This window comes from Marmota flaviventris, chromosome 7 (assembly GCF_047511675.1).
Source record: "Marmota flaviventris isolate mMarFla1 chromosome 7, mMarFla1.hap1, whole genome shotgun sequence".
Lineage (NCBI taxonomy): Eukaryota > Metazoa > Chordata > Mammalia > Rodentia > Sciuridae > Marmota > Marmota flaviventris.
Genome location: NC_092504.1, coordinates 111,712,170 through 111,852,892, shown reverse-complemented (window position 1 = coordinate 111,852,892; position 140,723 = coordinate 111,712,170). Strand labels below are relative to the sequence as shown.

The following is a 140,723-nucleotide window of genomic DNA, read 5'->3' as shown; positions in this document are numbered from 1 at the left end:
ACAACCTTATAACTCTGTAGGGAGAGGAAATTCCTGGGACAGTTTACCTTGGCAACAGGTTGGAGCAGGGGCAGGTTCTCGACAAGATCCCTCAGGGGACAATCTCCAACTTCCCAGACTCACTTAAAATTGGCCTCCTTGACCTGACCTGACTCGATTTACCTATCTACACTGCCTGCCTGTCTAATACTGGCTTCAAAGAGAATAATTTATCTACGAAGGTGGGGGAGTGAATGGACCAGGGAGATCTGAAATGATTGCCAGGTAACATTACAAGCCTACTAGAATTCAATGTTCCAGAATCTAAAGAGTGACTAATCATTGAGGGTTTTTCTTGGCCAGACTGTATGAGTAAATACAGGTGAGGAAGAGGCAGAGTTGCAATCTGGTTGTGGTTTTATCAGGTATTGGCAAATGAGCACACACTGAGAAGTTGGAGCATTATGAACAATAGAGCTAGGTTGCTATAACAAAGCAACCCAACATTTACTCTGTGACTTAAAACAGATGTCTTTGTCTACTTCAGCACAATCAGAAGGTAGCACTGCAGATCACTGGGTCTCAGCTTCAAGCAATCATTTACAAACTGAAGGACCTTCCATCTTGTTTCTCTTCCATGCCTAAGGTATTTTGCTCATCTGAATCATGGAAACAAGGTAGCAGCTTGAGGAGGAAGCACTGCCCTCATTTTAAGGGCTAATGGCTTATGTTCCATTAGCAAAAGTACATTCTGATTTCCGATGCTACAGTTCAATGTAAGGAAGCCCAGGAATCAGTGTGCAAGTGAGGCTCTACTTCTATCATTTTAAAAGGGGAGAATAGATGATAAAGATGATGATGATGATGATGATTTTGGTGGAAGTGCTGAGGATCAAACTCAGAACTTCCCATATGTTAGGTAAGTTCTCTACCACTGAGGTGCTTCCCCAGACCAGGAGGATGGATCTTAGCAGACAATTAGAACTCTCTGCAATGGAGTGATTATAACGTAAGAATTTACACGAAGCAATGAAGAATGGGAGGATCTGAGAAGAAGGAGGCATAACCAAAAGGTGGTAGAGTTGTGGATAGCAGAGTATAAGGATGACTAAGGTGAGGATTCTAGAAAGATGCTTGACATTGAGAACATGGAATTATACTCATTGATTTCATCAGGATGTAAGATGATCTCATATAAGGAGTGACTCACACAGGATGAAAGGCAAAATTATAGGAGTAAAAGAGGTCAAGGAACCGAGGTAAGACATGTGAAGGCTGAGCCATATGAATGTTGAAATGCTGGGTACTCCTGTCCCAGCTACTAAAATCTTTTAAGAAATGAAGGCAAGTGATAAATGTGGGATAGTAGTTAGCATAATCCGATGATATGAGATTCAAAGTTAGAATATTATTAGTTATCTAATTAGTTATACATGACAGTAGAATGCATTTTGACACATTGTATACAAATAGAGCACAACTTCTTATTCCTCTGCTGTACATGGTGCAGAGTCACACCAATACTGTAATCATGCATGTATATAGGGTAATAATGTCTGTCTCCTTCTACCATCCTTCCATCCCCACTGCCACACCCTTCCCCTCATTCCCCCTCACACAATCCAAAGTTCCTTCATTCTTCCTACCCCCCACTCCCAAAACCTGCCTTACTGTGGATCAGCATCTACTTATCAGAGAAAACATTTGGCCTTTAGTTTTTTAGGATTGACTTAGTTCACTTAGCATGATATTCTCCAGTTCCACTCATTTACCAGCAAATACCATAATTTCATTCTTCTTTAAAGCTGAGTAATATTCCATTGTGTATATGTGCCACATTTTCTTTAACCATTCATCTGTTGAGGGGCATCTATATTGGTTCCATAATTTGGCTATTGTGAATTGAGTTGCTATAAATATTGATGTGGCTGCATCATTGTAGTATGCTGACTTTAAGTCCTTTGGGTAAAGACCGAGGAGTGGGATAGCTGGGTCAAATGGTGGTTCCATTTCAAGTTTTTTTTTTTTTTAAATAAAGCTCTATCATTTTATTTTTATTTATTTTTTATTTTTTAGTTATAGTTGGACACAATGCCTTCATTTTATTTATTTTATGTGGTGCAGAAGATTGAACCCAGGGCCGCACATGTGCAAGGCGAGCGCTCTACTGCTGAGCCACAATCCCAGCCCCCCATTTCGTTTTCTGAGGAATCTCCATACTGCTTTCAATAGTGGTTGCACCAATTTGCTGTGTATGAGTGTACCTTTTTCCCACCAGCAATTTTTGAGTGTACCTTTTTCCCCACATCCTCACAAACAATTATTATTGCTTTTATTCTTGATATTTGCCATTCTGACTGGAGTGAGATGAAATTTTAGATTACTTTTGGTTTGCATTTCTCTAATTGCTAGAGATAATGAACATTTTTTTTCATGTTTGTTAATCGATTTTATTTCTTCTTCTGTGAAGTGTCTGTTTAGTTCCTTAACCCACTTATTGATTGGGTTATTGTGTGTGTGTGTGTGTGTGTGTGTGTGTGTGTGTGTGTGTTTAGAGTTCTTTATATATCCTGGAGATTAGTGCCCTATATATATAAAAATTTTTTGAGAGGGCATCTTGGTATATTGCTCAGCCTGTTCTTCAACCCTCTCCAACTCCTGGGCTCAAGTGATTCTTCTGGCCTCCAAGTAGCTGGGGTTATAGGTCATGCCACCATACTGGCTAAAAGCTGGGAATTTTTAGGGAGGAGAAGTAGTTTGAAACTGGAAATGAAGAGTGAAGGGAATCCTCATTCCATCTCCAGTCCGTTAAGCAGGATGTGACAGAAGGAATATCCATTGATCTAGAGAGAGCTACAGGGGAAGTGGAAATCTCCCAGGGGTGATTCAGGTTTCAGGCCCAGCAAAGCAGGGAAGGGGGCCTTCACAGAGCAGGGTGAGGACTATGCTTCCCACTTTAGGCATTACAGTGAGCACAGAGGGAACATGGTTGGGGAAGAATGGGAGAATGGAAGAGGTGTTAGAGAGTCAGCTGTGTCGGGGCTGGAGTAGGGACTTGGAGGGTGCCTGGATGTGCACAGCTGCTTTTAGTGTTGATGGAAACAGGGATAAAAGGATGGTGTGATTAATCATGGTGGATTCAGGGTAGATAAGGTTGACAAGGTTGAGAGTGTTTTGTGGTAGGGAGGAATGAGAGGTCTTTTCAGGAATTCTGAGGCCATTCTGCTCTTTGGCCACTGCAAGGAGAAGCCAGGGAAGGGTGATTTGAATTACAGCTAGAGTAAGAAAAACAGCTGGAATCTATAAAAGAATTTCCTCTGGAGGAAGGGCAGGGTTCTCCTCAGGCTGATGAGCTACTGATTTTTGGGTTTTTTTAAACATGTAGTTTTTCGTTGTAGGTTGACACAATACCGTTTTTTTTTTTTTTTTTTTTTTTAATGTGGGGCTGAGGATTGAACCCAGTGCCTCACGCATGCTAGGCAAGTGCTCTACCTTTGAGCCACAACTCCAACCCAAGCTTCTGATGTTTTCTACTGGTTTCTTCCCAATGTCATTTTGGGAAGAATGAGGGAAAGCCCATGGGACAAGCAGAGTAAGATCAGTTCTTTCCCAGAACTCTCAGACTCTGTTCACTGTGGCTGGAATCTCACACACGGCAGGGGAAATTCTTGCCATATGGCATCACCAAGCCAAAATTTATCATCTATTTTTAAGAGATTATAATTTTTTGAGACTTTTCCTGGCATATCCCCCAGATTCTTCTTCCTGATATATTTCTAGTTTATGAATCAAGTCTTTCATTCATTTATTTATCCAACAAGTATTTCTTTCCTTAGTAATTAGTCTAGTATAGCTTTATTTTAGGCATTTAGGAAATGATAATAGTGGTCTATTCCCAATTCTGCAAGAGTTTAGTCTATTTGGGATAATAAGATAAAAAATTAAAAAAAGATAGAAGGAAGGACACAAAGGGAAGAGAGAGGAGAAAGAACACATTGACAGTAGCCAAAACAGGTTATTTTGGGCCAAAATATGTTATTTTGGGCTGGGAGTATAGTTCAGTGGTAGAGTGCATACCTAGCATACATAAGGTCCTGGGTTCCATGCTCAACATTGCAAAAAAAAAAAAAAGTTAAATTTAAAAAGCTATATGTGAAACTCATGAAAACTACAAAACTTTATTATGGGACATGAAACAGGATTACATAAATGGAGAGACTTACTGGGTTCCCAGAAGGGGAAGATTCAGTATTGAAACAACATCAAATATGTTGAAATTAATCTAAAATTCAATGTCCTCTGGTAAATATGCAATATGCCAACTAAAATTTTTTAAACTTGATGAGCTGATCATAAAAAACTAAAAACTATTGAGTAAGCTACACATGAGCCAAAAAGCTTTCTTTGAAGGGAAACAAACAGCAATCCCACTTCTGGGTGTGTATATATGTGTGTATATATATATATGTATACATATGTGTACGTGTATATTGACAATCTCTCTCTCATATATATATATTAGAAGAGCCAAATTTGCACATGCTTGATTCTTCTTGAATTGGTATTGTCTTTTGCCATCACCTATGGACCTCAGACTCCAGATTCTTCAGTTTTGAACACAGACTGGTAATAGTGGCTCTTCAGGAAGCCTCCAGGCCTTCAGTCTTAGGCTGGGCTGCATCATTGGTCCCTCTGGTTCTAAGGCTCCAGATTCTTGGACTTGAATAGCTACTGGTATCCCTGGCTCTCCAGCCTATAGATGGCAATTGTAGGAAGATGCAGCCTCTGATGGTGTGAGCCAATCTAATAAATCCCCTCTTCTAATTATATATATTCTATTGTTTTTATTCCTCTGGAGAACCCTAATATACCTCCTAAATTTAAGACAATTATAGCAATGTGATGACTGACTGGAAAGGAAAAACAAACAGAAAAGAATAGCAAACTCATTTAAAAAAACAATAGGAAGCTTTGCACAGTGACAGAATCATTAGCCAATGAGGTTTATCTGAGGTAAGATTATTGCTAATTGAAAATGATTCCCCACACCCCACCATGATGGCTTGAAATACAGTCAGCATTGGCAATTTTGACAGTCTTTACAGAGACTGAACATAAACAAACAAAAGCAAAACTGGAAATTAATGCTAATTTTTTGGAAAAAAACTTACTTTGCAGTACTAGGAGTTAAACCAGGATCTTGAGCATGCTAGGTGAGCATTCTACCACTAAATTATATCCTCAGATTTAATGCTAACTTGTAATGATTTTTTTTTAACATGCTGGATACCAACTTAATTTTTCACGATAGAACATGGTGATTTTAAAAATATATTTTGGATCCAAAAATTATAATGTTAACAAAACTCCTTTCATTCTCAACTACTTGTCTATGTAAATAAGATGTCCCAGCATTTCCAGCTATAAAAACAAAAATATTTTACATATAATGTTATATTCATTATATTTATAAAATTATATTATACATAATATTGTTAATTTGAACCTGTCTCAATATTGCAATCAGTAATCTTCATCCATAAAAATGAATAAACTGCATCTAGTGCTGTCATTCAGATATGCATTTACAATTTTTTTTTCTGGTATTGGGAATTAAACCTACAGTTTAATTTTTAAATTAAAAATTTTAATTTTTACCCCTATCCTCCTCCTTCAGCCCTTCTTTAATTTTGTTTTGTTTTGAGGCAGGGTCTCACTGAGTTGCCCAGGCTGGCCTCAAACTTAAAATCCTCCTGCCTTATTCTTCTGAGTAGTTGGAATTACAGGCCTGAGCCACAATGCCAGGCTGCAATTTTCTTTTTTATGTTTTAAGAATGACAAACTTGCCAGGCATGGATACCAAAGAATGACTGATAATTTCTCACAAATAGATTTTTTTTTTCTATAATCCCAGCAACCCAGGGGGCTGAGGCAGGAACACTACAAGTTCAAAGCCAGCCTCAGCAACTCAGTGAGTCTCTTTGCAATTGTCTATAAATAAATAAATAAAAGACAAAATTGTAGCCAGGCATGGTGCACACTATAATTCCATTGGGAGGCTGAGGCAGGAGGATCCCAAGTTTGAAGCCAGCCTGGGCAATTTAGCCAGACATTGTCTCAAAATAAAAAATAACCATGGGGATGTAGCTCAGTGGCAGAGTGCCCTGCTGGGTTCAATCTTTAGTAATGCACAAATTTTTGAAAAATTATATTGTTATATTGATTAAAATTTTTACTACTAATAATTAAAATGATAGAAGATTTGAATATTTAGACCATTTATTAACCCAGGAAATAAATTAATTTAAATTTATTTACATATAAGTTACAGGTTACAGAGTATAATTGATGATTAGACTTCAACCGTAAAAAGTGTTTTACATCTACAGTCGGTGGGGTCGGGCTCCAAATTCCTCAATAGGACACCCATAACACAAAAGTTAATAACTAGAATCAACAAATGGGACTTACTCAAACTAAAAAGTTTTTTCTCAGCAAAAGATACAATAAGAGAGGTAAATAGAGAGCCTACATCCTGGGAACAAATCTTTACTCCTCACACTTCAGATAGAGCCCTAATATCCAGAGTATACAAACAGCTCAAAAAATTAGACAATAAGAGAACAAACAACCCAATCAACAAATGGGCCAAGGACCTGAACAGACACTTCTCAGAGGAGGACATACAGTCAATCAACAAGTACATGAAAAAATGCTCACCATCTCTAGCAGTCAGAGAAATGCAAATCAAAACCACCCTAAGATACCATCTCACTCCAGTTAGATTGGCAGCCATTATGAAGTCAAACAACAACAAGTGCTGGCGAGGATGTGGGGAAAAGGGTACACTTGTACATTGCTGGTGGGACTGCAAATTGGTGCAGCCAATTTGGAAAGCAGTATGGAGATTTCTTGGAAAGCTGGGAATGGAGCCACCATTTGACCCAGCTATTCCCCTTCTCGGTCTATTCCCTAAAGACCTAAAAAGAGCATGCTACAGGGACACTGCTACATCGATGTTCATAGCAGCACAATTCACAATAGCTAGACTGTGGAACCAACCTAGATGCCCTTCAATGGATGAATGGATAAAAAAAATGTGGCATTTATACACAATGGAGTATTACTCTGCATTAAAAAAATGACAAAATCATAGAATTTACAGGGAAATGGATGGCATTAGAGCAGATTATGCTAAGTGAAGCTAGCCAATCCCTAAAAAACAAATGTCAAATGTCTTCTTTGATATAAGGAGAGTAACTAAGAACAGAGTAGGGTCGAAGAGCATGAGAAGAAGATTAACATTAAACAGGGATGAGAGGTGGGAGGGAAAGGGAGAGAGAAGGGAAAATGCATGGAAATGGAAGGAGACCCTCAGAGTTATACAAAAGTACATACAAGAGGAAGTGAGGGGAAGGGGAAAAATAATACAAGGGGGACAAACGAATGTCAGTAAAGGGGGCAGAGAGAGAAGAGGGGAGGGGAGGGGAGGGGAGGGGAGGGGAGGGGAGGGGAGGGGAGGGGAGGGGAGGGGAGGGGAGGGGAGGGGGGATAGTAGAGGATAGGAAAGACAGCAGAATACAACAGACACTAGTATGGCAATATGTAAATCAATGGATGTGTAACTGATGTGATTCTGCAATCTGTATATGGGGTAAAAATGGGAGCTCATAACCCACTTGAATCAAATTGTGAAATATGATATATCAAGAACTATGTAATGTTTTGAACAGCCAACAATAAAAAAAAAAAAAAAAGTGTTTTACATTAAGATAAAACCATGTGGGAAAAGTAGAATAGAAATGTTAGTTCCAGGATCTGAAAGACTGATGCGAAATCTCTGGATGTTTAAAAAAAAAAGCCTCAAATTATTAGGATATTTAGATTTCACTGGATACATTTTTTTTTTTTTTTAACAACAATGTAACATGGTTTGAGACCGAGTCTTTAGTTTGCTTAGGGCCTAACTAAGTTTCTGAGGCTGGCTTTGAACTTGCGATCCTCACATCTCAGCCTTCCATGCCCTCTAATATTTTTTAAATGAAATGTACATTAGCGACTGTTAGATCCAAATTACACCTTGATTAGAAAATAATTGGGAAATGTAGCTCAAGGAATAGTGTTTAAACCAGGCACAGTGGTATATGCCTCTAATCCCAGTTGCTTAGGAGAATTAGTTCAAGGAAGTCTTGGCAATTTAGCAAGATCTTGTCTCAAAAATTGGGGGTGCAGACATCCACTGTGGCACACACCTGTAATCCCAGTGGCTTGGGAGGCTGAGGCAGGAGAATTGTGAGTTCAAAGCCACCATTAGCAACTCAGAGAGGCCCCAAGGTACTTAGTATTTTATTAAAAATGGCTGGGGATGTGGCTCTGTGGTTAAGCGCCCATGGGTTCAATCCCTGGTACCAAAAATAAATAAATTTTTAAAATGGGGGTGCAGCTCAGGAACAGAGTGCTCCTGGGTTCAGTCCCCAAACCCACTGTATCCCAGAGCGGGAAGCAGGGTGGGGAGAGTGAGAGAGAAGAACAAGTGCTTAATTGAAGTATGGGCAAGTTAAGAAAGCACTTTGATAACCAGAGAGAGAGAGTTACATGAAGGTATCTCCTTTATACTAAATCTTGAAAGAGGAGTAGCTCAGGAGAGGCCAATTAATGCAAAAAGAGCTGAAAAAAGAAATCTTTGCCAGGATTACAACAGAAATGGAAATTTCAAACTGTTGCCCAGGTCATCACTTCAGAAAATGTGTTCTGTAAGAAGTAAGGATGCACAAGAAGGTTGACAGCTGTTCTGTGGAAAAAAAATTTGTTACTGACAATTTCATTTTTAAAAGGTATCCTTAAAAAAAAATCTCTGTGTGAGAAATTACCAGTCACTTTTTGGTATCCATAGGGGATTGATTCCAGGACCCCCTTGAATATCAAAACCCAAGCCCAAGTCTCTTATATAAAATGCCATAATATTGGCATATAAACTACACAATCATACTTTACACTTTAAATTGACTCTATATTCCTTATAACTAACACAAAGTAAATGCCACATAACTATTCTACTGTATTATTTAGGAAACAATGACAAATAAAATAAGTCTGTACATAGTCAGAACAAAGGCGATTTTTTTCTAAATGTTTTTGATCCAAGGTTGGTTGAATCTGTGGGTGCAGAACCCATATATATGAAGGGTCGGCTTCATACTAATAAAATTGTACATGGGATTGTTCTGTAACAAGTGGCCTTGTGAGAGTATAGCACAATAATTAAGAGGATAGATTTTGGTGCCAGAGTGATGGGTTCAAATCAATGCTGGCTATATACTAGTAGTGCACAGTAAGTGCATGGGCAAAATGACACAACTGCTACCACTTTCTTCATGAGGTTGTTGCCAGGGTTAAGTGAAATACGTTATAAGGAAAATGCTTAGAAACATGGTCTGGGATATAGTAAGTGATATGGATGGACTTACGGGCCATACCTAAGAATGTCAGAGATGACTTGACATGGGGTGAGGGGCCTTTGATATTCAAGTCAGTGCATTGTCAGCTTAAATATTAATAATGGCCATGCTATGTTATTGTTCAACAAACATTAACTTGTTGGCTACTGGTTTGTCTTAATAAATGTGATGTACCTTCTTTTAGAGTATATTACTATACTTTTTACTTTCACTAAAAGTTAATTAATGTATAAGGTTAAAAAACATATAAATCAAAATTCAATATTTTCAATTTTAGTGATTCTGCACCAAAAATTAGATCACATTGTGCTGTCTAGTTTAATCCAAGTACATCTCATAAACTCCTGTAATATTTTGTAAAGACAAAAACAATTTTGGAAAGGGTTAAATTTTTGGAAAATGCTGAACTGTACATGAAATGACTAAAATATTGACCAAAGGTACAAGACTGCCAAAATACCTGCATTAAACTTTTCCAGTTGGACTGTGGACTATTTAGGTGACTTTGTTATGCCATTAAAGATACCACTGATGACTATAGGTGAACATTTCTTTTTTGAGATGGTGTCTCATTATGTGTTGCTTAGGCTGTCCTCTAATTTGCAATCTCCTGCCTCAGCCTCCCAAGTAGCTAAGATTATAGGCATTTGCCATGATGTTCAGCCTGTTTTATCAATTGAATATAACTTGACTACAGGGCTGGTCGACACTGTATTGGTGCTAATAGATTCACATTAACATTTTTTGGGATACCAGGATTATATTTAATACACTGCCAAGTAGGAATGTACTGGTATTCACTGTGGCGATAATATTAAGTGAGGGACTGAAAGTTTAGCCAATGCTTTGTATTTTTTGTCATTTCTGAATTTTATAAAAAGTTTAGCCTGCTACAATATTTAGCTCCTCTTTTCACCTTAAATAATGAATGGAATGTCAATTATTCTTGGAAGGAAAGCAAGCAGGAGGCAGAAAATAGTAATTTTTTAAACATTTTTGGGTTTGATGCATCAAAGAGAATCTAAAAATTATGGACTCTCTCCAAAAAACTACACATTTTTACAATACTTAGTATATTTCAGGGATGTGAGTAATGTTTCTCAAAGTATCATCCATGGACCATTTGCTTCCAAATTTCTCGAGGTTTTAGTTAAGTTCAGATTCGTGAGTCCTACTACTGGTTTGAAATATCACCAGATCAGGCCCAGAAACAACAGCAACAACAACAATCATCATTATTATTTTTGCTGTGCTGGTGATGGAACTCAGGGCCTTACATATGTTAGGCAAGTACTCTGCCGTTGAGTTATACCCTTAACCCCAAAATAAAACTTTGAACAACATTCACTTTTTTTTTTTTTTTTTTTAGTGCAGATAGATATAATACCTTTATTTATTTTTATGTGGTGCTGAGGATCAAACCTAGTGCTTCACACATTAGGGAAGCTCTCTACCACAGAGCCACAACCCCAGCCCCAATATCAACATTTTTTTTTTTTTTTTGTACTAGGGATTGAACTCAGGGGCTCTCTACCACAGAGCCACAACCCCAGCCCCAATATCAACATTTTTTTTTTTTTTTTGTACTAGGGATTGAACTCAGGGGCACTCAACCACTGAGCCATATTCCCAGCCCTATTTTGTATTATTATTTAGAGACAGGGTTTCACTGAATTGCTTAGTGCCTTGCTTTTTGCTGAGGCTGGCTTTGAACTTGTGATCCTCCTGCCCTAGCCTCCTGAGCCGCTGAAATTACAGGCATGCACCACTGTGCCTGGCCCTAACATGCACCTTTAAAATTAAAAAATAAACTTTTTTTTTAATAAAAGGAAAACACAAGAGAAATAAGCATATCCATGTATATCATTTTAGAAGTCAAACAGTACTAGAAGGCTTGTGGTTAAAACAAGTCTCTTATCCCTACTTTTCTCAACACCTAGTCTTATCCCTCAACTTCTTTAATTTCACTAATATTTTTCTCCATATATTAAAAAATATATATGCTACGTCCATTTTTCTTTCCTTGATTTTGGTGCTGGAGATTAAACCTGTGGCCTTGTACATTCTAGGCAACTGCTCTATCACTGAGCTAGATCTCAAGCTCCTTATACCACTGTTTGCTGATTTATCAACTTTAGTCCTTGTCTGTTGACTTCCTGGCATGGTGAAAAAACACTAAATATCTCTCCCCTAGCTCAACTTTGTTTTTCTTACCCTGAACCCTAATTATAATTTTTTGTTAAACCAATGGTCAATGGTAAGTCAATATCAATATTATTCAGAGTGAACTATGATGATTGCAACTTCTTTTCCTCCATGTTTTCATTTTTTTTTGAAGTTAATAACTGCCTCATTTTCCCATTATTTTATCTACCTATTGTTAATGTTTTCCCAATGTTCCAGCATCTCTGCTATATACTGACCGATTTCATATATATATATATATATATATATATATATATATATATATATATTTAAATATTTATTTAGTTGTAGTTGGATGCCATAATTTTATTTATTTTTATGTGGTGCTGGGGATCGAACCCAAGGCCTTGCATATGCTAGGCAAATGCTCTACCGCTGAGCCACAACCCCAGCCCAATTTCATATATATATTTTTTTAGTTGTAGATGGAAACAATACCTTTATTTTATTTACTTTTATGTGGTGCTAAGGATTGAACCCAGTGCCTTATACATGCTAGGCAAATGCTCTGCCACTGAGCTACAACCCCAGCCCCCAATCCCATTTTTTTTTTTTTAATGTTGAAAACACTTCAACATTATTTATTTATTTTTAAATTTTTTTCTGAGCTGCCTCTGGAGCCCTCTTTCTTCCTCCTCATTTCCGGTACTGTTGTTTCCTTGAAGTTCTGGGATATCCCCTCGTGCCACCTTAGGATTTTCCTTGCTACTTTTCTTGTTGTATCTTCTTTTCCACATCTTCCATGTTCTTTTTTTATTTCCTTATTTTGCTGAAGTTGTCCTTCCAGTTTCCTAAGAAAGAATGCACAGGAGGTATAACATTTGAGATCTTGTATATCTGAAAATGTATAATTTATGTGACTTGATTCACAGTTAGTTTGGTTAAGGATTCTAAGCTAAAAATAGTTTTCCCTCAGATTTTTTTTAGTTCTCTTTCTTTCTGTCTTTTTGGTCCTGGGGATAGAACCAGGATATGCTAAGCAAATGTTCTTTCATTGAATTATATCCCAGCCTTCCCTAATTTTTAAGGTTATGCTTTATTGTTTTCTATCAAGGGTAACAATACTGATGCAATTTTGAGGGTTTTTTTCTGATCAGCTTTCTGTTTCTGTAGATTTTATAATTTTTTTCTTTGTCCAAGATGTTCTGAAACATGATGTGACTTGAAATGGTTTTGTTTAAAATTTTAAGATGAGCCTGTCAATAATGGGCACTCCTAGGCTGGGGTTGTGGCTTAGTGGCAGAGCACTTGCCTAGCATGTGTGAGGCACTGGGTTTGATCTTCAGCACCACATAAAAATAAATAAATAAATAAAAAGGCATTCTGTCCATCTACAACTCCAAAATAAAAGCACTCCTATCTTTGAGTCTGGGAAATTTCCTTCTATAATTTCCCTGATAATTTGCTCTCCTTATTTTTTCTGATTGCTCTTCCTAAAATTCCTATTAATAAACACTAGGATTCTCTGACATTCTCATCTTTCCTCTTTTATTTTCTATCTTTCCACAACCTTATTTTTACCTTTTATTGAATATTTACAAGTGTAAATATTCACAGATTCCCCTTCATATTTTGAGATAATACACATTTGTGTTAGTCAACTTTCCATCACTATAATGAGATACTTGAAATGATTAATAGCTTGCTGTTGCTATTGGGGTGGTGGTGGAACTTTTAAAAGTAGGGCCTAGTAACAGATCTTCAGGTCATTAGGGGCATACCCTTGAAGGAAACAGTGGGACCCTGGTCCCTTCCTCTTGCTCTCTTTTGTTCTCTAGTCATGAGATAAATGGTTCTGCTCTGCCACACATGTCCATTTTGCATCTGGCACCCCACCAGAGGTCTAAAGCAATGGGTCCACCTGATCTTGGACTGGAACCTCTAAAACCATGAGCCAAAATAACCTTTTCTATGTGGAGTATGATTTTTTAAAATTCACAAGTAGATGTGCCTGCAGTGAAGTTTTTCACTGCAGGCACATCTACCTGTGATATTTGGGCTCTGCTGTACCCCTTCTCTGAGAGGAGAACATTCACTTAATGCCCCTCTTTTGGTCCACTGAGGGAAAGCTGTCTAGCTGTGCAGTCTGAGTACAGAAACCTAGGGGCTAACTATTTCAAAGAGACTTGCAACCATCCCTCCTAATCTGAGCCTGTATCTGAACTAACTTTCAGGGGCAGCTGGTACCTTCCAAATGCTGAAGCTTTAATCTCACAGGAGAACTGGCCTTCATCTTGAGATTTAGGTTTCAATCTCCTCTTCTCTGCTAAACTAATTACTATTCCTTCATTCACTGTCATCTTCCATATACTTCTTGTCCAAACACTTGTTGAAATCTCTACTCTCATACTCCCCATCCTTTGTTTTGTCATTATAGGTTAATGGGTTATTGTTTCTTTTATTCCTTTACTGACACTTTAATGAGTTTTGAAGGAAAAAAATTATTGTGTACAAGGGAGATTCTTGTGAGCAAATCACAATTCATAAGTGGAATTCCGAAGTAATTTTTTTTTTTTTTTTGGTACTGGGGATTGCACTCAGTGATGGTCTACCACTGTGTTACATCTAAGCCCATTTTATTTTTTATTTTGAGACACAGTCTCACTAAGTTGCAGAGGTTGGCCTTGAACTTGCCATCCTCCCTAGTCATAACAACTATAGGCATGTAACACTATGCCTGGCTCCAGAGTAATTCTTATGCAACATATACTTGAGGGCTACCAGCTAATTAGAATACTGAATAACTAGTGACCATTTACACGAACTAGATAAATTTACGTGAAATGAATGATTTGCAAACCAACTATGATGTTTGGTGAACTACTGTCCTAGGGAAGGACAAATGAATAAGAAGAAGAAAGGAAAGAAGGAAGGTCACAAACAAATTAATTGTAGCTATTTTTATCTATCTACACTGTGGGATAGATACATTTTTATATTCATCTTTGTACTTTTTCTTCATTTTCTAAATTTTATGCACTGTCCATGATTATTTTTGAGAGTATGGGAGAGAATTGCTGTACATCTCCCTAATATCTTACCTGTAGAGGTGACATACTGTCCACAGAATCTAAAACACATACATTGACTGGATAGGCTCTATTGAAAGCTTAGACCAAAGTTAAACATTACAGAGGTATTATTAGGAAATAGGCAAATATTTCCTGAATCATAAACGACTAATCCTGAAAAGAAACTATGAAATAAAAGTTGGGGTTGGGAGTTGGAAGTGTCTTCCTTCCTTTTTCTTTCAGTGCTGGGGATTAAACCCACGACTTTGTACATGCTATGTAAGCATTCTATCACTGAGCTACACCATAGCCCTAAAATCCAGTGTTTTAAGGGACTAGAAAACAGAATCAGAGGAGTAACTAAAAATGGAGATAAAGGGAGTTCGCCAGTCGATGTGTAATCAGTGACATTAAATTGAGCAGTGAAAAATAAATAGGAGTTAACCAGACATAGTTGTGGGAAGGGGGTGTGGGTAGAAGTAAAAGCACATCACTGTGACTGGAAGATAGCCAGTGTGTGGGGTGGAGGGTGATGTGAGATATATTTGGGAGGTAGACAGTGACCTAATCATATAGGACTTTGCAGGCAACACTAAAAATTTTGGGTTTTACTAGGAGAATTACTAGGAGGTTTACTAGAAACCACTGAAATGTTTTAATCAAGGAAGTGACATGAAACAATTTACATTTTTGAAAGATCCCTATGGCAGTGGCAATGGGGCAAGGAAGTACCAATTATGGCTCTTGCCAAAGTCCCGGACATAATGGTAGCTTGAACTAAGGCGGTGGCAATGTACACAGAAAGAAATATTTGAAATTTAGAAGAGAAGGGTTAAGAGAGCTTCCTGTGTTTCTGTTTTAAACAAATATTAGAGGCAGATGTCATAGGGAAGATGTCAAGAGAAGCAGAATTTGGAACAAGTAAAGATCAAGAGTTCAGTGTGGGATGTTTGTAAGATATCCAAGCAGATATACCAAGTAGGGAGGTGATTATAAATATCGGGAAGAGATGTCAGATCCAGAGGTAAAAGATTACGTGTCATCAACAAATAGATGACATTTAAAGTCACAGGATGGGTGAGTTTATTTAGGGAGAGGGAGGATATAGATGAGAAGAGTAGAAGAGAGAGAAGGAAAGCCTTTAAGAATTTCCTATTTTAAAGAGAAGTACCTTCTAGAGGATGAGAGAGTAGTCTTTAAGTTTGGTTAAAATCAGAAGGAAGTCTGCATGCAGTACCAAAGAATGCAGGTTTCAAAAAGGAAGATATGATCAATTTGATTGCAAAGATGATAGGAAAATGTCCCTTGATTTCAGTACTGTGGGGGTCACTGATTACCACTGTAAATTATCAGGTAGATTAAACTCTGTTGCAAATGCCAGAGGGACAAATTTACCACGGATTAACCCATCAGGGTTCATTCAGTTCAATTTTAGATTTTGAATTTTATTTTTTCTGAGATGTTCTGGTTATAAGGATAACTATTTCATAACTTTTATTCTTTTTTACACTCACTTTTCAAAAAAAATAAATTTTGTTTTTTAAAAAAACTAAAACTCATTCTATCTTGCAATTGCCATAAAGGGTCCACTGGACCTTTTCTTATAGTCTCTTAGTGATTTTGATTTCCTCTAGTTTCATACAAATAAAACATTTTGATATATCATTATTGTAAGAATTATTTCCACATTACTCAACAATACTCCTAACTGTGCTAGAAAAGGCAAAAGGTATAGAATTTGTAATCACCTAGCAGGTAGATTCAATAGTGAAATAAATCATTCACTGTAAGATAATAATTTTCTTGGTTCACTACAATGTCTAAAATATTGCATTCTCTCTTTTTTGTGTGGGGGAGGGGGGACTGGGGATTGAACTCAGGGGCACTCAACCATTGAGCCACATCCCCAACCCTATTTTGTATTTTATTTAGAGAGAGTCTCACTGAGTTGCTTAGCGCCCAGCTTTTGCTGAAGCTGGCTTTGAACTTGTAATCCTCCTGCCTTGGTCTCCTGAGCCGCTGGGACTGCATCATCATTTAAGGGAGTATTAAAAAAAAATCTGGAGATAGTATCTTTGCATTGTTTATTGTTGTTTTAATCTTTTATTAACCACTAATGAAATTCAGAGTTTTTCATTTGTCCTCCCATATAGCAAAGAAAGGAAAATTGATAAAGAGAAACATTTCAAAATATTAGAAAAATTAGAAGATGAATGCAAAAAAAAAAAAAAAAAAACTCTAGATTTTAAGGATGATGGTGAAATTTATCATACAAGTGAATTCTTAGACTGTGAATTCACAAATGACATTCTGGATGATTTTCTCAAGCTAAGAAAGATGACTCAACAATATGTATTTAAGTATTAAAAAAAAAAGTATGGAATTCTCATCCAGTTAGACATTTAATGGGAATGACTTCCTTATTCAATATTTTGCAACTAGAACCCAAGCCATTTTAAAAAGATGTGTGATGTACCTAAATCAATCGCTTTCATATACTCCAATAATTAATATGCTAAAAAAGAAATTGGGAGAAGTTCCCATTTGCAATAAACTCAAAATATTAATATTAATTTAACAAAGGATGTGATGAAGGACCCCTACAATGAAAACCACAGAACACTGAAGAAAGTAATTGAAGAAGACCTTAGAAGATGGAAAGACCATCCATGTTCTTGGAGAGGCAAAATTAGTATCAAAATGTCCATGTTGTCGGGTGTAGTGACACATGCCTGTAAGCCCAGTGGCTCATGAGGATGAGGCAGAAGAATCTCAAGTTCAAAGCCAGCCTCAGCAAAAGCAAGTCTGCTAAGCAGCTCAGTGAGACCCTGTCTTTAAAGAAAATACAAAATAGGGCTGGGGATGTGGCTCAGTGGTTGAATGTCCCTGAGTTCAATCCCCAGTTTACCCCCCCCATCACAGAAATGGCCATACTACCAAAAGTGTTATACAGATTCAATACAATTCCCATCAAAATACTAATGACATTCTTCACAGAAGTAGACAGAGCAGTTCTAAAATTCATTTGGAAAGATTAGAGACCTAGAATAATTAAAGCAATCCTGAGCAGAAAGTGTGATGCTAGAAGCAGAAAACCAGATCTGAAATTATATTACAGAGCTATATTAATAAAAACAGCATGGCACTGTCACTAAAACAGACATGAAAGACAAATGGAATAGAATAAAAGACACACACAAACTTATATAAATACAATTATCTTATACTAGACAAAGAAACCAAAACCATATGTTGGAGAAAAGATAGCCTCTTCAACTGGAAATCTACATGTAGAGGAATGAAACTTGACTCCTGTCTCTCATCTAGCACAAAAGTCTACTCAAAGTGGATCAAAGACCTAGGAATTAGACCCAAAACTCTGCAACTGCTAGAAGAAAATGTAGGCCCAATACTCCAACATGTTGGCATAGGAATCGACTTCCTTAAACAAGACTCCTAAAGCACAAGAAATTAAAAAAACATCAATAAATGGGATGACATCAAATTTAAAAGCTTCTGCACAGCAAAGGAAACAAGAGTGTGAAGACAGAACCCACAGAATGGGAGAAGATCTTTGCCACCTGCTTTTCAAATAGGGCATTAATATCCAGAATATATATGAAGAACTCAAAAAATTTAATACCGAAATACCAAATAACCCAATCAATAAATAGGAAAAAAAAGCTAAAAATTCATTTCTCTAAATAAATGCAAATCATCAACAAGTACATGAAAAAATATTCAATATCTCTAGCAATTAGAAAAATGCAAATCAAAACTACATTGAGATTTCATCTTACTCCAGCCAGAATGGCAATTATCAAGAATACAAATAATACCAAGTGTTGGTGAGGATGTGGAGAAAAAGGTAAATTCATACACTGTTTGTGTGACTGCAAATTAGTGCAACCACTTTGAAAAGCAGTATGGAGATTTCTCAGAAATTTAGGAATGGTATCACCATATGATCTGGGAAAAGTGGGGGAGGGGACATTTTATCAAAATAGAAGAAAGATCAGTAGAATAGATGAAGGGAACTGAGGGGTTGGGAGAAGGGATGGGATAAAGGAAGAAGCGTAGAATGAATCTTCCCTAACTTTCCTATGTACAAGTATGAATAGACCACAGTGAATCTCACCATCATGTATATCCACAAGACACTAACTTAAAAAACAAAACAAAAAAAACAACTAAAAGTGCATAATAGATCAGTAGAGTAGAGAGAAGGGGAGGGATAAGGCGAAGGTAAGAGGAAATACTGGGTACTGAATTAGAGCAAATTATATTCCATGCTTTTATAATGAATCCCAATGTTATATATAATTTAAAAGAACCAATAAAAAGAAAAAAAATGTGATATATGTTCTGCTATCTTTTGTGATCTCATGTATCAACATACTTTATAAAGTTTTCAAGGCAACAAATAATAAAGGAATATGCACATACATAGGTGAATGGAAGGAAACATCTGAGGTAGAGATGAAAAAAATTCCATGAATTGCTAATTCGAATTTTTGTTTATAAACCTAAAAATGAAAATGTTTCGCAGTTAAGAAGCAAAGAATATGGCTATCCTGTCTTCAACAAAATGATGAATCATTGAAGTTTTCAAAAGCTTTGAGTTTTGTGTTTTTCAGGTACAAGAAACAAGAGTAATTATGAACTAAAATTGTTAGAGATGTATTTGAAATGAATATGATAATTATGTTCCTGGCTCATATATGTTAATGGATAACTAGTTTTATTCAAACTGAAACTACCATTTATGGTACCTATTTCTTCAAATGTAGGGAAATATGGGATAAAAAAATGGGTTTGCTATGTTTAAATTAAAACTTACTAAATATCTTTTCAGTATTCTTTTATTCTTGCTTCTGTAAATGATTTGCAAAATAACTTAAAATATAAAAAAATGGGGCTGGGTAATGTAGCTCAATGTTATGGCACTTGATTATCATGTGCAAGGTTCTGGGTTCAATCCCCAGCACTGTCAAAAAAAAAAAGAAAGAAAGAAAGAAAGAAAGAAAAACTAAACAGGATCATTGGTGATGAGTTTTTTCCTCTGGCATACTGATAGATAAATAGATATAGGTTTATTTAACATAATAAGCAACAGAGAAAAACAAAACCAACGAACCTCTCAAAGATTCTTTTTAGACTCAGATAATAAAAATTAACTCACCTAATTGGGAGAATCAGCTTAGGATAGATGGACGGTGGATCAATAATGTCATTAAGGACCCAGCTTGATTATAATTCTCAGTTCTGCAATTTTCAGTTCTGGTTTCATCTATATATTTGTATCAAGACAGTTGCAGCAATGAATTTAGACAAACAATATCCAGAGGAAGAAAAAAAAATCTCTTAAAATTAAGGAAACTTTTTCTAGAATAACTCCTCCTCCAGCTCCTTTTCCTCTTGCCTCCTTTGTCAGGAAGAAGGTGGTATAACACACCAGGGAGGCTACTGACAAAGTCCTTGACAGTCTATCTGTGAAAGTCAAACTGAAACAACTTACAGAACATACACTAACAACTGTCACCTGGACTCAGAATGAACCAGGATACATGTCAGCCCTTTTAAGTCCTTTATTTTCATATTAATGTTATTCTGTCATCTCCAAGTTTTCAGAATATTATTATATTCCCTGTTCCTCTTTGACAGTTGCATACAGAGTCATATGATCAGTGCTGGAGACCAGGACTGTGACCAGTTTCAGCGACAGGCAGTGACCAATGAATGACAGACAAAAGACTGGGTTTTTGAAGAGGCCTTGAATAGCCAAAAAGAAAATTGATGAGACTGGGAAAGATGTCTAGGGCTGTATCTCCCAGAACTTTGTTGGCTAGGATTTTTGTACACTTGGAAAACTCAAAGCAGGTGGAATGACTAGAACTAGAATGAGGAAGAATGTGATGTTGAGAGGAAGCAAAGGAGAAAGAGGAGGGAGCAGAACCATTTCATATCCTTTTTTCTCCTTAACTTGAAGTCTTGTCCTTAATGGTTTGTTGCCTAGTCAAGACCATAACTAAGTTAATGGAGTAGACTATTTTGGATGATTTTTTTTTTTTTTGAACCCAGGTGTGCTTAACCACTGAGCCACATCCTCAGCCCATTTTTTTGTATTTTATTTAGAGACAGGGTGTCGCTGAGTTGCTTAGGTCTTCACTGAGTTGCTGAGGCTGGCTTTGAACTCTCAATTCTCCTTTCTTACCTGTCTCAGCCTCCAGAGCCACTGGGATTACAGGCCTGTGCTACTGCACCTGGCCCTCTTTTGGATGGTTGTATTGCATACTTGGACTGGGCTAGAACTGACAGTTCTTGACCACAGGGAACAAGGAAGACCTGTCAAGTTCTTTATGTAATTACAAAAGCTTCTAGGCTCATAGGGAGTACTTAGGTTTTAGTTACAATAATAAAGGGCATTTTCTGACCAAGGATGGGGTAAGAAAAGGATATTTGTGGCCACCCCAGTGTGTTAAGTCACAGAGATGGAGCCAATACCTACCTTATAGGATTCTGATAAATAGTGCACCTTTATGAGGTGAAGACCCTTAGTAAACAGAACAAAGTTAAAATCCGGGCTCTGCTTACATTTAGTAGTGCAAAAGGATGACTGCTCCCCACTATGAATACCTAAAGCCACCACCTTAACAGTAAAAAATCTCAGAGAAAAAAACAATTTAAGTGTTAGTCTCTACCATCTTTCCCTTAGCTTTGTGAAACTGCAGCATTTTATTATTCATACCTATTTATTCATAGCTATTTTCCAACCAAGGCCAGAAACCTACACAATTAAAGAGGGGTGGGGAATGCAAATTAAAATTAAACTTAGATCCTGAACATTTTTTTTTTCCCTTGCTGGGGATCTAACTCAGAGCCTTGAGAATGCCAGGTCAGTGCTCTATGGTTCAGTTATACTTCCAGTCTCCTGATATTTTTGATTACTTATATTTATGGAAATACATTTGCCTTTTTGAGTCTTCAAGAGTCCTCAAAGGACTTGTTCAAAGGAATAAGTTGGAGAGCCCAGGAGGTAGGCTTGAGATTTTACTCACTTTTGCTCTATTATCCATCATCTGAAAAACTTTTTGAGTCCAAAGCTTATAAAACATAAAGAAGTTGCTTTAAATCTGGAAACGTCCTTCATCACAAAACATTAAATTCTCAGGGGAGCTGCGGTGGGACTGGACAGGAAAATGAACTCAAATACAATTCAGTCTTTCCCCAACCCAGATACTATGTGCAGTTATTAATATTAATATAATTATATGCCTTTTTTGTTAAATATAAATTAGGAAAGCAATTCCTCTATAAACTACCTTGGTTCTAAATCTATATAATATGCTCCACGCATTTTTAAAAAAGGGCTTAACATTTCACATGCAACTTTTTATATAATCATGGTATGTGGTGTGACCCAAGATGTCAAGCAGAACTAATGACATAAACTGCTTAAAATATTTTTTTTTCTTTTTGGTTATTGAGGATTGAATACAGGGTGGTTTACCACTGAGCCACATCCCCAGCCCTTTTTTTTCATTTTTATTTTGAGACAGGGTCTCGCTAAGCTGCTTAGGGCAAACTGCTTAAATTTTAACGGAGAAATCTCTGGATGTGGAAGAAACCTGCCAATCAACACCTTGGGTGGCCTTGGAAACACCAAACTCAAGCACTAAGCCCTCTCCCCAGCAGTCGTCTTCTATAAAGGAGTCCTCGTACCTGCGCAGCGCGAGGACCCAAGTTCAGGGCTTTGTCTCGAAAGAACAAAGGTCGGCCAGCCGCCTTCTCACGGCGAGGCGAGACCCAAGGCTCCAAGGAGCCTCGCGCCCTCGTGGAGCCTCGCGCCCTGGTGGAACCGCGCCCCCGCCGTCACCGGCCCCAGCCCGGTCCCCTTTCCGCGCTGCCACGCCCCGCCCCACGCAAGGGGCCGCTGCTCGGGCCGCGCCTCCGTCTCCCGCCTCCGCCTCCCGCGGGGTTGCGTGCGCCCGGGGCGGGCGGCCGCCGGGCCAATGGCCGCCGCCGGGGCCGCCGCGCTCCTCCCGCGCCGCCGCGGGGCTGCGGACTCCTCCCGCAGGAGGTAACTGTCAGCGCGCGAGGCGGCGGGCCGGCCCAGTCATATGACCGGCCGCCGGCGTCCCCGGCGCGGAGCGCAGTTCCTTAGCCGCCGCAGCCCCGCCGCCGCCGCCGCTATGGCCCCGCCGCTGCGGCCGCCGCGCCTGGCTGCGCGCTGAGTCGCCGGCCCCGAGCGCGCGGCCGGAGCTGCAGCGGCGGCGGCAGCATCATGGCCCCGACCCTACTCCAGAAGCTCTTCAACAAAAGGGGCAGCGGCGGCAGCACAGCGTCGGCGTCCGCCCAGGGCAGGGCTCCCAAGGAAGGACCCGCCTTTAGGTAAGGGGCGCCGAGGGCAAGTCCCGCGCGGTACCCGCATCGGCTTTACGCTGGTCAGAGGGGCGGGAGCCGGGACGCGAGCTTCCCGGACGTCGCCGCCGTCGCCGGCTCCCGGCCCGGGGTTTGTCACCGTGCACGCGCCCGCGCGGAGTGCTGCCCGGGACCCTCTGACCTGAGGGTCTCTTCCTCCCCACCTTCCTCCCTCCCTCTCCACCACTCAGGGTCCTTCCCGGTTGGGAAGAGTTACGCGTGTTCTCGGGGTCCCGGGCGTGCACAAGGCTCTGCTCTGAGAGATTGGCGGTGGTTGAGGTGAACCCCTTCCGGGCACCGCCGCCTGGAGCCTCTGCGGGCCCTGCAAAGCTGTGAGCTGTCATTTTGAGGGCAGCACCAGCCTATTGTGTGCGTGACAGTATTTTGAAGTTGTGAAGGAGCAACAGCCACTAAAAAGGCATCTTTCTTCTTTCTTGCCATATATGACAAGCTCTCCAACGGATGAATGAAAGTATGTAATTTCCACATCATTTGGAACGTTGATGCCGCATGATGTGTGAAAAGGGGGAGTGAAATGCTTTTATGAAATGTATGAGATTTCAGTTTAACAAAGCTGATGCATATACTTAATAGATTCAATATTCTGGATACATATCTTTGAATAATCATTATTGAGCGTTTACTCTTTTAAATGATTTGTGTTGAGTTCTCTCCTTCTCTAAGGACGCCGTGAGAAGGATGCTATTTATTCCCATTTTACAGGCAAGAAACCTAAAGTCATAGAGAGCTTAAGCAGCTTTCTCAAGAACCACAGCAGTAAGTGGCAGAACCTGCGTTTTGATCTAAGCAGTTTAATCAGGAGTAAATTTCCCATACTATTCTGCTTTCAAGGGCTAAGTTATTTTTAAAAATGTCCCATATTGCCTTTCAGAACCCTTATGTTGAGAAGTTTATTTATTTATAAAAGATTTCAAGCAATTTTTTTCTTTTTCTTTTTTTTAGTGAGCATCCACTCCCAATTATGACGCTCTGACAGGTGCTTTTGGCCAAAATGTCTTGCAAAATGTTTTGCAAAAGCAAGACTATTGTTTAATAGATCTAGACCCAGTACAATAAACCTTTTAAAAGTTTCAGGTGAAACTTTGAAATGAATTTTGGATTAAGTTTTATGCTTTGTGTAAAACTTTTCTTGAATTCCACTTAAAAACCCACAGTCCCTCACTGTAGTTATGTGAGAATTAAATAACTAGTATTTTTTGTGAGGTGTGTGGTGTTTGAAAGGTAAATTGTAAGAACTGCCCCTTTTGTTTTGTCTACTATAGTTAAAGTCTCATATTTCCTTTAGGCTAACTGAATCCTTATAATTTGAGCAGGGAATTTTCTGCCTTGTACTACTCTGAGCACTAGTGATGCCATGTACCTTCTCAGAATGGTAGAATTACTTCAGAACCAGGGTGTGTAATTTCTTCCTCTCCTTCTCAGTAACCCAGGGTACAAAGCCTGTAGGAAAAGGGGCATGTGTGTTACAGGTGTCTTGCTGAGGGCATTTAAAGGCATTGTAAATGCCGATGGAGATAGTGGAGTTGTGTTGTCATTATTTTCTCTGTTGGCTGCTCAGTTGCCTACCACCACTTCCTCCATCTCTAAGTTTAATTGGGCATATTTTAAACAAAAACAATTGTGGTTATATTTAGGGCTTGCCATATTAGGGAAATTGATTCCCACTTTGTGGGAACGTTTTCAGTACAGTGTTCTGACTTTTCATTGGTGTAAAATGAAGGATAAAAAAATTGTGCCACAGACTGCGGGTTTTTTTTTTTTTTCCTTGACCTCAGTAGGATTTTCTGTAAAATTTTGAGTAAGTGTTTTTGGAGAATTTGGGGATCTCTGTTGAATACCTCACTTGATGAAGGCCTCCTTTTAGTACTATCCTTGATTAGGGATAATCAATGGAAAAGAAGGTGAAGTAGCAGATATCAGCAAAGATGCAGGAAGTTGGGGAGAGTCTACCAGTGCTCACCAGATTAATAAGATTAATAATGGACATCTGAACAAATCTTTCCTTCACCTGGCCTAACTCTTTAAGATGTTGGGTTGCCCTCTGGGAAAAGCTTCCCAGAGAATTTCCCTCTCCTTACCTAAAAAATAATGATCCTGAGTTTACTTTTATATTGATTTTACTAAACAGGAGCTGGTGTGTGCTTTTCAGGGAAGTGGGTGCCTCATACAGGGAATTAATTGCCCTTGAGAGTGTACCTCATATTTGAGTAGACAGAAGTTAAGGCACAACCTATAGATGAAAAGTTAAGCATTCCTAGTGTGAATTTGTATACTTTATACATTTAAACACAGGTGTAACATTTAGATCTAGAGAATGAAAGGTCCTCTTATAATTTTGTAGGGCAGTTTTATAGCATATTTTTGGGGAAATTCTAAACAAAAGTAAGATCTAACTTTTTATGTTTTTTAATTTTTGTTGGAGAGTTTGTGGAAACCTTTTCTGTCTAATGTCTGTAATGGACTTTCACTCGTTATCTTAAACTTTCCCTCAGAATTGATTTGCCCTTGACGTTTGTTTACTTTGGTGTACTTCCTAGTTCCTTCTCTGGATTTCTTATTGTTCTCTTGTTCCTCCAGTTTTCACATACTATATTAGAGTGGAAATTTGTTGTCTAATATGTAGCTTGTATCACATGTCATTTTCAGCTCTTCATGCTTCCTGGCATTTCACCTAGAAAGAGGATCAATAGAGTCACTGTTCCTTCTTGTTTGTTTTGTTCAGGATGAGCCCTTTAGATAGCTTCCAGGAAACAGGTTGTTAGAAAAATTTAAAAAGAAATCAAAGGAGATTGAATTTACCCATTTAAGAGAGGTAGACAGGAATTTGATATGAATATGGTATTTTTGAAGTTTAAATTCTGTCTTTGAAATTTAAGGGAGTTTTCTCTGCTGCTATTCAGAATGCTTTTCACTTTTAATTAGTTGATATACAAGTTTGGACTTGAATAATGCTTTGTTTCATAATGATAAATTAGGACAAAAAATTGACTTGTATAGTGGCTCAAGTCAGAAATGGAAGTGGGCTCTTGATTACCTTGGATTTAAGACCAGGTTTACATGGGATTTTATAAAAGCAAAAATATGTCCAGTGACTTACACATCTGGTTCAAGTTTGAAGGATTAGCTTAAGGTGCTTTGTTTAATTTTTTTCCATGTCTCTGGTGAGTTAATGGACCAGCTTCCACCTAAAATGTGCATGTAACAGGGAGGTGAAAAATATCTGGCTGTCAAATGTTTTATTGTGGACCAGTTAAATGAAGTGAGTAGGCATGAATATCTCCTGGGATGTGGGGAGTGAATAAAAGCATTGCAGCTGCTTGGTAGTTAGCTGTGTAAATTCCAGAGTAAACTCCACTCCTCTTTCCCTAGTCTTGAGGACCTCCAGCCAAATGGCCTAGTTATTGCTAATCCCCATTGTTCTGTTAGAACAATTTAAAGTAATCTGTTATAGGGTTAGTATAAATATAATATAATCTGCTTATCATTGTTATCAAATAGCAGCTGATGTCTTGTGTTATGCCTTGGTACTCCACCTGTACAAATCCAGGTAGGACACCCATGGTTGCACCTACTGGAATTTACAATCCATGGGACAATAGATGAATAAACAACAGACAATACCTTGGAAACTATAACATGCATAAGAGTCAAACAATTGATAGAGAAAAATTTTTACATTTACTTGCTGATCTTGTACTTGCATGGCTGAGGGCAGGACTGTACTTTCTGCCCACTGCCAGGTCCCAAGATGCAAACATTTCTAATACGATTTTTCTGAGGCAGGATGAAGAATATTCTGGAGAAAACCATGATTTTTTTCAGTACACTAAATTTTTTTAAAAAATATTGTTTTAGTTGTTGATAGACCTTTATTTTATTTATTAATATGTGGTGTTCAGAATCGAACCCAGTGCCTCACACATGCTAGGCAAGTACGCTACCGCTGAGCCCCAGCCCGAGCCCTATGGTCAAATTTTTAATGCCCTTAAGATGTGTGGCACATGAATAGTAGCTTTGATTTTTCTTTTTTTTTTTTAAGTACTTTCTGAAAGTCTTTCTGGAGAGGTATTGCCTGTGCTTTGGATCTCCTCAAACACTTTTTTACATTATATCTCCTTGTCCTGAATACCAGCATACACCATGGGGGCTTATACTAATGATTTCTAGCAGAGGTGCAGAAGGGAGTTGTAGGTTCTGTTAAAAGCCCGAGGCAAACAGATTAAGGAGGCCATTGAGTTCTACTTCATGCACCATGTTGATATGAGTTTCAACAAAACTACATTTCCCTGGTCCTCAAGTTCTGCCATTTGTAAAGTGATATCACCAGTCTTATGTAATACAGTTGTGCTGAGGAGGTAGTTTAAACATCCTTTAAAAAGAATAAAATGTGGTACAAAATGATTTTAAGTATTACCAACTCCTTTTAGGTTATGAAGTTTTGTAATACTCCTGTTGAGGTTTTCCTAAAATTGAACCATTTTCAGAGGTTGTTTTCTTCCTGCAGATAAAGGACTGAGCTGAGGTACATGTTTTTGTTGGTTTGTTTAATGGTGATGTAATCAGTAAATGAAATAGACCCTTTAATGCTCGGAGGAGCATTAAAGACATGCTTCAGCCAGTAAATCAGACCTGGATAGAAGTGACTGGGCATTCAGAAATATTTTTAGGAATATGGTGTATTTACTTTTTTCAGGATTAGTTGCAAGTTTTTATTATCAAGACTATAGTCTTGTTTAACCAAAGGGGGCATTGGTTAAGCAAAATGATCATCACACAAAGGTGTTCTCACTAGAAGTGAAAGTAAGATGTAAATGTATATGATTAACATTTTAAAAAAGAAGTATGTTGGGCTAGGGTTGTGGCTTAGTGGTAGAGCACTTGCCTAGCACTTGTGAGACACTGGGTTTGATCCTCAGGACCACATAAAAATAAATAAATTAAATAAAGGTAAGAAAAAGAATGCTTTAGAAAAAAATTTTAAAAAGTATGTGATTATGCATATATATATATATATATACACACTGTACATCAGTGGTTATTAAGAGGTAGGTGAAAATTTCATTCTTCTTTGTTTTATTTTTTTGTTGCTAATTTTGGATTTTGTTGTAATGAATTTTTGTTGCTTTTGTGACAAATTATTTTAAATAATTTTTAGAATATTTTATACTGTGAGGGAGTAGGGTAAGAATAATGTTTGCTGGAGAAACCTGATTTGAACAAAATCTCTTACTAGACTTTTTCCTCTTATGCTCCCTTCAGCAGCACATATACTTTTAAAAAATTTTCTTCCCTCATTAAAATAATCAATAGTTTGTGTTATTAAAGTAATAATTTTATTAGGAATTTTAATGTACTTAAAGACCTAAGATCATTAAATACCTTAGGTGGACAAGTTAATTGGTGATGTTAATAATTATAGGAATGCATATGTGCAAAATTTTTACCAGTTGGGCAGGGTTACTGCAATCCTTTGAACCCTAGTGTAGTCTTCACCTGAGGCTCAGAGCAGTTAAGAGTTGAATGCAGGTCTCCTCCAGCTTTATTTGAAATATATTTAGAGAAGAATGATGCAGACTTTTTGATTTGGAGAGAACTTGGATAAGTTGAAAGACCTAGATGAGACATTTTTTAATATGAAACGTATTATAATTGTAAATTGTGAAGTGTGAATTTGTCATGTTACATACACATTGTTGTTTGATTAGGTAGGTGGTATTGAGAGAAGGACTGAGGCATATGGTGGTTTAATGCATAAACTATATAGCTCCAGGAGAGCTTTGGTTTTTGTTGTTGTTGCTTTAGGTTGTCTTTCTCATGGTTTGCTTCTAAGATCAGTTTAAGGAAGCCACGTTGACTTTGTGTTTCCTTGGCAAAGGAAGTTACAAAAGATTGTCCTTGCCCTCATGAAATGCTTTGGCTGCCAGCATGAATTCCTGGTGGGTGAATCTGATTTGAGAACTGGTAATGTGATTTACTTCTCCAGCCACTGTTTTTCTTGGTGTGTGCAAAAGGAACAAATGTTTTATACTGATTGTACAAATCCTTTGCCTGGTGTGAATTGTTAGACCTGGGCTATGAGATCATGTACTTGGCTATAAATGTAAGTTTTTCCTTTGAGTATAAGAGTGCTGAAATACTTGGTGAATGCCTACTTACCAAACTTTCTTTATCTCAGGTTTATGAAAAGTGATTATTCTGTAAAAGAGGAAAAACAGGATGGACTTTTCCAACTAACTGGGCATGTTACAGTGATTTCCCTCAACTCCACCCATCTGTAAATGGAACATCCATGACTCACTTCTATGGCCACACAGGCACTTTTGTAACCAGTGCTTGAATGGGAGGGTGGGATGGGGATGGAAGGAGATGGGCTGGCATCCCACTTGTGTTCAGTCAGAATCTGTCCAGCTGCCTTTATAATGGAGTTCTGAAAAGAACAATGTTCCTTCTCATACAGCATTCTACGTATTTTTTTCTTACTGTATTTCTGTTTGTATCAAAATAATACAACATATTAAGTGCAATAAAATGCAGCCATTAATACTATAATGTTGTGGGTAAGTTTTGTAGCAAGAGTGCTCTGTTATGTAAGATTTTAGTGTTAACATGAGTCTGGATTCCTGATTATCATGTTCTTCTCTCCTGAACACACACACACACACTCTCTCTCTCTCTCTCTCTCTCTCTCTCTCTCTCTCTCTCTCTCTCGTACATATACACACACTTATTTAGGTACCAGGGATTGAACCCAGAATCAATTAACCACTGAACCACATCCCAGCCCTTTTTTATATTTTATTTAGAGATAGGGTCTTGCTGAGAGTTGCTTAGGGTTGCAGCTGGCTTTGATCTTGCAGTCTTCCTGCCTCAGCCTCCCAAGCTGCTGGGATTACAGATATGAGCTACTATACCCAGCTAGAATATTTTTCTAGTTTTTTTTTTTTGGTCCCTGTGGCCTTGCTTATTTTGTAGATTGTACTCTAGAATTTGTGCCTAGCATAGTGCTAAGGAGAGATGTCTATATTGCTTTATGAAGATGATTTTTATCACCACACCCACAACTTTTTAATCATAAATAAGAAAACTAGTTGTATTTGCTCTATCTTTAAATAAATAGCCATTGCTGTTTGATTATCTACGATATCTAAAACAAAATGAAAACCAATTCACAAAGGGTGTCTTAAGTGGGAGTGGTACTGGAGCAGTAAAATTCATCCCCCAAAGCTGAGGGGGATGGATCAAGAACCTGCATATCTGAGGGGAACTCTGATTCCCAGTAAGAATAGTTGCTTGTTGTCATAGCAACTCCATTTCTTCACAAGTTGAAGACAAGTTAGATGTTAACCTGCACATTCCTCAAGAGATGAACCAGGTGTTGATTTAGGATGTGTTAGGAAGAAGCAGCAGAACCACCAGTCTAATCAGTTTTGCCTTTAACACCTTATAAATACTTCAGACTACAAACTGTCTCTCCAATGTGCCCAGAAAATTGGACATTTTCTGTTTTCTGTCTTGTAGTCAAAACCTTTAGGGTTATGCAGGGGGAGGGGGAGGGGGTGGGGCTTTTTGTGTGTGTGTGTGTGTGTGTGTGTGTGTGATGCTGGAATTGAACCCCAGGCCTTGTTGCATGCAAGGCAAGCATTCTACCAACTGAGCTATACCCTCAGCCCTAGGGAAAAGCATCTTTGTTATCATTTACTGCTTAACTACCTACCTATACTTGCTCAAGTTCTTTTACAAAGTATGATTGAGAAATAGTAGCAAGAATATCTTTTAAATTTGATGCCACAAATCTTTTAAATTTAAAACTTGCATTTGAATGTAACTGTGCATGAAGTAAGAAAATGTATTGTTAGAGCCTAAATATGAGAGTTCTTTTACATCCCAGGCTCTGCTAATTGTATTTGTTGTGCTTAATGCAGTGCTTGGCAGGAAGTTGGTATTTAATAAACACCTGTTGAGTGAATGAATGAGTGAATTTAAGAGTTTTGAAAGTGATAATCCTTAAAGCATCTCTAGTATTCCAGAATCTGATTTCTTGAAATGTTAATGTTTATAGTAGGGAATTGTCTTTCTTGGTGTTTCTCATGTACATTATGATGTTAAAAAAGGAAATGTTTTTATAGGCACCTAGAAGAAATTTCTTTATTTCTGTTAATATTAATTAATTGGTATCAGAAAGGGTAAGTGTTCTAAAAGATAGATTGACCTACCCAACCTCCAAAGAAAAATATAAAAAGGATACATGTTTAAGTAATATAGCTCTCTCAGCTGTCAGAAGTAACCTAAAATATTTAACTTAATATTTGTGAAGCTATGGAATTCCTAAGTATATGTTGATAATAAGGAACTCTTTTCTACATACTGTGTGTATGTGTGTGTGTGTGTGTGTGTTTGTGTGTGTGTATTACTAGAGATTCAACCCAGAAGAGCTCTACCACTGAGCTACACTCCAACCCACTTTTATTTTAATTTTTATTTTAAGGTAGGTTCTCTCTAAGTTGTCGAGGCTGCCCTTAACTTGTGATTATCTTACCCCAGCCTCCTGAGTTGCTGGAATTATAGGTGTGTTCCACCACGACCGACTGTTCTTTATACTTTTTAGATTCTTTTGAATTCTTGTGTAGCATGGTAAAACTAATAGATTATAGATAGAAATGAATGAACTGTTCTCTTAAATCTAAGATACAGCACACTTAGTTCTGAAAACAGTATTGTAGGCTGAACCCTGCAGAGAACGTGTTTGCATCTTACATGAAGTACTTTAGAAAAAAAGGTTGAATCATCTCTGCTTTCCATGTATGATTTTTCCATTTGAAAAACTAATTTAAAAATGGATGTATGAATCTGACTTGTTCCCTTAGGAGTATGCATCAGACTAACATATCATTAATGGTGGCCCACACTGTGTGAGAAAATGAGGTATGAGTAAACATTTTCCCCAAGCATATCAGGCAGTGACTGTTTGCTCTAGAATGGTACATTAAATAAGTTAGTTGCTAGGGCAGAAGGTGGTGGCAGGAACTACTGGCCCTACCCAGAGGGCAAATATGGATTCCTAGAAGCCATTTGATTCTTTCCTAGCGTGCAGGACTCCATGGAGGACACTGCAAACGTTGGTAACTAACCCCTACTATGTTATGCCATAACTATTATTTGATGCCATATGTTCCTGAAAAGTTGCTTCTGTATGAAATTATGATTTGTCTTTGTTCAAGATTATTAATTTTAAATGTATCTGGTTAAAAAATCAAACTGTATATAAAATATGTTGAAATATAAGCCTCTCACTTTATTCCTCTAATTCCTCTTCTCAAAGGCTACCATTATTGTATCAATTTCTTTTGTTTCCTTCCTGAAGTATTTTATGCAAATATAAGAAAAAGGCTTTTTTTAAAAAAATAAAAATGGCAGTTGCTGTGTGTATTCTTCTGCATTTAGCTATTAATTGCCTTGATTTCCTCTGAATCAATGTACATATAATACTTTGTCTAGGAGTTCTTTTTTTGGGGGGAGGGGAGGGTAGAGGGGATTGAATTCAGAGGCACTCAACCACTGAGCCACATCTTCAGCCCTATTTTGTATTTTAATTAGAGACAGGATCTCACTGAGTTGCTTAGCACCTTGCTTTTGCTGAGGCTGGCTTTGAACTTGTGATCCTCCTGTCTCAGCCTCCTGAGCTGTTGGAATTACAGGTGTGGGCCTGGCTCATCCAGTAGTCTGATTGGACATTAAGATTTAAATGCCCAGACTGCTTTTTCAGAGATCCTGATTTAATTGGTCTGAGCTGGGACTTCCTGTGTCTTTCTTTATGAAACCCTCCAGGTAATTTTAGTGTGTAGCCAAGCATTTTAACTAGTTCCCTATTGATGAATTATTCAGGTTATTTTCAGGCGTTATTGTTAGAAAAGGTGAACTTCCTGGCCAGAAGATCCTTATGCATAACCTTAAGTGTATGTGTGCGCAGCGTGTGTGTATATGTGTGTATGCATGTGTGTATGTGTGTGTGTATATATGCATATATGTATACAAACACATACTTTCCAGAAATTATCCAGAAACCTCTAGAGAGGTTACACTTGTTTACATTCTTTCCAATGGTATGTGATAGTGACTGTTTAGTAAAATACCCTAGAGAAACAGTATTGATGAGGTGGTGATGAAACTTGGACCCTACCTCACTCTTAGTAGTTGGACCCTACTCATTTTTGATCACTTTGTCTAGTTTAGTGGCTGTTTAGATTGTTAAAACTCTTCTGCAGTTCAATCTGGCTATGCTACCTCTGAGCTGCATCCTGCCCTTTAACTTTTTAAAAAAGTGTTTTTTAAAGCATTTGCTAAGTTGACTAGTTTGGCCTTGAACTTGGCAATCCTGCCTTAGCTCTCCAGTCACTGGGATTATAGGCAGGTACCTCCACAGCCCACACTTATAATTTTTTGACCTAGTATTTTAAAAGAAAAACTATGTGCACAAAGATGTTTATAAAAAAGCTTCTGCACATGGAGATAACTCTTTTTTTTCTTTCTTCTGTTTTATAGATATATTTTTTTTAGTTGTGGATAACATTTTTATGTATTTATTGGTATGTGGTGCTGAGGATCAAACCCAGTGCCTCACACATGCTAGGCAAGCATTCTGACACTGAGCTACAGCCCCAGCCCAGAAGATATTCTTTTAAGTGTTTTCATTATAATGATAAAATAATTTTTAAAAATGTAACCAGTTGTCCAATAGAAAAGTAGCTAAGTTACCATGTTAACTTCATATGGTATTATGTAATGGTTAAATCATTATAAAGACTGTATTAATTTGAAATATTTGATATGTTAAATGAAAAAGCAACATCAATTGGTACCTAAGTTGGGAATATATTAGTAAATACACAAATGTATGACCAAGAACTGGAAAGAAAACAGTTAAGAACAGTCATTGTGATTGGGTAATGATTATGGATAAAAATAAAATGCTTTATAAAATTATAAATTTGTGTGGGGGAAAAAATTAAAATTTGTAAAAAAGATTCTTATAAAGCAAATAACCTTTTATTTATGTTGTTAAAGATGTATTGTCAGGGCTGGGGATGTGGCTCAAGCGGAAGCGCACTCGGCTGGCATGTGTGTGGCCACATACAAACCACATACAGCACCACATACAAACAAAGATGTTGTGTCTGCCGAAAACTAAGAAATAAATATTAAAAAAAAAAAAATTCTCTCTCTCTCAAAAAAAAAAAAAAAGATGTATTGTCAGGCTGGGGTTGTAGCTCAGTGGTAAAGTGCTTGCCTTGCACATGTGAGGAACTGGGTTTGATCCTCAGCACCACATAAAAATAAATAAATAAATAGAGGTATTATGTCCATCAACTAAAAATATTTTAAATAAAGTTATATTTTAATCATAGGCTTCATTAATTTGTGAAGACATAATTATAGAATATGTATGCAAATGGCTTCCCCCAAATCTTTAAGATATCTATAAGCAACTTTTCAAGAATTTTAAGGGATAGCCCTCTAGTTTATAAAAAATAACTGACCATTTCTCATTTTTCACAGTTATTCTTTGAGGCCGGGTGTTTTTATTAACTAATTTATGGGTTATATACATTTATAATAATTTATAGATGAAAAAAAATGAGACTTGTTTGAGCTTGAGTGGTTAACAGTAAAACTGGGAATTCAAGCTATAGTCAGTTCTTTACTAATACATGATCTGTATTCTCTCTGTAGATTAATACTTGAAGTACCTAAGAAATTGAGATTCTATGCTAGATTCTATGAGGTTTGTGAGGAGGTTTGAAGTCTTAAGTAGTAGTTCTAGGGAGCTTACTGTTAATTATGTGAATAATAGATATCAAGTTTGAAAACTAATTGATAACATGAAGCAGAATCAGGACCAAGTCTCTAATGTTAGATTAAGAAGAAAGGAAGGATGGTCAGTGAGCTTTTTAGTCTGGAGTAGTTGGGGGAGACTTTTTAAGAAGGTAGGATCTGATGGGTAGAACTGAGAAAGAGAAGACTTTTTATACCTTTGGAGGTGTTCTTGAATTAATGATGAATGAAACTGGTTTCTTTGAAATGAGTGTTCTGTGAGATAAGATACACTGCAACCAGATTGGGCCTTGTAGGCATTATCACTTTTAATTTTAGGTGACCCTACAGTGAAGATGGAGAGAGTTCTCCAATGTATAGTGAGGTTAGTAGAGTAATTCCTTCAAATGAGGAAAATAGTATTTTAAAAGGGGTATAAAATAACTTTTCTTGCAAGATTGTCTGAATACTGTAGAGATAATATATGTTAGTTATACCACAGATCCTGGCACCTATTAAGCATTCAATAAATAGTGACTCATAACCCTCAGAAATTTAAATATTGTCTTTTCCTCCAGCTCCTCCACCTGCTTCACTGTATTAATAGTATTTTCAGGTTGTAGGGAAGAGCAAGCAGCTTGTCTTACGAAAAGGTGGGTTCCTTCTCTGTGGCAACTGTAGCTCTGAGTAATAGGGAGCTTCAATGACTTGCTCAGCCCGGGTACCTTGACTTATATTCAAAAGATATTTGAATCATATCTTTTCCTTGCCAAAGACAAAGAAAGATTTGTTTAGCTTATGAAATTGTAGTAGTGACAGTTTCAAGGGAGAAACAAGCCATGCTGGAGGTTTAGGATGCTGAAGTTACATGTATATAAACTAGTTTTTCCCATGACTTTCTTTTCTAAAAATCATGATGAGAGAGGTGCATGTTGGTTAAATGTGTAGCAATGTGATATAGATCACAATTTCAAAGTATAGTTGATAGGCTGAACTTAATGGTGATAGCTGATATTTGCATGGGTTTTATTTTCCAAAGCAGTTATATTTATTTTACAGAGTAGGAGACAGGTTTACAGGCCAAGAACACAGAGCTAGTTGTCCTTACAAATACGTGAATAGGACCAGATCTTGGAGCATAGACCTTCTTTTATTTTTTTTTAGTACCAAGAATTGAACCCAGGAGTTCTCAACCCCTGAGTCAAGTCTCCAGCCCTTTTATATTTTTATTTTGAGACAGGATCTTGCTAAGTTACATAGCGCCTCTCTAAGTTGCTGAGGCTGGCTTCGAACTTGAGACACCCCTGCCTCAGCCTCCTGAGTCACTGGGATTACAGGTTGCACTACCCTGACCAGCTGGACGTAAGTCTTTTGATTCCTGTCTAGTGCCTCAGCCATTTTTTAGTCCTATGAATATGGCAGAGTTCCTCTGTTTAGCACTTATTAAAAATGGCTATGACTTGGTAGCTAAATTATATGTTATTGATTTTTAATTATCATAAGTTTATATTCCCTAATATGTTGTTGGACCATTGTGTTATTTCCATAACTTTTCCTCTTTTTGTTATTGAGGGACTCAGAAATCCAGCCTTCTTCCCATGAGTGGCCCTGTCTCGTTTCTCTCTGCTCTTCCCCTTACTCTCCTTACTCCAGTAAAAACGAGCTTGTCTTAGTTCCTCAAACAATTTTGAGTCTTCTCTTTACAGGGTTTCTTTGCCTGGAATTTGCCTCCTCCCTTCCTCCTTTAATCTTGCTAACTCCTACCTATTGCAGTGGTTGGGAGTGGAGGTGGGCGCTAGAACCAGACTTCACCACGTAATAGCTGCATGATCTTGAACAAGTTCCTTAACTCCTCTGTGGTGTGTTGCTGCTTTCTCATTGATGCTTTGGGAATGATAACTACCACCTCTTGGTGTGGCTGTGAAATTTAAATGAGTGTATTCTTGCCAAGTTAGAACTGCGTGGCACATACTAAGAACTCTGATGGGTAGAAGCTTTTGCTGATAGCATCCACAGCCCCAGTGGGCTAGTTAGCCCTGTTCTCTCTGACTTATCGTTGTATGTAGCACCCTTTCCCTCTGGGTTCTGATGGCCTATGCATGACACTCCTCCACTATCAGGACTTGGAATGACCATGTCATGTCTGTGGTGTTCACTTTAGGACACAGTACCTGGTACTATGTATGTAATAGACAAATATTTGAATAAATGAATAAGCAGAAGCTTCCTTAGCGTCCATCATCAGCTTACATATTTTAGTTCAGCTTTCCTTTCTTTCTGTGAGCATTTTTTTAACCCTTTATTTGGGTCCTTTAGGTGGGTAATTGTAGAGAAGGCAGATGATAGAGAAGATCATCTTTTTTTATTTGTTTGCTTTTTAGTACCAGGGATTGAACCCAGGGGCACTTAACCCACTGAGCCATCCCCAGCCCTATTTTATATTTTATTTGGAGACAGGGTCTTGCTAAGTTGATAAAGGACCTCACTAAGTTGCTGAGGCTGGCTTTGAACTCATGATCCTCCTGCCTCAGCCTCCCTGTGTGCCACGGCACTCAATGAAAAGATCATCTATATACTGGTTTAACCTAGATTTCATCATAGACGCTTTGGAATTAAAACACATGAACTGTTCAGTGCAGTTTATTCCTCAAGAGGCCTGTCCATTAAGGGCAACTTCTTTGGGAGAAGAGGATATACATAATGGACAGGCCTCTTGAAAAGTTGTTGCATTCTTTAAGAAAAAGTTGAAGTGGGTTCCACATACAACAGGCTACACTCAGGAGGAGCTCTATGTTGACGCTGGCTTTAATCTATTTACTGCTACAGCCTCCCTACCCCCAGCTCTTGCTCTCCAAACACACACTCTCAGGATTTCCTGGCATTCAGTTTTTGCTGGTCATCAGGTGTGCCATGGCCATAAAGTAGTGGCTGAAGCCACTTGACTTTTTCACCTTAGATGCTCTCTTTCTGATCAAGAGTGAAAACAATGTGAAAGGAAAAGCTTCTGTAAGAGTAGAATAGTTTCTGGCTAAAAATGATGAGTCTGTTTTTTCCAGCTTCAGGGGTGGTGGTGAGCAGTCTCAGTCCTGGCAATCATGTGGAGGGGTTCTGGGTGGAGTAATGCCTTCCCGGAGGGGACAGGGCCTCAGATAAATCCATTAAATGGTGTGGAGGATGGTAGAAGAATGAGATCAGCCATTAATTTCTGCAGAATCTATCAGATTTTCCAGGGGAAGTAGTGAAAAGCAGAGGTTAACCAACCCCACGCTGGACTTCACAGCCATGCTCCCCTTCTCTCCGCTCCCAAATTCAAAGCCTCTAAAAGAGGGTGTGTGTGTGTGTGTGTGTGTGTGTGTGTGTGTGTGTGTAAAATAGCAGGCTTTTATCCCTCAGAAAGTATTTTCCCTGTAGTTAATATACTATGTTATGAAGGACAGGTAGTTCATTTATTTGTTAGAAAGTGGATATATTATATATTAACCTGGTTCTGGTAGAATGACCAAATACTCTGACCATCCTTTTATAATAATGTTTCTGATGTATGCTCTTAGTTCTAAAAGTAAACTTACAAATGAACTTATAGGGCCCCTCTGCAGGAATAACCAACTCATTCTTAAACTCACTTTCTCCTAACTTAGAACATAGATCACTTCTGATACTATGTTTTGGGATTTTCCCCCCACCACGAACAAGTGGGCAACTGGTTCTTTAGCAGCAGATACCCTCTAATCCAGTGCTGTTCTGAAACTGTCTACCTAGAGATCTATCTGGATGAGACCTCTGTTCCAAAGATCTTGGTCTCCCCACCTTAGATGCCAGTTGTAAGCTCCAGATCATCTTACCTGTGCTTCTGCCCAATCATCTATAAATTGGGAATGGATCCCCGATCTCCTCCTCAGGTTTAATTAATTTGCTTGAGTGGCTCACAGAGCCAAGGGATAGTTAGGTTTACTGGTTTGTTGTGAAAGATATTACAAAGGATACAGATGAAAAGATACATAGGGCAAAGTATGGCAGAAGGGCGCAGAGCTCCTGCACTTTGGGGCAGTGCTACTCTCTAGGAAACTCTGTATTTGGCTCTCCAGAAGCTCTCTGAAACTTGTCCTTTGGGGTTTCAGTGGCGATTTCATTGCCTAGACATGATTGAAACATGGACAGCTGTGTGGAAATGTGATTGAACAAAAGTATGATCTAATGCTATAATGGATTAGGTGGGGAACCCCAGCAAGGCCTGTCCAGATTCTTTGGCATTCATTCCTCATAGATGGGGGCAGAACTCATTCTGAAATTAGGGTCTTATCTACTATCAGATAAGGTAGGTCAGAGAAAGACAGCCAAGAATGGAGTTTTTGTGACCTGCCTTGGGGAAGAGAAATTCTAGTTTCTCTGGCTTGTTATTCTCGTTTCTGCAGTAAATCTTCATTCAAGAGCATCTACTGACATCTTCCACATTCCAGGTACTGTGAATTGCTGGAATATGTAACGACTATGATGTATCCCTGCCCTGAAGAGGTTCAGTTGGTGAAGGTTAATTTGCTATTGTTCTATGGGAACTTGTATAACCAGAACTAATAGCATACTGAGAAGTAGACACAAGGGGGCCTTAGAAAAGTGCTCCACAAGATTTATTAGTTGATTTAGGTCTCTAAGCTTGGTAGAGTCCAAGTTCATTCTTTTTTCTGTACTTAGCATTTTCTTAGGTTTTTTAAAAAAATATTTATTTTTTAGGTGTAGATGGACACAACATAATGCCTTTATTTTTATGTGGTGCTGAGGATTGAACCTGGGTCCTGCCTGTGCTAGGCGAGTGCTCTACCACTGAGCCACAATCCCAGCCCCTTAGGTTTTTTTTTAAAAAAACTTCTATTTGAAGCATTTGATGACAAATACATGGTTTTTTTTTAATATTTATTTTTTAGTTGTAGATGGACACAATACCTTTTATTTTTATGTGGTGCTGAGGATTGAGCCCAAGACCTCGCACGTGCCAGGCGAGTGCTCTACTGCTGAGCCACAATCCTATCCCAGACAAATACACAGTTTTTAAATTATTTTGATATTTGTGCTCATAGTCCCCCCCCCCGCCCCCGTTCAACTTCTCATTGTCTTTCCAGTTTATCAGTAGATGATGTTCTAAAACTAAATAATTGTTAGAAGTTGTTCACCAGTTTTCTCAAAAACTAAGTAGATTGGAGAAGGCTGAGGGTGGAGAGGTAGGTGGAGAAGAGGCAGCAGGAACTGATTTCTGATAAGAATTTTTGGTTTCTTTCTGACACCCTCAGGCAGTATTGTTTCTACCTCCCTCTATAACCTTTTTTTAAATTTTTTTTTTAAGTTTCCATAAATACTGTTAGGTCTTAGGTGTTTCTTCTATATCAAGAACCCTTTAAAAAGTTTGCATTTTGGTTTGTTTGTGATACTAGGAATTTTATTAGTTATGACCAGTCCCTGTTGAAATGTGAGGAATTCTCTTTGGGAATGCCATTGTTCTGCCGAAGCTTACAGACTGTCAATATGGACCATCAGTAGTGACTCTTGTGTTTCATTTCCCCCCATGTTCTCTGCATCGTATTGAGTAGCAAATGAGGTTGTATATATTCATAACTTTGAGTGTAATATGTGCCATATGAAGGTTTGAAAACAGGTAAAAGATGGTGATGTAAGGGCAAGTTATGAAGTTGTATCACTTAGGAGATGAAAGACAGTAAAGCCCAGAGATAGAGTCTATCTAGTCTTACTCTTAGACTAGAATAAGCAAAATTCTTTCCCATAGGAGAATGCAAAGGTGAATGTGGGCAAATTCCAGCTAACAAACATTTATTGGGTGCTTTTTTTAAAAAAAATCTTTAAGTTGTAGATGGCTACAATACCTTTATTTTATTTGTTTATGTTTATGTAGTGCTGAAGATCAAACTCAGTGCCTCACATATACTAGGCAAGCACTCTACTACTGAGCTACAGCCCCTGCTCCTTATTGAGTTCTTTTTATATGCCAAGCATTATGTTAATTTCTGGGATCAGATGGAGGAATGAGACATGATTTACTTTCAGGGAGCTTACAGTTTTGTAGAGGAAATGTTCACAGAAGGACCCCATCAGGTACAATACAGTCACTCTTCCTTGTTTGCAGATTCCATGTTTATGAATTCACCTACTTACTAAAATTTATTTGTAACCCCTGAATCAATATTATTGGCTCTCTTATGGCCATTCACAGATGTGTGCAGAGTGGCAATACATTTGAGTCTTTTATACATGTTCCCAACTGAGGTCAAACAAGGCAACGTTCTGCTGTCGTGTTTCAGCTCTTATACTGTAAACAAGTACCTTTTTGCAATACATTCAGTGATATTTTTTTCATTTTTTGGTTTTTGTTGGTGATTTCATTGTTTAAGAAAGTGTCCATCAGTGTAGTATTGATGTGCTGTCTAGTGTTCTTAAAACTAAGAAAGTTGTGGTGTGCCCTTGAGAGAAAATGCATATGAGTTAAGTTTGGTTCAGCCTTAAGTTAGTATTGTTGGCTCTGAGTTCAGTGTTAATGAAGCAACAATATACATTAAGTGTCTTGAAAAGGAAACACACATTAAAAATTTATTAATTAATTAATAAAATACTGAAACTATAAGTTTGTAGGAACCTAACTCTGTTTTTTCCTTAGTAGCAATTGTTGGTACAGATTCTAAGTTGGGTACAGATTCTAAGTGCCCTGAAGCATGATCCAGGAATCTTATAAGTCCAGGTGTGAAAGAGACCTATGTAGATTATTAAATGACTGGCAAGATTCTTACTGCACAGGTTCGTTTGTTCTTTTGATGTTTACAAGCCCAACACCACTAGTACTGCAGGAAAAGACACTGAGGGAGAACCCCCGCAAAATGTGTTTATCCATTAAGTTGAGGAAGGAGAGGGAGAAGAGCTGAATGGTTAAGGGTTGTGCTGGGGTTGCTAATTGCTATGATATGCTTTTTCTTCTGCAGAGTGAGATTGATGTTATTCTTCCAGAGTATTCTTTGTTATCTCATAGTTCTTCAATTTTCAGTTCCCTTGTCATGTGATTTTCAATATTATAGCACTTAAGATTGGCAAATGTTCATACTTATGATTTGGCCAATAGAGGTAATGATTCCTTTCAGTTCTGTCTGTGTGGGGTTTGGGGATGTAGTTGGCTTCCTCTTGACTGTCCTCAGAGTTTGACAATTCTGGATACTGAATTCTAGCCTTTCTGTTAAGTTTCCTTTCTGTTCTCATTGGTCATTGTGATGGGTTTTCCAAACAGACAAATCATACATATACCACCATTGTAAGTCTTCTTCTGAAAACTGTTGCTTAGTTCACTAAACTGGGCACATTTGGCTGGTGGCACCTGGAATGCATCTGGTCTGAATTGAGATGTTCTCTAAGTGTAAAACTCACGCTCTCTCTTTTTTTAAAAATTGTTTTTAGGTGTAGTGTGAAAAACAGACTATGAAATAATATTTCATTAATAGTTTTAAGATTTTGTATATGCTGGGTTTCTTTTTGCATTTTAAAATGTGGATATTGGAATATTTAAAAACATGTATGTGACTTACATTATCTTTCTGTTGGATAGCACTGATTCCTTGGGATTATTCCTTTGGATTTCCAAGGATTAATTTAGAAATGATTGCATTAAATGGTATACTTGCCAGATTCTTGGGGGGCAATTGTATTTGTAATGCCATTAAAATTGCTGCTGGAATACCTGAATATTGCTCTTGTAAACAAAAGTAATACTATCAAAAATACTAAAACTTCTCCCTAAGAAGTGACTTGTTTTGCTTAGAAATTCCTCTGTAATAAAATGAAGTAAATACAACAATTCTACCATATAGAATATAACTGAATCCTTTTAAAAATCAATATCAGGGGCTGGGGTTGTGGCTCAGAGGTAGAGCGCTCGCCTCGCACGCATGAGGCACTGAGTTCAATCCTCAGCACCGCATAAAAGTAAAATAAAGGTATTGTGCACCACATAAAAATAAAATAAAGGTATTATGTCCACCTATAACTAAAAAATAAATGTTAAAAAGATCAATATCAGGGTTAGCTTTTGCTTGTGTTTTGGATTAATTGTATATAATCAGGTTTTTAAATGTGTAATTATTTTTCAAAGGATCTTTTTAATCTATGTCACATTGAGCCAGGGTGTAATGAGGTTTTGCTATCCCTGTGAGAGTGACCATTTTCAGAACTTGGATGAAGAGCTTTTTGCAAGACAGCCTTAGTACATATGACAGAAAAGAGATTCATTTAAAAGAATCTCATTTAAGAACTATTTGGTAAGTACTTTTTCCCTGCTCAGTGTTTTGTTTAAATGCACAAGCAAAACACAGAAGAAATTAAAGTGATACATGTCCTGTAGAAGCTCCTCATCTGACAGAGGAATTCATAAAGGACATTCTAATATGGTGTATATTGTGAGGTGTGAGCAGAGATTAACAGTTTATAAAATCAGCCAAAGCACTAAAATGTGAAAACTGTTTATGAGAACAATGCAGGTCCAAAATTACCCGAATAAGTACCCCTTCTACACATTCTTTTATGAGAATTGTATATAGCCTGCAGCAATTCTTCTCTGAACTAAGACCTAGGGCAACTTGTAAGACACAGGGACTGTTGTTCTAAGGTTTAGCTAAGGGGAAAAACTGAAGCATGGTTGTAGTTAGGGAGGTTCTGAACTCTTAAGAAATAGAGTCCTTCAGAGATGTTATATATAGAGTTCATTCTGTCTTCCCATTGCAAATGTTGAAACATTTTCAGAAAAGGGCCATTGTGGGAATTTTTTACAGAGCAGATGGCCCTTGGTTTGTGTCCTCAAAGAACTTAAATTTGGCTTGGAGAGTTAGATGAAAGGAATTTCAGAAGAGGGGATTTATCAGTTGGAAGAGAGAATGCCATTTATTAACTTGAAAGCTAATTATTTCATAGTTATAATTTTCTAGTTGTTGCACTAATTTGTTCTAGAATTTACTGTTCCCAAGGGACTCTGCAGAGTCTATTTTAGAGTGCTTAATTGCCTGGAGCTTCAAGAGAATTGGCTGCATTTTTGGCGGGTGGAGTTGGGGTGGGGAGGTGATTGACTTTCTTGGGTAAAATTATTATTTGCCAGATGTCATTGTGGCCAAAGTTATTTATCTTGGCTTCATGTTGTATAAACACAATGTAGTCATCTCTGAGCTTAGTAACTCAAATAGGACAGTGAGTACTTTTGGACTTGTGTATATAAAAAATAGTACATCACATTTGTCTAGAGCTTTTTAGGTTTTCAAAGGGACTTTCAAATGCTCATATTGAACATTTGCAACATGTCTCAGAAATAGGTGGCGGAAGTATCATCATTAACCTTTTGTTTATCTCCAAGGAAAGTGAGGCTCAGAGAGTCTGAATATCTTTCCTGACAGTCATGTGGATAGTAAGTGACTATGTCAGAACTAGATAAAGCTCATGCCTTCTAGCCCAAGGTTCTTTTTCTAGTGTGACATCCTGTCTCAGTGGGAACACCGCTGATGGTGATGACTCTCCTGGTTCTGGCATCTCCTGAGTTCCTAGTGCACAGCCTTATCATGAGGAACTGATTCAGAGAAACGAGTGTCTGCTGATTCAGAACATCCTTTTACCAGCTTTCTCTTCTCATAAATTGATTTCTGTCCACTCCCAAGCAGCTTTCTTAGTTTTTGTGGCTAATAGAACTCCTCAAAGCCTTTAAAAGTCTGTCTCTTTCTTTCTGATAGGGATTGAACCCAGGGCCTGTGCATGCTAGGCAAGTGCTCTACTACAGAGCCACGGTCCCCAGCTCAAAGAGTCTTTCTTAGTTTGCCAATAATAAATTTATTTTATGGGAAGCTTTTCATTTTAACTGTGTGTATGCATATATATATACACATGTGCATACACATGTATACACATATGCATATATATGCATTCACACACACACATTTTGGTATGGGGGATTGAACCTATTACCATTTAGTAATAGCCCTAGTCCTTTTCATTTTTTGAGACCGAATCTCACCAGGGTGCCCCAGCTGGCCTCAGATTTGTAATCCTTTTGCTTTAGCCTCCTGAATTGCTGGCTTACAAGGGTGCCCCAATATGCCTGGCTAATTGTAACTATATTATGGTGAATATAGTTGTTGTTACTTGTCAGACGAAAACTGAAAGAGAGCGGGAAAGAAGCATCTTCTTCTGTCACTGACTTATCTCTTAAGCTCAACATTGATTTCTTTGAATAATTCTTAGCAACTCTATAATTCTTTTTTAAATACATATTTATTTTATTTTTTAAATTTTTTCTTTTTAGATATACATGACAATAGAGTGTATTTTGTCATTATATATACATGGAGTATAACTTATTATAATGAGAATCTCATTCTTTTGGTTGTAGCAACTCTATATTCTTTATATCATTGACTCTCATATTGAATAGGTTTATTAGCAGGCCAGGATTGAGTGTGATACCATTAAGAAGGTGTTCTTCAGGCTGGGGATATAGCTCAGTTGGTAGAGTGCTTGCCTTGCATGCACAAGGCCCTGGGTTCAATCCCCAGCACTCTCCCCTGCCCTGCCCCCCTCAAAAAAAAAAAAAAAAAGAAGAAGAAGAAGAAGAAGGCTAACAACAGTCCTGACAAAACATGGAGCTTAGACTAAGGTAGTAGCACTGGAAGTTGTGTTGGAAACTGCCTTCTCCCCATTGGCAGGTTTAAGAGGGAGTCAGATAAAACTTTTTACCTGGCCTTTATGTCAGCAGTGGTCAGTGAAGAGAAGACCATAGTACTATGGGTACTTCTAGCAAGACTACCTTATGATCTCCTGGCCCTGTTACACCTGACATACTAAATATTTGAAAGGACAAATGAGTAGGGTCTTTAGATAGTATACTTTAGACATAAGGTCGTCATATGCTGTAGAAGCAATGAGAGGCCTTTATAAATTATAGAAAAGTGTCAGGCCAGGTCTGGTGCCATACAACTATAATCCCAGTTACTTGGGAGACTCAGGCAGGACTATTGTAAATTCAAGGCCAGTCTGGGCAATTTAGAGTTTGTCTCAAAATAAAATTTTTGAAAAGGACTGGGGAGTTGGGCACTGTGGCACACTCCTATAATCCCAGCAATTTGGGTGACTGAGACATGAGGATTGCAATGTTGAAGCCAGTCTTTACAACTTAATGAGACACTATCTCAAAATAAAGGGGGAAAAAAGGTTGGGGGTACAGGGTGCCCTGGGTTTAATCTCAAGTACCAAAAAGTAAAAAAAGCGGGGCGGAGGGTAGCTCAGTAGCAGAGATAGTTTACACCATGAGGCCCTGGGTTCAAGCCCCTGTATTGGGAAAAAAAAAAAAAATTTAGAAGAGTGTTATGCCTCTTATTTTGTTTAATCCTATTTGGTGGCATGTTTAATTGTAAAACAGGTTAATAAACAATTCTGAGTAATTCCAGGATTATCCCAATGGCTACAGTAGTTAAAATAATAATATTAATTATGTGTTGGCATGATAATTTGATTGCATAATTTATTTATCTTTGAGATAAATGTATCTCCATGTTATAAATGTTTAAAAAATTATAAATGCTTAATTTAAAATGTTATAGATGTAAAGAGACCTTTTCACCAAAATATTCTTCCCAGGAAGACTCAGGGAGCAGTCTAATGTGAGACACACTCATGTAGCTCACCTGAATGAACAAGGCAAATGGGAAGATGAGGAGGGTCGAGGAGGCTGAGAAGTCTTGCCAGGAGGACCTTCATGCTCAGCCAGTGTGAATTGGGGCAAATGAACTGCTGCTTCTCAGAACTGACAGCATTTTAGGACTTTGTGTAGCTCTTTATTGCATGCTGAGTTAATCCAGGTTGCATGTTTCATAGCATCAACAGAAATGTTTGATTATCTTATAACTGTATATCCAAATGGAAGGAAGATGGAGGTTCTGGAGCAGAGAATTCTCCATTATTCTTTCAAACATAAATTTCCTGAATTATATGATTCTGTAAGAATAATGATGGTTTTTGATGGGCAAAATATGAGCCCTGAAAACTAGTAGTGCTATACAGCCCTTTTCAGTCAAGTAGGTAGTGAGTAGATGTGTTTCAGAAGAATTTTTACAGGGTTCTTCAGGGCAACCTCTATTTTACTTTGTAACTCTGTGTCCTGCTCACATGATTTGCAGAAAATGAGAACTGTGAATGATTCCAATCCAATAGCTCAGCTTTCAACTTCCTAAATGGCTCTGGACTACTGATACCTTGCTAAGGTCCAAACACTAGTGACAACCTGGGTTGACATCAGAGTTAAACTTTAAAAGTTGCATAATATTCTGTTGCTAATGTTTTCTAACTTTTGGAAGTCTTAGAAATAATTGGTTGGCTCTTGTTAATTTCTGTGCAACATGGAGATGGGGTATAAAAATCATACTTAAAGAAAAAGGATTGTGGATTAACGTTTGGTATTGGACTTTAAAAAAGTCATGAAGGTTTTTATCTAAGTTGCTGGTTATCTCACTGATTTTAGAAAGAGTGAATCATTTTACTGGGATGCCCCTTCTTGGGGGTGGAGAGTTAGGCTTTCTTAGGACAGCCTCCTGTTAGCAGATCTGACCTGGCTGCCTCCTTTTGGTGTTAAAGTTCAGGAATGAAATAATTACTTAAAACCACAGCTTTATTGTAGCTCATCTCCCAGGGTTACTGTGTCATTTATTAGGTCCCGGACCTCCTGGAGTCTTTCCTTCCTTCTTTCTCCTTCTCCTCATGTTGCCTGTCTGCTGGTACTTGGTGAGATAACCTTTGTTTTGTTTTGTTTATAGTACTGAGGACTAAACCCAGTACTGAATCCCCATCCTTTTTTATCCTTTCTTTTGAGACAAGGTCATGCTAAGTTTCCCAGGCTGGCTTCGAACTTGTGATTTTCCTCCCTCGGGCTTCCAGATTGCTGGGATTACTGCATGCACCACCAGGGCCAGATAACCCTTAAGTAGCACTTTTTCAAAGAAAGTGTAATGTGTATAGTTTAAAAATTCCTCTCATTATATGTATTGTATTGCTGCTTAATATTAAATAAAGTCTCCAAATAAAGGGAAATTGTGGAGTTTTGTTTTTAGTTAGATACTTGAAGAGTATAATAGCTGCAGCTACAGACTTTTGCTGACTTACATAAATATCAATATTTTATTATGTTGAAGGAAAAAAAAATAGTGTGGATAGAATTTCACCCTTCCAGGGAAAGTACATTTTTATATATTTATTTTTTTATTTTCCTTTTAGCTGAGATTGTTTTGACTCTAAAAATTCCCTTACAATAAAACCAATAGAATTATTATAGAATAAAGAAATCAAGTGATCATTACTAGCAAGAAGTTTTTTTAAAATGAAAGTAGTTCTCCTGGGATTGGAGATTTAGCTCAGTGGCAGAGCACTTGCCTACCACATGCAAGGCCCTGGGTTCAGTCTTTAGCCCTGAAAAAAAAAATAAAGTGAAGTAAATAATTTTACCTATTATTTGTAAATGATATATGCCTGTTATTAGAAGATGTAGAAGATTAAAAAAAGAAAAGTCAGTCTGGCTACTCCAAGACACTTTGATATTTATCTCTGGTATTGTTTTCTGGTTTTTTTTTTTTTTTGCCACGCTGGGAATCAAACTCAAGGCCTATACTAGGCTACTAGGCAGGCACTCTACCACGCATGGAGCCACATCCCCAGCCCCTATATTTGGTTTTTAAAAAGCGCATTTGATTTCAAAGTACCTGTGTAATTTCAGGTCCTTTTCTTTTTAGTTAATATGACAATATAAAAATCTTTCTATGTTTCACATATTTTTATCTAGACATGCTATTCATTCATTCATTTACTCATTTCCTTCTTTGTGCTGGGTACTAAATGCTTTGTTCTTCAAAGTGTGGAGACATGGGTGTAGAAAACAATCTAGATTACAGTGAATAACTACAGCTCATTCTGAATTTTCATGTAACTTTTTGTTTTGTTTTGGTTTTGGTGCTGAGGCTTGAACCCAAGACCCAAAGAGTATTAAGCAGATATTAAACCATTGATCTATATCTCCAGCATCATGTAACTTTATATATATATATATTTTAGTTATAGGTGGACACAATACCTTTATTTTATTTTTATGTGGTGCTGAGGATCAAACCCAGTGCCTTATGCGTGCGAGGTGAGCGCTGTACCACTGAGCCCACAATCCCAGCCCCCTCATGTAACTTTTATTTGAAACTGAAGGTTAAATTATCTCGTAGGCAGGAAGTTCCTGGTTTTAAGTCAAAGTACTAATACTGGTTGATTTTAGTATATGTTTAAGCTAACCATATGTGGGTAAAAAAGGAAAAAAAAATCACTCTGCTTAGGAGCCTGTCCCTTAGCCTAGTGCTAGACTGGACAAGGTTGAGAGTGGAAAGCAGAGCAGGCATCCTGTGTGGTCATTGATGTCCTTGGCTCCTGCACAGGGATTGTTTACAGGAGAACAGGGCAGGGTTCATGGCAAGGTGTCTGACAAGAGACTTAGTCACCTACAAAGCACATGACTGGGGCCTTGTCCTCAGAGGACTAAATTAGGCAGACTCCAAACATTCTCAGTGGTGTAGGATTTAAGATGGTGGATAAAAAATTTCTTAATTTATCAGTCAGTTATGTCCAACCGCCTCCTCCTTAACATTTTTGCAAGTCTGTCCACAGATGGTCCTGCACAGGTGTGCACCACTAGGAAGAATAGTGCAAGAATGAGAGGGGTACGGGTTTACTTGTGAGCAAGAATTCCAGTGCCTGGGTTTCAGTCCTGACTCTGCCACCCGCATGTTACATACCTCAGGCCCAATTCCTTAACTTTTCTGGGCTTCATTCTCCTGTTAAAAGAAGGTAATACTGCTGCCTACTTTCTGTGATTAAATGAAGCATGTAGAACAATGCCTGGCATGCAAAATAGGCCCTCAGTGAATCTAGCTAACTATCATCTACCTTGTATGACCAAGTTTGTACATATTGCCAAATTTCTTAAGTGCTGAGCTAGTCAGATGGTTGAGTTAACACTAGGGCAGTTGTGTTATTTATTTACTTATGCAGTACTGGGGTTCAAATACAGGGCCATGTGCATGCTAGACAAGTGCTCTATCACTGAGCTATAGCCCTAGCACCTATGTTATTTTTTGGTTGCACACTGAACTGGTATTGTGAGGATGGGCTGAGCTTAGTAATCAAAAGCTATCCCTGATGGCATTTCTGAAGACAGACTTGGTTTCAATCTTGGATCAGTTTCTAAAGCCCTTTTCCCTAAGGCATGCTGCTTCAGAAAAGTTCTCACTCTCTTACCCAAGTCTGCTTGCTTTAGTCTAACATGAGGGCCTTTTTTGTTTTTTAATAAGTTTCATACTAAATTATAGAGAAAAGTATATGTATTCTGAGTGGTCCTAAATTATACAGAGTAGTATATATATTTTGTTCATAGCACTAGCACTGAGATCAAGAAACAACATTCTATAACCTTTTTGTGTTGCTTCCTGGTTATCACACTTTGAAAGTCACAGATGGAAATGTTTGTGATTGGTTGTTGTTATGTATGGAAGTCATTATGGGGGAAGGTTGGTTTGGTACTGCAGATCATGAACCTCACTGCTCCCTCTCTTCCTGCATTTATTCCCTTTTTTTTTTTTTAATTACTAAGGTAATGTGAACTGGCAAAGAAAGAGTCTTTATAAAAAGATTCATTAGATGAAAATATTGGACTGGACTTTTCTGTCTTCAAACTCATTTCTTTTGATTGGGACTTTTGAGGGTTTTTTTTGGTACTGGGAATTGAATCCAGGGGTGTTTAACACTGAGCCACATCTCCAGCCCCTTTTTATATTTTATTTAGTGGCAGGGTCTTGCTAAGTTGCTGAGGCTGGCTTTGAACTTGTGATCCTCCTGCCTCAGCCTACTGAGCCACTGATATTACAAGTGTGTGCAGCCACACCCAGGTCCTAAATTTTTATTACATATTGTGATCTGCTACATTTTTATAACCTCAAGAGTGAGGTCAAGGGAATGCAAAAGTGCATCAGTACTTACCTTGAAACTTTCCAGATTTTTTAATTCTCCCAACTGTAAATCAGGCATTGGCCAGGTATGGTGGCACACGCCTGTAATCTCAGCAAGTTGGGAAGCTGAGGCAAGAGGATGTTCTAGTCCAGCCTAAACTCTGTTTCTCAATAAATAAATAGATAGGACTGGGGATGTAAGTCAGTGGTAAATTGCCCCTTGGTTCAGTAATTCAGTAAAAAATAAATAAATCAGGAATGAGAGTGGGCCTTTCTTGGATAGGACGTAGATCCTGGGGTCACTGCATTGAGTCTGAGCATAACATGAAACTTAGAGTGTTTTGGTTGATCAGAGATTCTGTCCATGTGCAGGAGGTTGGACTGGTGGCATTTATTGATTCATATACTTGGCGCTTTTCTGTAGGACCACTCAGTATCTAGGATATGAGAAGGAAAACTGTACAAATATCAGCTTAAAATTAAGGGACTGAAAAGAAAATAATTAAGAGCTTGAAGAGAGCTTGCAGAATGGAAGAAAATCTTTGCCTAGTACTCTTCTGACAGAGGGAGGAAAAAAATATATATATATACACACACACACATATATATATAAATTTGTCCATTTATTGACTAGGTTATTTGGTGTTAAGTTTCTTGAGTTATTTATATATATGAACATAAATAATAATATATAAATATTTAATATATGTTTATAATAAATATTATAAATTATATTTTAATAAACATAATAAATATAAATTATAAATATATATATGTATATAAAAATAACTTTAAAAACTTAACACCAAGCAAATAGTGTAATCAATGAATGGCAAGTGAACTAAACAGAAATTTTTTAAAATAAAGAAATACAAATGGCCAGAGCCAGGATTGTGGCTCAGTGGTAGAGTGCTTGCCTAGAATGAGTGAGGCCCTGGGTTTGATCCCTGGCACCACATAAAATTAAAACAAGTAAAATAAAGGTATAGTGTCTCCATCTACAACTATACACACACACACACACACACACAAACACACACACTCATATGTAGAAAGAAATACAAATGGCCAACAAATACTTGAAAAAATGTTTAACATCCTTAGCAAGCAATCAGGGAAATGCAAATTGAAACCACACTGAGATTTTTATCTCACTCCAGTTAGAATGGCAGTCATCAAGAATACAAATAATAAAAAAGCTGGCAAGGATGTGAGGGAAAAAAGAACATTTATATATTGTTGGTAGGACTGCAAATTAGTACAGCCGCTATGGGGATTCCTCAAAATACTAGCAATGGAATCACCACATGACTGAAGTATTCCATTTCTTGGTATTTATCTAAAAGAACTAAAATCAGCATATTAGAGTGATACATACATATGTTTATAGTAGCACATTTTATAATAGCCAAGAACCTGTCTAGGTGGGAAAATGTATAAAATATATTTATACAGTGAAATTTTACTTAGCCATAAAGAAGAATGAAATTATGTTATTTGCTGATAAGTGGATGGAACTGGAGAACATCTTTTTTGGAGGCAGGGGGTACCGGGGTTGAACTCAGAGACACTCAATCATTGAGCCACATCCCTAGCCCTATTTTGTATTTATTTAGAGACAGGGTGTCACTGAGTTGCTTAACACTTCTCTTTTGCTGAGGCTGGCTTTGAACTTGCGATCCTTCTGCCTTAGCCTTCCAAGCCCCTGGGATTACAGGTGTGTACCACTGTGCCCTGTTGGAGAACATCTTCCTAAGCAGGCTCAGAAAGTCAAAGATTCAATGTTTTCTCTCATATGTGGAAGCTAGAGAGAAAAAAGTAATAAAAAAGGTATCTCACTGGACTGTTGTTGTGGCTTAGTGATAGAGCGCTTGCCTAGCATGTGTGAGACACTGGGTTTGATCCTCAGCGCCACATAAAATAAATAAATAAAATAAAGGTATTGTGTCCATCTACAATTAAAAAAACATTTTTTAAAAAAGGATCTCTTGGGGAAATGGATGGCATTAGAGCAGATTATGCTAAGTGAAGCTAGCCAATCCCTAAAAAACAAATGCCAAATGTCTTCTTTGATATAAGGAGAGTAACTAAGAACAGAGTAGGGTCGAAGAGCATGAGAAGAAGATTAACATTAAACAGGGATGAGAGGTGGGAGGGAAAGGGAGAGAGAAGGGAAAATGCATGGAAATGGAAGGAGACCCTCAGAGTTATACAAAAGTACATACAAGAGGAAGGGAGGGGAAGGGGAAAAATAATACAAGGGGGACAAACGAATGTCAGTAGAGGGGGCAGAGAGAGAAGAGGGGAGGGGAGGGGAGGGGAGGGGGGATAGTAGAGGATAGGAAAGGCAGCAGAATACAACAGACACTAGTATGGCAATATGTAAATCAATGGATGTGTAACTGATGTGATTCTGCAATCTGTATATGGGGTAAAAATGGGAGCTCATAACCCACTTGAATCAAATTGTGAAATATGATATATCAAGTACTATGTAATGTTTTGAACAGCCAACAATAAAAAATTAAAAAAAATAAATAAATAAAAATCTATATCTGAAAAAAAAAAAAAAAAAAAAGGATCTCTTGGGGCCAGGGTTGTGGCTCAGAGGGCAGAGTGCTTGCCTAGCATGCATGAGGCCCTGAGTTCGATCCCCGGCACCACATAAAAATACACAAATAAAATAAATGTATTGTGTCCATCTACAACTAAAAAAAATGTAAAATGTAACTTTAAAAAAGGATCTCTTGGGCTGGGGATGTGGCTCAAGTGGTAACACGCTCGCCTGGCATGCACTGGGCACTGGGTTTGATCCTCAGCACCACATGCAAATAAAATAAAGATGTTGTGTCCACCGAAAACTGAAAAATAAATATTAAAAAAAAATTCTCCCTCTCTTCTCTTCCCTTCTTTTCTCTCTCTCTCCCCCCCCCCCTCTCTCTTAAAAAAAAAAGGATCTTGTTAAAATCGAGGGGAGACCAATAGAGTAGAGGAAGGGGATCGAGGGAGACAGAGGAGGGGATGGGTAAAGGAGGTTCTGGGGAATTAAATTAACCAAATTGTGCTATGTACATATAAAAATATATCACAATGAATTTCACTTTAATGTATAATTATAAATGCACCAACTTAAAAAAAAATGGAGGGGAGACCAACAGAGTAGAAGAAAGGGATCAAGGAGAAGGAGGAGGGAAGGTTCTAGAGAATGAAATTGATCAGTTTATGTTAGGTGTTTCTACATATTTCACAATGAATGACTCTTGCTATTAGGGATAATCATAATGTACCAACAAAAACAAAAACATTGAGGTGTGGGCTAGCAGTATAACTCAGTGGTAGAGTGCATGTGCAAGGCCCTGTGTTCAATACCCAGTTCCAAAAAATGAAAGTCTGAACCAGTAGTCTTCTTGCCTTATGCATATCACGTGGGTTCAGTTCACTATACTTCTGTGCTCCTCCCTCCCAGACTGGTGAAGTTCATCTGTATTGTGGAAGTATCAGAGGAAGAGCAACATTCCAGTCAACATGTTGAACTGCTGGAGGAGTGTGGGAGTCTCGTCAGTGGTTGCAAACACTTTTCTAAGTTTGTAAACTTTGGATAAAGCAAATTATTTTCTGTAATGCATGGATCAATTATGTAAGGGAAGTTGAGAACTCAGCCATGTGTAAAGCTACAAATAAGATTGATGTGAAATTATAGTATGCTTATGATTTAAGACTCAAAAGTAGGATCCACAGCATGATAATGGATAGCAGCGTGAGTGTACTATTTCAGGAAAGAGAGGACTAAGAAAATAGGGAGATTGGTTGAGGGAAAGAACAGACTTTAGGGCTCTAAAGGTCTAAACATACCTTCTCTCTACCCAGTGAGATGCTCTGGATTCTCAGAAAAATAATTGATCTCAGAAAAATAATAATGATACAGTTATTGCTTGTTTTTCAATTACTGAAGAAATTTTAGAACTCTCAAGTAAATATAAAGAAATTAGAGTCCAAAAAGAAGCATCCATTTTAACTACAATAGTGGTTTTGATGTGCATCTGTACTTTATTATTTTTTATCTGATTCTATATTGTGGAATTAAGGGTTATGGACTGGGATAACAGGAAATGACATTTTCACTTTTTAACAGTCCAAGTGTCCTTTGCGTTAAAATACCACGTGAGTTACATTGATTGTAGTGACCATAAGATGTGAGCCTCTGGGAACTTTTGGTATAGAAAATAAGGTTAGATTGCAGAATGAGTGTGCAAGTGCCTCCTGCTCAGAGTGTGTGCACAGGACTGTCACAGAAGCACTGCTTGTTGCAGGTAGATTTGTATCAGGTTTAATGCACATACTTAGTTTCATCAGGAATTATCTGTTGGGCATCTACCATGCATAAAACTTGGCACATTCATACAAAGATGAATGTCAAGACCTAGGGGTTTTTTTAATATTTATTTTTTAGTTATAGGTGAACACAATATCTTTATTTTATTTTTATGTGGTGCTGAGGATCGAACCCAGTGCCTCACGCATGCTAGGTGAACGCTCTGTCTCTGAGCCACAACCCTAGCCCAAGACCCAGTTTTTATATTCAAAGTGTTTACAATCTAGTTAGGACATAAGATACATATACTGTCATAAAACAAGTATGCTTAAAAAGTATTATAGGGCAATACAAGGAACAGAGGCCTAGGGAATGAAAAATTCTTCGTGGGGAAGATGGAAGTTTTGCTTAAGGAAGTAATTATCCAATTGGACAGTTCCCAGCCAGCAGCACCTGCATCCTGGAACTTGTTAGAAATGTGAGTTCTCAGATTCCACTTCAGAACTTTGGGATCAGGAGCCCCAGGTGTTGGGCAGCAATTTGTGTTTACAAGCTTAAGTTTGAACATCACTTTACCAAGGAAATGGTGGCTGAAAGATGTGCTGACTGAATTTAGGGAGGAACAACAACTGGCACATTATAAGGTACATGAGGATGGGTGCCTAAATGAAGGGGACTGGTTAAAGGGACCTAGTGTTTTTTGTGCCATGTAGTTTAGTTTCTGTTTAAGAGAATTCTTTCTGAATGTAGCTAAATCCTTTTTTCATTTAAATGTCTTTTATAAGTACGTTGTCATTTTGATCTCTTATTATTTACAATGTTTGTACCTCCTGGATGAGGAATAAAATGTACATGTTTATATCATTATTCAAAGTAGAAAACACACATCATATTGTATATGATAAAAAATTCATATACAATAGATGTTTCAAAATAGAATTTCATGACTTTTCGTCAGATCCTAGGTAAATATCTGTTAGAGACTGAAGTTTTAAAACTAAAATTGAGTTTTTATACATAAAGAATGGGATGTATTCCCCTAGTACCTCTATTACCTATTTTATAAAATATAGGGTTTGGGGGCATTTTTAAGGCTCTATCTCTCTTTTCTCTTGTGGTTTTTAGGCCAGACCCTAGGTAGTTGGAAAAGTTGGTTTGGAGCCACACGTGAACCCCTTGTTAGGTGGGCACAGAATGTTGAGAGGAGGCTCTGCTCTCCCAATCACCTTGTGCCTAAAACTGAAAATATTTTTTAAAAAATGTTTTTTAAAGAGATGAGAGAGAGGGAGAGAGAGAGAGAGAGAGAGAGAGAGAGAGAGAGAATTTTTAATATTTATTTTAGTTTTTGGCGGACACAACATCTTTGTTTGTATGTGGTTTGAGGATCGAACCCAGGCCGCACGCATGCCAGGCAAGCACGCTACCACTTGAGCCACATCCCCAGCCCCTGAAAATACTTTTATAGTGCTGTATAAGTAAGTATAAGTAATCTTCTGAGTCTTTGTTAAAAAGAGAAAGTTATCTTAAAGACAGCTCAAGGGGAAAAAGAACCCATGACCAGACTATGGCCCTGCAGTTAAGCTTTAAGCTCAACGTGTTCTCCTTCCTGAAAAATGAATTCATCCTCTCCTAATCTGATTTTTTTTAATATTTATTTTTTAGTTGTAGTTGGACACAATACCTTTGTTTTATTTATTTTTATGTGATGCTGAGGATCTAACCCAGGGCCTTGCACATGCTAGGTGAGCCCTCTACCACTGAATCACAACCCCAGCCCCTCCTAATTTACTTTGACTTGATACTGTCAATTTAGCATGTGCCATGTTGAAGCCAAGCTATTGCCATAGGTGTACTGCAATCTTTATTTCATAAGGGAGAGTGCATTTTAGATCTTTTTTGAGTTCATTTTAGGGAGACTTTCAGGGATTGAATATACAGTCATGTGTTAGGGCTGTCCTACATCAATTTTTCCTCATATGAGTGGAGTGAAATACATGGCTACCATATGTGAAGGTATATTTAAAGCTTCCTATAACCAAAGAGGCAGCCAAGGGTTCACCAAATTTTAGGGGTCTGTTAATATTTCTTCAGCCAGATTCCAGGATGAGGAAAAGAAATTGGGGCAATCACTTGTTGTTGGGTTTTTGTTTGTATCAGATTTTACCTGTATTCTGGGGTACTATAATTTTTATTTCTTCTAAAAGGAAAATTTGGGGCTTTGTGGTGTAACTCAATGGCAGAGTGCTTTCCTTGCATGGCAAGGCCTTGGGTCCAGTCACCAGCATGATAGGTAGATAGGCAGAAAATGTTTTATCCATGAACTCATAGAATGATATTGATTTTATAACATTAGTCTTAATTTTCAGATGATGTATGTTAGTATCAGAAGTCAAAATTGAAGTGGCTTTTGTCCTAGGGCTTTCTCAACTTGGATGTGTTGGAATTTAGTGCAAGAGTTTTGAGGGTTTATGGCTTGTCATTATCGTTACTCTTTTTGCTTACTAATTTTTTCCCTATATTAAAGCAAAAGTATGTCCGTACTCGATTCCTTCTCCCTACATCACCATAATATACATTTAGTCCTACATTTTGGCTGCTGTCTCTCACTTGGTATGGGTAGAGTTTTGCAAGGTTGCAGAGTAAGACCTGTCAGCTGACACTTGCTCACATGAGAGCCATTAAGAGGGTGGTGTGGCCAATGTCAGAACAACCTTGCAGCTGAAGGCAAGTCACTGCAACTGCCCAGAGCCATATGAATAGTCTTGTGACCAATTAATTGACTACAACATAATCTCCAGCTAGGGAGTGCAGATGGAGTGAGTCAGTCCAAGCTGCTCAACCTGTTGAGTGTTTTTTCTTTTGCTAACTGGAGTACAAGCTTGGGAACAAAAGTAGGAAGTGGGATTTGTACTCGTCTATGTTTATAATGGGTTTGCTGAGAGCATGTTTTATAATGTGATGGATGCATTTGACTTCCTAAATCATCCATGGGCTTAATTTACGTAGCAAATGAATGTTCCTCTTTTTTTTTTTTTTTTTTTTAAAGCTTCTTAAAGAGGAAATTAGTAGGCTGTTGCCAAGTAGCTTGTCTCATATACTGTATAGGGAGTGAAATGATAGCTTAGAACTGCTGGTCGCTGCGGAATATTCCTCAAATAACAAAGGAACTTCAAGATTTGTGTCCAAGTCCACGTTCACATTGATGGTTGGGATAAACCGGAAGAACATTAAACCACTCAGAAGATGTGTGGCGGCACAGCAAAAACCACAAACTGGCCAGGAGGCTGGCAAGATTCGGCCAGATGTGTGAGTGGTGTCGTCTCTGGTGCTGGGAGAATTTACAAGACGCTTTTATGCACAAAGATTCGAAAATGTGCTGGGGTTGGAAGGGGTTCTGATCACACGGAACCAGATGACAGGTTTGAAATTTTAGTTCTATTTTAAAGTCTCAGAGAAAGTTTTAATTCACTTTTACCAAGTAGATAGAGTTGTATTGACTTGAAAGTTGTTTTTCAGTAATGCCTCAAAGTGGGAGAAATGGGCTTACTGATGTGTGTACAAAGAGAAGACTTTTCCTTTACGGAAAAAGTTTTAGGCTTGGGCATTTTTTTTAGAGATTCTTATGTTTCTACTACCCATCTGCTTTCTTAACTTTTGATTATGTTTGCTGGAGCCAACTTAAAAGAAATGGTTATATCCTTGTCCTCTTGTTGCAACTTGAACAATACTATTTGCATTTATTTATGGGGGAAAAAGTTGTAGTCCTGAAGTACCTCCATACCTAGTAGATAGGGCACAGGATTGTGCTTCTTCCTAGCTGCATGGTAGGTGAATGCCTGTGCCTTCTGGTGGAGGCAGGGTGCTGAAGGAGAGCCCAGTCTCCCTCTGGAAAATCCTTTTCACGAGAGAGGGATAATTTTAATACTGGAGCTTGTCTAAAAAGAATAACTTTATACTTGGTATATTCGTTTAGTTTATTTCATCTACTTTGGAAGAATTCATTAATTTCACTAGTAATGGAACTTAATTGAAACACTATTTGTAAAGAATATTGCATATAAAAAAAATAAGAAGAAGAAGAAGAAAGAAAGGAAAAACTTTGAGAATTGTGTTTCATTTCAAAATCTTGTGTCTCTCGATAGTAAGGAGAACCAAAGGTTAAGCTCTGCTTCTCACGAATAGTATAAAGTTTCTAAATTCACTTAAATGCTTTTTTCTTACAGGAATTGGCTCAAAATGAGCACATTTTATAAGCTGTTTATCTTATAAGTATGTTCATTGATTTGAATGACAAATAACCAGGATATAGTTTCTGTCATGTAAAAATCTTTGAGGAGAAACTTAATTAAAGGGTAAACACTTCACTATAATCTGAGAACCCAGTAGATTAGAGAGTTAGAAGGGGGAAGTCACTTCAAAAGTGTTGGGTCATATGTTGTCCACTCAAAGAGAGATGTTTGTAGAAGAGGAGGTAATGAATGATGTGGTATTTTAGAAAAATACATTTGAGTATGCGGATAAGGATTTCACTTTTATAATGTTTTTATCTATTTCTTTTCAAGAAAGTACAGCTGGGTGATAGGAGAGTGATGGAATGGCTCAGTTTATCTGAATCCTGATTGAGATCCCCAGCTCTGCTGCCCAGGAGCCTTATAACCATGGGGAGGTCTCTTGGATTTTCTGGGTCTCACTCTCAGTTGTTAAACTATATGGTAGATTCATATTACTTTAAAATTATTTTCTAAAATATTCTAAGATATACTATTAGGACCTTCTGTATTCTGTATTTTGGTTATCCTATAGAATTCCACCTCTCCTAGTAAGTTATTTGGTGTACACCATTTAAAAAAAAATAAAATAGAATTTTTATATAAGCTGCTAACCTTTCAGTGACTTGGCTGTTTTGGGTAGGATTTTAACTATTTTTATTTAAGCAACACTTTAAACTTAATGAAATGTTTTTGTACTCATTTCCCCTTTCTTTATTCCCCTCCACCTTTTTTCCTGTACTGAGAATTTAACCACTGAGCCATATCCCCAGCTCTTTTCATTTTTTATTCTGAGACAAGGTCTTGCTCAGGGCCTTGATAAGTTGCTGAGGCTGGCTTTGAACTTCTTGTGCTCCTCCTGCCTCAGCCTCCCGAATCACTGGGATTACAGGTGTGTGCCACCCTTTTATCTTAACCTCCTTTAGATTTACTTTCCTAATGCTAAGGTTTACAAAAAAATTTTTTACAATGATGCCATAGATTTTTAGATTAATTTGGAATTAATCTCTGGTTACCAGATACCTTGGTAGATGTCACCCATTTTCTCTTCCCTTTGTTACAGTCTTAAGAATATATGTGTTCTTTGCAGTATTGTGCTGGTTTCCAGCTTTATTATGAGTTGGGCCAACCTCAGGGATAGAAGTGAATTATTGACAGAAGCTCCTACTGTGGGGATCAGGCTCCAAAGTGCTCATGAGTTATCTGTTTGCCTGAGTTATGTGGCAGTCAGTTAGGGAGACTTTCAACTCACCTTTTGCTCTTGGCTATCTGAAATCAATAATATCAGGTAGTTTTCTTAGTTGAGCATACTGACCAGTAGGGAGATGTGTACACCCCCTACTCCCCCTTCCGCCCTTATGATTTTTTTCCCCAGTAATTCAAAAGATGAATAAAAAAGTCTCCACAAATACACTAGAGTCACATGGCATACATAACAGTGGCCACTGTGCTAAACAGACATAATTCAATGCAAAAAGAAACATTTTTATTATCTCATTGTGGTTTCATGGATAGAAGTTGTCCACTTCCACTCCTCTTCACCTCTGTATTGACAGATATTGGGGTTCAGTTCATTTTACGAAGTTGCAGATTTAACAAAGAACTACAGTTTCATGAGGCATTGTCAGTCCTTTGTCAATACAAATCTCCTTGGTAACAATTCAGATATGGTAACTTTGAAGTATGATGCTGAGTATATGATGCAGTGTTCAAATAATTGCTTCCAGTTTCCTGTCTTAAAATCTGGACTGTAGCAAGGCTATTAACAACTTTTGATTTTGGCCTTATTCAGAAAATTAGATAAGGCCCTAGGACTGTTTATATGAACATTTGCCAAACATATCTGTGAATCAGTGGTAAGAGAAAACCTGTCATACCTTCTTGTTTTAAAGTGTACCCTTCACATGCTGAAGAGGAACTGAAACAAAATACTTCAGAGTCAATTAAGCTTACAGTTTCATATCTTGAAATTTGAATTCAGAAGAAATTTTCTGTGCTGCTTTAGTTACCATCATGGGTGCTTGGGGTGTGACTCAGTGGTGACCCTGGCCCCAACACCAAAACACTACAATCCCCTGGATGGAAAAAGCAGAGGATTGAGTTTAGATATGGATTCACATACATTTTAGGTCAACTAATTCTGTTTAAAAAGGAAAATTCTTAGATTGTCTGTGGTGGTTGCTTTAAGAGGAAAGTGAGTGCAGAAACCAAGGTGTATTTTCACTAGTGAACTGCTTCACAGACATAAGCCAATCATGATTTGCTACCAGTCTTTATTTATAGAAGTTAGGATTACTGACTAGGAAATGCAGAACTAGTCCCAGATTTAGATAGCAGTATGTTAAAGCACCAGACCAAAGAATTGTGAAGAGTCTAGGAAAAGGCTGCTAAAATAAAGTACAATGCAGGTTGTAGGCGTGGGAAGAATATTTTTCATTGTGTTCTGCACATAGAAACAGTGTGAAATTCTACTCTGATACTACTTAATAGAAAAAGTAGCTGTTGGACAGGTTGAATGAAATGGGTGGAGAAAAAAAAAACAAAAAACCAAAGCCTAGTCAGCTGATAGTCTTGTGCTTGTGACAAACTTCCCAGGGAGGTTGTACATTGCTGGGTGTGACTATGTTCTGGTCATTACTGTCACAAGTTCTTCTGTCCTTCCTGCATTCCTTCCCTTTTCACTGATTTTGTGTGCAATGAGGAATTTTCTTTGTCTAATTATAAAAGCTGATTCCACTGGTTGATGGTTGTGAGATGTAACTTGAGACTGAGTAAATGCATGAAGGAATGTGGTGATAATCTGGTATTGCTGCAGTTCCATGTCTGATTTAGATTTCAGCATTCGTCTTTTCTGAGGACATGTTAATTATTGGGAATGAATCACAGAAGTCTAAATACAGGGGATTTTCATAGAAACTGACAACTGATATAAACTTTTGTCTGGGTCTTATCTTGATAAGCGTTGATGACATAACAGGGTAAAGCACTTGTTATTAGTCACCATAAGTAATCGTGTCCAGAATGACAGTGTTCCAGACGGAAGGCGAGTTTACTTCATCACTGAAGTCTGCAAGCCATGGCAGCTTCTGAAGCCTTTTCCCCTCAAGTTCCTGCTCAGCTCTGTGCTCAACTGGAATGCTCATTGGACTGGTCCAGGATTCCTGATTCTCCTATTATGACTCCTGTTGTGAGTCAGGCTCTGGCTTAGCCTTATCCTTTTATTGTTAAATTGACAAAAGCTGAATATCTGCTGAACAAAGATGGAGCAAGCTGTGATGGGAACTGGTGAGAGCCATAACTTGTGACCCATCTAAGATTATAATGGAGCTCCCAGTCCAGACTCACCAAAGTGAATCCAGCCCGTGGACTGTGGAAACACCAAGATTGCTAAGAATTTTCTTTTCTTTCTTTTTTTTTTAAATGGGCCTAAAGAGGATGTTTGGATATCAGGTATAAATCCATGTGTTAAGCTTTATATTTGAAGGGTTTAATCTAAAGTTCTATCAGTTTAGGAAGTTTAAAAAACTACTTTCAGGTCTTTATAGAACAGATATTAATGAAAACCCTGTTTCTCACTGTTTCATATTACCCTGCTCAAAGTAAATTTAAAAAAATTAAAAAGAAGAACTTTATGAAATTAAGTTGTGTTTTTTAAAAATATTTATTCTTAAGTTTTAGGTGGACACAATATCTTTATTTCACATTTATGTGGTGCTGAGGATTGAACCCAGTGCCTCGTGCATGCTAGGTGAGCGCTCTACCACTGAGCCACCACCCCAGCCCAATTAAGTTATTTTTTTCATCTTTAATGTGTGAAAACCTGTGGAAAGAACTTTTCTACCTTGATTTCATGATTGGGGTAGGGAAGTCTTCTCTGCCTTGAATTCACTATGTCTTTGGGAATGTTTCCAAATATCTCTGTTTCTACTCTCTTCTTAAAAAGCATAGATGATGGATTGGGTAGTAATTTCCCAAGTAAGTGATTTTTTTTTTTTTTTAAACGTAGGTTCCTGATTCACTTTAAATCACTGAATCAAATTCCTGCAGGTGGAACCTGTAAAGCTTTGTACAAGGGAGCCAAGTTTGGGAACTACTGTGTAGGTGGTGTTAGGTCCTTTCAGCTCTTAACTTTCAGAAATGGGAAGACTTGGCTCTGAGTAATCAAAGGAATCAAAAGTACCTTATAATAATCGTTTTCCATGTAAGGGAGCAAGCCACATAGATATTTGCTGAAATACAGTCTCAGCAGAGTGAACAGCAGATGGCAAAACATGCCTGATGTGCATCCTAAAAAGAAAAATGTTTCCTGAGGGCAAAGATGGTTTGGATTCAGAACGTAAATGGCCAATAATCCTTTGTGGGAATGTGAATAGGGCAGAGGTGTGCTACTAGTAGGCAGGACTAGCAGTGGCATGCTATGATATGAGGGAGGTAGAGGTTCCCCGTCCTCCTAATATTGCTTCCACTGTCCTTCACTTGATAGCAAAACCTCCTGTTACTCAATCCTTGTTTCTTTGTATTTAACCCTTGTTCTCTGTAGGCAGTAACTCATATCTTAGTGTGAACTATTCTTATAAGAATCCTTTGCTCTTTTGGGAGGAGCAGAACGGGCAAGGACTGGGAATGTTCCCTGGAGCAGTGTGAAAGTGGACCCTCACCTTTCTAGCTGAGTGGATGGAACTCATGGAAGTCATGAAGTGGCCTGTGATTACTGCTGAACAGGAACAGACTTGATGGTGATATCTGAAGCTCAAGTAATGTGTCCTTGGTTCTCACCATCACAGGGAACCCTCTATCGGGCCATAACAGACCAAATTCAGAGAATAATCCCATCACATATTTTAAAACTATTGCCAAAAATTCCTGTATTTAAAAAAAATTCCTCTGACAATTGAAATTTAAAAAAAAATTTCCCTTTTAGAGTACATTTAGAGCAGTTTTAGGTTCACAGCAAAATTGAGCAGAGTTCCCATAATACTCCTGCCCCCATGCACCTGGTGCCTCCCATGCTGTTGACATTTCTCACCAGGGTGGTGTACTTAACCAATTGTAACACAACCGATGAACCTGTATTGACGCATAGTTATCACCCAAAGTCTGTAGCTTCCATCAGTGTTCGCTATTGGTGATGTACATCTAATGGGTTTGGACAAATGTATGATATGCTTTATCTATTATTTATACAGGCTAGTTTCCCTACCCCAGAAACACTGTGTACTTCACGTATCCATTCCTTCTCTTTTCAGCCCCTGCAACCATTCATCTTTTTACTATCTCCACAGTTAAACCTTTTCCAGAGTGTCATTTGATGAAAATCATACAGTATTTAGCCTCTTCAGAATGACTTCTTTTACTTAATATACTTAAGGTTTTTCCTTGTCCGTTCATGGCTTGATAGCTCATTTCTTTCTAACCCTGAAGAATATTTCATCTATAATCTTTTTACCCATTGAAGGACAGCCTGGTTGTTTCCAAGTTTGGGCAGTTATCAGTAAAGCTACTCTAAACATCTGTGTGCAGATTTTTATGGGAACATGTTTTTAACTTGATTTCTGGATTGTAAAGTAAGAGTAATGTTTGGTTTTGTAAGAAAATGCCAGATTGTCTTCCGAATGTCTCTATGACCAATACTTAGTAAGAGTTTCTCTTACTCCATATCCTTGTCAGCATTTGGCATTGTTAGCCTTCTAGATTGGGCTATTTTAATAGTGAATAGCTCGTATTTTCTTTTAATTTGCATTTTTCTAATGACATGATGTAGAGCATGATTCTTGCTATCTTTTCTGGTGAAGTGTCTGCTCAGGCCTTTGCCCTATTTTAAATCATGTTGTTTGCCCTTTTTAAAATCATGTTTTGCTTTCTTATTGTCAAGTTTATAAGAGTTTTTGTTTTTGTTTTGGATGGCAGTCGTTCATTAGATATGTCTTTTACACATATCCCCCCGCCCCCAGTATGTGGCTTGTCTTCCCATTCTCTTTACAGTGTCTTTGGCAGAGTAGAAGTTTTTAATTTTGCCTTTTGTTCATTTCTTTTATGGGTTGTGTCTTTGGTGTTTTATCCAGAAACTCTCAGCCATACCCAAAGTGACCTAGGTTGTCTCTTGTGTTATTCTTTCTGAGTTATATTTGCATGCTACATTTACATTGGCAATTCATTTTGAGTTAATTTTTGTGAAGGTTGTAAGGTATGTTACTAGATTCAGTTGTTTCAGTATCACCTGTCAAAAGTTCAGATTCAACTGTTCATTGCTTTTATATGAAATATTAAAAAAAAATTCCAATGGATGTATTCAGAGCTGATCTTAGCACCCTGTCTGTGTTCATGTCAGGGTAGCTACTTTCCTCCTTTCTTTTTAAATGCCCTCAATTTGAACTTTATGTTGGTATTAATTAATTAATTAATTTTTGGTACTGAGGATTGAACTCAGGGACACTCAACCGCTGAGCCACATCCCCAGCCTTATTTTGTATTTTATTTAGAAACAGGTTCTCACTGAGTTGCTTAGCGCCTACTATTGCTGAGGCTGGCTTTGAACTTGCAATCCTCCTGCCTCAGCCTCCTGAGCCGCTGGGATTACAGGCATGCACCACCACTCCTGGCTTGTAAATTTATTTTAAAGAATTTTGTGAATCCTTTTTTCTGATTGTTAAGACAATATAGTTTTATGAAACATTTGGAAAATGCAAGCAAGCAAATTTAAGAATGAAAGTCCAAATCATCCTTAATACTACCACATAAAATTGAACTATTAACACTTTTATTTATTTCCTTCCAGTGTTTTTTTTGTTACATGGGGGTAAGCTAAGTTGTACTCAGTATATTATATTATACATCAAGTTATATGATCTGCTTTTCTTTTATTATAATAACATGATAGTTTTACCATGTCATTAAAATTGGCTTTTTGTTTGAGTGTATGTGCCTGTATGCACAGACCCTGTCACTCTGGCTAGTGTGTGTGGCTATAACAGGCTGTCTAATGATGACCCCTAACTGCCCGCCTCTGCACTTGAGATAGCTATCACAAATTGCCCTTCATATATGGTCATAAAATTTTGTATCTCTATCTGTATTTATTTGGTGTGGATGGTCAACTCAGATTTTGGCCAATCTAATAATAGGTATTGATTTTTATTTTATTTTTATTTCCTTATCTCTCAAATCAGGGCTTTGTACCTGCTAGGTAAGTACTCTATCACTGAACAATATCCCAACCCCCTCCTCCTTTTGTTAAATTTTGAGACACAGGTGTCTCTTAAGTTATCCAGGTTGGCCTTGAACTTGAAATTCTCCTGCCTCTGGCTACCAGCTTTCCTTTTCTCTTTTTAAAAATGGGGTTTAGCATTTTTCCATATGTTAAGACTATTTCTTTGTGTATGTGTGTGTGAAGTTTCAGTATCTTTTGCCTACTTTGCTGTTGTTTTAATGAATCTTTTAAACAATTAACTTCTAGTTTTTTAGTATCAGGGAGATACTTTGTGATATGAACTAATTTTTTAAACTTTTTAAAAGGCCTTATTATATATAGATAGGTATTTTAAATTGAAGTCACACTGTAGGTATAATTTTGTGTTCCACGTTTCAATCTTAAATTATATTACCAGTATTTGTATTTTTCAAATAGAGCAGGTTTTTACACCTCAGATGGGGAAACAGAGGGTGTTACCCTAACTCATTTGTCACTGGTGTTGAGCCAGTAGTGTGGAGTTGGGAAAGCACAAAATCCAGAGTCTTGTGACTTTGGTTTGAGTTCTGACTTTGCCTTGTACTGGTTATAACCTTGTTGAAGTCTCCTAACTTCATTGTAAAACAGATTATATAATACAGATTCTCACAGAACATTTTGTGAAGGTCAGCTTAGGTAAATTCTGTAAAACTGTTTGGCAACTCTAAAATGTTAGGCAATTATTTGTGTTGTATGCTGATCAGTTTTTTTAAAAAACAATATTTTTATCCAAAAATGTTCTTTTTTCAAAAATAGATCATTTATTTATTTATTTATGGTGTTGAGGATCAAACTCAGTGCCTCAATGTGCTACGCAAACGCTCTACCACTGAGCCACAACCCTAGTCTATGCTGTACAGTTCTGAACAGACTTGTCCTGTCTACCTCCCAGCACCAGGCCTTGGAAACTGATGTCTCTGAGCTCCATGAGAATTATGTAGTAAAAAGAGCATTTAAATAGTATGATGGAAATTCATTTGATACAGTACTAGAACAGCAATAGCAAACTGAAAACCATAGATAGATTTAATAAATGAAAAAAGGAATACTTTTTTTTAGAGAGAAAAGTTCTCCCATTCTTGGGGGACACAGGGGTTAATGAAGGACAGGAAGATGTGATATATAAATGTGGAGAAGAAAGCTCAATAAATGTCATTGTCTAAGACCAAACTACATATTTGGAAACTGAATCTGAATGCCTTGAATTCATTAAGGTGGTTTCCTTGTAGGAGTTCACCCACTGCCTCATGCTTCAGCTACCAAGAAGCCTCTTAAAGGAACTGGTATCAAGGGTATTTGTCTTAAAGCAATAATAGTCCCACCCACTACTGGGGGTTGAACTCAGGGCCTCACACATGCTAAACAAGTGCTCTACTACTGAGCTGCATCTCCAACCTTGTTTTATTTTATTTTGAGACAGAGTCTTGCCAAATTGCAATCCTCCTGCCTCAGTCTTCTGAGTAGCCAGAATTACAGGCATGCACTATCGTGCCTTGCAATAATGGATTTTAAAAATGAGGGGTTGCATACTGGGATTGTGGCTTAGTGGTGGAGTGCTTGCCTAGCATGTGTGAGGCACTGGGTTTGATCCTCAGCACCACATAAAAATAAATAAATAAAATAAAGGTATTGTGTCCATCTATAATTATTATTATTTTTTTTTTTGTAAATGAGGGGTTGATTTTGTTACAGTACTAATCTTTTTTTATTTTAAATTAATGAAGAGATAGTACAGTCACATAGTTTAATATTCAAAAGGCACAAAGCTGTGGTAAGCAGTTAGAGCACACTTACTGTGTGCCTGACTCTGTTAGGTACTTTATAGATTACAAGAGAAAGACTGAAATGTAAACAGTATTCAGGGAAGTCATCTGCTTTCTCCACTCTGAACAACCCAGCTTTCTGCTCGGAGACAAGTTGTGTTAGGTATTCTACTCATATGTAATAAAATCCAGATTCCCTCATTCCCAATTTTTTCTTTCTGTAGGTATATGGTAACATTTAATACACAATTTTCTTTGTGTGTGCATGTTTGTTTTTGTGGTGCTGGGCATCTGCTGTACTGATGAACTGTATCCCAAGCCCTACTACTACTACTACTACTACTACTACTACTACTACTTTTTTGTACCAGGTATTGAACTCAGGGGCATTCAACCACTGAAACCCATCTCCAGCCCTATTTTGTATTTTATTTAGAGACTGGGTCTCACTGAGTTGCTTCGTGCCTCACTTTTGCTGAGGCTGGCTTTGAACTCACCATCCTCCTGCCTCAGCCTCCTGAGCCCCTGGGATTACAGGTGTGCACCACCATGCCCAGCTACTTCTTTTTTTTTCCAGTTAGAATTATGTCTTAGAGTTTATTACGCTATGGAATTGCAAAGGAGGAGCTTTCTCATTCTTTGTTGTATCTAAATAGCACTATATGATGTGGACATACTATAGTTTTTTCACCATCTATGTTGACAGTTTGTTTTTAGTTCTTTACTATTCCAAACAGTTCTGCAGTGAATACTTTTTGTACATAATTGTTTTGCACCTGTGCAACTTTATATGTGGGACTGGTTTCCTATAAATGGGGTTCCTGGATCAAGGGTATATGTGTTTGTGCTATCTTTTTCAGGAATATTATTTTATAACCAGAGACAAATTACAATTGTTTATTTATTTTGGTTCTCCCAATTTACATACAAAAAAGACCTTTCACAGAGAATCATATTTTTGACCTCTAGAAACTTCTAGGAAAATAGAAATATTACCTGATCTCTGTTTCTGTTAATTAATATGTAAAACAGTTAGAATTAATATGTAAAATAATGTCTCCGAGTCTTTAAAGACATTCATTCATCTGTTACTAGAATACGGTTTCCCTGGAAATAGGGAAACCTTGCCTTCTGGAAAAGCGAGGCAGTGGTGTTTGCAGGTTACTTTTTAGCAAAGCCATTGTACATTTCAGTAATCCAAGAATTTATTCAGTCTTGAATGCTTTGGTTATGCTGACAAGGATATAAAAAAATTATCTCGGTGAATATTGAATTAATGCACACACAAAGATGAACATCAAAACTCTCTTTTTGCTAGGTTTTTCTTTTTTTTTTTAAAGTGCATGCATTTTCTAGTTTGTAGATGTTGGAAAAGAACAATTAGTGCTCATTTAGAATTAAAGGAACATTTTGGGGAAAATGGGCCATATATAGATATTCGTGGAGTTTAGGGAATAAACTATTAATAACAGCAACAATAAAATCTGGAAAACTAGTCAAGGACAGAATCTTAACTGCATGGGAAGCCCTGCCTTTTCAGTGTCCCTCTTACTCCAAAAGGATTTATACTTTAGTCCTTTAAATTTTGTAAGCATCTTTTGAAAGTTTTATTAATGAGGTATGTTTTTATTAAGAAGCATGCTTATCAAAGCATAGAGTGTATCTGTAAGTGTTAAAGAATACCATACTGCAATGTACATTAATTAATTCGGATTATTTTCCTCTTAGGACCTGGCTGAGATTATCTGCTGCAAAGTATCCTGTGCACATTTAATAGATGACAGGGGTTTATAGTGTGTTAGAGCTGGAAGGACCAGACCTGTGGGGATAATTTTAGCCTCACCCCATTTTACAGAGGAGGACAGGTTAGACTGTCCTCCTCTGATCACAGACTATGTATATCCCAGGCCTTCTGACCTCTAATGTAGTTTCGTCTGCACTGTGGTAGCCCCAGGGCAGTGGAGCATGAGTAGTGGTGGTGTGAGCCACATGGAAACCTCACCTCATTCAGTTTTACCTTATATGACCCTGAGCTCAGAAAAGATGGGAGAAACTGTCTTCTGTACTTGATATTTCATAATAGCTAAACCTCAATCTGTATTGTGACTCATACTATAATGTTTGGTCACGGCTGTGAACACATTTTGTATAAACTTAAGTGGTTTTGTGATGTTTGCTGCCATTTATAGCATTGTTTTGGTGGCAAGCGTGGGAAACAAGCCAGGAGCTATACCCTACTTAAAACAAAACTTCTGGATGTTGTCTTTGTTAGGGATCAGCTATCTTCAGGAAAATAGGGGACCTGAAACTTACGTATACCTCTTTTGTCCTTCCCTCAGAAAGAGTATTAGTTACATAGATGAACAATCCACTATCCCACAATTCCCCAATCCTAAAATATTTGAAAAATCTTTTGGAATTGATCTGAACTGATGGAAAGCTATTTATAGTCTCCATTTAATCCACCTAGTTAAAGTATTCATAATTTGGGCTGGTAAAATATTAATTTGTTTGATTTTGGGGTTTGATTACATCTTACACTATGGAGTAGGTATTATGTAGTTTAAGCAGCTTCCTAAAATTGAGGGATCTGAATTCTGAAATATCTAACCCTGAGGATCTCTGTTAAAGGAGTGTGCACCTGACCTTGGAATTATGCTCTACATAAAAGCACTTTTGTACTTATGTAGTTCTTTTGACAATCTTATGGGTCGATAAGGCAGACATATTTTGGGAAAGTTTATAGTACTAGAATTGGAGGGTTCTTCAATTAGTCACCGGAGTTGAAACAGGTAGAGTTAGAAGCTCTGTTTACCATGGCGAATGCTAATCCAAGTCCCAGGCATCGTGTCCTCTGTGACTTCCATCCTTCACGCTACTATATGGTCTTCTCTTCGTCCTTTGACTTCCCCATAAACCATTTAGACATTTATCTGAGTACCTGTAGCAGTGGACTGTTACCAAGTTTACTTAGGTATTTATGTGCATTTTGAGGTCAGAAATGAATTTAGTTAATTTCTGTTACCATAACTGGATTAGGACAGGTGCTTAACAGTGTGTGGAGGAATTGTGGCAGAGTGTGCTTTGGGACTTGTGTTCTTTCCATGCCATGCTGCTCACTATGTAAGATGTGTTCTTCATCCCAAATTATTCTTAAGAGTAAAGGATTTACTTACATATCACTATCTTTTTGGTATTTTTAGTTTTTATTAGAGCATTATAATACCATAATAATGAGATTCATTTGTTACATATTCATACATGCACAAAATATAACTATAATTTTATTTTGTATCTCTCCTCCTTCCCTCCCTTCACCTATTTTTTTAAAGATAGAAAAATTGTAACCAGTATTTAATGTAATTATTTTTTGATATCAGTAGGATACATTTAACGGAATAATTAATTAATTAATATCTTTAGTATTGCATATTAAAGCTTCTTATGAAAATTAGAATCTTAAAGCACTTTTTAGTGTACTCTTAACCACAGGACAGTAACTCAGTGGTGAATTGTTATGCATTTCCTATGAAATAACACCAGGCGATTCTTGCACACCTAAGCTTGCAGAAGTACAAAATAGGGAAAGAAAGGAGAGTCAACTAATTTGCAGATTATGTTCCCATTAGTCATCTTCTTAAGAGTATTAAACTAGCAAAAAAAAAAAAAAAAAGAAAGAAAAGAAATACCCATTCTGTTACTGCCATCTATTTACACAACTTTTTCTTGAAATAAATAGCTTACTACTGGATGGGGGAAAAATGTATATTTTGTTCTGACAGGTGAGCTCTGAATGCCACCTTGAGCATAATTTTGACTTCTCTAGTCCCAGTTTTCCTTTCTTTTCAGGTTGTCATTCAGCCCTCTTCACTTTGCTTGAGCAAAACTTTTGGAGACATTTCTGTTTGTAATTTAATTTTTTTTGAGAGTAGAGAAGTGCTGAGAGTTAAAAACATAGACTAGGGTTTAATAGTGGCTGGAATATATCATCATAAACATAGTAAGTTCTGTTGGAGCAGGGGTTATGATTCGTTCATTGTTTTACTCCAGTTCCTGAATGATTGCTCAACACAGTCAGCAGACAAGAACTACCTCTTAAATACATGGTATTCATCAGTTTTTGTTATCATTATTGTTTTCTTTTTAAAAAATATTTTCTTGATTTTGATATTTCTTTATCATATATAACTTTTTAAACATTTACATTCTTAGGTCACAAGACTATTCTTTAGACTCTTTATGTGAAGTTGTTTTTGACAGTAGAGGGTTGCTTCCTTGTGGGAGACCAAGAGGGGAAAAGTAAATCATGCTTTTCGATATGGGCTTACGCCCACTTCTGGTCTGATTCCTGTAAAAGTTTGAGGCAAGAGTAAACTTGGACAATAGAACTAGTCTTGAAGGATATAGCAAATCACCCTGCAACAAATTATATAACTGTGCTCTCTTCCTTATTGCTATTACTCTTTAAAACCCTGGAGACAAAATACAGTACTACCTCTCCATTGACCTGAAAATGCTCTTCTCAAACCACTTCAGTATTTTTTCAAAAACGCAGGTCAGATCATGTTATTGCCTCTCTTGAAAACTTGGAATTGGTACACCCCTACTTATAAAACAAAATGTGCATTCCTTGGCATAGCGTCTAAAGTCCCCCACAGGTAGTCCTGTACTCTCTCCAGTTTCATCTGCTTTGTCATTCGTCTGCAAGAAACATATTCCAGGCACACAAGATTTTGATATTGTACCATTTGCTTTTTTTGTGTTTGTGCTGTATGTACCCTCAGCCTATGATGACTCCCTTGTTCGTTATTCCCTCTGTGTCTTTGTCCCGATTTTATTCTTATGAGGACACAAGTCATTTGATTAGTGTCCTTACTAATTTAGTATGAGCTCATCTTAACTTGATTACATCCATAAAGACCTTTCCAAACAAGGTCATATTTGTAGGTATAGGAATTAGGACTAGAACCATACGTAACATATGGGTTTATAAATTTTAGAGAAATCTCTTTTGCTTGTCAGCTTTCAAGGGAGTAATTCAGACTTTGACTATTGCTTTCTGCTCTTCATTAGTAGTTCCAAAAATAAGGCCTAGTTTCCATTCTAACCAGGCAGATTTTAGCATCATAGAATTTTAAAATCCAAAAACCTCCACTTGTAATTTTGTTTAAAATTTTACAGTAAAAAAAGGTAGGCCATCTTATTTTCTTGTGCTTAAATCATAGTGGGCAAATAATACATGGTCCCCTGAGGCCAGATGTGGTAGTGTTTCCTTACTCTCAACAAAGGCAGACAAACAAGATTGTTTTGATTAAAATGCATTTCTCTGAAATGGTCAGTATTTTAAGGCAAACAGCCCAGAGCTTATTGTTTATTGAAGAGTTGCCCTCAGTCATATGGAGACTGTACCATTTGATATTATACCATTTGCTTTTTTTGTGTTTGTGAGTTATCCTCAGTAAAGCCCCAGGAACTTTGTTCAGGGCTCACAGAAGTTCCATAGTAAGTGACGGTTAGATGTTGAAGTGATTATGAATGAAAATATATTTGTCACGTGACTGCTACTACTAACTCAAGCCCTGTTAGTGTGGTAGGGAAAGGAGCTGGCGGAGTGCTGGGAATCTCCCTGGATTATCTCCTTTAATCTTCACAACATGCCCTATGATCTGCTAGGGAGACTTTCCCAAGGCTATAAAACTCGTGGGAGGCAGAGCTCAGATTTGATCCCAGGCCTGTCTTATTCTGAAACCCTCATTTAGTGGCCTTTGTCAGGTCTCTTTTTCCTTTACCCAACTGTGCAACTGTTAATTCCCTCTGCTAATAATAGAGATGATGAATGTCAAAATTATGGTTGGGTGTTAAACTAAAGAAAGTGGTCATATGAGAGAAGAATAGAGTTTTCCTTGTTTCTATAAAATACTTTTAAAACATTTGTGTCAAAAAATTGAATAATCTGACATATGTACTTCTCCTGTACCTTTTATTTCCATCTTTTTTGATTGAAAAAGAACATGAAATTTTTAATAAAGTCTTATAATCATTATTAAATTTGAATTATTCCTAGGTAGGCTATCTTTGTTTTAATTGATATTTTGAAACATTCATCATAAGAATGGAACAACTTGTAAATTATAATGCTATTTTGGCAAAAATGTAATTATTGGGACAAAATAGAGTAAGAAAATATAAGGCAATTACATCTTTGTTGACTTTTTTCACTCACTTCTAATAACTTCAACCTGTGTATTTTGGTTTCTGTTTGTTTGTTTCTTTGTTGTGCTGGGGATGGGACCCACAGCCTCAAGCATTCTAGTTAGTGCCCTACACTGAGCTACAGGCCCAGTCCTTGGACTATTTTAATACATAATTTCAGAGAGTGTTTTAATGGCCTTTTGTAATTTTAAATTCAGTGGTTTGAGTCACAGTCATCAGACTTTAGGTTGTGACAGAAAATGAACTTCAGGGAATAGTGCTTACTCAGGAATAGCTGGTTTCAAGTGCCAGCAGGAGTCTGTGTCATTCCATTGCTCACCTGCTTTTCCTCCACGTTGACTTCATTTTCAAACAGGCGCTTGCCTCGTGATGGCAAAAATAGCCACCAGCAATCCTGGGATTACAAGCTGAGCAACTAAGTTTTGGGACTGGCTCCCATAGCTCAGCTCAGGTCATGTGGCCATGTCTCATTGCCAGATCTAGAACTTGGACTACCTCTGGACTGAGAGTAGAGGAAAAGCGCTTTCCAAAATAAACTTGCCATGCTGTTCTCAAAATTAGGAGAAAAGAATGCTGGGCATAAATTAGAACACAGGTTGTTGAAAGAAGGTACAATCAGAACTTTGTATTTTTTGCTGCTGGGATTTAAGAAAACAAATCTGCTGCACTAAAAGAGCATGTTCCTTTTTAACTAACCACTGCCAGAAAAAGGAAAGAACCAAAAATGCAGTTTGTGATTGGGTACCAGACTTTGTATTGATTTTCTTTAAAAATTACGATATTCACACTCCTTCAAAGACTTTAGAGTCCCTACTGTGTGTCACCCCCTGTGTGAAGTGCTTTATGTATTTTATTTATCTGTACAGGTACTTTGTGAGGTCAGCATTACTATACTCATTGTCCTTAATCAAAGAAGATGAAAGGTCAGAGTGTTTGGATTGAATCCAGATGCGTCTAACTTCACTTACACAGTCTCTTACTTTTACAATTGTCTGTCCATCTGTTACCTGTCTCTCTTACATCCTCCTCCAGCAGTTCCTGTCTAAGCACCTGGCACCTCGGTTCTGCCTCTTGAAGATGTCTCCATGCCTCCCTCCATTCCTGTTGCTCTGGCCTTCATTAGGGAGAACCTGAACTCTTCTCATACATTCTCTTTGGCGTACCTGCCTCTAGTCTTAGCCCACCCCCATTTTCCTTAGAGCAGCCCAGCTGAACTTTTAAGCAGTATGGGTCTGATCTTAACAACCGTCTGTTTGCCTCGGCTTCTCCTTGCACTGAGAGCAAGATCCTGCCTCTGCCGCTTTCCACCACCTCGCCACACTCTCCAGGCTCTTTTTGTCATCTCTTCCCCTGGTGCAGTAGTCGTACGCTTGCCACGTTCCTTAGTCTTCATAGTACATTCTTTATTCTCGTTCTCTCTTTAACTCTTACTTCTTCAGTTTTGTCTTTAAATGTCACTTTAAGTCCTCAGGGACTTCTTGCCTCTCCCACTCCTTCAATCTGGAAACCTGAGACTCCCTCACATCCTTTACTTTTTCTTTTTGCACTTTTGGCAATTTTTAGCTGCACATTTACGTACAATTTATTAGTCTGATATTCCTCATTAAACCTTGGACTCCATGAATGCAAGGACTGTTTGTTAGTCACTGACTCTTTGGCATCTGCCACAGAGCCTCAAATGGGTGATGATTGAATTCATCTGAATGTGCCGAGAGCAGTACAGTTTTCATTATTGCTTTTTCTATAGTTCTCTCACTCTGGTATCATTTATTACTGAAGAATAAACCTGTATTTTCTTCTGAGTAGTTTTGTCCCAGTAGCTTTTGGTCTGCTTAGGAACAAGCTGTGCTTCCTAGCTATAATCTTTAGCACTTCAGATGCTATGCAGTGATGCACTTGGTTTTCAGAACTTCTGTATCAGAGCCAGACATAATAGGGGAAAATAATAATTCAGAATATATAACTTTTCTCAATATGACCTGAGTGTGGGTGGCTGGAAGAGGGAGTGAGAAGGCTCTACTGACTTGTTCCACATGGTCCCCTGCTCAGTGACACAGAAGCTTAAATACTCCTTTACTTCTGGTGTGCCATCCTCAGAACCCAGGCATCCAAATTTAGCCCTCTCTGCATGTCCTTGCAATTTCTGGCTGCCATCTGTGCCCAAACTGGCTTTGGAAAGAGAAGCTTTCTCTCCAATGATTTATTATTTTAAAGCAGTCTTCCCAACCTTTCTCATGAAAACCGGCAGTACTTATAAGGCACCTTGGCATCCACATTGGAGGCCATCGCCCCTGATTCCTACATACCCCAGGTCCGAGGGGATCACTATCTCTCTCTCTCTCTCTCACACACACACACACACTCTCACACAGGTGTTAGCTGAAACTTACTTGTCCATGATCATCCCAGGTGTTGGAGGTAACCTAATTTCTCTCTCCCTTTTTAATCCACAGTTGGTCATGTTCAGAGTTTGACTTGAGTGACATTCGCCTGATAGTTTACCAGGACTGTGAGAGGAGAGGCAGACAAGTGTTGTTTGATTCTAAAGCTGTTCAAAAGATTGAAGAGATGGCAACTCAGGTATGAAATGCTGATTTGCTTTCACCTTTATCATTTGTGCTTTTAACTGCCTTGTTTTGCTTTTCTTTTAATTTAAAAAAAATTTTTTTTGAGTTGGGGTCTTGCTACATTGTCCAAGCTGGCCTTGAATTCCTGGGCTCAAGGGATCTCTCAGTCTCCTGAGTGCTGAGACTACAGATGTGTGCCTCCATGCCTGGCTTTTAACCACTTCATTGATCCATCACTTATTAATCCATGATTATCTTAAAAGTATATTGCATGCTACTCATGGTTTAGAAAAAAACATAAGCAGACCCCTCTTCCCTAGTAAGCGTGCACATGTCCATTAACAAACACACATGAAACTGTTAGTGGGTAATCATGACAAGAGTTGACAGTGTATTTAAATCTTCCTGGAGGTGAGTTTGCTGGTCAGTTTCCATCCAGTAGGATTTTTTTTATGTCAAGCATGTGCATCAAATGTAGGAAGAAGGCAGAACTCTGAAATGCAGAAAGCAATAAAACGTTTGCCTGAAGAGAAGTAATGTATCATTCTTTCCTGTGTTTCTCATAGATATTTAAAGTATTGTATAATATTAGGTTAAACAAATTTATATAGCTTTTTAAACCTAAAGTGCCCATTTTCATCTTCTAAAAGAGTGTTTTTCAACCATATTTGACCAAGGAAGATTTCATTCATTTAATTTTTTTTTTAATAGAGAGTGGTATTGGTGAGGTGGGGCAGGGCTTGGAGGGGCAGGGTTAGGCAGGTGAGGGGGGCTAGCTATGGGGATGAAAGAACAGTTCCTTACCCTTTTGAGCCAGAATAAGAAAGGTGAGAAGAGTCTGGTCCTCCTTGAGTCTTTGGCTGTCAGTCCAAGGTACTTCTAAATTATGATCCTTAGGCCTTTCACTCTCTTTTCAGTATTTGTGCAGATGTTTACGGATTAAATACATCCCTTTGTACTCATCCCTTTTATGCTCAGTAGCTTGCTACCCATACTGAACAAATTCTGGCAGTTTGTAGAATGTCTGCCCTAAGTTAATGAGCAGTTTATAGCTTGGTCTTTGTCTCATGGGGCCTAGGGGCCCTGCTTTTGATAATGATCACTTTTGCAGAAAGGAAGTGTTTGAAGGCAGTTTAGCAGGGTGGATTCCACAGCACTTCAGGTGGAATTGTACCAGGTAGCTAATCATTACAGAAGTTGTTGGGCTTGTTAGGTAGGTGGAGGAGCAGGTGAGACGTCTCTTGGTAATTCACTGTAGGTTTTAATTGTGGATTGGAATTAAAAGCTTCGGTGAGCCAGCATTTGACCCTTTATTGGTGGACAGGAGATGGCAACCCCTTTTTCCCTGAATACCTCACAAAGATGGTTTAGTTGAGGACACACGTCCCATCACTAGGGCTGCTGATGATGGAGGGGAAAAATCCTCACTGGTTTTCAAGTGGACTGGAATTGTCAGAATAGCAGAGTAGTGATAACTCTGTAATCTGGAACACAGGCTTTCTTAGAAGCACTTGTTTAATCAAAAAAGCAGCTTAGGTTCAGGAACATTTGTAGGTTTCCCGAGACTACACAGAATCCAGCTGGTGCTCTGCTCACTACCAGGTGCTGTGTCCAATTATAGACTGTTGACTGTGTTGTACGCCAGCCAAAGGGTCCCACAGTCTGTGAAGCAGGTGGGACTTCCTGTCATTTTAGGCCCTCTGAGGGACTATGTTTCTGGCATAAGTGGCATTAAATAACAGCAGTACAACTTTGAATGCCATCATTGCTGGAGTGATTGTTGTGGACCAGCACATTTTATGTTTTCCTTATATTTTTTTCCCATTTTCAGCCCCCCTCACCCCCACTTGGCAAGCACAAAATGTCATGAGTTTGTATAAAGCACATGACTGCAGGCATTTGCATTAGACCACCAGTGTGACTGTCACACTGAAGATTAGATAAGCTGCAGTTGCATTCATGGTTTTCCAAGCAAAAGCTGTATAAGGAAAAAAAAATAGTTCAGAATAGAAACTACTTCTCATAGATGCTGCAGGATGCTTCTGTAGGGAACGATAGCTTCTGGTGGAAGATGAAGTAAAAAATTAATGATGGTAAATCTTTATACCTTCATGTCACTATCATAAGAAATTAGCAGTGAACCCTGTTGAGGGAATATAGAGTAGATAATCCTCTGTCACCTCTAACCTTTAAAGACCATATTTCCATCACATGCTGTGTAATTAACAGTAGCTCCTGTTTCAGGGTTTGGGCTTCATCTTTCACAATTTCAACCTCGTGATTTTCTTTCCTGTTACCTTCAAAGAGGTACTAGAAGAGGTGTGTCATGAAAAACACAAGCCCAGCCTGTCCAAATTAATAGTTTTGTTGTCTTAGTTCCATTTGCTTGTTTAAAATTTAAACTTAAATCACCATCTTTCTCCTCATCATTTTCATAGTTTATGATTTTACATGATACTAAAGATTTTTTTAAGAATTGAAAACATTCGTTATCATTTGATGAAATACAAAAGCTGGTAATTAAGGAGAATAATGTCTAAATTCACTAGTTTTTGTGTAGTAGCTTCAGTACTTCCCCCTCCCAAATATTGTAGGCTCCAAGGAATCATATTTTTGTCATAATTTTAAAGAAAAAGTCTATGAGAGCTTCTGGTTTTGAATGTAGTGCAGGTTCCTGCACGGAGACAAAGGAATTCCCAGTGAAGAGCTTGTTGATGAAGCCTGATATACTTAGTATCCTTTACCTTGCTTGCCTCTCTTAACCCAGAAAACAGAGGATGTCCCTGTGAAAACATCAGCCAAGTGCTGCCAAGGAAGTAGCAGCAGCAGCAGCAGCAGCAGCAGCAGCATCTCTTCCCATAGTTCTTCTGGAGGATCTTTACAACACACCAAGGAGCAGCTTCCAAAGTACCAGGTAAAACATGCCTTCTGTAGGAACACCCCATGGGTTGAAGTAATTTACTATAACTTCTCCTCAGGGGCTAATGCCTGCTGGAGGGTTCTACTTCAGGAATGTGAGAACAAGTATTCAACAGAGTGATCCTAAATGTTTCACATCAGTGTTGTTTTCACACTTTGTCTTTTATCTCTCTATAAAAATTGTAATCCAGCAGAGATGATACAGCATAATACATACTGAATGAGGAAGAAATATTGCAAACGAGGTAAATTTTTTTGTTTTGTTTCCTTTGATGTTATTATTATTCTGATCCAGAATAATAAACCTATGAACTCCTAAAGATTCTTTGAATGCATATGGGCATCCTGAGAAGGTAGAACTTGCCAGTGAAAGAAGAAAGTCTTGTCTAGCAGAAGAAATAAATAGTAAGGCCAAACTTGAGAGTGAAGGTTTGAGGGCTGGTGGCATTCTTTTTTTAAAATTTTATTTATTTATTTGTTTTAGCTGTTGGTGGACCTTTATTTTTTATTTATATGCAGTGCTGAGAATCGAACCCAGTGCCTCACGACATTTGAGGCAAACTCTCTACCACTGAGCCACAACTCCAGCCCAGGTGGCATTCTTTTACACTGTGAGTTGTGTGTTTGAGGAGGTAGAGGATAGGAATGAGGGCCATAAAATGAGAAACATTGACTAATTAGATACAAAAGTAGAAATGTTTTGTAAATTTTGAATAGTAATGGCAGAAGGGCATTAATTGATGGGTGATGTACCAAACTTTCTCTTTTAAGCCCATGTAGAATCTTGTCTTCTATATTGCTGAAAAAGCAAAGCCAGGGTAATTACCAGCAGCCACAGGCCCACAGAACTGTGTTAATTTCGTAGTCAGGACTTGGGCCATGCATTTGCCCTTATTGTACAGTGCTTTGGGGGGTCTCAAGTAGTTTGTAATTTAAAAATTATAGAGTGAAATTTTCAGCTAGTTGATAATTACAATTTATATCCCAAGAAAAAAAGCAGATTATAAAATTAAGAAGGTTATTAGTAAATAAGGTGATAGCCAGATGGTTTCTATCTGCATGTGGTGGGAAGAGGTTGATGTGAGCTCTAATCCAACAGAGGAACCTGGTTAATAAGACTGGTTGGTTTACTTTATCTTTCCACCTCTGCCATCTTGTGTAAGTAGGTTATATATGTGTGTCAGTGTGTGTATATATACGTATGTGTGCATTTGGAGTTTTAGTAAATGAAAAGAAACACGGGGGCATAGCTTAGTGGTAGAGCATCACCCAGTATGCACAAGGCCGCACATTTAATCTCCAGTGTTGCAAAAAGAAAAAGAAATGAAAACAACTCAGTGGAGAATGTTGAGGATGATCCCCATGTTTTTCCTCAGATAGAAAGCACTCTGTCAAAGAGCCTGATTGATGGGTTGGGGTGCACGGAATGTTACTTTGTTTCAAGCTATGCTAGGGTGCCTGTGGAACACTGGTTTGTTCAACATTTATTTCTATCCTGTCCATCATTGTGTCCCCAGGACTTAGCATATGTACTTAAGACTGCTATATCCCAAAGGATTCGGATATAGGATTTTAGAGCCTGAGGAGAGGTCTGGGCCTAGAGATAAAAATGTAGCAGGTATTCCTATGTGCATAAAAATCAAAGTCAAAAGAATGTTTGATTGAAAATGCAGGCAGTGAACAGAAGTGCCCTCCAGGGAACAACCATGTTTAAGGGATGATTTCAGAAAGAAGAGATTGAAAAAGCAAAGTAGTAGTTTTAAGAAAACAAATTGGAAAGTGTCCATTAGATTTGACAGGAAGGTGAAAGTTATCCTTAGACCAAATGAAATCGATGGAGCATGAGAGGTGAAGTTAGGCTGTTCTGGTTAAAAAGCAAAGGAGAGGGTTGGGGTGTAGCTTGTGCATAGCACCACCAAAAAATAAAAGTAAATGAGAATATAGTCCACCCTTTTGGATAACAAAAAGGCATGAGAAAAAATGGTTCAATGTTGGGAGAGTCAAATATTTTTTAAATATTTTTGTAAAATTTTAGAACACTTGGACCATCTGTTATCTTTTGTACCTGCACAAAACCCTCCCTGCACTAATTGACATTTTTGATCAAGTCTGTAAATTATTTGATTGAATAATACTGAATTATATTTCTTCTCAGGATGAGTTCTTAGTACCAAGGGAAGATTTACCCTGTTTCTTCCATAATATAATCTATTTAGAATTTATAAATGGAAATAATGATAATCTTTTTTCTCATAATAATGTTAAAAATGATTTCTAATGAACACTTGGATTCTATAAACATAATATGTTTAAAGAAAGAAATCAAGAACATTAATAATAATTTTGGGGAAAACCCAAGCAATCAACATTACACATTGTGATTGTAAGATGACCAACTGCAGGTTTAAAAAATAATTGTAGTTACCCAGTAAAGAGGGACCCCGAGATTAATAAATCTTGTTTTCTTTTTTTTACTTCTGCACCATTGTATATTTTTTCCTTTTTTTCTTGAAGTTTTAAAAATGTCTTTATTTAGCACAGCATGATTATACATGATAGTGAATCATTGTCACATACTATATGTGCATACAACATAACAGCATTGGTGCTATTGCATTGCATGTCGCATAGTTCCACATACTGACTTTGACTTGGTTTCTTTTGTGTAGTACACAAGACCAGCTTCCGATGTCAACATGCTAGGGGAAATGATGTTTGGGTCAGTCGCAATGAGTTATAAAGGCTCCACCTTAAAGATACACTATATACGGTGAGTTTGAACTTCTTTTTCTACAGTTTTGAGAAATAGTATGGTGATACCGACTCCATAATTTAAAAATGCACTTCTTCCCCCATCCATCCATCTATTTTTTATTTCTTTATTTTCCAGTTCTCCTCCACAACTGATGATTAGTAAAGTTTTCTCTGCTAGAATGGGCAGCTTCTGTGGAAGTACAAATAAGTAAGTCATATTTTTGTGTGTGTCTTTTTCTAGGTAGAGTAACTTTTTGTGGGCCATCAGACGTTTTGAAATGAGAAGCAAAATGAATCCAGATTAACAGAAGGGTTTTAAAGGGTTAGGCAGTGTCCAGTAACATTGAGCAGGGGAAGGACTTTGACTTTCTTGGGTGTCCTTAAAGACAAAGCAGCATCTTTATTTTGGGTTGCCTTCAATTATCCACTACATTTCTACAGGCAGCTACCAAGTTTTAATTTTCTGGAAAATAGAAGGGGAAAAAAGGAGTAACTATATTACCAATTTAATGCCATTCCACAATATTATTTTGTCTTTAAAAGTATGCATTTCTGAAGGATTGAAGTACATAATGACTTTTTCTGGGATGATCACAGTGTGTGGTAGGAGGGTTGTCTGTACTTGCTATCTATTCTGAGCAGTCAGTGTAGCCTTTGTGATTGATAGGTATTTGAACCATGTAGTCATTTGATTTGCCCCTCATTTTGCACTTGTGCATAGACTAAAAATACTGAAATGTTTAACTTAAATTTTCATCACAGTGCATTTGTTTATACATTTTGAACTTTCAAACAGAAATATTTCATATGCTTGTTATATTTTGTTATATATTTAAAGGAAGTACTTAGTATAATAAGGGACATTCCTAGATGTTAAATGAATAACCCTGGGAAATTAAAATTTTATTCCTCTGCATCTTTGGGTACCTCTGAGTAAAAATTTTGCTTTATCCTACAACAAAATAGTTTGAACACTTAACATTGGGCTACCATGACTAAAGCCAATGTGAGAATTGATGTTTATTTATTATAAGATATACTTTTTTTCATCCCCTTGAAATTACCTGAATGTTTGTCACACTACTGCCCTATAGTAAAATATTGAGCTCAGATTTAAGTAAATATTATTTGGCTTCATTATGCTACATTATCCTCAAAGTCTTGATATTTATTTTCCTGTTAAAGAATACATTATTATAATAGGGGCTAGGGTTTTAGCTCAGTGGTTGAGTGCTTGCCTAGTGTGCATGAGGCACTGGGTTACATTCTCAGTGCCATATATAAATAAATCAAAAGAATACAGTATTAAAATCTATTTCCCTCACATTTTTATGAGTAATTCTAACTTTTTAGAAGTTGTGAAATCAAACTCCTAAGAGAATCATAATTTCTGATGCATCTCACCCCTGAAAAAAGTTGCTGAATTATTCATAGATGTTAATCAAGAGTTAAAATTAATTTTATTTTGAGGGTTTATGTAAAACCCTTGAAATGAATAGCAACATCTTTAGTGTCAGTTGCTAAAGCAGAATTTAGAAATGAATAGCAGTATCCTAGGTGTCAGCCACTGAAGCAGAATTTAGAGTTTGTTGTCCTGTTATAGAATATGAAATTGTTAGGAATGCAATTGTTTAGTTGTATGGATCTGGCTACTTCTAAAAAGCTTTTATTTTCCTTCAACAAATTCTCCTATACTTGCCGATTTAATTCCCTTTGGTAGATGTGAGACTATCAAATACAGTTGTATGCATTTGGGTGTCACTCAGCAGTTGTATATATTTGGGAGTCTACTAAAAAACAGCTTTTTATTAGCCTGTTGATGTTTTTCTCCTCTCTTTGCTTTCCTCTTCCTGGCCGGATTTAGCTTGCAAGACAGCTTTGAGTACATCAACCAAGATCCTCATGCAGGAAAACCGAACACGAATCAGCATAGTTTGGGTCCTGGTCGTGCCGGAAGTAACCTAGGTAAAATGAGACACGCAAACAGATTTTCTCTCTGAATACCACTATTATGGGTGTGTTTTACTTTATTTGAGTTGGTTGTGTTGTGTTGTTTTGGTTTGGTTTTGCATTACTTTTAATCGGTGTTTATTTTTGTGTATGTGTGTGCTTTGTTTGCCTCCTCTGTGTGTCTGTCTCCAGGTCTGCTGCAAGCATGCAGCAGCAAACTGCTGCAGGGGGCAGCTGAAGGAGGACCTCTCCGGCTCACCCGGAGTGCTTCTTTCTTTGCAGGTTTGTGTGGAATGCTGAGTACAGTGTGACCCACACACATTAATAAATCCTTTACTGGTTCTCAGAAAAAGTCCTATTTGTGCTTTCCTAGAAATTCAAGGGGCTCTTGTGATAAGAGACATAATTTCAAATGCAGCCAAATTCATGATGTTTTGGAAAATTCATCCCATGAACCTCTATAGTAAATGTCTCTGCTAATATCCCAGGGTAAGCTGATTTTGATCTGAAATGAGCCCTTAGGGTTTCTAAGACAATTCTTTTTTCTGATTTTCCTGGGCCCTTTTGCTGCTATGAACTGTTTCCCTTTGCCGTGGTGTTTTCTCTCCATTTGTTCACTTGCATCCTTACCTGCATGGAGTTTCTTTAAAAGTCACTTTAATTAAAGAGCATGGAAGATTGATCAATCTCTCTCTGTGTGTGTCTCTCATTTAAGTGATGTAAATGCAGTTTCTAGGTTCTTTACAGTTATAATCATCAGGGTGTTCTAACATTTCACTGGCCTTGCTAGCTGAGGCTGTTCAATGTGTATTGTAGTCTTGGCATGATTAACAAGTGTGGGGGATCTTCCTTACTAACGTTTAAGATTGTGAGTATGGCAAATGATATTTTTCATTCTGTTCTTCGTAGTCTGAAATATGCTAAACACCATAGTTAACTGACATACTAATGAAACTGACACCCTCCCACCTACTTAGAGTGAGGATAACATGTTGATATACTCTCTTTAAAATTGTGAAAATAAACATGTTTCAGAAAATAACTGGCAAGTACAACAATCAGGCAGGGCACTGGGCTTCTTGTACATTATAAAACTTACTGAGCAACATTTCATCTGCCTTCCAGCTCAGTAAGAGTACAACTCCGGCCAATCTAAAGTCTTCCTATAAGTCTTTAATACTTCAAATTTTCCAAAATTCTTGCCAACATATGAGTTTTTCTAAGTAACTCAACAATAGTACTGTGTATGGGTGTATATGGAAAAGAAGTAGAGGAAGAAATATTTGAAAAGGAATATAAGTGTTTTCTGTCTGCCAAGAGAGTGGGTTATAAATAGAAACATTTTTTGAATTTATGAAATGGTTTTCAAGTATTTCTCTTCCCTAAGTTGCCTACAGTTACTACTGAAACTAATTATAAAGCATTTTGAAAATATAGTTCTATGTAAGTACTACTATTAATGAGGAAAATAGCTAAAAATATTCACTTGAAAAATAATCATTGTATTATCTGCACAATTAGTTTATGATACAGAATTTTTTAAAGAGTGGAATTCATTCAAAAAAGTTTATGTGCTTCAGTAGGATAAAGGCAGATACTTCTGTTTTCTTCTTTCTTTCATCATCTATGTATTTAATTTTGCTTTCTAGTTAATCTCTATAATAAACAGGCCAATAATCAATAGCAGTAGCCTACTTTGAAATGTAAAGATTACAGCAGTCATTTTTTAAATTTTTGTATCTTTGGATTCAAAACCTCAATAACATGTTTTCCTTGTACCTTTATCTCAGCACACAGCACCCCAGTTGATATGCCAAGCAGAGGACAGAATGAAGACAGGGACAGTGGCATTGCTCGATCAGGTATTTCCTTTTATTGGTTTAACTAATGCAGTGAACTATCCATAAAGATTTAAAAAAAAATTTTTTTGATGTGTAACATCTGGGAATGATTATGCAACATAAACTAGTCTTATATCCAAATTCATATGAGACTAGTGTATGCTGAGAAATCTCTTCTCAGAGTGAAGTTTCCTTGAGTCAATAATACTGGGAATTTGTTTGCTGACTTCTGTGTATAGAACCAGAGGAGGGAAAGTGTCTGCAAAAATAAATCTTTGAATGACAGTGGAAGTGCCTGCCAACTGACCTGATCATCCTTTCTTCTGTCTTAGAATACTGATCTAAGTTGTGTCTCAGGTACCTTTCTGTTCTTCCAGAAGTCCTAAACTTTACTTTTACTTTTTCTTTTTAACTAGCCCTGAACTTTCTAATACTGCTTTTAGGATCCCATGGTTTCTGCTTTTGTACATGATGCTGCTTTTGACTTTTGATTTGTGGTTCAGATCTGAGTTAGGTTCTGTGTTAGAAGAGAAGTAATCCAGGGACTTAGGTGTGTGGGGTTTACCTGATGATTACACATCCTGTAGGCCTCCTCTATCTTCCAGTGAGTACTAGGAGCACTGTACTGGTTTCTCCTCTGACACATGGCTCCTTCTACCAAGAGGCCAACCAGCCAGCAGTCCCTGCACAGACTGGATCCAGACCTTGGGTGCCTTTCCTCCTGGCCTTTCATTCATTTGTGTTTCCACCTCTTGCTCTCAGACAGTGCCTCAAAAATCCTTGTTTCTTCTGTGTAATATCAGGGCCCTTCTCCCATTCTGTCCAGTTCTGCTCCCAAGTTGTTAAATGAAATGTATTGTTACTGAATCTCCCTGTTTGGCATTTAATATTTCTATATGAAAGGGGTGATGGAGAGGGCTGCTAATGCCCCTGAGTGGCAGTTTGCTCCCCTTGCTGTCATTTATATATATGCATATGAATGTATATGTTTATATTACACACACATATGTAACATACATATATGTAATAAAGTATATATATATACTTTATATAGTGTTTTATTAGTTGTTAAAATTGATTCATATTGGTATTCATTATCTTCTCTGTGAAGTTGGGCTAATAACCTTTGGTCTGAAACGTAGCTCCCATTGATTAGACTTGTATAATTTTCACTTAAAATCTGAAAAGGTAAAAGGCAATATGTGATGTGCAAGTGAACTGTTTTTCTTTTGTCATATTTAATGATACTCATGGTAATTTCCTCATTTCTTGTGGGTCACTGTCAGCTGAACTCTGAGTTCCATCAGTTACTCAAAAGATTCTGAGTGTGCGCTGAAAAACCCTAGTGTCCTAGTGGCTCTCAGCCCAATGCCATTCTCGGTCCCCTGTCATAGGACTGGCACTGGACCGACTTTGCTGTGGTTGAATTCCAAAGCAGAAAGGTGAGAGCTTTTCACCTGTCTATGGGGGAAGGAGCATGAGTAATTTCCACCAGGGCCTCTTCTGAATGCTCATGTCACGGGATTTCTGTCCTGTTGTAACCTTATTTTACTTTTTATACCCCTTGTTACAGAAAAGATTCAGAGATTTTAGGGAACTAATACCAACAGAAACATTATTAGAAGAAAGTTTGGATTTTCCTAGGTAACTTCAGTTTATAATATAATTGGTAAAATTAGTTCATGTTGTACAAATCTAAATCGCAACTTGTTTGATATTCTTTAGATTATATATTGCTCTAAAACTACTTTTCCATGCCTTTTGAGAAGCAGGAAAATTGAGTTCACATTAAAGTACAAGTCCATGGCAGCCAGAGCCAAATATTTTCTTGTAGTCCACGAGAGGGATTTGGGACTAACCAGATCTGGGAACTGGGGACAGTATGATACAAAGGTTAATTTTGATAATGAAAGAAGACTGGCTCTGTTTGGTAGTTTGGCAGTCTGTATTTCTAATCTCTGCTTCTCCTGTTGAGAGGACGGGGTCAAAGGGGATGGAAAGAACTGCCAGTGCCCCTGGGTTTTACTCCCCTGGCTGTCCTGGTAGATGTGCTTACCTTTAGGTTCACAACTGGGAACTGCTCTGATATCCCTGAGTCTACATAGACTAGTGTGAGCTTCACATCTTTGGTGGGATTAAGAACTCTGTTAACGTAAGAGCTCTTTTATCTTCTTAGTGTAATCCATTCTCTACTCCTTATTTCCCACCTTAAATTGTGGAGGAACCAAGATCTCGGTTCTAAAACAGAATAGGAGCTCCAAATATTAGAGTTAAATTAGCAGAAGAAGTAGAGAAAGTAAGATGGTGTTTATTGTCTTTTAATTCTGTAATTTTTAACTTCTATCTAAAGACTAGAGAGATAGGAAAAGTGTTGTTGTTGTTATTGTTGTTTGGTACTGAGGATTGAATACAGGGGTGCTCAACTGTTGAGCTATATCCCCAGACTTTTTTTATATTTTATTTAGATATAGGGTCTTGCTGAGTTGGTTAGTGCCTTGCTAAGTTGCTGAGGCTGGCTTTGAACTTGCAGTCCTCCTACCTCAGCCTCCAAGCTGCTGGGATTACAAGCATGTACCACCGTGCCCAGCAGGAAAGTTTTTAAGGTAGATTTTATTGTTAGAATAGTTATAGATTTACAGCAAAATTTGGAAGATTTTTTTCACAGAGTTCTCTTATAACTCATCCTCAGTCTGCCCTGTTAATAACATCTTAATATTAGTGTATGAATTATGACAATGAATGAGCCAATATTAATATTAGTGAAGCATGACCATTAGCCAAAGACCATAGTTTAGTTATTTCCTTGGTTTTTACTTAATGCCCTTCTATTCCAGGACCACATTACACTTATTGGTCAGGTCTCTTCAGGCTTATTTGGCCGTGGTAGGTTCTCAGACTTACTTTGTTTTTGCTAATCATGACAGTCTTGAGTACTGACTGGCTAGTTATTGTGTAGAATGCCCCACTATGAGAATGTTGGAAGTTTTCCTCATGATGAGGCTTAGGTTGTGAGTCCAGGGAGGGAAGACCACAGGGGTAAAGTGCCATTTTCATCACATCAGGTCAAAGCTACCTACTGTCACTGTGCCTTGTGACCATTGACACTGGCCTTGTTTACCTGGCCAACGTGATATTTGTCAGGTTTCTCCACTGCAGAGTGACTGTTTCCCCCCTCCATACTCTGCTTTGGTAAGATGTCACTATCACCTATGGAGTGGGGAATTGTGGTCCTCTTCCTCGAGAGCAGAGGCTCTCCATAAATTAGTTGGGATCCTTCTGCATGGGAGAAATGTTTCATCTTCCCATTTATTTGTTTATTTGGTTATTGTATCAGTATGAACTCCAGGATATTTATTTTTTTTACTTTGGATTATAATCTAATAGTACTTCTTTTAAAAAAATTGTTGTAGCTCAAATCATCCCAGCTTTGGCTATTGGGAGCTCTTTTTCTTAACTCCTATGCTCCTTTTATATACCCCCATCTATGTGGGGGGTGCTAGTTTGAGCACTGTCTTACATTCTGTGCTACAAAATGCCATACACACACACACACACACACACACACATATAGTCATCTTCTGTTTTTTTTTTTTTTTTGCCCAAGTCCCAGAGTTAGTTGTTTCCTCATTCATAGAATGTTTATTTCTTGGGGTGTAAAGGGGAAATACCTTTTTATTGTATTTTCTTTTGGATATTTTGAATATATCTTCTGTGCAAAGATAAATTTTAAGAGATTATTTTAGTAGCATAGTTGGTTATTTTAAGTAAGGCCTTGGAAGAAAAGAGAGGTGGGTTTCTGGCATACTAAGCAGATTGCAGGCTCAGTGACTAACGGGACATGGGTTTTAGGGGAGGAGTAAGAGAACAAGCATGACTCTTCAGTTTCTTACTTGAGAAGACAAGCAGAGGATAATGTGGTGACATTACCCAATGTAGGACAAGCCAGAGGCCCTTCAGGGAGACAGATAGTGAAATAATTTTTAGCTAGAAGTGTCCACAAATTCTCCACTTGTGAGTAGCCTGCTGTAATTTAGAAATAGAAAACTGACTCAAAAGAGATGGGTCAGCTGAAATTCAGAAGACTTGGATCTGCGAGCAGCATGAGGTTCCAAGGGCTGGGATTGAGACAGCATCATCATCGAGCCTTGTCATCTGCCCATAGTTCAACTCTAGGCTTTCTTCATCAAAGTTGGCAAATCATAGTAAGGAAAATGATTTCCCATTCTTTTTGTAGCTGCCATTTCTTCAGTCTTCAAAAGTGGTAAAACAAATAGGTCGGTATGAGGAACACTTGTAGTATGTACTTTTCAAGTGACTCTACCAGATAAGAATACACATCATCAAAGTGTTCAGATAAAACTTGTGTTTCACCCACTCTGCAGGTACAGAATGGACTCTGCCCAACATTTGGTTTGGATCAAGACTGATGATGTCACATACGCATACTGTAAGGATGTGGAAAGGCTTTTTACTCACATAATGAGGGTTTTCTGGAGAGAGTAGGTGACTTCCCAAGTTGGCCAGAAAAGAGCTTGAGAGAACAGGGTAAAGAGACTAAACTGGGGTTTTCTTGGTGGTAAGACTGTGTGAGTGTTTCTGCATGTGGTTTAAACCTCCCACTGGCACCAAAAGAGAGAGCACCTGGGCTTTCTCATCAGTTTGCTGAGAGGGAGCAGAATGAGGCCAGGGGAATGGGATGAAGCTCCAAAGCCATCAGCAATAGAATATCAAAAATGAAGTCAGATTCCTCACAATGTAGGTCACCATGGAATAATGCACAATGATGTTCCATTTGTACCTGAGCCTCTTGCTGACTTAACTGATTCAGTGCTTAGTAAAGAGAGGAGCAGGAGTCAAAAGGACAACACTGCTTTTTATTTTTTCATTTTGTTTTTTGGTGCTAAGAATGCATTCTACCACTGAGTTTCATCCCCATGTCTAGGTATTGTTTTTTGTGTAGGGGAAAAACCCTACATGCTGTTGACCTTTGCACCTGTGCACATAGGCAAAAGCTTGAACTTAAGCATGAGTCTTGGTCGCATAACCTGGGATCTTTCTGGCACATAAGAAGATAGGAGGACTCTGAGGAGCTGCTAAGAGGGTATCTCCCACTCACTTCCCTGTCTCCCCTGGGAGGCTGCCATGAAACAATTTCTCTTCAACTCCACAGTTCTGATAGGGGACTTCTGCCCTGCCCTCTTCAAATAGAATTGCAGAATATAAAAGTACTTAGCTGCAGTTTAGAACGAGCTCCCAGCAATGGGTGTCCCCCAGCTTGTACTGCAAGCATTGATCCCTTTTGTGTTGTTACCATTTTGGGTGTGGGACAAGTATCTTTGAGAGCTGGTCCCTTTGGCTTATTCTTTCCATCATCTAGGTGATAAACATCCAGGTCTAAAAATGTCTGCTTGTGTCTTTACTGTTGAGGATCTGGGCCTTGACCTTGCTTTGCTTTGCTCATATTATATTTGTTTGATGTCTTGTAAGGTGTCTTGGACAGAACTTAGTTTCTTTATTTCTTTCCACTTCTTATATTTCAAGTTAGACCTTTGGCATTTTCCTGGAGTGAATATTTGCCATCTTCACTTTCACAGGCTTGTTGGCTTTTTCTTTCACTTTAGCTTTTTCGGTTCTAAACTTGCATTCTTGTATACCTGCTTAGGAAAAATTAGAATCTGAAAGTATCAGTCAAACCCATAAAGGATCTAGAAATAAATCTAAGAAAATGTGTGATATGTGATGGAGAAATTTTAAAACTTTATTAAAAGACCTGATTGGGTGGAGTGAAGGATCACATTTTACAAATTAATCTATAAATTCAGTGTAATTTAAGTTAAAATCGCCTGTGAAGTCAGACTAAACTTCTACTTCATATGGAAGAACAAAGGACCAAGATTATATTTTTTTCATAAGTTTTTGTAGGCACTTTATTCTTAGATCCCAGACTCTGGATAATAGACAAAAGTCAAAAAACTTGGTAAATAAATGCAGAGAATGAATTGATCACCTAGGGTGGGCTAGAGTTTATGTCCCAGATAAGATATTAAAATTTGAGATGTTTTGAAATCATGGTAGTGAGAACATTGTCTTTTTTATTATTCAGGGGGCTTTATAGGAATTTTATTAAAACTTAAAATGGCATTTTTGAGGACCTTTTAAACTCCTAAATTAATTTTGTGGTTTGGGAATTAAAATGTGTTATGTGTAATTTGATTTGCCAATAAAATAATATGCTTGGTTTATTAAAAATGAAGTTTTCCTCTTAGACAATAATAACAGCTCTATTCATTGACCCATTAAATGCTTCTATTTTGTTGTCTTTAGAGTGTAACTACATACTAGACTAAGTCACTTACATATTTTCAAGTTTCTAAGCAAAAACTTGAAGAGAAGAACTTTGAGTCTCACAGTGAACAAAGTCCATTGTGTTTGGGCTGTAGTACCCTTTCATCCAACAGATAGAAACAGATAGAAAAGGTACTCAGAACAATACCACCAAAAAAACAAAAACAAACTTTAAATGAAGGTTATGAAGGTTGGTTAAAAAGAGAAAATGTAAATACTGTATATACAGCTTTAGCCACAGGAAACCTTAAACAAATTCAATATGTGAATTCATCTAGAAAGTTGTTTCTCTACTGCTCTGTTTCTGTTACACTTACTGATTGAGACAAACATTATTGTCCTTAACTGAATTGTTGGCCCAGTATTCAGTGAGCATCTTATGGAACAATCTTCTAGGGTATGGGGATAGATCAGTGCTCAGAATACACATGGACTCTGATCTCATTGAATTTATAGTCAGTTAAGGAGAGATGGATGATAAACACTGAAATGTAGGCACACACTTATCAATGAAGGAAAGAAAACATATGGGGTGCCCATGAATAGCCCTCTGAAAGCATGAAATTTCAGCTGAGACTTTAATGCCAGTAGGGACTCCATGAAGTCCCCATTAAGTCTCCATGAATTCTCTGTGAGGATTGGTTCAAATACCATTTTAGGGATGGTATAGTTATTGCAAATACCTAGGGTAGGAACAGACTACAGATTTGTGAATAAGGAATAGAAAATCCTTGTGAATAAGAATAGAAAAAAGACAGCCAGATTTCAAAGAGCTTATCTATAATCAAAGGCTAGCTGCCTTCTTTCAGGTAAGAGGCTGAGACAGGAGGATTGCAAGTTCAAGGCCAACCTTATCAACTTAGTGAGACCCTGTCTCAAAATAAAAAAATAAAGGGACTGGAAATGTAGTTCAGTGGTAGAGCACTCCTGGGTTTAATTCCTGGTACAAAAAAAAAAAAAAAACAGAGAGAAGGCCAGTTGTGGTGTGGAAAGGGTGGTATAAGATGAACTTAGAGAAGAAACATGGGGTCGATCCCATGAATATGTTTTTTTATATTTTGATGGGAGCATTTCCAAACATTTTCCTTTGGATGGCTGCAGAAGACAAGAGAAGATTAAGGGTTATCTGCAGAATACTTCCCCCATATGTCTCCTTGCAAGTTGAAATGTGTTTGACAGCATCAAAACCTTCTGCTCTAGGCCTTAGTTCGGACCTGCCCTGGGCTTACTGTAGTCCTGTGTCAGCATAGAGTCCTGAGAGTGTTGACTGTCTGATACTATGATCACATTTTTCTGCAAAAATAAGTAAATCAATCTCAAGATTCTCCCATCAAAGAAATTGTAACAGCTTCTGAGTTTTTGACTCTTATACTTCCTCTTCCCTGTGGCAAGGTTGTTCCTTGTGTTTTGCCACATTCTGTGGTTATCTTCTTCATTTCTTGGGAATTTTTGTTTGTTTCTTCTTCTCCCTCAGAATGTGAGCTTACCGACAACCGCAGAGACCTACATCCTCAGTTGTGTTTACTATTCTGTCCCCCAGTGACTTATAAAATAGTTGACATATAGTAGATGCTCAATGAGTATTTGAATGAGACGGGGAAATATGTCCACCCATACATATAAGTAGAAATACACATAGATTTTTTTAAACTATTGATATTATTTAATTCTTTCATAGAATGTCTGGGGTGTACCTCCTCTGAGTCCTTCTTCTCAGTTGAGGTATCTGTTTTCACAGAGGTGTTCTTTGGGCACTGATTAAAGAATTTATCCCCATTACTTAAAGAAAATCATAGTCATTTTATTTTTATATTAATTACTACAGTCTGAAATAATTTATTCCATAAGTATAAACTCATGTAAGCAAAATAAGTCATTGAAACAGAAAGCATATTTAGGACTAGAAGTTGCTCTTTGACAAACAAGGGGACTGCAGTGGTTGGAGGATAGGAGGATAAGAATTGTGTATTTGGAAATTGGGGTCCAGACACAGGCTACAATGGAAGGAAATACTTAATTTCACCTAAAAAAAAAAATAAGAGTAATGAAGTAGTCAAGAGGAAGAAATTCTTATAAGTAAGCATGATAATGTGGCATTAGTTACCAGCTTAACAATATAAAGTTTTTGTAAGAACCATGTTATCAGAAATCTGCAGTCTTCAATTGATTAATAATTTATTCTGCACAAATAATGTGGGGCCTGATAATTTATGCACGTGCCTTATCTGTGATTCTTATTTCCTTTAATATGGTTTCCTTTATAAAGGATTCTTTGCTGTGTAGAAATCTTCATAAAACAAAAATTATAGACTCCCCCTGCTGGATATGATTGGTAGAACCTGCAAATAATGTTACTTAGCATATATGTATTTTTTTCAGTTTTTTGTACTAAAATACACATAACATAAAATTTGCCATCTTATCCATTTTATTTTTTTTTAAATTTTTTTTTATACAGAATTTTTTTTTTAATGTTTATTTTTTTTTAGTTTTCGGCGGGCACAACATCTTTGTATGTGGTGCTGAGGATCGAACCCAGGCCGCACGCATGCCAGGCGAGCGCGCTACCGCTTGAGCCACATCCCCAGCCCATCCATTTTAAATTTACAGTTCAGTGGTACTAAATACAAACGTACTGGTGTGCAGTATATAATATGTAAGGACTCATTTACCTCAGGTTTCAAATTCAAAATTTCCTTCTTCACAGCCTCACTAAGCAGCCTTTTGATCACACCTTTCCCATCGCCAAGCTCCTCTACATCTTCTTCCAGCAGTTATCAGCGCCGTTGGCTTCGAAGTCAGACGACAAGTTTAGAGAATGGCATCTTTCCAAGGAGGTGAGTTTCAAGTTTGTTCTTGCTGGGGAAAGTGCTAGTGTAGGCAGCGTGATGAGCCCTGCAGGGTGATCGCGCTTACCTGCTGTCAGTGGGAGGAACGGGAATCTTCAAGGAGCCTCAGTGTAACCAGAAAGTTTACAAGTTAGACATTTGAAGGAGAAAATAGATTAAAGCTTACCAAAAGATTCTGATATAAAAGACACTAGGAAATATCTCAGTAGTTGTGCCATGTTTGAGCTAGGTTTGGTGTTAAAGTGAGTGTGCACTCTTTTTTGAGTCCCTTACAAATGTAGCTCTTGTAAGTCATGCAGGGTGGGATAAATCTCTTCCTTGGAGTGATATGGTATTTGAAAATATGACATATTCTCTATTCATATTAGTGGTTTATTCTTATTGTAAATCTTAAATTTACCAACTGAACAGGCATCAATATAATTAAAAATATAAATGACATCAAATACTTTCTACCTTCATTTCTGTTGGTTTTGTAATCTAAACTTCAGTTATGTCTAAAACGTATATTTGATCTTAAATCAGCAGCATCTAAACTCTTCTTCTATCACCCCAAAAGGGAAGTTTTATACATAACTATAAAAATTCACTTCAGTTGATTTAGTAAATTAACTAGTAATGACTCCATAGGGATCTGTGAGGGTGTAAAAATGATTTGGCTATGTGCCTGCATTTAACCTTTTATGCACTGGTAGGGAAGATGATATGCACCTAAATAATGGTATAAAGTGACTACATGCTATAGGGAGGCATAAAGTGCTTTGGAACTCAAGGAAGGAGAAAACACAGTGATGGTTGCACAGGAAGTGGGGAATCCTGTAGAGGAGAGGGCACTGAGAGGATAAGCAGAGAAAGAAGATGTTAGGGCATCTCTTCTGTTCCTCTCACAATTCTAGGGAGCAAGACAGGAAGAAAAAAGTAGAGCTGCATTATTCAATAAGGAGCTGATTTTTGGTTGATGGACTTCCAGTGGAATGAGTAGGAGCTTGGCACTTGTTGTGAGGACAAGTCCGGCATGTTAGAACAAGTTAACCTGGATTCTAAGCATTGCTTCTGCATCTGCATTAGTGATAATAATATTAGTTTCAGCCTAAAAGGGTTGTTCAGATGGCCAAATGAGATACAGCAAGTCAGGTGTTAGCCTGGACACAGCATATGGTGAATAGAATATTGGCCAACATGATTTGTTTGCTATTGCTACTGCTATCACTGTCATTGCTATTACTACAACTGCCAGGAGTTGGCGCCACCACCATCCCCACCCCGGCATTATGATAGCTGTGAGTGGAAGAGATGGATCTTGGAAACCTTCCCCCTTAGCCATCTCTTTGCTGAAAATGCTCTTTTATTCCTTCAGGTTTATGTCCCAAGTTGAGTATAGCATTTCTCCATTCCACTCCACTGAAATCCTTCAAAATTCTAATTTGAAGTAAGGACTGGCATTGGGAATTAATCAATCTCTAGTGAATTTGTACCTAAAATAAGACTCTCACATTCAGAAAGCCTATGAATACAGTCAGGGCTGATATATAATTTGCGGGACCAGTGCAAAATAAAATGCCAGGCCTCTTGCTCAGAAAGCAGGAAAAATTCTGTTAAAGGTACTGAAAAGTAAAACTTTGCCTTTAAAAATATTACTTATAAAACATAATAGAGATAACAGTGATATGTAAATAGCAACATAAACTTATAAATTCCAAAAATATTTTTGGTATAATTTTATATACGGCTATAAAAATACTTAATATGAAATCTTGATTTATTATAAGATTTTTCAGGCTTTTCTGCAAATTCACTATCATTGAAATTTCTACTTTAGCAACTTGTCTTTCAGTTGATATTGAAAGTGGCATTAGTCATTCCTGGCAAATTCAGAGTGGCAAATAATTTTGTATAGTTATTTAGAGAAGGATCTTTCTACTGAGGCATTGGGATGTGACAATATTGGGATGAATGACTGATAAACTTTTGATCAGGTGATTCTTGTGGAACAGTTTTCTAAAAAGATTAAATTCTTCACAGAAGTCCATTTTGTGTTAAATCTGAATTTAATTATAGATATAAATTTGTATGTGGCTATTTAATGTTTCCTTTGATGTTTCCTAGAACTTGTAGTTACCTTACAAGAAACTGAAGGTCCTCATAAGCTGTTCAAAATGTCTGTTTATGCATTCTGTTGCTATTTCTTCAAATATGAGGAAACATTAATTTTAAAATGATCTTCCTCATTAGTAATTTGCCTATCTGAATGTTCATATAGAAACAGTGAGGTATTTTTTCTGTTCAATACAACAGTCTTTACATTAATATTCTACTTCTATACCTGTGAATATTGCTTTGTAATATTGCAGCAATTTTCAGAATCAGAGATGATAGCTTTTTGAAAGATTCTAATAACTCCCAATTCACTTTATTGCAGTGTCCATGTGTATGTCTTTGCTTTGTGATAATTTACTCCTTTAGGGCTTAGGTCAGGAAGTTAAATATTTGTGTAAACTCCTTAGGGAAGGGCTCCAATGGTGGATGGACAAGCTGGCCTCTTCCCATGGTTCCTGTCAGAGGCCCTCCCTTCTTTTCTCATTCCCCTCCCATAACTGGCCACTGTTGCTTCTGCTGTTACTACTGTCATAGCCATCAGTCTGGGTCCAAGTCCAGCCTGCCATCTTGGAACCTTGTGGCACCCTGTCCTGCTTCACATGTGTTGGTGTAAGTCTGACTGTCAGGCCTGAACCCATCCATGTATAGACTGCTGCCCCATATCTTCCCTGCTCATGTGCAAATATCATTGTCACATTAGACTTCACTTAAAGGACACTAGTACAAAGATAAATTATTAAGAATTCAAGATGCCAATTGCAGAACATTATATCAATCCTGGGGCCTTTCTGAGAGCAGATTTAATGCCCATGAAGCCAGCCCTGAGTATAGTATGTTGAACATTGAGAATATATATGTAGAAGACATTTTGACTTGATTACCTGTACCTGAAGATCAATCTCTTCATTCAAAGGATGTTGCTCTTAATCCACTCCATTTTGGCAAGTAGTAGGTAAGAAAATCAGTTTCTTATACTAGAGGCAAGAGAACAGTAGGTATCAAAAATTATTATTACTTCTGACCAAGAGAAAATTCACAGTAATTGAAAACTTCTTTTTTTAAATCATTTTTTAATATTGTTTTTTAGTTTTAGGTGGACATAGTATATTGTATTCTTATGTGGTGCTGAGGATCGAACCCAGCCAGCACCTCATGCATGCTAGGCAAGCACTCTACCTCCGAGCCACAACCCCAGCCCCTGAAAACTTCTTTTCTAAGAGAATTAAAGGCAGTCAAGAATGATATTTGAATCCATAACAGGTGGCACCTCACTGACCTCAGGGCCCCCTGCTGTACCTGGTGATATGCTTTTGCAGCTTGGGCATTTGATAGGTGGTACCAGCAGTAGTACTAGTAAGGAAAGAAAAGCCACAAAGATTGTGCCACTCAGGCCATTGAAACTTCAAAGGAGCAAGATAAAATAACCCAGAAAGCCTTTTGATTTGATTTGTTTGATTTATTAAATGGAATCAATCAGTCAGGCATGATGGTCCACACCTATTATCCCAGCTACTTGGGAGGCTAGAATGGGAGGATCACAAGTTGGAAGCCAGCCTGAGCTTAAGAAGACCCTGTCTCAAATGAAATGAAAGGGGCTGGTGACATAGTTCAGTGGTTGACTGCTTGCCTAGCATGTGCAAGGCCCTGAGTTCAGTCCCCAGTACCTAGGGGGAAAAAATGATTGAACAAACCATATGAAGTTGCTGATGGGATGTTCTGTGACAACAAAAATGTCAATTTCCTGTGGTCCAATGTAATTCATAAGGTTCATTGTAAGTCAAAGCTGACATAAGTAACAAGCCAAGTAGTCCTGATACAATGATAGGTTGTCGAGAAATATTAAAATAATTATAGTTTTTGCTTTATCTGTGATCTTAAAGTACTTATAATGTACATAAATGTGTATTCAGAGCATTAATTAAATTCTCTTTATAAGGAATAAGATTGTGTAGGGTGGTAGGTATTGTTTTGATATTAGACTTTCCCCAAAGCTCTTATGTGAGACAACGCAAGAAATGTAGAGGTGAAATAATTTGGGTATGAGAACCTGAACCTAATCAGTGCATTAATTTGCTAATAGGGTTCAACTGGGTGGTAACTGTAGCCAGGTAGGGTATGGCTAGAGGAGGTGGGTCTCTGGGGCTGTGCCGTTGTGGTTTATATTTATATGTCCCTGGTGAGAGGAGCCTCTCTCTGCTTCTTGGTGTCCATGTCTTGAGCCTCTTTGCTATGCCACACTTCCACCATGATGGTCTGCCTTACCTCAGGCCCTGAGGAATGGCATCTGCCATCCATGAATCGATTGAGACCTTTGAAACCATGAGCACCAAATAAACTTTTCCTCCTCCAAAACTGTTCTAGTCAGGTCTTTTGATCACCACAGTGAAAAAACTTAACTAAAACAGTGGTCTTTCTGCAACCTGGAGCCCATTAGCTGATCTGGTTGCTTCTAGCTTCTTCCCCTCAGTGCTCCAACTGTTGTAATGCCTCAGATGGCATGAGCACCAGCCAACAGATGAGGAATGGGGTCAGAGTTTGGTCATTTCCAGTGCCCAGTAACTGAACCTATACTAGAGACAGAAACTCTGGGTTCTAACTCTAGCATTGTCACTAAGAAGCTTTTTGTTCCCCAGGCAATTGAGTAAGCACCCTGCCTCAGTTTGTTCATTTACAAATCAGCCTATGCACCTTACATGGTTGATGACCTGTGGGAAAAGGTACATGGAAGTATTGGGCATGTATACTCAAATTTTTAAAAACATTCTTTTATTATGGAATAATTTTTAAAAATGGAATTATGATACTATGAGATCTGACTTATTCCAGTTTTCATAATGGATCCAAGACTATACTCAGTTGCTTTAGAATTTACTAGAGGATATATGTAGTGAAGCAAGGAGGATTGCTACTGTTACAACTATGGAAGTTTTGCAGAAATTCAGCAGGTGGCGCTCTCTGCTACGTTAAACCGAGGAGAGAATTTATTGGGTAGAACTGAAGATAATGGATGAAGAATAAAGGTGCAGAGTTCAGTGTTTGTAACTATTAGATTATTAAAGATCATGTTGGCCTAATGAGGAGTGGACTGGTATGAGAGTTTACTTTTGAAAAAGAAGAGACGTAAGTACAAGCATGTTTAACAGTACAAGCTCAGAAGAATTTTTTTAGAGACAACAGAAATAAACTAGTGTAGGAAAACAAGGTTTTAACAGAGGTATTTTAGAAAAGAATGGGGCATTGTGTGAAATCACACATTCTAAAAGATTCTCAAAGAATTTTTTCTGATGAGGACGATCTAGGGATTTCTTGAAGTGTATAGTTGATGGTTTATTATAAAATGTGACATTAATAGGCTGAGGTTGTGGCTTAGTGGTGGAGCACTTGCCTCACTCAGGTGAGGCACTAGGTTCGATCCTCAGCACCACATAAAAGTAAGTAAATAAAATAGATGTATTGTGTCTATCTACAACTAAAAAAAAAAATTAAAAAGTAACACTTACAACCTAGAGATCGAGTGCTGCCAGTGGTGAGTCTGAAGTGAGGGCATTTTACATACTGATCAGCCATACCTGCATCTCTGAGAGCTTGGGTGAAGTTAAGGGACACAGTAGCACATCTCTGAGATTAGAACAAAATGAAAATTAGAACAAAATTTAAAATTAGCTTTTCTAACCATAGAAACTTTTTATCTGTTTATGTTTTATAAAATCTGGATGTATTTGAACTTTATAGATCGTGAGTACCGCACCAAATATAGGACAAAGGACAGGAAGCTAACTGCCTTGAATTCTGTCCAGCATCAGGAATTGTTGTGTTATAAGGCAGCAGTACCCTCCTGTATTTGTCAGAGATAGAAGCTAAATGGTAGTGAGAAAGAGAAAAGAAGTTGCATACCTACCATGTGCCAGGCAGGGTGCTTTCCTTTACAATGTTATATCCTTTGCTTTAGTGTCTTTGTAGAACAAAGCAAATTAATTTTTTTATCCTCACTCTTGCTATTAGCAGCTTTGTGGCAGCTACTCTGGCTTTTCACAATAGTTAAATAAGAGATTTTTATTAGGCCATAGTAGTGAGGATTATCCTATAAGACAAATTGTGTATACATTCAGAATTTATTCGCGTCGTGGTTATTTTATCATAGAAGCAGAGTCTCAAAAGAATCATAAGTTTTTGAGAATTTCACTAAAACAGAAGAGGTGATTCTTTCTGCTTGGGGAATTTCTCAGAGAGCTCAGTCAATCACATGGCTTAATCTGAGCACTGAGAGGAGTTTCATCTAGTGGTCTTAGGACTTAAGACTTCCATCTTTGGGAAAGTTAGCCTGGAAAGCCAGTAAATATTCAAATGCAATGCCTGTGTTAGAATACTGTGTACAATTTTTCCTTTTTTGACATTCTTATCTGTTGATGTCAATCAAAACAAAGGGCTTATGAATTTTGAGTGAATAGGTATTTCATACCACTCCTAAATACCACCAGTCTACAAAATGATACAGGGGGAAGGATGAGAGTCTAACAATGGTACATTCAAATTAACTTTTGGTTTTCATTTGAGTTTCTTTTCATGTTAAAATAATAATGTGTGGCAAGCCAGTGTTCTCATTTTTCACACAGGGAATCATAAAAGAGAATGAACGGGAAGTAGATAAACTCTTTACCAAGACTCTGAGGGTTCTTGATAAGCTTTCTGAGTGTTGTCCTTGGCATGACAGTTGACCATCAGTGGGACTCATTGATGCATGGCAACTTTTCAAACTTTTTCTTCCTCCATTCAGGTCCACTGATGAGACATTTAGCTTGGCTGAAGAAACCTGTAGTTCTAATCCAGCCATAGTTAGGAGGAAGAAAATTGCCATAAGCATCATCTTTTCCCTGTGTGAGAAAGAAGAAGCGCAACGGAATTTCCAGGACTTCTTTTTTTCTCATTTCCCCCTCTTTGAATCTCACATGAACAGGCTAAAGAGTGCAATTGAAAAGGTAACAACATCATAATCTAATGTCAATTGGAGAAGTGATTATGGGGTTTTAAGGATGGCAGAATCTCTGTTTATGTACCAGATCACCTTCCTAAGGAAGTTAAGTCAGCCCTAGCAGTGATGGATCCTTAGGAACATTGATGTTAGCTACCAGATACTGGTTGCTTTAGGAAAGGAAATTATTGCTTTCTAATGACTGAAGGCATTATTACCTTGGGTGTGCTTAATTTATTATAATTCACTTTTTTAATTAATGAAGCCCAATAGATAAGTTGTAAGGTAGTTTCTTCTTTGAGTGATTGGGCTTGCTTTCTCTCTACCAAGGCCATGATCTCCTGTAGGAAGATTGCAGAGTCAAGCCTCCGTGTCCAGTTTTACATCAGCCGTCTGATGGAAGCTCTGGGAGAATTCAGGTAAAGTCAAGTTTTGGCAAATCCAACAAGAAATTGATGAAGAGCAGCAGTGGCAGCAGCCATGGATTTTAGGATTATAGGGAGAATTGAAGGGCTAGTCACTTCAGTGGCTCCGCCCTTCAAGATGGAAACAGACCAAATGGAGCAAGAAATTTAAATAATCCAACACTAAAGAATCTTTACCCCCTACCTGACAGTTCTTATATGATTGTTCTGAACAGAGTAAGTGGAGAAAACTGACATTTGGTGTGTCTTATAAGTCTGTTCATTGTCTCATGTCATCCAACAACAATTCTAGGAGTAAGCACTACTACCCCCATTTTACATATGTGGAAAACTGAGTTCAAAGGTGCTCATCCAGAGCACATAATGGAGAGCATGCATATCAGCAACACCTATGTTCCAGTTTGCCAGCACAGTTCTAGTTTGTATCCACTGTCTTCCTGTACATGTCCTGGTCTGGACGTTACTTATCTCATCACCCTCATATGTCTTCATAGGCAGTTTCTAATTAATGACCTTTGTACTCTGGAATCCACTTTTCTAGAGTCCTTGCTCCTGGTGTCTGTGTAGAAAGGTAATCTTTTCTGGGTAGCAGGTGGAATTCTCTCCCACCATGACGAATTGAAATTGTTACACCATCTCTTGGAGCTAGTCATGGTGGTGAATGGAATCTCACTCCAAAGTAGCCATGTAATGAGTCAAACTGTTACTCCCCAGCTGAGGGATAAAATATATTTTATAATTTCTAGAATGTTAGGACATTTTTGTGGTGCTTAAGGTATCTGCTGGTCAACTGTATAATACTGCTTACAATGAAATCACCATGATTTTTTAATGTAAAGTACTCAAGTAGCACCGTAGGCATTATCTGATGATTGTTAAGACTTAAGTCACATGTTTGAAGAGTATTGTGAAGTTGTGCTTTTTGATGGCAACCTGATGATTAGTAAACCTCCCATAGTTTGTTTGGGCAATACTAGAGTTACCTGTTGCTCTGCTGTGGTCAGACTCAAAGCTGGATTTTGCTTGAGTCTGGGTACTACTTTAATGAGAGTATTAATTTTTTCAAGAAACTGAAAGAAAAGAACTAAAAAGCTTCACTGTGTACATAGATGGGTCTTATTTTTCAACAGTCACAACTGCCCAAAATGGTGACAGAATTAAGTTTCAGCATTTAGAGTCCTTGGTTTTACTAAATGAATTCTGGTGCTGTGTACTGGTAGCTTGTCATTGCTACCTAACTCAGCAAATACTGTGTTTTTGTATTACCAAGGTGGAATTCTCTTAGGTCCCAGTTCTTTCATATACAGTCAGAAAATCAAATCAATATGTCTCTTCTATCTTGATTTGGGAAGGGTGGATGTGTTATCAAATCAGAGATATATTAGCCTTTTACCCCGTGGAGAGCCTAAGTTTTTCTACTCATTGAAAAAACACTTGTAACTCATGTAGCTTAAAGCAGAGCCCTCCATGCCCGGCATTGAGACCTGAATTCACGTCCTAACCTTGCCATTAAATATCTGTATATCTTGGCAAAGAACCTAATCTTCTCTAGGCCTCTGTATAAAGTTAGTATGTAATATAGTAAAGAAGAGCAACTTCTATAGGTTTTTTCCTATAAAATAAATAGAGTGCTTTAACTAACAAAATCAAAACATTATTCAGAAATTGGGAGAGCTGAATTAACTGATCACATTTTTAATATAGTATATACTTTCTCCCTATGTCTCCTTTACTATAAAAATGGTTGTATGATACCCCACAAATATGTATTTTTATGTTTTATGTATAGGTTAAAATATATTAAAATTTAAGTAGTTGTAGTTTCTGACACAGGATATGGTGAAAATAAATTGTTTTTACAATGAATATTTTATGTTAGAGAGTTGGCATACTTTTTCTGTAAGGGGTATGTGTCACATCTACTCAATTTTACCATCATCCTATAAAAGTAGCATTAGATAGTATGTCAGTGAATGAGTATGTGTGTGTCCCAGCAAAGCTTTATTTACATAAAATATAGGAGTCTGATTTGTCCTGTAGTTCATACTTTGCTAATCTGTTATATATACTTCTTGAATCTCTTAAGGACTGCAGAGATCCAAATTTTTCTCCTTTATTCTTCCTTTTTCTTTTTTGGTACCAAGAATTCAACCCAGGGTCCCTTAACTACTGAGCCACATCCCCAGCCCTTTTTATTTTTTATTTAGAGACAGAGTCTCCCTACAGCCTCACTAAGTTGCTGAGGCAGACTTCAAACCTGTGATCCTCCTGCCTCAGCCTCCCAAGCCTCTGGGGTTACAGGCATGTGCCACCATGCCCCATTCTTCTTTGTTCTTTTGTACCAAGATTATCTTAAAATATTTGTGACTGTTTTATGCATCCCTTCTCTCTCTCTTTCTCTCTCTCTCCTATAGAGGGACTATCTGGAATTTATATTCTGTTCCAAGGATAGCTGAACCAGTATGGCTTACTATGATGTCAAACACTTTGGAAAAAAACCAGCTCTGCCAGCGCTTTCTCAAGGAGTTTACACTTCTGATAGAACAAATCAACAAAAATCAGTAAGCTTCAACTATCTGGAGGCTTGTATGTGAATTCTATAGCCAGTGCATGTGCTGCATAAGACATGCCTCATCCAGTATTGACTAATCTGGTTGTATTTTCTTCCATTTCTCCAAGGTTTTTTGCTGCCTTACTGACTGCAGTGTTAACCTACCACCTGGCTTGGGTACCAACTGTCATGCCTGTTGATCACCCTCCCATTAAGGCCTTCTCAGAGAAACGTACCTCTCAATCCGTGAACATGCTGGCCAAAACACATCCGTACAATCCTCTCTGGGCACAGCTGGGTTAGTACCTCATTTGACTGTTCAGATAACATAGGGGCAAAATTGGAAAAATGCTAGAATTTATAGCTTATATGGACTGTCCAACCCAGTAATTCAAAAATTGTCACTGAGCAGGGAAAGAATAGAAGAGTGACCCACAGAATCTAATTGTCAGACTACTACTTTTCCACTTCTGGTAGCTTTGTTCTTTTAAAGGAATATGGGCAGCCATTCTCCATTTCACAGTGCCTGTTCACTCTAGCACACGATTTCTTAACCTCAGCACTATTGACACTTTAGGCCAGATAATTCTTTATTAGTGGAGTTGTGTGGGGGTAGGAAGAGAGCATCTTAGGCATTGTGGGATGTTTAACAGCACCCCTGAACTCTGTTTTATAGATACCAGTAGAACCCAAAGTTGTAACAATTAAAAAATGTCTTAAGACACTGTCAGATGTTCCTAGGAGAGGGGCAGCTAAACAAACCTTGTTTGACAACCACTGCGCTAGAGGGTGGCTCAGGTGGGAAAAGAATAAGACAAAGAGGAAAGTAGAGGCATGCTATAATCTTGTCAGTTATAGCATAAGTAGAAATTAGAGGTGGTATTGACTTTCTCAAACTTGTCCTGAGGCATGGCATAGGATTCTATACCATGGTTGGTGGGTGGTTGTAGAGTTTGGGGTTTCTGAGAATAGGGTTTGCATATTTGGGCTCCTGTGGAGAAGAGGCATCCTCTAGAGCCTCACACGCTCTATACCAGACCTGTGGTGCACATGGGAGGGGGAATGGAATACCTCTGGGAGCTGGCTGTCTCACAGACAAAGCAGATCCATATTCACATGACTAAAGAGCATCCTGCTTATGGTTTTAATAAGGGTGTACAAAGGGATGCAGGAGACAGTACAGTGGGAGGTGAGGAACTTGGGGGCCAGCAGCCTACTGCTGGGTCTCAGCCTCCACTGGCAAGTCACTTAGTTTCTCTGTGCCTGTTGTTGTTTCTTCTTCTTCTTCTCCTCTTCTTCCTTTCCTCCCCTTCCCCTACCTCTTCCTCTCCTCCTCCTCCTCTTCTTCCTCTTTTTTCTCTTCATCTTCTTCCCCTCCTCTCCTCATTTGCCAGGCAAGCACTTCACCACCAAGCCACATCCCAGCCTCACGCTTACTTTTGCATCTGTCAGATTATCAAGTGGGGTGGTGATGGGACTTACTTCCCGGTTGCTGTGGGGATTAGAATGGCTGTATAAAGCACCGTTGTTATTTTGCTACTGCAAATTTATATTGCGGGGTACCTTGAGAGAAAGAGTATGAGGGGGATTTTCAGGGAAGGCTGTACTTCAGGAAATGTTAAAATGGAATTTTCCAGAAAGAAGAAGGGGAAGGAAAAAAAAACTAGGGAAGAGCACTCCAGTCTTAGAAAACAGCATGTTTAAATAACAATATCAAAAGCTGAAGCAATGAGCCAAGCACTCTTTTAAGTACTTTTTACACATTAATTCATGTGTACACCCCTACCCTATTACTATTGTTCTTTTAAAAAAAAAAAAAAAGTATTTTTCAGTTGTAGATGGACACAATACATTTATTTATTTATTTATTGCTTGCTTGCTTGCTTGCTTGCTTGCTTGCTGAGGATTGAACCCAGTGTCTCACATTTGCTAGGCAAGCATTCTACCACTGAGCTACAACCCCACCCCTATTGTCCTTATTTTAGAGCAATAAAAATATCTTCTTGTCCTTGTGCCCTTGGTCATGAGATGTGTAAGAAGGAATATGTAAGTCTCATGATGGGGAGAGGAGTGTTAATAGATGTATTCTAAATAGATTAAAGAATCTGTGTATATTTAAGCCATTTTAATACAGTACTTTAATACTTGATGCAAATAACCCAAACTAAGCTCAGGAAGACCTCAGAATGTGCCTGGCTCAGCCTGGCTCATACAGTTTTTCCTTGGGAGGGTAGAAGGTTGTACTTGTTATGGGACAGTAGCCTTTTAAAAATGTAGTATTAAATGCTGAAAGAAAGGGGGCTGGATATTAAGGAAATATAGTATCTCAAGCTGCCGGGTCACCAATTTAAAAACAATGCTAATTAAGCAGTTTGCATTTAATTAGATAAATGTATTTATAATTAGGCATGCTTCTCATTTGCAGCTGAACTAATTGGGAGCCATTAATTCCCTGTGTTCAGCATAACAAGGCAAAATCCCTTCCTGTGGGTTCACATTTGTCATTTTTCATTGCAGATCATGTGTTATTAAAGGTCTTCAATTCTTCCTTCCCCCAAACAATCCAGTAGGGGTCTGGCTATTGATTAGAGTAGTGTGAGGAGGAGACAAGGCCCTGGTGCAAGAGAGGACGTGCTAGCTTCGGAGAGCCAAGTGTGAATGGTGGTTTAAGTAGAAAAGATTCTGTCTGGAATCATTTCAAAGACTTGACTCAGAGCTTGCCAGGACAGTTAGTACCAAGGTGCCCACCATTCTGTATGGCTTCTCAGTGCTTCCCGGCCAGGGAGGGTTGAAGACAGAAGGTGCAGCCCCTTGTTTTCACTCTCAGGAGCTTAGTGATCTGTGTCTCTACCTCACACGGCCCCTCTTGAAAGGGCTTGTCCACAGTGAGGATCACTACCCACTAGTGGGCTGCAGAAGCAATTTAGTGGGTTGAAAGGCATCTTAGAGGTATAATTTTTGTATAATGTGAGTTGCAGAGGGCATATGAGGCTGCTCTGTAAAATGTGCTTCTTTGTTGGCATGAGGACACAAAGTTTGAAAGCCACTCTATGGTGACACGGATGAAAGAGTCTCCTGTCTGCCTCCTTTGGACTTAATCAATGTCAAGGGTTTGTGGAAACAGAATGCAGCTTTTCTTCTTAAAAGATGTTTCATTTATTTGACGGGGCGGGGCGGGGGGAATGTTTGAATTGCTTTTTCATTTTTCTACCTAAAGTTTAAGTTACATTTTTCAGAAAGCAGTAAAATTAGACTTTAAATTAGCTAAAAGAAAAAAGAAAATCACCACCTGGTCAGAAGTTGAGTAACCACATTTAAATAAGCCAGGTTCACAAGAGAAATTAAAAGATATCTTGAGTTAGTGATACAGAGATGCTGCAGGGGTGGGAGCCCTTTGCAGGGGCTCCAAGCAGACAGGTGAGCACAGTGGTGTCCCATCAGCACACCTGGCTCCAGTCTCCTCCCTCACATGCTCACGTATCCACCAACCTTTGTTTGTTCCTCTGTCTTTACCGGGCTCCTGTGTTCTTGTGGCTCCCTGCCCTGATATTTTCTGCCCTCTGCTTCTAGTTTCTTTTCATGTCATTGTTTCCCTCTAGACCTGTTTTCTTTTCCTCTCCCTGTCTCCTGGGTGCTTTCTTTTCCCCGTGTTTTGACCCCTGGCTTTTGGCTGTACTCTAAAGCCCTGTGGTTCATTCCTCACCAACTTACTGCACCTCTCTCCTTTCCCCTCTTTGCCTTCCTTCCCTTCTCACCTTTCTCTTCTGTAGTTTTCTCTCTTCCTCCACTCACTGTCACTGCCTTCTCTCTGCCTCTTAAGTCTTCCTTTTTTCTTCTGCTTTGCTTCTGATTTCTGTCTTTTTCCTTAAATTTTCATTAATTAAGGTAAAAAACAAGTCACATACAGTTTATCATCTTAACTGTCTCTGAGTAGACAGTTTGATAGTGTTAAGTATATTCACCTTATTGTGTAACTTCTTCATTTTAAAAAATCATCCTCATGAAAACAAAGCAGTCTTCTCTAAAATTAGTAGCTTCATTAGTTCAGGACTCAAAAATTGCCTTCTAGTCAGGAGCCAATAAATCTTTGATTTTTATGGGTCTATTATTTTAATGATGCATTATTTTATGAAATTTCTCCCTAAAGTAATAACATTCATTGCTCTCATTACTTTATATACTTTATTATAAATTTTAATAACTTCCTTTTTTAAATTTTTTTCTACTTATTCCTTGGTCATTAAAACTCACAATACTAAAAGTTAAATGGATTGTTAAAAAATAATACTGTCATTCTGAGCAGCCTTTCTCGTGTGGTTTGTTATACCAGATTTTGAAAGTGTTAATTAATTACTCCTTAATTACATTGAGGATGATTTAACAGAAATGTCCCATAAATTTCTGAAGTGACTATACTATGGGCACATACAGTCAGGAGAGTAACAGAATGAGCTCTTGGTCTGTGAGATTTTCTCAAACAAAAGCCTGAGCATCACACTACAGTCCCTGAATCACTCTTTTCATTTTTAGGATGATTCCTCAGTGAGTAGCAAAAGCTCTATTAGCTTACAATCTAGTCTTTTTATAGAGAGGATGTTTTTTATTATTCCTGTCATGTTCTTTAAGTGTTCTGAGGAGCCATACACTAGGGAATACTCTCTAAAAGATGTACTTCCTTGTGGTTCCCCAGGGAGAAGCACTTTTGATGGCTTCTCATAACTTTTTTTCTTTTTCTTCCTTTTTTGGTACTGGGGAATGAACTCAGGGGCACTCGACCACTAAGCCACATCCCCAGCCCTATTTTGTATTTTATTAGAGACAGGGTCTCATTGAGTTGCTTAGTGCCTCACTTTTGCTGAGGCTGACTTTGAACTCACGATCCTCCTGTCTCCACCACCTGAGCTGCTGGGATTACAGGTGTGTGCCACTGCGCCTGGCCTCATAACTTTTTCTTCAGCCTTAATCTGTTAACTTTAAGTAGTTTTTTCTAATATATGTTTTTATAAATACCCTCCTGCCTCTCTTTGGCACATATATACCTCAGATATATACTCATCTGAGGGTATTTATAAGGGCATATACTAGAAAATAAAAACTTCCCAGGTTTTTATTTGTAAATGTTTACCATATAGCAACTTTTTTTTTAACTTAGTATCTTTTCTGGTTTTGATTTCTTCCAGTGTTCTGGTTATTTTTTAATGGTTTCTGACTCCAGGTTGGTTATGGCAGATATAATGAACAGTGCCAGTCCAGTCAGTCAGTCAGTGTTGTGTTTGGTCTGGTTGCATATTGAGAGCACTGGTCTTTCCCTCCTTGGGCCAGCTTGCTGGCCAGCAGGCCTCATGAGCATAGCACCACCACTGCCAGGCACCAAAGGTAGTGGCTGTGGCCTGGCCAGGCCTTTCCAGGCTGCCTCTTCATTCTGGAGGAAAACGAAAACATGGTCATTTCTAGAAATTAGATATCAGGTTTATCTGAGGAAGTAATTCTAGGTTGGCAATCTTAGTCATCTGTTCTGCTCTTGTCAAGACTGATATATTGATGCATGATAACCCAAGAGAACTTTGTCTTGGTGTCCATCTTGACTCTCTAGGTGACCTTTATGGAGCTATAGGCTCTCCAGTAAGACTGACTCGCACCGTGGTGGTAGGGAAGCAGAAGGATTTGGTCCAGCGCATTCTTTATGTCCTGACCTACTTTCTCCGTTGCTCTGAGCTGCAAGAGAACCAGCTGACCTGGAGTGGGAATCACAGTGAAGGTGACCAAGTTATAAATGGGAGCAAGATTGTAACAGCCTTGGAGAAAGGAGAGGTGGAGGAGTCCGAGTATGTGGTAGTGACAGTGAGAAATGAGCCTGCTCTGGTACCCCCCATCCTACCAACAGCAATGACTGAGAGAAGGAGCCCTGGGCCCACAGGGTTAGCTGGGACTCCAGAGGGCACTGACATTAGAGACCTGGATCCCAGACCTGACAAAGAAGGAAAGAAGAGGCCAGACCAGGGATCTGAGGCTCATAGCATGGGGTTCCAAGAGCCAGAATTAGACAGTTCTTGGAAACCTCATCCCCTTTGTGGGGATGAAGGAAGTGAAAAAGAGGCACCATATGATGTCCCTTCGAGGTTTCCCAGGTGTGCCATTCCAGGGGCAGAAAAGAAGATCAGCCGGCCAGCTGCCAACGAGGAGCTGAAAGAGGAGATAACTAAGAAGCTACCTGAACGGTCAGCAGCCTGGCCTTGCCCTTGTCCTGACAGACATTCCCGAGAGAACTCTCCAGTAGAAAAGGTCACTTTCCAAATTGGAAGCTCCCTATCTCCAGAGTCTGACTTTGAAAGCCGCACCAAAAAAATGGAGGAGCGGCTGAAGGCCTGTGGACAATACCCAGAAGTGGCCGGTATCTCAGCCGAGTCCAGTGTGGCTGCTGACATGGCTGAGAGCCAGCAGGTTTCTAGGTGCTCCTTCAAGCCTGGCTTTCAAAAGAATGTCTGCTGTCCTCAGAATCGATCTTCTGACGGAGAGGAAGGTGAATCTGACAGAGGTTTTGCTGAGGACAGAGGTATCAGACCTGACGTGGCAGCAGATGCTGGGCAGCTCAGCCAAGCTGTTCCCACTGACAGTGCGGCGGGAACTGGAAGGAGAACACTGGAGACAACTAGAGGTTTGTATTTGAAAGATGTGGAAGGACCTTCATTAGAACCTGCCCCCGACAGGTGTGTCCAGCAGGTCTCTGGCTTCTTGGTTGCTGCAGATGTCCCCTGTGGGGATGCCGATAGGAAGGCTGACTTCAGGATCGAAGGAGACATTCCCAGAAATGAAAGCTCCGATAGCGCTCTTGGAGACAGTGACGATGAAGCATGTGCTTCAGCCACATTGGATCTAAATCACAGTGGTGACAGGACTGAAGGGACCTTAGAAGTGGAGCTGCCTCTGCCAAGGTAATGCTGGCAGGCTGGGAAGCAGAGGGGACTGGGATCTAGTGTGTTCCTGGCCTGACAGTATGATCATGGTGGCTACTGTGGGCTACTTTACACATGGTACTTTTCTTTTTCTCTCAAAATATAGAATTGTTACCAAATAAATCAATACAAAAGTTTTCCAACCTGGGCTGGGGCTGTAGCTCAATGGCAGAGTGCTTGCCTAGTATGTGTGAGGCACTGGGTTCTATCCTTAGCACCGCATAAAAAACTAAACAAATAAAGGCACGCTGTCCATCTACAACTGTAAAAAATAAAAATAAAAAGTTTTCCAACCTGCTCCTCCTCCAAGGAGGCTCACTAGCTCAGGGTGGTACATCTCTCTAAGGGAGTACCAGGGGTTGTCTCTGCAGCTCTTCTGACATTTGGGGAAAGGTAAGGGAGGTGGTGTGCGGAACAGGGAATCTAATTTTCTGTGGTCACATGGAAGGTAGATGGCTGGCAGCAGATGCCTTGACTCAGAGGTGGTGGATCACACTTGCTGTGGGCCTCCTCTCCTGCTGCTCAGAGCAGCGTGAGGTGGTTGGGAAACAACACCTCTTCCTTAACACTCCGTCAGGTTGATTATTTGGTCTGTGATGACTGAAAGCAGTAATTAGAGATTTCTTCTGTTCTTCCACACTGCTGTGAGTACCACCCTGTGCAGATAGGTCAAATTCCTAAAGCCAGACTCTTGGCAAGAGCCCCCCTCCCTCCCAGACCTCCTCTTTCACTATTTTGACAGACGTCTGGTGGAACATATGAGGTCCAAGAGCAAAATCTTAACCGGTTGTGGAAATACTTTGTTTTTTTTTCCAGGCTTCCATTTTTAAAGAAAATTCCCTTTTATTAGTTTCACTCTCCTTCTTTTCTTATGCCAATGATCAACTTACGGGAGGATTGGTAAAAAGTCAACCACCCTGAATCTATTTTATTTACTTGTGTCATTGAGATTTTTGTTCTGTTTGGAATGCAAAGAAGAAAGTACCTGAGTTTTTAACTATGTGTTTTAATGTGCCAAATATTGTTTTAGGTCTCAAAGCATCAGCAACCCAAATGTAAGAAACTTTGGCCGCTCTCTCCTGGCGGGTTACTGCCCCTCATACATGCCTGATCTGGTGCTTCATGGGACCAGCAGTGATGAGAAGCTGAAGCAGTGCCTGGTGGCTGATCTTATCCACACAGTGCATGTAAGTGACCCCAGCTTGGAGCCACTGGCCACTGAAAAGGTGTTGGCCGAGGCTGTGGCCAGCAACAGGTGTTTAGAATAAAGAGCCTTCAATTAAGGGATTGTTTTTAGAGATGTGACCAGGGTTACGGGAACCCACAAGGGCTGGCGAAGCACCCAGAGACAGGCTATAAGCACACCTGGGCCAGAAGAAGTAAAGGGAGGGATCGTGACAGCAGAGCTGTGGAGAGCTGAAGCCTGGGAGAGGGGCTGCTGGCTGCAGTCTCCCCTCCCATCCTCTCATCCTCCTATTGGCTGAGCCCAGCTGGAGGCTAGAGAGCAAAGGCATAGCTGATGCAGATACGGTGCTATGGTCCATAGAGGTCAGCCTCCTGGGGCCTAGAATAGGACAGAGAAGGGCAAAGGGGGTGGGGAGGCCAGGCAAAGAGAATAAATAGCACAGATGGTGACAATTATACACCCTCCCAGGGAAGACTGAGGAGATGTCACATATGGTTTGCTTTTTATTCGATCCTTACAAGTTCTTAAAAGTAATTTATTTTAACTGATTTGTCATTAAGTTCACTTTGATGGTTGCGTGAGGATGACTGTATAAAGATTAACAAGTCTTTCTGGAAAATTGCCTTGTGGCTTCCGTTAAGTGCTTTTCTGCTATCTGCAGCGTGACAGGAACTGAGCAGTTAAGAAAACTGTGTCAATCTGATGGGCCTGTTTTTAATTGAGCTGCTATTGGGCAGATGTGCAAAAATAGATGTTTTGCATTAGAAGCATATTGTATCTTGTGCAATAAGGGAAAGTCTTCATTACATTAAGAAAATTTAAAGTTGGCATGTTAGCTAGCCCCCTATCCAACAAGTTTTCTTTTTGCAAGGTGGAACTGAAGGCATGGCATATTATCTTTGGCCTTGGGCATATCCCCTGTAAAGGCTAAACACACATCAGACAGGCTAAATAGGCTGAGGACATTTGTATGAAGTGGGAAGAAAAGCTCAGTAGGGAAGCAGATGTCCTCCAGACTCCTAGGAGGTAAAGAGTTGAGAGCAGGGCGGGTGTAAGCTGGGGAAGGCCCTCCCAGTGTACATGTGCACCCAAACATTCCTAATTCCACCCTCCTTTGTGGTCAGAACCATCCCTTACCAGGATATTCCTGGAATGAAGCTATGAAATTGATTTTGTCTCCTTAAATAAGATCATCATTCTTTTTCCATAGTTAGCATACTCACTTATCATTTCAGAAGTCCGTACATCAATAACCCTAATATAAAAGCATGCCCTCAGCACATGGCATTATCTGAGTTGTCCTAAATGCTGTGTGATACCAGGCAATTTTATAGACTGCACTTGTGTGTTTAGTAGCTCTCTGGAACATTAAGGTGTCAGGGGAATAGAGGACCTCATTTCCTTTTCTGCCAGCATCTTATGTGTTTGTATCCATATTTGCAAAACCTGTATTTTCCTTCTGCTCCGCAGTTTGATTCCTGAGAACGTTGGTGTTGCTCATTGGACCTTTCTTCTACAAAGCCCTGTATTCTGCTTTTGACTCCTTTTTCTTTTTTTGGTTGGGCGGGAGTGGGTACTGGGAATTTAACCCAGGGGCACTCAACCATTGAGTGACGTCCCAGCCCTTTTTTATTTTTCATTGTGTGACAGGATCTCACTAAGTTGCTAAAGGCCTTCCTAAGTTGCTGAGGCTGGCTTTAAACTTGAGATATGCCTCTGAGTTGTTGGGATTACAGACATGTACCACAACGCCCAGCCTATGTTCTGCTTTTGACAGAGGCACCAGGAGATTGCATGTGAGCTATTGGGATCATCTTCTGTGACATCTTACCAAACTGGGGAATTTTGCCCAAATTCCCTAGACTAATTCATTAACCAAGAAGGAAATGTAATCTATTGGATTGATATCCCTCCTTAACTTACTGTAAAACCATTCATGAAATTTTAAAATATTTTCTATAGACTGGCAAATTACAATTTCTGAATATCAGATTTTCATTGGTGACCATCAGTCTTAGATTTGGGGAAAAAAAAAAACAAAACACAACCATATTTGCCCTATCATTCTTCTTAAAGCTTTTCCTATTTCATCTTCTCTTTTTAGAAGTAGTGTTTTCACACTGTAGCATTTCTCATTTCTTTAAACTCTGCAGTCACCCTGAGAGAGATAGTTATTATGCACAGTTGCCTATGTCATTGTCAGATTGTGGGTACATCCAAAGTGCAGCCATGCATGGGTGTTAATAGGAAATGGTGAAGGGCTCATAAAAGTATCTTCACAAGTTTAATACGTTCATAATATATTCAATTAGCATTAGTGGATTTCTAATTTCACTTGACACGTTGATCATAATGAGTTTTATTTTTGAAGTAGTGTTCTCTTTAGACTGCCTCTCAGACTGGCAGTCTGGTCTGTGGCGGGCTTAGTTTTTGTATTTTGTTTTTGCTTTACTTTCAACTTGAATTTACAAATATTTGTTGAAAATAAATTAGAAGTACTTTTTAAATAATAAACTTACTGCTCTGTAAGGCACAGTATACTAGTTATTTAGTTTCTTGAGATGTTGCCAGAGAAAGAAGACTCAAGAACAAGTCGAGCTGAAAGGAATAAGCTCACTGAGGACGAGAAGATTAGAATAAAGAGCCTTATTATTGCTTGTTTTCAAAACCTGTCTTTTGGACATAAATAATTTTCAGTGTTCATGCCAATACCAGGCTTTGGTATTCATAATTCTTTTTAGAGAAGGATTTTTAATAACTGTTTAAAGGCAATTGACTTAGGTTATTGATCTGTTTTTGAGACCAGTGCATGACTTGGATGTAAAATCTGTCGTACATAAATGTGGATACATTTGGAGTTTCTTCTCCAGAGCTTAAGGAATTTCTTTCTAGAGTGTCCAATACTAGAACTTTCTTTTTGTTCTTTCCATTATCCAAGTCTCTTACAAAAGAAAGAAAGATTAACTTTACTTCATTATTTTCATTTTTCATTGCTTTTCACATGTTAAGATTTAGATGTTCTTCAAATATTTAAACACGTGTTCTTGTTTAGCCCGTGTACTGCCTCTTTTCTGTCATTTGAACTCTTTCTGTGCTCCTAATGTATAGGTTATACAGCTGCCTTAAATTAGTTCAAAGTAATATTGTTTCTTTTTTTTCCCCTGCCACATCTAAATATGCATTCTTTCCTGTTTTCCTTTGACTTGAAAAATCGGGGACGCAGGGGGATAAGCCACTACTAGCACACTGTACCTATGACCCTCAACTCAATCATTTTTTTCTCTTTTTCCCCTCCTGCATCCTGTGGGCTTGTGAATCCTGCAGACTTGGGTAACATTGGGGTTTTTCTAAACCACTGGGCACTGAGGGTAGTGGAAGAGCACCAGCTTGGCATCAAGGGCTTGGTATTACCACTCATTCATTAACCTTAGGTAAATCATTTGCATTGCTAAGTCTCAGAATGTGTTTAGAGGATCAGATGGAATATAGTCCAGTGGTTAAGAGTGACTTCTGAAGACAGACCTTAGTTTGAATGGTAGCTTACCTCTTGATGGCTTTGCGGACTTTTAAGCAAGTTTCTTTGGTTTTCTAATCTTTAAAATGGTCACGACTGATGTCACAGGTTTGGTTAGAGATTCTGCAAGATAATTCATATCAGATGTTTAGGATAGTGCCTGGTACGTGACTAAATGCCCAGTAAATGTTAGCTATTAAGGTAATACATGTGCAAGTGCTTTGTAAGTGATAAAGCAATACAACATGTTTCTAATATGAAGAGCAAAATGACAAGCATTATTTTAGTAAAAATGAAAGTACTGTCCGAGAGGGTTATATGCAGATGCACTCAAAGCTATCCTGACCAGTCAACATCCTTGTCCTTTCCAGAAAGCTCCTGTCAGAGGTGAGTAGATGGAACCACAGACTTTCACTCAGTGCTAAAGCATCTCCTTCCATTTACCTGTGATGTCATAGGGAACTCTGCTGGGCAGGGTCATTAAGACCAAAATTAACATCACATTATAACTTTTTAAAAATGATTCTCCAGAGCTTCAGGCATTTTACAGAATAATCTATAAAATGAAATAACAGTTGGATATAGTAGCTTCTTCCATTTAATTTTAAGAATAGCAACAGATTGACTCCAGAAATAACCATGCAGGAATTGGTAGCACAGATAAGGAGCTTTGCTAAAAGCATGGCTGTGATGTATGCTCATGAATACCTAATTAATCCATGCAGGATATCACCAGTAAGACTACAAAACAACAGCAAGTCCCATCAAACAGTTAATCACTGCTTTAAGCAACACAGTTAACATGTGCCTCCGGTCAGTAACAACCTTAGAATCAATAGGTTGCAGAGGAAACGGCTATGTAGGACAAGCCGGCTGTTTAGAATACCCTTGTTGCTTTCATATCCCTGGGTTGGATAATGAGTATGCCAATGCCTTGGGCCTGTACCACTGTCTTCTAGTCTGTAGACCTGAATGCAGCGCTACCTGGGGCTAGGAGCTGCTTTTGGAGGGTTTATTAAAGTACATGTTTTAGCCTATAACTGGGTTTTCATGACCAGTTTTTTAGAATAATGTAGAGTAGAACTGAAATCATCACAGATAGGCAGGGTTATTGTTTAGTGAGAGCTGTGTGTGAGTATATGTGCATATATGTTCAGACGTACGTACATATTGTATATTCACTTTGTACAAACATGTATACTGGGTCAGAAGTCTTATTTCTGCCAAGAGGGCTGTAGGTACCTTGAAGCAGAAAACAGACTTACTCACTTCCTTCATACCCACACCCAGTACCTCATCTGTACTGTCACATTGAAAGTACTCACTGATATTAGTTGACTATTCCCCATAAAACCGTGTTTAGTGGAGTGTGTATTTGTTAGTACAGGTAAAACTTCATTAGGTAGCATCCCTCTTTCTTCTGAAGTAAAGAACAATGGCATATGGTCTTTCTTTTAAAAAATAAAAGGGCTGAGGCTGGGGCTCAGTGGCAGAATGAGGCACTGGGTTTGATCCTTGACACTGCATACAAAATAAAATAAAGGCATGCTGTCAATCTACAACTACAAAAATAAAAAATAAAAATGTGAGTAGATGGAACCCGTGTGACTGGGCCCCACCAAGTTTAAAAAATAATAATAAATAAAATAAAGGGAAGAGTAACGTGTTTAGACATGATGCCTGTGGCTCTTTGTGTTTGTTTTCTTTACCTAAAGAAAAATAAATGCTTATTTTAGGTCTCTCAGACTACTTGTCTCTTATATTGTGTCAGAATTAGACACATGTCTAATTTTGATGTTTTCCTAATTTTTTTCACTACCCTCAAGATACTGGAACATCTGTGCCATTCTGTGCCAGCAGCTAGCAACACTCTTTTATTTTGAGGCTGCCACATCCTCACATAACTTTATTCTGGTGACCCTTTTTGACCTTGAGCACCTCTCCACAACCTCACCCTGACAGTTAAGCCCATTAAGAGCTGCACACTGATCTTCAAGGCTATAGGATGAATTTGGGAGCCAGTCATGGGCATAGGCACACAGAGGCCAGGCATTTGTACCCCTCCAAGATCATCTCACCTTACCTTGGGGCCTCCCCCTCATTCCTTTTGCCCCCAAATCTTCATGACATCTTAGTGCTCCCCAGAGTCTTCCACCTTGTATATCTACCAGGATCCCTTAGCAATGTTCCATAGTCCACAATGGTTGATTTTCCTCTTTGTCTTCTTTGCCTTCTTACAATTCTTCAGCCTTCAGTGACTGACATTGAGCTTAGTTCCAAGAGAAAAAATTCTGATGGAGGTGTGATAAGATCATGTAATTGTTAACCCCTCCTGGCATTTTCAAATGCTGCAAGTCTGTGTGGTTCACTGGAAGTCTGATGGTGGCATCCCGGGTAGTCCAGCTAACTCAGTTCACTAGTCACGGGTGTGGAGCCTAGAGATGGCTTTTGGGGAAAAGTAAGAGAGTTTCACCTCAGAGATTTAGTTCTTGAAAAATACTAAGCACCATTCATGTGCTAGGCACTGTGTTTACTAAAGGTCTGAGGCAAGAGGATTCTAGCCACATGTTGTACTAAATGGCTGTAGGTGACCTGTCTCAGCTGAGAGCCATAGCCAAGTAGGAATGATGCATGGCATTTTTGGTTGAAAGGTGATGCCAGCAAGCCATTGAGATGATAATGATTATGTTAAGATGTGCATTCAATTGGAGATTAGACCCCTGCTGTCCGCCTGGGCCTGCTACTTTGGAGCTCTCCCGGAGAGTTCCCATTGGTTGGGGAAGTGCGGTAGGAGGGATTCTGGAGGAGGGATTTCCTGTTGGTGTAGTGTGTCCTGGGAGAAGGCCGCGTGCGAGGCATTTTCGCGGGAGTTTTGGAAATAAAGTTTGTTCCTGCTTGAGTGGCTCGTGATTTTGTGCCCAGCCAGACTGCGGCATGTCTCCCCTTCAGAACAGTAGAGCAAGAGCTAAAATGTTAACATCTATATCCTGTGTTATGATATCTGTGCATATGAAAAACTGGAAATCCTTTTGTCTTAGACTAGTAGAAATCAAAACCTCTTGGATCTTATCCTGGACACAGGTCCTAGGAATTGGGTGCTGTGGTTATGAGATTCACCTTGGGTAAGCAGTCTGGTTACCCATGCACATAAGACTCAGAACCTAGAACTGAGCCCTTTACCCGGAGTGCTTTTTCCATGAAAAGGGGACTAGAAAACACCAGAAATAAGCAGCAAAACAGGTGGAAACATGGGTGGGAATATGGCCACCTATGAGAAATCAAGACCAAGGCCTGTGCGGTTTGTGGGACTGTGGTCCAGCTCTGTTCTACCTGAGTGACTCGAGAGCCTACCCAAGAAATAAACATGAACACCAGGAGCAGAGAGCCACTAGGACTCTGGCTAACGGAAGCACACTGCTTCAGACACTTGACTCAAGCTCATGAGATACATACAAGAAAACACAACAAAGAACTCCAACAAGATGGGCCCATGTTAAGAAAATACAAACCTCGGATGAGGAAACCCACAGCCATGGTGAGGGCGAGCAAGCAGACACAGGTGGAGAGACAGTGCTCTCCAGCTGTAGTAACCATTCTGTGGCTGTGCTTAAAGTCTGGAACATTGAAAAGGGCGGGGGGGGGGGGGATAATGTGACAAATGATTATTTAGAGTGGTATAAGAACTAAAAACAACTTCGAAAAACAGTCATTGAAATCGAAACTCTGGGGGTTGGTAAAAGGACAGAGCAGGTAAAATACAATTAAAGTATTTGTGAAATGGAGGCTGAACATCAGGCCACCTTTTTGAAAGCAGCTCTGAGACAAAAAGACATGAAAAATGTGAAAAAGCAAGTAAGAGACATGGAATCTGGAATGAAAAGATTTGATAGCATATTCAGAAGAGAATAGGGAAAACAGTATTCAAAGAATGACGGGGATTCTTCAGATTAAAGAAGCACACTGCCTCCCAAAGAGGGTAAATAAAAACAAATCCACACTTTTGAGACTGCATATCAAAGATAAAGAGATAAGCAGACAGAGGTGAGAAGACGCAGCCCCACTTCCCCTACCCCCATCCTCAAGGAGTTTGAAATCTCACAAGAAATACAAATAAATAAGCAGGAGGTGCAAAGCACTATGGACTGGTGTGCAGCCATGGGAAGCACAGGGTACTGAAGAGTGTGCAGGGTGGTAGAGACTCCCCAGGCTGGGCGTGGGTGGCTGTGAGTGCAGGGGACAATATGGCCATCAAGGAACCAGAGATCCCTCTGGTGGGGAGCAGGGGTTGATGGGTATCTTCTCAGCCTACTCACTTGCTGGCTTGGCCACCAACAGGAGGTTATGCCTGGCCCTGTCTTAGTAAACCATATCAGGAATGTCTGAATATTCAATATTTTGTGAAAGAAAACTTCCTAGGGCTGGGGTTCTGGCTCAGCAGTAGAGCACTCACCTTGCACATGTAAGACCCTGGGTTCGATCCTCAGCACCACATAAAAATATATAAGTGAAATAAAGGTACTGTGTCCAACTACATCTAAAAAATAAATATTAAAAAAAGAAAACTTCTTAGATTACTTCATATTACTGGAGGGTAATGTTTAAGAATGGTGATAATGGTTGTTTCCCTCTGGATAGGTATAAGACTGGAGGTGTTTTTTGTTTACATATGTAAGAACTCAGTGATCTACATACATCCTCAGTCCTTTTATGCCGCCCTTGGCCATCAAGAAGTTGGGTGGGTGGACTGAAGACTTTTCTTGCACAGTTAAATTTTTAATGCCAAGATCATGAGGGATATGGTTATATCAGTAGGTTTCTACCCTAAGGAGGCAGAAGAAAACAGGGGATCTGAGGACATTCATCTAAGAGTGAGTGCTGGGAAGGGACCTTCACTGTGTGCACCATCCCATTTTCTCTGCATAAGTAACCAAAGGCCTCTCTCAGCTATTACACAAGACTATTATTAATAGATCATGGTGCTAGAGTCTAATGATGAGAATCATTGCAGAAAGGTGTTTGGTCACATAGCATCTCTTAATTCTAGTACAGTATAGTAAAGTTATAAAATTCACCAGAGCTATATAAAATGGATTTAAAAATCCACATAAGGAATCTTGTGTTTTATTATACAAAATATCTCAAAGAAAAATCAAAGATATAGGAAATCATTTCAAGTTACAGATATCATAAGGCACCTGTTCCCTTTGTGTTGTAAAGAAGCTTCCCAGAGGCTCATCCCTGATGGTTAAATCTGTATTGTTGGCTAGGCATGGTGGCACACACCTGTAATCCCAGTTTCTTAGGAGGCTGAGGCAAGAGGGTTTCAAATTCGAGGCCAATCTCTGCAACTTGGCAAGACCCTGTTTTATTTTCAAAACAGCAAGTAAAAAGGGGGATGTAGCTCAGTGGTAAAGCACCCTGGTTTTCCCAGTATGGGGACCAGTGGGTGGATTTTGTACTATTATGATCTGTGCAGACTTTTGAACTGGTTGAATACAGATCTCTGCTCTCCTGCTATCCCTAATACACATGTGGGCTGAGATATCTTTGAGGATTATAGAGTCAGTTTACAGTATATTTTAGGCAACACAAGCAGCATTAAGATGGGAGAGTAAAATTTCTTAGCAAGGTGCTTAATAAAATTATTACACAAGACTAATATTAATAGCAGTAGCCGTGTTTTCTCCTGTTGATAATAAGTTGAGAACATCTTTCATACTTCTTGAAGTAATCCAAGGAATTTCCACTCTGGTGAGGTCCTGGGATTTTTGTAGCAAAGGGTTTTGCAAACTCCTTGAATTAAAAGTTGGAAATACTTTGTGAGTCCCTTGATTTTCATGTGTTTGTGTGTGTGTGTGTGTGTGTGTGTGTGTATACATATATATACATATATGGGGAGTTGTTTAGGGAGGGGTATCAGGGATTGAACTCAGGAGCACTCGACCCCTGAGCTACATCCCCAACCCTATTTTGTATTTTTATTTAGAGACAGGGTCTCACTGAGTTGCTTAGTACCTCACTTTTTTGCTGAGGCTGGCTTCAAACTCACAATCCTCCTGCCTCAGCCTCCTAAGCTGCTGGGGCCACTGCACTTGGCCCTCAATTATATTTCTGACACACTGAGAAACCTAATCACCTAATTTTGGGGCCTCAGTATTCCCATTCATAAAGCCAGGACAACTCTCCACCGCATAGGAGAAAATGGCATTGTGAAGTGATAAGTACTTTGAGGAAGCATATATGTAAGAATGGCATTTTCTTACCCTCCGTCAAATTAAAAGATTATCTATCACATGAAATGCTAGTCATTTAAATGTGGTACATAGGAAAGAAATTAATAATTGTACAGAAGATTTAATAGGAACTGGGTTAAATCCAGAAATTGCTCAGCACAGCTAGGATGTATTAATGTTTTGCACATGCACAGCACTTTGTTACACTCATTTCAGGAAATACTACAGAAAAAAGATAAATGTGATTTCTCTCTTTGGGCAACTTATAAAGTCACTGAGTAGACAGAGATGTGAAATTGAGAAAAAGTTAAGACTGTGTGTGATCAAATGCCAAAGTGAATGATGTAGAAAAGTTCAGGCTCTTGGAGGTCAAAAGAAGAGTGAGGGAAGGCTTCATGGGCAAGGATGGGCCTGAAACCAAGGCCTTGGAGGAATGTCACACTGAGAAAGTATCAGGGAAGATATTCTGGCCACAACCTGAGGAGCGAGAAGGAGGTGGTGGTCCTGATGACCTGGAGAAAGTGGGTCTTCTTAAGAGGTAAATATTGTGGGTAGCATAGGCCCAGACTATGAAGAGCTTTACGTGTGGAAAAAGAGCACCTTTAACTTAACAGTGTGGGTGATGTGTTGCTAGCATAGGTTTTTGGGTCAGTGAGGGAAATGTGGTATTTTAGGAGATTGAGGGTTTAAGTAAGGGTCATAAACTTGGGCAGTGTTGTCCAGTCTCACTGTTGACGAACTTTGAGTATGAGGTTTTAGGGCACAAGGTCGGTAGAGGCAAGGGTGATGTAGAAAGAAAACAGATGTTCAAATCCCTAGTGTGTTAGGCACTTTGCTACATCTTTCACAGCATTTTTTCCCACAGAAAACTTTTGTGAATTAAACCAGAAACTTGGGCTGGGGATGTGGCTCAAGCGGTAGCGCGCTCGCCTGGCGTGCGTGCGGCCCGGGTTCGATCCTCAGCACCACATACAAACAAAGATGTTGTGTCCACCGAAAACTAAGAAATAAATATTAAAATTCTCTCTCTCAAAAAAAATAAATAAATAAACCAGAAACTCTGAACTAAGTACTGTTTCATCTTGCAGATGTAGAAACTGTAAGTTGCTAAGGTTCCACAACTAGCAAGAGAGCAAAGTGGCATTCTAGCCTGCTCCTATCTGATTAGAGTCCTTGCCTTCATCATTATCCCTTGTGGAATTATCAGAAGCTCTGCTCTTCTGATCTCCACACTGCGTAGGCTTTTCTTTTTCCTGGATTAAGTTAGGTCAAAGTCAGCATATGTGAAACAGGGTGTGTACTCCAATGTAACCAAGAATCTTGAAATCAGAATGTCCCAAGCATTTAACATTCCCAGGAAATGGATCCACAAATCCTGAAAAGCTTCAGATTAGCCAAGCTAATTGTGTTGTTTCAATAAGCTATGATAGCCAAGAAAAGTCTTATAAAAGATCTGGAAAACAAAGCATTTTGTTTATCTTTCTTGAGAACTCTTTACAGGAAAGTAGTTTGGGTTAAGTGAGATATTGACAAGGTAGAGCTGAATAAGTGATCATCTGTAACTTCTCATGGCTGCTACCTCCTTGCTCTGGTGGAGGCCGGCCATCCACCCTCGTTTCTCTCCACTCATTCCTGTTCTCCAGTGACCTTTTATCCTGAAGCCTGTTAGCAGTTTCTGAGTTGCCTGGTCACGTTTCTGTGGGTGGTGTGGAGACCGGCAGCAGTCTACAGGGTGGTGGGTGGAGCATGGTGATAGGGCAGCACTTGTGGAAGTCTCAGGTGATGGAGAAAGAAGAGATGTTACTATGAGAGAATTTGACAAACCTGTGGGCAGGTAACATTTGAAAATTGATTCTCTAACTTGGAAGAGAAAAGCAAGTCAATGTATATGAGCATCAATACGGTTTGCCAAGTTCATCAATTAAACAAGTGTTTTGAGTGGAAATGACTTATTTCTTTTTTTCAGTGATGGGGGTTGCACCCAGGGTCTCATGCATGCTAAGCACACACTCCGCCACTGAGCTATACCCCAAACCCAGAATGACATTTTAATGTCAATCTTTCCCTCATATGTTCATTTAAAACTCAATCATCAGAGGATCTGATTAATCTGAAACAATAATGGTTTGGAGGAGAATTTTTTTAAAGGGCAAACATATAGTGTGGGCTTTTTTTGTTTATTTACTTTTCTTGTGATATTTAGTCAAAGCCCTTTGGGAAGAGTTTTGACATTAAAAAGAGGAATTTTACTAAGTAACTTTCTTTAATGAAGCTAATATTTCTCTCCCTTTATCTTACTGTGTACAGGAAGGAAAGTGAGACTCATGTGGTTCACATTCAGCATCAGGGTGCTATCCAACCTCCCCTCCTGTTTTCTTCAGTCCCCAGACCCAGACTCCAAAACTAAAGAATATCCCACCATTTCTCTTTCCCCAATTTGAGAAGAAATACAAACTTAATCTGCTTCCCCTATAATAAAAGAGTTCAGGACTTGGTAGCCACATCTCCTGCATCACAGGATGACCGCATCTTAGGTTTCTGTTTGCAGCAGTACCACAACTTGCTTAAGTCTTAGAAACCAACCAAGGTTGTGTGTCTGTATGGGTTCTCTGTTGTAATCAGCAGAAACCAACAACTCTTATTTACTTAAGCAGAATGGAATTTATTGGAAGAATATTAGGAACTCATAGAATTGATGTAAGGGGCAGAGCAAAGAACTAGGCCTGGAATAGATGGAAAACAAAGCAACTCTGACGAGGCAAAGAACCATGAACTACGTGAAGGTATTTGTACTGATTGCTGTCTGGGCAAGAATGTGGTGGTGCCCCACTCCAGGGTAGGAGCATCTCATTGACGTAGCTTGGGTCCTGTGACTGACCACAGCTTGATAAAGGGGAGGGTGAGGCCTGGATTACAGACTTACCAGGGCTTATCCAAATAAGGTCATTCTTCAGAGGGGAATCAGAATGAATTTACGGGGGAGAAGTTACGCTCCACAGCCAAAAGTAACCAGTGGTCAGCGCAGGGTGATAGAATGGATTAAATGACAGAAGAAAGACAGCACTGGTTTTCCTTTGGGAAACGAAGGGTTAGAAAAATGTGCTCACACGCCTTGGCTGTGAGGTTTGTCTGTCAGCATGTCTGTTGCTGTTCGTAGCCTCACCCCTTCCTCCTCTCTTTCTTAGTTGGAGCCTAGCGGTGCCATCCTGTTGGGATGTGGATTTGCACACGCACAGCGTGCTACATGTGCATGCCAGGAGGTGCTGGTGGCAAAGCAGTTCCTCTTTGATCAGTTTAGGGAGATTAGATGTAGTTAAGGCCCTTTTCCTTGCCTGCTTCGTGTCACCCCATGGCAGTTGTTCTAGAAAATTTCACATTTTAAGCATGTTTATCAGTAGCCCAACTTTGGCCTTTTATACTCACCTGGATAAATAATTCAGGCTTCAGTCTGATTTTAGTTGTTTGTTAGATGATTGATACATATAGCATACATAGTTACTAAATAAATTTTACTTAATGAATAAAGCTGTAACTTTAAGAGAATATTAAGGTACCCTAACTAACCTTGTTATTGGAAAATGGCAATGGAATTCTATACTTCAGTCTGATTTTCACTACTTAAAAGGAGAATGCAGTCTCAAAAAGAAATGAATTTTTAATATATTGGATTGTGGGAGGGCACATACCTTGTGCTTCTCTATGAAAATTTAACAGTTACAATATACCTCCTGGTTGATAGAAAAAAAAACATGATTAAATAAAAAGCATGACTAACTTTTTATCTAATTAATTTTAAATGATTTAGTGTCACTCCTGTTTGAGTCCCTATCAAACCCTAAATTTCTGTAGCTCCCGTAATTAGTTGTTGCTAAACAACTTCAAAATTGGAAGTTAGTCTAATGCTAAAGAAAAACACTCTGGGCATTTTGAGTGTCGCTTGGAAGAGATATAAAAAGCTGACCTACTGTGTTTCTCTTTCAGCATCCAGTGCTCGATGAGCCAATAGCTGAAGCTGTCTGTATCATCGCAGACACAGACAAGTGGAGTGTCCAGGTGGCCACAAGTCAGAGGAAAGTGATGGATAACATGAAGCTGGGCCAGGATGTCTTGGTCTCTAGTCAGGTGTCCAGTTTACTTCAGTCTATCTTACAGCTTTACAAGCTTCACCTCCCTGCTGATTTTGTAAGTATGTGATCTCATATCATCAGAGAAAGTTAGCTAAAAATACTTTCAGCCACATTTTGATTATGAAAGCAGAAATCTGGATATTGTTTTTAATAAAATCGGAGGTTAGCATGAATTAAAATGGGACATGCAACATAAAACCAGCAAACAGGATGGATTTCAGTAATTCTAGCCCTTCCATGAAACAACAGAGAGTGGCACTGGCATCTTTTTAATAAGGTGTATGGCAAAGTAAAGAAGGTATTAGGGAGGGATCCAGCATAAAAGGAATCTGAAATCCTCCTTGGAGAACTCATTGCTAAGCAGCCATCCTCACAGAAGTATTAAGGGTAAAATAGACCAGGGTTTGTGGAAACACTTAAATTTTGAAGTACTGTATACATGTAAGATGGTATCAGTTGTTCCTTTTCAAATGGGACTTGAAGATCACTTTCATAACATTATTTTAAATACGAACAACAAAGCCTAAGAATTCCTCACGAATTGTCAGCAGTTCACCCCTAGTGACTGGAATTAGTATTTACCTTTCAGTGCATGTGTGCACGTGATATATGTAGAAATTAGAAGAGGAAATATATTTAGTAAGGGAGGGAGAAATGTTTCAGAAGGAGGAGAGAAGCTGAAGGGCATCTAAGAAAAGTCTGGGTGAGCTGTCCTCTGGAAGACACTTCACTGGAGCAGCATGCTTACTCTGCTCTTTCCTTCCTTCTGTGCAGGCTGCTCTCTGCAGCATAGTTCGGAACCAAAACCTCTGGCTCCTTTCTGGCCTTGGGAAATGACTCAGAGCTATGTAACAACAATGTAAGAAGATGAATATTCATTAAATATACTATTTGCCAATGAATTGATCACTTTCCTGGATTCTTAAAGTCAAATCTGTGGCACCATAGTCCTCAGAAATGGTCAGGATTTTTAATGGCTTTGAAGAGGTGTTCTGAAATAATGATTGTCATCAAAACTGGCAGCATGGCATAGCAAAAAGACATAAATGGATTAAGGTCCCAGCTTTGCTATTGATTACTGTGTGCCAGTCACAATCCTGAATGTCTCTGAATCTCAGCTTTCTCATTTGTGAAATGGAGAGACTACAACTGTGCTGGGAGAATCTTCTGAAAATTAGGGATAGGATAATGCTTTCAAAACACCAGGTTAAAAGCCAGCATGTAGGGGCTGGGGTTGTGGCCTAGTGGCAGAGCACTTGCCTAGCATATGTGAGGCACTGGGTTCAATATCCTCAGCACCACATATAAATAAATAAAAAATAAAAGTACATTCAACAACGGAAAAATAAAATTTTTAAAAAGCCAGCATGCATACATTAGTGGCCAGTGGCCAGTGCCCAGGCTAGAGTCAAATTCAAGTTCTACTACTTACTTTGTGATCTCTCAAAGCCTCAGTTTCCTTATCTGAAAATCTAGAGAAATAATAGAACCTATCTCATGTTTATGTAAATCAGGCAATTCATGTAAAGCATTTGGAATAGAGTTAAATGTTATAAACCCTCACTGAATCGATATTATTGGCTTATCAATTAATAATTAGTTTTCTGGAACAGTATTAATTAACTTCATGGAACAGTAAAAACTGAAATACATTTTTACTAAAATCTTTATTTGGGATTTAAATTAAAGCATACTCTTGCAGGATGTCTGTCTTAGGGTAATATGAGAAGTATTTATGGGTTATTATGACCTTACTTTCTGTTCTACATTTGTAGGCAGGTTTTCTTCTACAAGCAGGTTGGGTTGTGCTGACTTAGAGGATGATGTCTCCATTTTTATGGGCAAAGAGGACATATTAGAATTCAGGTTTTTACTCTTATAAGTATTTGCCAAACATCTGTAATACATAGTTCTTGTTACATACAACATTTTGCTTATTAAAGCAACACATTATTATAGCTGATTTTTTTTACTTCATTTGGATAGAATATTTAAACTTGTAATAATAAGAATGATTTATTTAACCTGATAAACCAATGTCAAAGAAAATTTCATCTGTAGTTTAAAATTCTCTATATATTGTTTTAATGAAACATAAATGATTAGGCCCTTTAGTACCGACGGATAAAATAGCTATTTAAAATTTTAGAAGTTTGAAATTCAAGAAATACATCTCCAAAGTAAAATCCCATAAAAGAGGAGGAATTTTTTAAAACCATCATAAGTTAAGTCTTTTTGAAAAACTTTCTAAATGTTTTGATTTCATTTGATTTCATAAAGAGTTCTCTTTATTTCCATGTTGCATCATATACTTTTCATGCAGTCTGTGAAAACATGGTAAATTAGCTGTTTTAAAACAAAGGATGTTTATCAGACCCAGTGCACCTGCCTAGAATCCCAGCTACATGGGGAGATTGAAGTAGGAGGATCACAAGTTGTAAGCCAGCCTTAGCAACTTAGACCCTGTCTCAAAAAATAAAAGGGGCTGAGGATGTGGCTCAGTGGTAGAGAATCCCTGGGTTCAATCTCCAGCACACACACCACATAGCACACACACATACACAAAAACCCAAAGATTTAATATAATATGAATGGTCTTTTTTATATTTTGGAACAGTCTTACAGAAACCTTTGTATTTCCACTCCACAAGTTAACTGGAGGCCACTTCACTCTGTTCACTGGGGGAAACATTTCCATGAGAACTGATGGAATCTCCCTGCTTTGATATCACTTAGCCACTTAGCAGTGTGTTTCATCTACCATACACAGTGCATCTAAGGTTGTGAGCCAATGAGAGGCTGACAAGATCGAATCTCTAACAGATACTTTTTCCATGCCACTGATCAGCCCAGATGGTCAAGATCAACATTTTCAAATGCATCTGTTAATCTTTTTACCTTGAAAATAACAGGCCTAATGGTCTAGAAGAAAAGTATGTATGATGGAATTGCCCTTGCCAGAGCCATCAGGTGTCTCACTGAAGGTGCTGGTGTGGCCATGCCTGCCAAGTACAAAAGTACTTGCCTCTGGTGAAAGACACAGATGGTTGGTATTCTCTAAAAACTGAAGCTGGACACAGTTCCAAGGGTAAAGATGTCCTGAAAATAATTGCCTTTTCTTATTTGTCATTAAGAAGACCTAGTTAAAGACACTCTCAAAAGCAAAATACAAAGTTTGAAATGACCTTGTTCCAGTTGTTCTACTTCTGGGAATGTATTGGGCCCAAATAATCAGAAACACAGGAAGAAAACAATAGTGAAGATGTTCTTCACAAAAATGCCTTACAAGAAAAATACAAATTGCTGTGTGGTTCAGTAATTAATGGCAAATTCACATTCTAAGGAATTATTTAGCCATAAAAATTACAACAATAAGGAATTCTTAATATTTTATTAGGAAGTTATTTAAGGAAATTCTAGTACTTATAGAATATCAATCAACTATGTGGAAATGCTTTTTTGAAAAAAAACACTAGAACAAAAACCTGTTTATATACCTATTAGTTATGGGGCTTGTAGTTTTTTTTAAAGTATATTTGAAAAGGTGTGAGATTATAGCTGTACACTTGAGTTCCAGCCCTCATTGTGAATGCTGTTGACTCCACAGTGCATCATGCATCTTGAGGACAGACTGCAGGAGATGTATCTTAAAAGCAAAATGCTGTCTGAGTATCTTCGGGGACATACACGAGTCCACGTGAAGGAATTAGGTGTTGTGCTGGGGTGAGTCCTGTGAAGTACTACTGTGTCTTCTCCCTGTGATGGCCGGCCTTCGCCCTCATGTTATATCCTCTGACCTGTTCAACCTGCACCACCCAAAGCCAGGCCCAGGTTCCCTCAGACGTGTGCCTCTCAGCTCCTTGATGAACAGTATGTTGTTTGTGTCTTGATACCTGGTTTCACACTGGGAAACCATCATGGAACTTTGGGCTGGTGATACTTTTATGTCAGTCTCCTCCCTGGTTATTTTACCCTTGAAAGAGAACATTTAATACCATTCTGTCCATTTCTAGTAAGTCAGTCAGTAAGATGCCAAAGTCAAAACTGTCAGATGTGCAGTGGCAGCTCTGGTATATGTCTCACTTCCTGAAGGAGGAGTTGCAGGCATCTCCCACTGGACAACAAGGAGAAAGAGCCCTTCTCCTGGGCTTTTAGGTGCTGCCTACATGTCCCCAGCAACTGTCCCTTTCTGCCTTTCATTGTGAGCCCACTGAAAAGGAGACTTGTTTATGTTAGTTACTAATAACACGTCATCTTCCGAGAGCATTTACCATAATTTCTCTAGGAGAAATTCTGACTTGAGTTATTCTGCTTAATGTGTCAACAGAGAACTCACAGACAGGACATTGTGTCTTTGGGAAATTGTCTTCTTTATCCGTGGTGATGATTCCCTATATTGGAGTAAGAAAATACTGTGTTTATAATACCACCCTTTAAATTCTCTTTTAAGCCTGTAAGCAAAGTATTATTTTAAAACTCTGGCCTTTGCATTCTTGTCAGACTTTTCATCTTTCACACCCAGGATGTGACTGGCTGTTTTATTTGGCATTTTCTGTCACACATTTTTCTTACATACCTCATTTAAAAATATTTTCCCCTTTTGAGATGGCCACTCTTGCAGCTACTTCACAGTCTCTCTCTTTGTTGTTTTCTTTCCCTTAGTTTTGGTTAATGTCTCCTTACCAGACTCATATTGTAGTCTGTTTCATAAGGTTTCCTATTGCTAGGCGTAGTCCTTAATTTCTAGGACTTTCCCCTGGTTCCTGACTCTGACAGTCATCCATCAACACTGAAGAACTGCGAATGTTTTCCCCTCAGCATTCCTCTCTAGGTCTTGTCATGTTCATACTGTCTCTTTATATCCCCTTCTTCCATGGCCAGGACCAGCAGCACCTCCAGTACTAGAAAACGCATGGTCCACCTGAATGAGATTCGTAGGTAGCTTTACTGGAGAAGGAATAGAAAACTCCACGAAGTAATGTCAACTCCTGTTTTTGTATTTGTAATTTGTGGAATTCGAGGGAAAGAACTAGGATGGGTTCCACAAGCTGAAACAGGCCAGCTTTTTTTTTTCTCCTCCACAACTGGTAGCATTTAGCCAGTGACCGTTCTGTGTCCGTCTCTCCTTTGAGAGGCAACCAGAACTGTGTCTGTCTGAAACTCATGCTTCTTACTAGTGTCACTTTGCTCTCAGAGCACTGTGGCTCAGGAGTTCAGAGGGGATCTAAGTTGTATGACTTTTGAACAGAAATCGCCAGGGTTTTTGAAGACATTAACTGCCATCATCATTTTCCTAAGACTAACTTGAACCTAGGTGCCAAATCAGTAGGCCTTGGGAAATGAGGAGACTCTGGGGGAATGGAGTCACATAGGCCACACAGAACAGGGAGAGACTTGAAGTAAATGGAGTTGGTGACCCTGCTGCAGGATTGGCCTTACGTCCCACCTGCAGGCAGCACAGCTCCAGCACCTCCTTCACGTTGTCCCACCTCGCTGTGTGCCCTGGGAGAGCTTATGACCTTTTCATCTGTTTTACTTTTTCATTTGTTTTCAGTGATAATCTAGCAAGCTTCAACCCTAGAAATAATACTTTAAGTACCATTTCTTTTGTTTTTAACACCCAGGATTGAATCTAACGACCTGCCGCTGCTGACTGCTGTTGCCAGTACTCATTCTCCTTACGTGGCTCAGATACTCCTATAAGCTGAAGCTCAGGACAGTTCTTCCTTGGAATAAGAAAAACAAATTCTCAACTGAAGAAGAGAGGAATAAGCTCTCTGGGACATCCAAAGCATGAGAAGAGCAAACAAATAGTCATTCCACCGTTTGTTTTGCATTGTTACTTTTGAGTGGATGCTTCATTGGAAGAGAAGACAGGTTTACTCTAAATATTGGCATTTGTGATTTTCAGGAACACTTTAGGCCTTTGTTACCCATGAATCAATCAGGGGAGAGAGTGGCCTTTCTGGTGGGGGAAAACGTAAGCACTACACTGAACACTCAGCATTTGGTACTGATTGCCTTGTGCTGTCAGGCAGAATAATGATGGGTGACTTTGGAGCAGGGAGGTAAACAGTGTATGTAACATTCCAGTAGGAAATGTTTCAGAGCTTAAGTCTGAGCACTGCAAGCTGTAGAGAGCAGAGTACACTAGGCTAAAGTCAGAACAAGGACTTTGGATTCCAGGTCAGAGTTTGCTTTTTAGAAAAGAAAAGTGAAATGAAGAAAGCCATTTTTGGCTATAGCAGCTGTTTGCCGTAAGATGTGAAAGAAAACTGCCTATTGGGAAGAGAGAGAGTGCTTTGGGGACCCTCTGTTCTCATTTCTCCTCAGAGTTTACCTTGTTTCAGATGCAGCCACAGGTAGGTTAGAGATGGATTGCTGGTGCAATACACCCAAGAGTCAATGTAGCATCCTAATCCCATCAAGATGTAGTTTGTAGCAGCAAAGCATAGTCTGACGCCATATGTTTTATCATTATGATTTAGAGTTCTCAGCAGCCTTTTCAAGAGAGGCCATTTACCAAAGTTATTTCTATAAGCTCAAGAGTGTTTCTGTGGGTGAATTCTTCCAGCCAGAGCCACTTTCTTCCTAGAATAGTTTATACAAATGACTATTTATACTTTTAAAGACACTGCTGTCCCCATGAGAAATGAAACCTGCAATAATTCAGGATGGTCAGTGAAAGCAATTAGTTTGAACATTAAGAAAAAGGTTCATACATGGCCTAAATTTTTACATTATCATCTCTGTACCTCTTAATCTCTATGTCTTTTCAAAACATCTTCCCAGAAATTGACTTGACCATTTTATAAAACCTACCAAAGTAAAGAATTAGTAGTCCAATTCACTTTAAAAAAAACTTCAATTGTCTGTTAATATTAAAGAAACTTAGTTTACTGACCATGAAACAGTCTAAGTCCTGACATCCAGGATAAAGTAAAACACTTCAAAAATTTAAAAAATGATGGTCAAAAGACAGGAGCTAATGTAATAAGGCAAAACATTGTTAGCATTTCAGCCCTTTCTGTGAATCTTCTGTTCCTAAGAATATGAGGTGACCTCTTTTTTATGGGTTGGAATTAGTTCACATTTTATGTTTGATAAAATCCTGACCCTGTCCATAAGTTCGTCTCTCATTATGGTCTGTAATTATTTGAGAGCATCTACAGCTGTTCCAATGGAGGTGAATGGCTGTACTGTTTATTTATTAGGAATAGGTCAGAACTGCTACCTTCCTCTTTCTCCTGTGTGCTGTGAAAGTAGATGGGTGCTTCAAGGTTCTGGAGATCTTTAATTTGCATTTTATGTCTTGGTTTCGCAAAATTGAAGTTTTCCATTTCCTTTTGCCTAACATTGGAGTTTGGTGTTTTCAATTCTCTGGTTCCGTGACATCATTGTTTGCTGTTTGTTACGGAAGGAAAATGAACCCCACCTGTAGCTCGGCCCACTCAGCACTTGCTTTTCCTTGCATGTGAATAAATTGTCAAAGCTGTCATTACAGCTCTTCCGTCTGCACCAGCTTAAAGCATTCCCCTCTGGTTCCCTTCTCCTTGTTTACATGTTGTGGGCACCTTGCCTCAGTCACCACCTTCCAGGGTTTCATAGAAAATAACCTGATTCAAAATCAGTTCAGTTCTAATGTGGGCATTGTGGCGTGCTGAAAATCAGACCCTTACGGGAAAAATTGAGCTTTAAGTGACTGATTCTCAATCCCATACATAAAAAATCTAACCCAGCTCCCCAATGCCTGCGAAAATTTAATTTGTCTCTTGATCTAATATTCCAAAACTCACTCTTAGAAAAACACCTATTGGGAAGCTACAAGTGGGTCACAGGTCGGGGTCGTCTCAGTGACACTCAGGATTCCTGTCAGAGCCGAATCCTCATATCTATCGCCTACAAAAACACACCAAGAATGTTGCTGCTCTTTTTTTAAAGCCTCCTTTAATATTTAACATGCAAGTCTTTGTCTTAAATTCAACCTCTTCCTAGAAGCAAAAAAGGAAAAAAATCTCATGGGATTGTGTTGAGAGACAACCGCTCGCACATCACAGACCACCCCGTGACTTCATTCTTGTCTCAGCTGAACAGTTGGAGGGATCCCACCTGCTCCCATGCCCACCTCAAGAAGAAAATAAAAATTTAAAAAAAATAAAGAAATCTACCTCAGTTGACAGGATTCCAACTTTAGGGTTTCTTCAACTTTTAAGTCTTACCTGTTGAGTGTAACTTTTGTGGCATCTTGCTTTCTCAAGCAAGCTAGTGAGGCATGACAGAGCAGAAGTATGTGAATGTTACTGTGATGGACCTCTTTCTAGCATGTTGCAGTTTTATTTTTAATAAATTGATAAGTGATATGAATGTAAAGGTAATTGTGTATGTTTTAAACATGACAATGAAAATTTGAAATGTAGCTTCCATACTTGTGCATAATTCCAAAGTATTTTATTTTTATCAGTGTTAAATAGCTTTTTGTACAGGCTTCAAATCCATTTTCTGAAGTGTGCTGTTTTTTAATGAAAGTAACTATAATCTTTACACATCCCATGGAACTGCTGTTTACACATTGCAACTTTTTAAACTGACCATATTTTTCAAAATTAACTTTTTTGGAGGGAGGAAATTTCCCCCTTGCTAAATGATACTAAACTGTTGTTTGGGCTCTTATAATTAGGTCCTCAGATTTTATAAAAATTTAGTCTGTAGCTTTTTAGGTTCTTCACTAGAGTTGGTTGTATATAAAGAATATAAAGTGACCCCAAAATTCTTTTAAATGTCTGGATTTTTCCACTAATATGTACTTTGGGGAGCATTTCATTCTTGCATACTTTCACCATTAAATTGAAAAAAAAAAAGTCTTTAGCTTTTCTTAATTAATGTGAACGATTTGTTTTGTTTAATTCTTCTTGGGGGGGGGGGATATTTTAATATAATTTCTGCCTAAGTCAAACATCCCTCTGAATGTTAACTTTTAAATGTCAGAATTTGGTGAACCATATATCTAGGAAGTGAGATTGCAATATGCTTAAATTTGAGGCAGATAAGGAGAAAATTCTGGGAATTGTTATTGAAAGTCCATTAAGAGAAATTGATAGGACTTTATAATTTTGATGAGCTGAATAGATACCAATGTCAACGTGTGGAAACTTTTTCTTAAAACTTGTTCATGTATTATTTTGATCAATTTTTCTGTGGCATTTGGTGCAATAAACCTTTTGAATTTATCTTGAACATTTCCTGGCGCTGCATGTGATTTGTTGAATTTAATTAAATCTAGAGTCTCAAGAAACAAGTTCATTATATGTATCAATGATTTTCCACAGGTGTGTTTTGGAAATAGGACATTTTTGATTAGCAGACTGACAGGTGAGGGCTACTGCACAGCATGTAGGAGTGGGGGGCAAGGTGACTCATGAAATGTCCTGCAACATGTGAGATAGCCCCAGGACCAGCAGACCTTCAAATGCCCTGCTGGACATTCATGTGGGTGAAAACCCTCTTAAAAATTATCTTACCTGAAAATTGAGTTCTGCTTTACATAAAAGCACAATGTGTTTTGTACATGATTTGGGTATATACTGAATTTTCCAGGGATGCAACTGTTGTATACATGAAGGGAAGGTTTTACTCTGTAAAGATTTTAACAAGAATTGTTCACTACGTCTTTACAAAGAATTGAGTACTTGTGGAAAACCACGTTACCAACAGCCACAGCACTCATAGAACTCAAGTCAGCAGTGCAGTACATCTCCACAGTTCTCATTTATAGCTGTGACATCCATAAAGATTCTTTGTACAGATGTAAGCATCTGTCCACCTCATTGTATTTTCTCTGTGTGTATGTGTGTGCACACAAACGTGCAAGTGCTCTACTATTGAGCTACATGCCCAGCCTGCTTCATCATATTTTCTACTCTGATGGTGTTGCTTGCATCCACGACTGTGGAATAAAAGCTAAAAAAAGAGAAAATGCGAAGAAACCACAGGACACAGGAAGTAATTTTAGAAAGCAGGGGTAGGATGGTTCTCTGATCTTAGGAATCGAACTTCCACACTGGAAAGAGAGGGAGAGTCCTCACTTGCTTTACTTATAAGAGGGCAACATCAAAGCTTTTCCATGGAATGTTCTTTACCAAATAAGGTAGGGGGTGGGCTGTCTATTTCCTGATGGGTTGAGCTAGGAGACCTGTCCAACTAGTAGAGCAAGGGCAGCGATCTCATGCCTTGGGCAGTCTACACACGGTAATGCTGGGATAGTTCCCAAGAGAAGACCCAAGTACCGCATGCTCGGTACCAAGTAAAAGACCACTCAAGCAGCTTTACAGGGAAAGCTTTATATATGTTTTATATATAAAACATCCCCATTTTCATCCAGTTCTAAAATGGATGAAAACATGGGATACTCTGTAGAGGTTTATGCTTTTAAATCCCCCCCCCCCCGCCCTCCAAAGACCACAGCGGTGCACCAGAATATACTATAAAATGTTACTTCTTAAACAGTACATCCAGGGGATTACAATCTAGGGGATTGCATTTGTGTGTTATAAATTGTTAACTTATATTTTCTGAATTTTATTTTGGGATAATAAAGGAGTATTAAAAAATATTTACTAAGAAAAGGGATGAGTTACTTTGCTAATATATTATCTCAAGAAGAAATATGCCATTGAATGTAACTTCTGTACCAAAGAATGGCATACTTTGTTAGGTTATCTTAAAGATTCTAGGGAGAAGTTATATTAGGTATTTCAAAATCCTTTTTGGTTGAAAATTTCAAGTGTTTTCCATGTTCCCTGAAGCAGTTTTTTAAAAGTGTGCCATCAATAAAGGTCTTAAATATACATGTACACCCTCAGCATATTTTGGTTCCCTGGTGCCTGGATTCTTTCATTTAATCCTCTCAACTGGGTGAGAATGGCACTGTGATGGTGGATTTTATGTGTCAGCTGGGCTTGACCACAATACTCAGTCTTTGGTCAAAGGCCAGTCTGGATGCTACTAGGAAGATATTTTTTAAGATAAAAATATTTAAATCAGTAAACTTTGAATAAAACAGATTACCCTCTATAAAGTGGGTGGGCTTCATCCATTCACTTGAAGGACTTAGGAGAGAAAAAAATAGATGCCCTAAAAAAGAGGTAATTCTGCCCCAAGACAGCCTTCATCCAAATTGTAATATCACCTGTTCCCTGTGTCTCCAGCCTGCTGGCCTTCCCTGCAAATTTTGGACTTGTTAAATTAAACCAGTTCCTTATAAAACCACCTCTCTCCTTCACTCTCCAAACACATACACACATGCATCTCATTGGTTCTCTGGAGATCTCTGATAAAGTTATAGAAGAGATCAGTCCAGTAACACTTAGAATGACCCAATATGGGAGAGTTAGGTAGGATCAGAATAGTCACTCCAAGTTATAAGAAGTAGACTTTCTTTTTTTTTTTTTTTAAATTTGTTTTACTTAGTTACACATGACAAGAAGTAGACTTTCAAGCAAAGAGTTTTCATATAGTAAATAGTACTGTTATCCTTTTCACAAGTAACACAGTCTGAATATGTGCTGCAGAAAAGAGTGGGAAAACAAAGGAAACAACCCTTTAGTTGAAGTTTTGATTTGTCCTTTTCATCCTTGTGAACAAAAGACCTGACAAGAACAGCATAGAGGAGGAAAAGTTTATTTTGGCTCATGGTTTCAGAGGTTCAGTGCATAGATGGCCAACTCCATAGCTCTGGGCCCGAGGTGAGGCAGAACATCATGGCAGAAGTATGTGACATCAGGAAACATCACATGACATGACAACCAGGAAGCAGAGAAAGCTTTGCTCACCAGGGAGAAAATATAAACCCCAAAGACACCCCTACTGACGTACTTCCTCCTGCTCACCTATAGTTACCATCCACTCTACCCATAGTCACCCCCCAGTTAATCTATATCAGTGGATTAATCCATTGATCAGGTTAAAACTCTCATAATCCAATCAATGTGCCTCTGAATATTCTTGCATTGTCTCACATGAGCTTTTGTGTGAGACATCTAAACAATAATAGATGGAAAGGAAGGAGGTAACATCATTAAAAGTGGAAGAAAAAAAGTTCCCTTCCTATAAAGATTCATCTCTACAGTTGTGTGTGAATTCCTATAGTTATGCATCTTCCTCTGTGTTTTGGGTACTTGGAACTCAGTTATCTCTTTGTCTCTCATCTTTAGTTCTCATTCTGCTGACTTTTTCTACTGAAAGAGTTAAAAAAAAAAGTTTCACCTATAATAAACCCTAGTTTCTCTCCTTTGATAACTAGGGATTTTCTAGAGAGGTCTACTTAACCGACCTTCACTTCTTTTCCTCCCATTCTCTGCTCTCTGCCACTCTCACTGAGGGCTGAGGACCCAACATCCACCTCCTTCCTTCCCATGGTAGATGAGTTTTCCAAGACCCAGTCCGCACAGAGTGCCCTTGAGCTGACTTTACATCTCAAATCTACCACCTTTTTGCTTCTCTGTTCCTAGCTCAAAATTCAGTTTGTTGTCAGATTCTCTGGTAACTTGCCACTCAAGATCCCTGGACTAGCATCAACTAACTGCAGAAACTTTTTTTTTTTTTTTGGCACTAGGGATTGAACCCAGGGGCACTTAACCACTGAGCCCAGCCCAGCCTATTTATTTATTTATTTAGAAACAGGGTTTCACTAAGTTGCTTAGGGCCTTGCTAAATTGCTA

General features: G+C 38.5%; 1 protein-coding gene and 1 non-coding gene across 9 annotated transcripts; both read left to right on the top strand.

The window, feature by feature from the left end:
- The first annotated feature begins 4,946 nt into the window (after positions 1–4,946).
- On the top strand, positions 4,947–5,087 carry LOC114085609 (U4 spliceosomal RNA). The gene has a single exon (XR_003581499.2). It is a non-coding gene; the product is annotated as a U4 spliceosomal RNA (small nuclear RNA).
- A 17,742-nt stretch (positions 5,088–22,829) lies between these two features.
- On the top strand, positions 22,830–137,241 carry Fnip2 (folliculin interacting protein 2). Of its 8 annotated transcripts, none has more exons than XM_071614575.1 (18): positions 22,830–23,044; positions 77,181–77,307; positions 80,062–80,208; positions 82,883–82,983; positions 83,104–83,175; positions 84,832–84,932; positions 85,110–85,199; positions 86,708–86,779; positions 95,811–95,940; positions 102,824–103,025; positions 103,349–103,437; positions 105,858–106,004; positions 106,123–106,292; positions 111,588–112,926; positions 113,978–114,134; positions 127,862–128,062; positions 131,615–131,730; positions 133,632–137,241. In XM_071614575.1, the coding sequence occupies exons 1-18, from the start codon at positions 22,938–22,940 to the stop codon at positions 133,708–133,710; spliced, it is 3,447 nt and encodes a 1,148-aa protein (XP_071470676.1). In that variant the 5' UTR covers positions 22,830–22,937; the 3' UTR covers positions 133,711–137,241. The 8 variants fall into 8 exon arrangements, with proteins under 8 accessions (XP_071470676.1, XP_027782548.1, XP_071470678.1 ...); XM_071614577.1 differs by lacking the exon at positions 22,830–23,044 and adding an exon at positions 23,458–23,546; XM_027926744.2 differs by lacking the exon at positions 22,830–23,044 and adding an exon at positions 57,999–58,677.
- The last annotated feature ends 3,482 nt before the right edge of the window (positions 137,242–140,723 follow it).

Coding starts and splice junctions, on each gene's coding strand:
- Fnip2 (XM_027926744.2), top strand. CDS start 58,502: ATGTGTGGCGGCACAGCAAAAACCACAAACTGGCCAGGAGGCTGGCAA. Junction 95,941..102,823: donor AATGGCATCTTTCCAAGGAG/GTGAGTTTCAAG, acceptor TCCTCCATTCAG/GTCCACTGATGAGACATTTA. Junction 131,731..133,631: donor GAATTAGGTGTTGTGCTGGG/GTGAGTCCTGTG, acceptor TTTAACACCCAG/GATTGAATCTAACGACCTGC.